Raw genomic sequence first — 144,179 nt, 5'->3', positions numbered from 1 at the left:
TTGGTTTGACACCCTGCCTGGTTCCTGCCAGGAGCCCTGAGAATAGGATCCTGTTCTTATACCTTGCACAGTGGTTGGGGCCCTGCTGGGAATAAGCTGGTCACTGGGAGAGCTGACTGCCTGACTCTGTCCACACCCCACACTGGATTGGACCCCGTGGCATACCAGCTGCTGCCTAAAGTTCACTAGAATTCTGCATTGCATCAGGCCTCTAGGTTAATAGCTCCCCACCCAAGCCTCCCCTTCCTGTTTACTTTTCCTTCCCACTCTAGCTTTGCTAAGACCCCAAGCAGAAGCCTGCCCCTGAGTCTGCCCAAGTTATAACAAAACTTGGTGCCAAGTTGGCACCCATTTGGTCTGCTGGCTTCCTGGAGGATAAACTGGTCCCTTGATTTGTTTTTCTGCTTCTTTCATAGTTAATGAGCTATGAGCCCTGTAGTATGCAAAATTCAGTTATGACTTTTTGATTACACTGCCATAGAATCTTTGGCCCTGTGTCCCTAGTAGCTGGCTAATCTGTAACTCGCTTTGTCTGTTTTTTTCTCTTCTTTTTTTCTTTTCTTTTCCTTTCTTTTCTTTCTTTCTCTTAGCTTATATTGTCTAGCTAAGGTACACATGGTTTTTGTCATCTTAATCTACTTCAATGTTAAAATTTTATTTAAATTTTTGATTCTGCTGAGACCCATACTTCCCCTTTTCACTCTGTTGTCTAGTTTTGGTACTGGTTATACTAAACACATTCCATTCGAATCCACAATTATTTATTGAGTGGGGGCGCCTGGCTGGCTCAATTGGTAAAACATGTGATTCTTGATCTCAGGGTTGTGAGTTTCAGCCCCATGTTGAGTGTAGAGGTTATTCACAAAAAATAAAACTTTAAAAATATCTCTACTGAGTGCTTTCTATGTTTCAGGCACTCTTAACAGTAAACAAAACAGATGAAAAATGGCAAAAATCCCTGCCTTCATGGAGGTCACATAGACAATTAAAAAGGAAAAAAAAAAAAGAAAGAAAGAAAGAAAGGAGATAGTATGTTGGAAAGTGAGGTATGGGGGAGGGTGTGGGGGTGGTGTAAGCCTTCTGCCTTGCAGGCCTGTGGAGGTTTGAATGGAGGAAACACATGGCCTGACCTACTTTTTAAAGAATTTCTGAACTGCAGAAGGGTAAGGATGATGAAGGAAGACCAGGCAGGAGGCTATTACAGGAGTCCCAGTGACAGACAGAAACTCAGAGCTGCGTGGTAGCAGTCCAAGTAATGATAAGGGGTCAGATGTTAGATCTATTTTGAGGTACAGCCAATGGAATTTCTTGATGGACTTTGATGTGAAACATAGGAGAAAAGAATTTCGGACTACAGGGTTTTAGGGTTGAGCTACCAAAAGATGACATTGCTTACAATTGAGATAGGGAAGACCAGAGTGGAATAAGTTGGTGGGAGAAGGTCAGAATTTCAGTTTTTGACATGTTAAGTTTGAGGTTTTCACTGGATATCCAAGTGGAGATGTCTATTAGGCATTTGAATATGTGGGTCCGGGGCACAGGGGAGGCATATGGTCTGGAAATAGACATTTATCAACAGTTGAATATTGGTGGCGTGTAAAGCCATGTGACTAAGTGAGAATAGAGAAGGAATAAGTATAGACAGAGAAGAGAAGGGGAGAAAGAGCTGAGCACTGGTGTTGCTCCGATACTGGGAAGTCAAGGAGAATAGGAAGAACCAGCTAAGGAGACTGAGGAAGGAACAGGGATGTAGGAGGTAAATGAGAGAGGGAAGCATCCCAGAAGCGAAGTAAAGAAAGGGTATCGAGCAGGAGGGAGTGATCAACTGTGTTTAAATGCTGCAGAGAGATGGAATGCAAATATGTTGGAATTAGTAATTTGGAGGATTCGAAGAGGTCATTTTCAGTGGAGTGGTGCAGATGAAAACCTGATGAAATTCTGCATTTCAAAGAGAATGGAAGGAAAGGAACTGAAATGAATGTAGGCAATGCTTTTGAGGAATTTTGCCAAAAGATGAGCAGAGAAACTAGGTAGAGCTGATGGGGGAAGTAGGGTCAAAAGAAAGTTTCTTTCAAGATAGAAGGTACAAACACATGTTTATATGCTAATGGAAATGATCCGGTAGTGAGAGAGAGAGTGGTTGCTGGTGAGATGTCCTTTACTAGCCTTAGGTAAGCAAGAAGAAATAATACCTAGTTCTCAGGTGGAGAGATTGACTTCGGATAGAAACAAGGCTGGGTTATGAATAGTAACAGGTAAGAAGAGAGAATATGGACTCAGACTGTGAGGAGGGCAAAGGTAGTGTTAGGAATCTGCAAATTCTCCCCTGACTGCTTCAGTTTTCTCAGTGAAGTGGAAAGCAAGATCATCACTGAGTGGTAGGAAGAGGTGTTGAGAATTTGAGAACAAAGGGTATAAAATGGTCAAATATGACAATAAGAGATAAGAAATATAGTATGTCTGCCAGGGAACGTCAAGGATCCACTTGAGGTTTGTGGTCTTGAATTTAAAATGGCCAGTCAGATTTGCTGTGTCTCCCTTCTGTAGGATCAGAGAAGGTGAAAAGTTGACCTGGGATCATGGTTTTGCCAAGTCCATAGGACTAAGAAGAAAGACATAGAGGAATTTAGGTGGGTAACATGGAGAGAGAAGAAAGCAGGGTATGAGAGGTTGAGAAAGAGGTGCCCAGATGAATAGAATGGAAGTCCTGTTAGGTCAGAGGGTTTGCTGAATTCAGAGTGCTACAGTGAATGAGATGGGAAGGTGAGAGGGGATAAGAAGGTCTTTATTTCCCCTTCACTTTTGACCCAATAGATTAGCTGCATACAGAATTCTACTTGTCAGAATCTAGCAGGTATTATTCTACTGTCTTCTGGCTTCTGTTGAGAAGTCCCTAAGCTAATTGCCATTCTTTTTTTTAGATAATCCCTTTTTCTTTCTGGTAGCTTTTAATATCTTTTCTTTTCTTTTTTTAAAATATTTTATTTATTTATTTGACAGAGAGAGACAGCCAGAGAGAAAATACAAGCAAGGGGAGTAGAGAGGGAGAAGCAGGCCCCCCACTGATCAGGGAGCCCGTGCGGGGCTCAATCCCAGGACCCTGGGATCAGGACCCGAGCCAAAGACAGACACTCAACAACTGAGCCACCCAGGCACCCCAATATCTTTTCTAAGTCTTAAGGATTTCTCTTTCATTATGACATGTTTGGGGATGCCTTCATGTTGATTTGTACTGTAACTTCTGAAAAATTAGGGACTTACATTACTTGTGAAAATTTTTCAGCTGTTATATTTTTAAAAACCACCTTTATTGAAATATAATTTGCATACCATAAAATTCACACATTTAAAGTGTACACTTCAATGGTTTTAGCATATTCACAGAATTGTGCAACCATCACCATCCATTATCTTTTGAATCTTATTTTTCTTTCATTCATTTTATTCTCATTTTAGAATTTCTTCTAAACATATATTGGACTATTGGGGTTTGAATGGGCTGGATCTAACACACTCCTTTTCTACTAAAAGTCAGAATTGAGAGATAGGCAAGGAAACTAAACACATGGATATAAAAATTACAGCATTTATTAGCAAGGATGTGGCTTAGATCTTTCAGAACTAAACCCTAGACGTGGAATCACCCACATCCTTTCCACAGGTAGCAGTGGATTACTACATGCTCCCCACATGGAACTTGCCCCATAAAATCTGCGGCCAAGAGTTGTAGATGAGAAAGCATGTTCTCTGTGAGCAGGCTGGCTCCCAAGTGGAGGGCAGGAGGCAGGTTCCTGCTCTATCCCAAATTCACCAATAAGATAAGTCACTCTGGCAGAAGGAAGCCACATTGTCACACTGATGGATGTCCCTCCACATGCATGCAAGGCTACCCAGATTATTTGATGAAGCAAACACAATACTGGTACCAAACCCAATAAATAGAAACAGACAGAAAATCTATATATTTTGAAAATGGAAGAATTTGGGAAACAGAATTGAACATTATATGTTGAATACAAAAAGAACACATAAAATAGGGGTGCCTGGGTGGCTCAGTGGGTTAAGCCTCTGCCTTCTGCTCAGATCATGATCTCAGGGTCCTGGAATCAAGCCGCACATCAGGTTCTCTGCTCTATGGGGAGCCTGCTTCCCCCTCTTTGTCTGCCTGCCTCTCTGCCTACTTGTGATCTCTCTCGCTCTGTCAAATAAATAAATTAAATCTTAAAAAAATATATATATATTTATCTAAAAATTCAAGGACATTATAGTTTAGAGAATTATATTAAATATAGTGATATAAATGTATGTTAATAAGAGTCACTAATAAAGAATATGATCATCTTAATAACAGTTCACATAAAAACATTAAAGGACACAGAAGAGAAGGATACATTCTTAGGTCAATATCCAAACTCATGCAAAGATGTATCAGACATGTCCATAGGTACATCCAGAACAGAGCTGTCCTCAGTAACATTAATACCATTTTGGAAATTCTGGCTTATAAAAAATGATTAAAAATAAAATGAATAAATATTTCATCAGTCAAAATGACATTTTTGGTAGATGACTATCTAAGAAGAAAAGACAAAGGAACTAACTAGAAACCTCCTTGGATTAAAGAGTAAAACAGAGGAAATTTCACTTGTCCCAAAATTGATGGTTAGTTTTAACTTGATCCCAGTGAAATAAAACCAACACAATTTTTTTGCAAACTGAAATTTTAATAGAATTTATAAGAAATATAAATGGATAAGAATATCAAAGACTATTTTGAGAAAGAGGAGCAAATGGGGCTGTCAGCTCTGAAAATATATTTTAAAACAGTAATAAAATAAGATCCAAATACTAAGTAACACTAAATACAGAAATCAATTTGATAGAATAAATGTCCCAAAATAAATCTTATAGTAAAAAAAAAATGTAATATGTGATAAAAAAAAGTAATAACCAAAGAACTATAAAATTTAATAAACATTATTATATTTGGGGGAATTTAGGTATGTGTTCCCACCAAACTTTTCCCCCTAGTTTTAAGTGAAACCATAAAATTAAATGAAAAAGAAAGAAAAGTCACAGAAAAAGTATAAGAAAAGATAAATATGTCTTAGGTTTTTGAAAGAGTAAACACAGTGCATGCATTGAAGGAATGGAAGAAATTAGAGAGAAAAATCAACAGATTTAACTCTATAAAAAAGTTTACACTTCAGCATAAATAAAAATAATTAAAATAAGGAGACATGGAGATATTCACTGATAGTGCATGCACGTGTGTTTGCATGCACACACACACACACACACACACACACACACCCCAAACAGAAATAGGGTTAATATACATAATCATATAAAGGGTTCCTCAGATGAAAAACATAACTTGTGGTATATTCATATAGTAGAATTCAATTTGGCCACTAAAATGAATGAACTGTATCTCACAGTTCATCAAAAAATGGATAAATCTAGCAATATAACACTGAGTTTAAAAGGAGTCATTTGCAGAATGCTAAGTTTAGTATATTATCACTCATATAAAATATAAAAACTTACAGGGGTGCCTGGGTGGCTCAGTGGGTTAAAGCCTCTGCCTTCAGCTCAGGTCATGATCTCAGGGTTCTGGGATAGAGTCCCGCATCAGGCTCTCTGCTCAGCAGGGAGCCTGCTTCCTCCTCTCTCCCTGCCTGCCTCTGCCTACTTGTGATTTTTGTCTGTCAAATAAATAAATAAAATCTTTAAAAAAAAATATATATATATATATAAACTTACAGTAGCAACACTGTGTGTGTGTGTGTGTGTGTGTGTGTGTGATGACCAAAGACTCAAAATATTAAAATGTCGAAACAAAAGCCATACAGCAACTGTAAGTGGTGAACTCTCAACTCAAAGAAGGGGTGGGAAGTGGGATCTGAGAAGTATATAAAGGAGTTCTAAGTATATCTTTTCCTTAAGTCTGAAGTATTCCATAATAAGAAAAGGGGGATTTAGGAATTGCTAAGGGGGAAAAAAAAAACAACCTTGAAACTCCAAAATATGTATGTGAAAAACAACATGAACAAACAATTCACAGGACAGGAAATACACACACAAAAAGATGTATAGCCCCTTAGTAAGCTAAGAAGACTAAAACAAAATACCAGTCACATTTATTAAATTAAAAAAATTTTTAAAGAAGAAAATTGTCCTACATAGTCCAAGAGGTAGTATGATGTTTTAAAATATGTGTATAACATACAGAATATTCAAATTTTAGAGTGGATGATATGGTCATCTAGTTCAAGAATTTCACTCAGCATTTGAGATTTTTTTTTTCACTTGTCATTTCTTTACAGTTAAGACCACACTCATCACCACTCCTGAATCTCAGGAGCAAATTCCTCTTCTAAAGAACTTCAAACTTTCCTAGAAACAAAGAAGACTCATGAAAGTAGCTAGGGACAGTCTGCCCTAAATGTTTCCCAAATAACCAATGCTTAATCCTTAAATGTCTCTCAAATAAGACTTTTCATTCTCAAATACCCACCAAATCCTCAAAACTTTTCTCAAAACATTTAAGATAATTTATAATCCTGCAAATCAAATCCAGACTCTTGTGGAGCCCTCCTCCCACCTATCTGTGAGTACACACACATACACACACACACACCAGAGTTAACTTGTGGTTTTTGTTTTTAAGGGCCTGTCAGTCAAGACAGAGCTCATCTTCTGTGAAAGAGCTTGCCTCTTCTTTACTGGAACATACCCTAACCCCCCAGCGACTGTCATCAACACTTGGCTTTTTCCATTTGTTTTTAAAGAGAATGGTGGGGGGCATCAGAGAAATAGAGATGTTGAAGCAGTGGGAGGCATTTTTTATTTTTGTTTTTGTGTTTTCACAAGGGAGCCCTAAATATATTGAATTTCTGGATCATCTCAGCTCCTAACGTTGTTTCTTTGGGATTCCTTTCTTCTGTAAGTTTCTTCACCCTCTCACTCCTCCAAGGTGGCTACAAAGAAAGGCAGCAAGGAAAAGTCACACTTCCTTTAGAATCTAAATATTTGAGTTCATGTGTAAACGGAGACATGTTTGTGTGACAGTTCTCACCAGTTCATGCTGCATAGTGATTTCAAAGCAAAATAGAAGGGAAGTTGGCAGTTTGCAGGTTCAAAAATGTCTAAAAGAGAATACCCAGAGCCTATATAGTGACTGAACAGGGAACAAGTCAGGACAATCAAGTGTTAGCAACAAAAGAATTAGTTCAAGCAAAGCCGACCTGAAGCTGAGCCAAGAGCTCAAAGCAGGTTATGTACTTGGGCAAAACGTTTTCAGCTCAAGTAAGGGCATGGATGGTAGCAATGGAAAAACAGGAGCCAACTTTCCCAGAATCTGTACCACACACCAAATACTATTCTAAGCACTTTCCATGGATTCATTCATTTAGTCATCCTAAAAACCTGTGATGAAGATATCATTACCACTCCCTTTGTCTGGACAGAGAGACCGAGGCTCAGAGAGATTGCTTCACTTGCTGAAGACCACACAGCAAGGAAGCAACAGAGCAGGGCTTTCACTGGGCATTCTAGTTAGAAGGTATATCACTAGCTCCAATGTGCCACAGCGCCCAATACTTGGTCAGAATCCAGATGGGAAGATGTAAAAAAGAAGAGAGTTAAGTTGAATGTTCTTGGTTAGTTACTCCCAGGTGTCCTGCAGTCTACACTACAGCTGTAGCTCCTAAGGCTCGTACTCTGTGCTCTCAGCTGTAAGGAACTCTGGGGTCACACAGCTGAGGAAAGCTTGTGTTGTGCTCCCCAGGCTCTAATTCTCCGGTGAGATGCAAGGCTCAGATGAACTCAGGGGATATAGTGGTATACTAGCCTATGAGACCCAACTGTTAAAATATTTAGGAATATTTTTTCATCGACTTTTTATTTTAGAACAGTTGTCAATTTATTTTAAAAATGCAAAGAGAATGCAGAGTTCTCATATACTCTGCATCCATTTTCTCTGTTACTGAGGTCTCACATTCATATGATATATTTGTTAAAATTAATGGATCAATGTTGATACATTATAACCAACTGAAGTCCAAACCTTATTCAGATTTCTTTACTTTGTACTTAATGGCCTTTTTTCAAATCCAGGATCCCATCCAGGATACCACATTACATTTTGTGGTCATTTCTACTGGGCTGCCTCTTGACAACAGCTGCTGAGATTTACTTGGTTCTGATGACCTTGACAATTTTGAGGAATACTGATTCAGGTATTTTCTCCACTGAGATTTATGTGAGGCTTTTTTCATGATTAGAGTGGAGTTTTGCATTTTGTAGAAGAAGACCACAGAGTTAATGTGCCATTTTCATCACCTTATGTCAAGGGTACATACAATCAACATGGGTTATCACCAATGTTGGTTATCACCAATGTTGGTTAACACCAACACTGCTGGTGTTGATCTTGAGCACCTTGCCAAGACAGTGTTTGTCAGATTCCCCCACTGTAAAGTTACTCTTTCTCCCCTCTTTCCATGCTGTCCTCATTGAAAGGAGGTCATTATGCACAGTCCACACTTAAAGAGAATAGTCAAGAATTTTGTTAGTCAGTTGTTGTATCTTTGGTAGCTTAAAATCAGCCTGGATGAGAGTACACCATAGAAATCAGCAAACTCTATAAATCTGGGCTCTTTTTGGAGAGCTGGATTCTAAAGACCTCAACGTGAGTCAGGAATCTATCAAAATCCTAGAGCAGAACATAGGCAGTAACTTCTTCAACACTGGCCACAGCAACTTCTTTCAAGACATGTCTCCAAAGGCAAAGGAAACAAAAGCGAAAATGAACTTTTGGGACTTCATCAAGATCAAAAGCTTCTGCACAGCAAAGGAAACAGTCAACAAAACAAAGAGTCAACCCGCGGAATGGGAGAAGATATTCACAAATGACACAACAGACAAAGAGCTGATATCCAAGATCTATAAAGAACTCTTCAAACTCAACACAAAAAAACAGATAATCACATCAAAAAATGGGCAGAAGACATGAACAGACACTTCTCCAAAGAAGACATACAAATGGCTAACAGACACATGAAAAAGTGTTCATCGTCATTAGCCATCAGGGAGATTCAAATCAAAACCACATTGAGATACCACCTTACACCAGTTAGAATGGCCAAAATTAACAAGACAGTAAACAACAAGTGTTGGAGAGGATGTGGAAAAAGGGGAACTCTCTCACACTGTTGGTGGGAATGCAAGTTGGTGCAGCCACTTCGGAAAACAGTGTGGAGATTCCTTAAGAAATTAAAAATAGAGCTACCCTATGACCCTGCAATTGCACTACTGGGTGTTTACCCCCAAAGATACAGATGTAGTGAAAAGAAGGGCCATTGGTACCCCAATGTTCATAGCAGCAATGGCCACAGTCACCAAACTGTAGAAAGAGCCAAGATGCCCTTCAGCAGACAAATGGATAAAGAAGATATGGTTCGTATATACAATGGAATATTATGCCTCCATCAGACAGGATGAATACCCAACTTTCATATCAACATGGACAGGACTGGAGGAGATTATGCTGAGTGAAATGAGTCAAGCAGAGAAAGTCAATTATCATATGGTTTCACTTACTTGTGGAGCATAAGGAATAACATGGAGGACATTAGGAGAAGGAAAGGAAAGAGAAGTGGGGGAACTCGGAGGGGGAGACAAACCAAGAGAGACTGTGGACTCTGAGAAACAAACAGAGGGTTTTGGAGAGGAGGGGGTGTGGGGTTAGGTGAGCCTGGTGGTGGGTATTAAGGAGGGCACATATTGTATGGGGCACTGGGTGTGGTGCATAAACAATGAATCTTGGAACAGTGAAAAAATAAAATAAAATTTGGTCTGTATGTGGCTTGGACTGAACCTCACAAGATGGTAGACAAGGAGGTGGGAAGGCATTTGGAGGAAGGGGCTCAATGGGTGGGAGTGAAGAAGACTCAGAGGCAGGAGGGGTGCTGTGCTTTTAAGACACAGACTGGGACTAAAGAAGTGTGTGTCACAGGCAGACAGCCACTACAACCCGACAAACTGTTACCCAAATGGTTTTAACATCAACAAGGCTGGGACCCCGATGGACCTACATTTGTGTTTGCTGTTTCATAGTAGTAATGACTGAGTTAACTGATCATCTCCTTTGTACAAGGTGCTTCCCAAAAATACAACCAGCAAGCATCAACACTGAGATTTACGTTTCCACTCTTTAACTTCAAAACATGTTTCCACCAGCCTTGCTATTCTCTGTTTTGATTACTGGCTCCTTCCCTGAGTATTGGTTTACTAATCAGATCTGTTTCAAGGTGGTGGAACGGTGATTGATGGTGAGTTTCCAGGAGTTGATCAGTGGTGAGAGTGAGCTGCCAATTGCTGTTGGACATTCTGTCTCAGTTCTGCTCCTGGAAGTGTGTGAGAGCTGAGACAGCCACCTTGCTCTAGACCCTGGGGGTTTAATTTCAAGTCAGGCAAAGTTCACTGATATTTTATCGTGTAGTCTTCCACACCAAAGTCCTCTTTCTTAATAACTTTATTTTTCCTGTGACTGTATCATTAAGGAAGCAGAAACTATAACACCCTTCAGCTTTGGATCTCCCCTGAACTGTGTCTGTGGTGTCTTTCTGGTCTAACTTGATGCACAACTTCCTTCTTTTTGAAGGTGGTTTTTAAGAAACAGTTTTATAAAAAATCATCACTAGAATCAATCATTAGGGGTTTGGTTAACTTCACAAAACTGCAGGATCTATATGCATTTTGAACAAACATATAAAAAACACAACGTATTTCATTTTAAAATTCAAACATAAAAATCACTTAGAGTTCATGTGATATTTAAGGCAAATGAAATGTGACTTGGCAGGTTTCCATTTGAGTCATTCAGGGAGTTTAAAGATATTTTAGGATAAATAGTCTTAAAGAAGTCTTAGAAGGTTAAAATGAGACTTGCTTGGATTAGGGGCGGTAGAATCATAAATTTCAGTTACTATTTTAAACTAAGACTCACTGGATTTATTAAATCTGGGCAATATTTGGGAACTGTTCTTAAATGATGGTAATGCTATTTTTACTTTCTTCTCACATCACTGAGGCTGTTTTTTAACAGTACAACTAGAGGTGAAGTGGTACAAGAGTTACATTCAAGAGAATTTTGTTTTATTTGGTCCATTTCCCTCTCTCCACTGCTGCAACCCTGCCCGCACCCCTAGTCCCAGCTGCCTCTTTTACTCAGGGATCGGGTCTGAGATGATGGGACCCATGACAGACACCTGACCCAATGGAGAGTCAGTTTATGGACCAGCTGAGCCCATCCTCCTCCCAAGAGCATTTGCATTTGATGACAAAGACTGAGTCAGCCTGTTGATGGATGGTGATGACCCAAAGGTTATAGGGAGTCAGAGCTGGAGTTAGTTCATATGCCAGAAGTCATGAGGTAGTCAACCACAGGAAGCAGCAGAAGCTGCTCTGTGCAGAGGAGTGGGAGAGCAGAGCCATGGCATGAGAGAAGGAGGGAGGTGCCTAGTTCTTCATTTCCTGATTTAGACTCCTATGGCCAGATGACCTTGGTTTTCTAGTACTGAATCCCTGCAAGATTGCTTGTTCAGTTTATTAAGTTTTTTAGGTAGGTTTCTCTCACTTACAACCCAACTGAGTCTAGCTGAAGATAACTCCATATACCAAATGTCAAGTCCAGCCTACTAAACAGTTCCTACTCCTTCAGCATCACACCAAATTACTCAAAGGTCCATGGGACAACATAGGGATGATTATGGGAGATAGGCAAGGTATAGGAAATGGGTATATAAGGAGCTTTGCCATCTGTTATGGCTTATAAATGCCCAACTTTCAGGTTGACATTTCTGATAGCATAGTCTTTTTCACTTGCAACCTCTGTGGGCCAGTGAGTATGTTCTGCCAAGATCAGAGCTCGGCACCCACAGCATGGTCTCTGCCAAGCCATGAGTGGCGTCATCCCAATATGGCTCTCTCCTCTGCTCTTCCTGATAGGTGATGGCGGAACTTTATAGGGACTCTTGAAACAGAGGCTCATTTATTCAAGAAATATTTATTGACAGCCTGCTCTGGCTAGGCACTGTGCTAGGGATACAGCCAGGAGCTGAACGGTAAAGCTCTTACCTGAGTGGAATTTTATCCTGGTGGGTGTGAGGGGGCACTTGTGACAAACACTAAGAGAAACTTAAATAGGGCAATTTTAGGGTGGCTGGGTGGGTCAGTGGGTTAAGCCTCTGCCTTCTCTCAGGTCATGATCTCAGGATCCTGGGATCGAGTCCCACATTGGGCTCTCTGCTCAGCAGGAAACCTGCTCCCCCACCCCTGCCTGCCTCTCTGCCTACTGGTGATCTATCTCTCTCTCTCTCTCTCTCTCTGTCAAACAAATAAATAAGTAAAATCTTAAAAAAAAAATAGGGCAACCTTAGAGAATGACTTGAGATGGTAGGACTTGATATGGAAGCTACTTAGATGGGAAAGTCCATAAAAAATAGAAAAGTAGGCATACATAAAGCCCCTGCTGTGGGACAAAGCTTGGAGAGATCAAGGAACTAAAGGAAAGTATGGTGACTGGGTCATAGTGACAGAGAAAGAGCACAGGTTGTGAGGGGATAGGCAATGGCTGGTAAGTCATGGTGGGAAATATGTTTTCTGAGGGCCTCATGTGCTGATAAATTTTTGTCTACCTGGATTAATCAGACACTACTGCTGATGATATTTTATGCTTCTATAACTTAGGGTATATAACTTAGACTATAATTTAGGGCAGTATAATCCCAGCTTTTAAAGGCAAAGAAACAATCAGTTTTAACTGATGTGTTGGATTAAAGATGGCTGTAAATTCTTTGATAATCTTCTCGTTTCTCCCCCCTTTATCCGGGCTGGCCTGTGACTGCTTTGACCAAAAGAATGCAGCCCAGTAATGCAGCACAGGTTCTCAGCTGAACCTTGAAGAGAAGCAGCAGTTTCCTCTTGGAGATCTTCTGGAACTAGAAGCTGCCATGGAAGAAGTCTAGTTACCCTCCAGAGAGACAACATGGACAAGGAGAGGGGCCCAGTGAGGCCCAGCCTCTAGCTATTCTCATCAAGGTGCTAAGTATGTGAATGAAGCCGTCTTGGAGCCTCCAGACCAGGCTGACTGCCTGCTGAACACGGCCTCATGACCTCAGTTAAGGCCATATCGAGTAGAAGAATGCCCCTGCCAAGCCAAGCTTAGATTCTACAGGATGGTGGTTTGGTTAGGTCAGTGGTGGTTGCTTAAGTTTTGGGGTGGTTTGTTACACAGCTGCACACTGCCAGCATAGTTAGCAACTGCATTCTTAAAATGAATGGCCTAGTGTGTATTTATATTCAGCTTCTTAAACAACTGAAATAGTTCGCAGACCTTCCTTCTCAGTAGGAGCCTGAGATTGGGAACCACTGATTTGTGGTCTCCCATATGCATCCCCTCGGTGCCATGCTATGCCACAGAGTTTCCCTCTTCTTCCAATGTATTAGTCTTGTCTGGAATACTTTCCCCCCAAGGAGAATATATTGTCCCCCCCAGGACTCCCTATCACACATCTGAACCACTGCAGCCACCTTCTAACTGTGGGAGCCGAGACTCTATTCTGTTCGCTGCTGTAGACCAACATCCAGTATTTGGCATCAGTAGGCACTCAAAGATATTCGCTGAATGAATTAATGAAGTTTTCACTTCAGACTACATTTTACCACCGATATCCCCTCGTTCTGCATCCTCTCTTCTGTCAGGATTATGTTCTAAAACAGAGATCCTGTTGCATCATTGAACCAAAATCCTCTGGTGAGTGGTTCCATTGACAAAAGAACAAAATCTCAATACAGCCTTTATGAGACTTCGTAATTTGATCCCAACCTGCCTTGTAGGCTTATCTCCTGAACATTAAGCCTAGCCATGCGGAGACACCATCTCTTGAGACCCCATGCACGCCCTCTGCTCATGTATTGCTCTCTCAACTGGGATTGCCTGTCTGCCAACCTCTTAGCCAAGTTGATAGTTCCCATTCTTCCAGTGTTACCTTCCATGCATGTTCCCATTACCGCTTTCTTCAGCTAGTGAAACTCACCATCCCTTCTAAGCTTAACATGCTTTGTTTATATTGCTCCTGTGGTGTATGTCTGTTTCTCCCAAGAGACGGCAAACTCTCTGAGGGTGCAGGGGTCAAATCTTATCCATCTTTGTGTCCCCATTTTTTTTAAGATGTCCTTTTTTAGGGTGCCTGGGTGGCTCAGTTGGTTAAGCAACTAACTTCAGCTCAGGTCATGATCCTGGAGTCCTGGGATTGAGTCTCACATCAGGCTCCCAGCTCCATGAGGAGTCTGCTTCTCCCTCTGACCTCCCCTCTCATGCTCTCTCTCTCTCTCTCAAATAAATAAATAAAATCTTAAAAAAAACAGATGTCCTTTTCTATTTTTAGAGGAGGGGGAGGAGCAGAGGGAGGGAGAAACTCCAGCAGACTCCACACTGAGTGTGGAACCAGATACGGGGCTCAATCTCACAACCCTGAGATCACCACGTGAACCAGACCAAGAGTCAGCCTCTCAACCAGCTGCATCACCCAGACACCACTGTGTCCCCAGTTCTTAATAATTAATGCTAAAAATCTATGGAGTGCTTACCATGTGCCAGATATTTTACACAATTAGCTCTTAATCCTCAAAATAACCATAGGAGAGAAGTCATATTGTGGCTCCTCTGGTAGAGTTGAGGAGACGGACTAAAGCCTGGGGAAGTGAAATGAATTGCCTGGGGCTGCACACGTAGCAAGCCACCACAAGGCCCAGAGTCCAACACGGGCAACCGACTCCTCAGCTTGCAAGTGCAGCCAAGGCGCAGGCTGTGCCCCAGAGTAGCCCTGGACTGCTGACCAGAATCACTCAAGGAAGCCACCCAGATTGCTGCAGGGCCCACAGTGGAACCGCAGCACCAGTGGAGCTCTGGATTTGAGCACAGGAGCTTTTCAAAAGCCACTCAGGGTTGAGAACCCAGATGATAAATGTCACCTGGACCATTTGTGAAACGCGTTGATAACCGTGTCTCTTTTCCAGAAAATCCTGCTTCACTAGATTGGGGTTGGAGCCTAGCAATCGGTGGTGTAAGGAGCAGCACAGATAATTCTCACCTTAAAGGCAGCTTGGGAAATACTGCTAGAGGTCAGGGTTTCAAGGACATTTCAATAGGTCTTTAAATGTCAATCCATCAATGATGGTATGAAGAATCTGGAAGATTTCTGGCTCTGTCTCACATGGGTGAGCCTTAAAGCTTCATTGGCACTGCCCCTGAGGGGAACTGGGCTGGAGTAGTTGAGCGCACTGCACGTGCGCACAACTCTAAAACTGTCCACTGGGGCGCCTGACTTCAAAACCCAGTATTTCGAAAGTACTCATTTATCTTGAACACTCTACATACTCTAGCCAAAAACCAGAAGAAAGGCCTCATGCCTTCTTAATAAGAGTGAAAGGAGATCCTGTAGACACCAGGCAAACAGTGCTGGAGGCCAAGGACTCCTCCCCCACCCCATTCCCTCCCCTTCTGGGGCCTCCTGAACTCATCTGCCAGTGCACAGGCACACATACGGAGTGGCACAGTAGGTAACACAGTGAGACTACGGTCATCACCTCGATTTCCCTGGATATAGACCTGTAAAGAGCCAGATGTAACACAGCCGCGTTGCCTGTTCCTGTCTCCCAAAGAGCCCGCTCGTGGTCCCTTTGGATCATCTCTTATCAATGACTCTCTGGAGTCTTGTTCCACTTGTTTCTGAGCTATTTCACCAGGACCATCTTGACCAACTCCATTTTCTGCTTTCGGACTGTTGTGTTTACTGACCCTTCTCCAGATTCAGAGGGAAATGCCCAATCTTTCACACTCGATGCATACAATTTCACCCCTGCAACTGAGAAAAATCTCTCCTTTGCAGCTTTCTTCTCTTTCCCCCTTCCTCACCCCAAGGAAAGTCGTGAATCTATTCATGGACAATGTGCCCATTCTAGGATTCACCCTGCCAGAATAATCTTCCTAATGGGAAATCTAGTGGGACCTCCCACTGCTGAAGGAGACCACCCCATCTGCAGCTGGGGACAAGAGACACTCCCAGCCCAGATGTCAAGAGACCCAGATCAGGGCTTGATGTATATTCATTGCTTATTTAATATTCGAGCATCTTTTTCTAAAGATATTTCTATTGAACTCACTTGTGGTGTCACCATCTGGAAAATATCAAGCCTCACCCCACTGAGGTAAACCCCTATTGCGTATTTTTTCCCTTTTATGTGAGCCCAGTGGGCATGGAGCGTGTATCTCTATGTTTAGCAGAGTTCCTTGCCAAGGCAGCTCTTAAACATATGATATTCTCTAAATAAATCAGTGTTGTAGAGACGCAGTAATAACCCCTCCTAATTGATGCTAACAGAGAGTCTAAATGGGGTTCTAAGGAGCTCTCATGACTTCTTGATGTGAGGTCCTTTTAAATTTTAAAGTGGTGGATTAGGGTTTTAAGAGAGAATAAGCTGTCCAAAAATTCATTTATTTCATTACAATCAGATTTTAGATTGGGTCAAATCTTCTCCCAAGGTCTAGACCTTCTCCCAAGGTCTAAACCCTACTTAAAGGGTTTAGTTAACTCTCAAGGACACAGACCAAGAAACACACACTGTCCTACAGACCATCCAACCAATGGGAATTGAAAAACCCATAGCTGTTAGACAATAGGGATGAAAATTCATATTTGGGAGGAGAGAGTAATCATATTTTGCTTAGCAGGCTTATTGTCTTTGTGTTTGGAAATAAAATTAATTTCCATTCTCTGGGTGTTCATAAACTACTGGTGTGGGGAAGTATCTCAGATATAATGTAATTGACAAATGAAAAATGAGTCCTTTTTTTTTTTAAGTAAGCTCTAGGTCCAATTTGGAGCTTGAACTCACGACCCTGAGATCAAGAGTCACATACTCTGCTGACTGAGTGAGCCAGGTGCCCCAAAAATAAGTCTTAATTTTTAAGCTTGTTGCAGATAAGGCAAAAGTGAATAAAATTTATCCATCTAAAAATTCATGTAAACAGTTGCTATGTGCCAGTGGTAATGTGGTTCCTAGAGAGAATAAGACAGCCCCATAAGACACACTACCTAGCACACTGAGTTCAGCTCAAGTGGATGTGACGTGGAGCAAAAGATTATGTCTCACAAAAATGTGTTTCAGTCTATTGCTCTAAAAAAAGTATCCATTCATTGAGTGATAAGCTCATTTTCCTCTAAGCCTATTAAGTACTGCATGGAGGTAGTAAAAAACAACAACAACAACAACAAAAAACCCCAACAATTCTAGGTAAAAAGGACAAAAGTGAGTAATTTAGGAAGGAGGAGGAGCCAAACTTGTCCTACTTTTTTTTTTTTTTTTAAAGTAGGGTGTGGAGCCCAACACGGCTTGAACTCACAATCCTGAGATCAAGACCTGAACTGAGATCAAGAGTCAGACACTTTACTGACAGAGCCACACAGGTGCCCCAAAACTTGTCCTACTTTTGCCCGGAATTGCCACGGAGATGGAGTGGGGAAGTTGTAAAGTAGCTGACGCTGACAAGGGTGATCCCTGTGCCAGCGTGCTCGTCCTCTCCAGCAGTATGGCCCTGATTGCAAAGGTGAGCCCCCCCATGAGTGTAACAGACACGTCAGTCCCTTCAGAGCCCCAGGTAGTGCAGGGTCAGTGGGGGAAGCTGTGCACTGCACTCACACTGTTGCCCTCCTTGTGCCACCTGCTCCCACGGATTCCACTGCAGCGCCCCTCCCCGGCTCCCCTCTCAGGCTCATTCCACATCAACACGGACTCATGATTTCTGGCACATTTCTCTTCTTGAGGCCATTTGGCAATTCCTCTGGTATGGCACTTGGCACCAATTTTCCATTCAGCATGAAATCCTATCAAAAACCATTTTGTTGACATTAAGACTGAGATGATATTAGAATCCAGATGTGATGTGATGTCATCTGTTGGTCGTATACACATTTGGGGGCTGAATTCTAATCGTTTGCTGGCTGTCTCTAAGATCATTAGACATATCCGATAGAAAAGCACTGTTCTAGCACCGTTGGTTCGAGCATAGATTTTGACGTTCCTGAATTATGAAGTAAAATTATGTTTCTCGGACGAGAAATGACCCTCTTGAGAGGGTCATATGCATTTCTCCTATCCTTTAACAAAAAGAGCTTTTGTTGGCAAATGACAGGTGAAATGAGATTTTCACCAGGAGGCTTTTTGGAAGACTAACACACTCTCTGTTCATGCGCAATAACAGTGAACCAACAATTCAGGGTTTGTACACACTGGGAAAGGTGCTAGGTATGTGGACAGAGAGGGGACCAAGCCACACATGCTCCTGCATGCAGGACCTGGCAGACTGGGGTCGGGGGGGGTGGGGGGCTGCTAACAAGTTAGCGAGTCATGACCTCACAGTGTGGAAAGTGCTAGAACATAGGTCTGTACAAGTCTATGGAAGGGCCAGAGAAGGCATTACTAAGACTGCCTGATAGTGAACAAGGAAGAATCAGAGACAGGATTCACATATTCACCTCGTGTTTGTGCTTCGGAAAGGTTTGTTTCTGTTTTTGTCCATTCTTTGGGGTTTTCCCCATAGACAGGTTATACTATCTGCAAACAAAGACAGTTTTATTTTGTAATGGGACATCTGAGAGGCACATTTTCAAGATGCAAGTTTTGAAAGAAGGAGAGAAGGAGGCAGAACCCCCCCACCACCACCCCCCAGCATGAAAGAACTCAGCGTGTCCTAAGTAAGTATAATCCTGTGGCTGGAGATTAGGGTAAACAGTAGGAGGGACAAGAGATTAGTAGATGAATGTGAGGTAGGCCTCCAAGGATGGAGGTGGGTCAGGATCTAGCGACAACCCTCGAGGGCCATGGAAACATTTTAGATTGTATTCTGAAGGCAAAGAAGAGCCAGTGAGGGGTTGAAGCACAAAAGCAACAAGGCCAGATGAGTTGTGAGAAGATTCTGTCAGCAGTGGGGAGGATCAAGTGGGGGCAGGGAGTGGGCTGGAGACCAATGAGGACAGCATGGCTTTGGTCTGATGGCAGGTGACAAGAGCCCGAACCAGTCTCAGCCCCCAGAAACTCAGAATGTGACCTTATTTGGAAGCAGGGTTGTGGCCGACTTTAACAAGACACCAACTAAGATGAAATTCTCCTGGCGTCAGGTGAGTCTTCATCCAATACTGGTGTCCTTCTAAGAAGAGAAGAGGCAGGGATAGAGAGGCGGGGGCCTGGGGTGCAGACAGAGTGGACACAGGGCGGGTGCATCAAGGATTGCTGGCAAACACTGCAGCCAAGAAGAAGGACTGGGACTTCTCCCTTCCCGTGATCCTTCAGAGAGAGGATGACCCTGCTGACACCTTGATTGTAGACTTTTAGCCTCCAGAACTACTAAAGAATAGATGTCTGTTGTTTTAAGCCACCCCAGTCTGTGGTACTTTGTGATGGAAGACTTGGGAAGTGAACACACAGAGTAGAGTGGAAAAGCCTTTATTTTGCTGCCAAGCCAGAAAGGTGAGTCTTCTTCAAGCCTGGAGGGAAGGTAAGCATGGTGCGGAGCTAAAATGTTTGGAGGTGGGAGTGATGGAAGGGGAGATGGAGAGAGTTTCAGCCTGTTGGCATCATTTGCTCTAGGAAGCCATGCACTCTTCACCTGCTGAGTGTGAAGAGTGCTGAACGAGCTCACAACTTCAGTTACCACTTGCATTAATCTTCTATCGCGGTGTCACAAATTGCCCCCAAATTTAACAGCTTCAAACAGCAAGCATTTATCATCTCACATAGTTGCTTTCTAAGAGTTGGGAAACTGAGACTGGCTTAACTGTGTGGTTCAGGTTCCAGATCTCTCACGGAGGCTACAATTGAGGTGTCAGACAGAGCTGCCGTTTTCTGAAGTCTCCCCTGGGGCTGGAGGATCTGCTTCCACAGTAGCTCATTCACATGGATCTCTCTATGCTGTCCTCATACGTGGCAGCCTATTTCCTCTCTTGCAAATGATCAAGAGGGTAACCAAGACATAAACCGCAGTGTCTTCTATGACCTAAGGTTGGCAGTCATACCCTGTCGCTTCTGGGGTATTCTACTGATGATACAGACTACTTCTTATACCATGAAGGAAGAACTACACAGGAGAAAATACTAGGAGGCAGGTATCATTAGGAGCCAACTCAGAGGCTGGCTACCATGCCACTTCCATCCTGAGGCCTCCCAAATCTTGTCCAGACCTGGTATTTCCCCCTGAGTTTCAGACACACACCATCAAGGTGTCTTCTGGCCATCCCCTCTTAAAGATCTCACGAGCACTTCAAAGGCAACCTGTATAAAACTGAACTCTTTATTCTACTTTGGGAGTAGAACCCAGGATCTTTCCCTAACTCTTCGTCAGAATCTTCAGCAGTGACTCAAACACCACAGCTAGAAGCTGACATCATCAGGGTGCCTAGATGGCTCAGTGGGTTAAAGCCTCTGCCTTCAGCTCAGGTCATGATCTCAGGGTCCTGGGATCGAGTCCCGCATCGGGCTCTCTGCTCAGCAGGGAGCCTGCTTTCCCCCCTCTCTCTCTACCTGCCTCTTTGCCTACTTGTGGTCTCTGTAAAATAAATAAATAAAATCTTAAAAAAAAAAAAAGAGGCTGACATCACCCATGACCATTCTCTTTCATCAACTCTTCCAATCCAAACCATTAGAAGTCCTAGTGGTTTTACTTTCTAAATACTTCTGGAATATAGGGCCTCCTCTCCATACTTACTTTCACAGCCCTAGTTAAGGAATTTATCTCTCACCTGGATCATTGCCACAGCCTCTGGACTATTGGACCAACATATAGCTGTGAAGGATCATGAAGGTTCCAGAATTTATCCTACTTGTGAGCCAACAAGTTGGCTTGGATTCTAGCAATTTCATGGATGTTGACAGAATACACAAGATTCCTGGGTCAGAGACAAAGGACATAATAACTCCAGCATAGTAAGCAGCTTGACCCCATAGTCCCCCTTGCTTCCCTGAGAACCACAGGGGCAACAAAGAGTGACCCAGGCAGACGCTACATCCACAGTGGGATTCTGCCTCACCTGAGAAACCCCAAACTTCAGGAAGCTAACTATTTACAGCAGGCTATAAGCAAAGATGCCTGCCCTTTTCTCCAGAGAGTCACTCTCCATCTTCCAAAGATGCTTTGGAACCTAGGATCCTTGGAACAAACATCCTTCAAAGAATAATCCAAAACAAAAGGACAATTAGTACCTAATTCGCAGTACATGCAAAAAAAAAAAAAAAAAAAAAAGTGAGAAACTCAAGGGGGGGTTACTGTCTCCCAACAACAGCCAAACCCAAATCAGGCCATTCATTGATTTCCCAGACCTGCAGAATAAAGTCAAGTTTCTTAAAGCAACACTGTCTGCCTCTGCAGCCTCATCCCTCCTACTCCCTACCTTACAGTGTGAGCCAGACACAACACACAGCCCTCCTCAAACAATCTGTGCCACTTCTTGTCTCCAGGTCTTTGCTTGGGTGATCTTCTTTGCCTGAATTTCTTCCTCCCTTCCCTAGAGATCATTCATCTTATGCTCTGTGAAGTACCTTCTGAGGCTGTTATGCCTCAAAAGGGTATTGGGGTATTGCTGGGTTAATGACTGTCTGTGGGGATGGGGGGGGGGGGGTTCTCAGTCCTTACTCTTCACTGGACTAATTTAGCGCTTGCAACCGTTTTCTTCTTTCTCTAAATGGAACTGCCCTTTATGTGATGAAGTCACCATATGTTCCAGTGAAATGAGTCTCCAGGATTTTCTTGGCAAATTCTGAGGCTGTGTCAGGTCAATACCTCATTTCTATTCTCACTCCTGGTTCTGCTTTGCCTCTTGGCTGCCCTGTCTCCACAGTAGGGCTGGAGTAGCTCCTCTCCAGTCCTGGGTCTGATTGTTTTCACTCTACCAACGTCAAAACCAAATACATATTTTCAGTTACAAAACAGCCCTTCGCACCATAGCTTTATAAACTTCCGACAGAGGCCTACTGCATGGCCAGAAGGAGAAGTTAAGATTTCGAACAGCGGCCCATGGTGCCATCTATTTCTACTTCTCCTTGGAAACAAAGCCTGAAGAGAACGTGTCCCAAAAAGAGTGTAGCTTTGAGACGGCTTGGAGAGATGCTGTGAGAAAACTATTAATTCATTCCAGAAGTGAACTCTGGTGGTCATTTGACCATATTTCAGGAATCTATTGGTTTCCAAAGAATTCTTAAGAGTGGCGCCCAAGCAACGCTGACTTCATCAAACTCCTTTCTTTTATTGCCCCTGATTGTTTTGTTTGCTTGTTTTTGCTTTTTTGTTTTTCTATGAAATTAACTTCAGAGCATGACTCATCAGCCTGGCCCTGGGTAAAGAGAACTAACAAGAAAGTGAAGGCATAAAGCTTGCAATGCATGGCTGGAACATGAATGACAAATATCTTCTGAGATCATGCCCACGTGTGGGAACTCAAAAGGTAGAATTTTTCCCATTTGGCATTTTCTCTTTAGCTATACATGTGTCACTTTCTGGGGTGTCTGTCCGGCTGACAATGACTCTTCTTACTGAGGCCTCTGTGACATCTATAGAGCTGGACCCCTGACGGCCAAATGCAGGGAACATAATTCCGGCTCCCCCCCAACAGGCATCTTCTTCACCCCCCCACATATCCCAAGCACCGAGAGCAAGGTCTGAAACATAGCAAGTGTTCCATAGATATGTGAGAATAGGTAATTATGGGATGTGAGACTAAGTGGGAAGGTCCCTCCTGTGCTGGAGGCTGGAACTAGAACATGTGGACTCTGGATATCGAGCCCCATCACCGGGGCTGAGGAGCAGGGAAAGGTGGAGACCACTGACCCTTGGAGAGAGATCTGGAGAGTGAGAATTTGGGCTGACTCCTCCTCCCCCCCATTCTCTAATTCCTGCTACCAAGCCTTTCTAAAGTCAAGCTACCAACCAAACAATCTTTGAATAAATTCCTTTGTCTTGGCTTAAACTATAGCCCCTGGGTGTTAGCCCAAAAAAAACGGCAGAGAAAATTTGGAAGTTGATCTGGTAAAATCTTCATGTGATTACCAGAAAAGAAGGTTCCTCACTACCAGAACCCCTGGAGCAAAGATGGGGTGTGACATCTGGAAAGTGTTGGGTGAGCTAGCCACAGAGCACCCTCCCGATCTCAGAGCTGTGTTCTGACAACGACTAAGGACACTGGCTCAACACAGAGGAGGCATGAAATGGTTACACAACAAAATCCCCATTTCCACAGAGATATTTGATAATGTTATACAGGAAATCTTGGGAAGCCCATACTGGAGCTCTAAAATCCTGGTCTCAAGTGGAAAATTTTTTTCTCTCACCACAAAGTAAAGGCAAGTAAACACCATCTCTCATTGCCATAGCTCCCTGGAGACATTAAGACGGACCCAGCATGTTTGGTGCAGAGAGTCAGCACAGGAAGCTCTGGGGCCCCATGCACAGACTGTGGTCCTGCTTATCAGAACCAGTGGCAGGCCACTCGGCCAAATAGTTTGGAAGAGGAGGGAACTTCCAGATTTCCTGGGTTCTTTGCAATTAGGAATTAACTTACAGAGATAGAGCTGATGAAGTTTTGGTATTTCCACCCTGAACTTTAAGCATTTACAAGACGCCTTACAATTTCCTACAGCTAATATGAAAAATGCCATTCAAAGGAAACACACGCTGGTGTGGTGTGGAACACAAAGAATTTAGATGACCAGAGAAAATTGTGGATGGACTCAGGACCAAGACCTTTCCCTTTTCCGCAGCCAGCTCAGTATTTCATCGGTACTAAGGAGCAGCCGCATTACCAATCAGTGGCTGGTTTTGCTGAGTTAGGCTGCAGTCCTGAACACCCCCTAGGTCTCTAGGGCTTAAGGCAGCCCAGGGTGGGGGGGGGGATGGGATTTCTCACTCCTGGAACCTACCGGTTCTGTGCAGGTCGTGCTGTAGCTCCCCCGCCTGTCTTTCCCTGCTCACGTACAGACTGGAGGAGCAGTTCCTATGTGGCAGGGGCTGCTCGCCTGGCAGAGGGAAGACAGCGGGCTGAACCACACCATGGCTTTTAACAGTTCTGCTCCCAAGGGCACCAGACTTCCATCCACACAGTCACTGGCCAAAACAAGTCCCCGGGGGCAAAGAGCTGCCCAGGATGGGGCAGGAAGTCCCATCTCCCAGGTACAGCCTCTAGGGTGGGGCTGAGTCAGGAGGGGCAGTGAGTCTGTTGACAGCAGGACAATACAACACAGCATAGAGGTGTATTTCCAAACCATCTGATTAATTACACTTAAGTTAACTGTAGAGTGAACAGTTTACAGACTCAATCCATAACATGGGTTTGGCCATTTCTAACGACTCCTTTTGTGGCTCCCCAAAGTGTGTGTATTAAAGACTCCCTCAGGTATTAATAAAAACCACTGGAAGCACCAGATGAATCCCAGTTGGCAATTGCAGGCACAGCTCTGAGACTGGGGAAATTACTTTCCTGGGATCTCTCAGGAGAGTGTTTTTCAAACTGTGGTTCGTGCTCCTCCTGCAGTAGAAGGACTTGGAACATAGGCAACAGATGCAGGTCAGAGGGCTCCAAACTGAAGCTGAGTTTCTCGGGGTGAGGCCCAGGGATCTGCTTTTAAAGAGCATTCCAGGTGATTCTGACTTGTCAACGCAGAAAATCTGCCCTCACCTGGACTCAGTCCAGTCAGAGAGTGTTACATGGGACACCCGTGTCATCAGTTGTGATCCTCGCCCACAGGGGCCATGTGCCAGCTACACCCATGTGATGGGGGTCCAGCCAGGACTTGGAATTTCCTGCCAGGTCTGACAGGAGGAGGTGCTTTTTATGGAATGGCTTTTAATGAGAGCCTCTACCCTTCCTTCATATACATCGCAGTTTATACAGTTCACTATTTTCCTCATAAATCAACATCTGTGAATCATTTTGTCATTTGTCTATTTTTAGAAATGAAATGTGACTATATTAAACAATGTTCTCATTAAAAAAACCCTCTTATAGTAGTAACAATTGTTTGAAAACGTATATTTTAACTGCCTTTCCTCGATAGTGCACATTTGGAACAAAATCTGTGAGGAAAGCTTAACTGTGAAGTTTCCAAACCTGAATTTGTGTGGGGTTTGTTCATTGTTAAATATTTCAGTTACTGATGCCTAAAATGAAGAATAAAATTTTAAAGTGTATATTCTGGCTCTGCCTACGATTTTCCAAGGCTTTTTTAAAAGAGAAAGACAGCCGTGTTCCATGTGACATGATTTCGTTTTAGAGTTCTGTTGCAGTGACCTCTGCCCCTGCCTGGGTCATTAAAGTCAATACACTTCTTCTAACCAAAAGTTTCCTGGCCTCATGGTGCCTTAGCCGGGCCTGGCTGAGCACTCTCATGGCATAAGAGACCCAAAAGCTGCCAGCTAGCAAGGAGGTTTTCGAGGCTTGTTGCTTCCCTGTAGACTCTGAGGTCACCGCTGCACTCTGGAAGAGGGGACACTTAGGCGCAAATCCCTTCCAGGTCTGTTCTGTTGCCCAACCCCCACTTCGTACATGAATTACTTCCCACGCTGGATTGAGCAAAAAAGTTCAGGACATTGAGATCTCAAAAGTTCTTTTCACATTATAGCTGCCTTTTTGAAGCCGTGTCTATTGTCAAAGTGAGGAGGAGACAATTTGTTACAAAGTTCAGACGAGTGGGAAGAAAGGAGAGAGAAAGAGACTAAAAAAAGAAGGAAGGGAAGGAAAGTTTTTGTTTTTGTTTTTACTAATTAAATGTTATTGAATAAACACAATGCCACACAAATGCACTCACTTTCTAAAATACCAATTTTAAAGATTTTTTTTTTAATTTATTTATTTGACAGAAATCACAAGTAGGCAGAGAGGCAGGCAGAGAGAGAGAGGGGGAAGCAGGCTCCCCGTTGAGCAGAGAGCCCGATGTGGGGCTTGATCCCAGGACCCTGAGATCATGACCTGAGCCGAAGGCAGAGGCTTTAACCCACTGAGCCACCCAGGTGCCCCTAAAATATCAATTTTAAAGGCCCTTCTTTTCAGGCTAATGACAAACACAATACAGATAGCTACGCTCATTCAGCATAATTGGCTGACTTTATACAGCACTTAGATCTTTTAGTTCACAAGGATATTATTAAATAATAGAGGCTATCTCATACAACTATTTTTAAAGAACTAGGAAATAAATTTTTAAGAAAGAGTTGATAGATCCCATATTTTATACCCCATCCCAACAATGAAAGGGGAAGGGAGGGAAGGAAAGAAAAAAGAAAGAAAAGAAGGAAAAAAAAAAAAGAAAAGAAAAGAAGGAAGAAAAGGGGAGAGGGAGGAAGACTGCTTTGACCACTTTGCCTCCAGGTTGTTTCCACTGTGCTGCCTGGGCTCAACAGCACCTCTCCACTGAGCGCAAACATTCACAGTTCTGTGTCTCTCTAATGATGGGCTGGCTCTCTTTCCTGCGGCTCCTTAAATTCTGCAAGTTGAGCATAGCCAGATACATGTCGCAAGATGAGAAGCGTCATGCCCAAGGAACTTCTGGATCTCTAGGAGGTTGGCACCAAAAAGTACAGAGGGAGGCCTGAAGTCTAAACTCAGCCACCGTTGTCATGAAATGGTTGTGAGGCTCACTTGCCAGAAAGGACATGCTCCTTTCTCTACTGACCGAAGAACGACAGCTCCTTAACATAGCATCACAACAAACCATGCGAGCACCTGCCAACTGTTTTGTACTCAGCTGATGTAGACTTAGTTTCTTGAAATTAGGATATTTCAAGATAGCCTTATAAAAATACTCCATTCTGGTTCTTGGGCAGACTATCAGTTCAGAAAAATTGCAAGGTTTGAATTTTCAGTGTCTCTTGCATTCCTGGTTTTGTCTGCAATTTCTGAAGACTGGTAAGTAGACATGGCATTTTACAAATACACAAAGATAAGGGCCTGGCCTTCGGTCAGAAAAACACAACCCAAATGAAAATAATCCAAGCAGAAGCAGTAACAGACAGTTACTGTTTTGCGGGGAGGGCATTGGCTTTGGAAAGCTTAGCCAAAAGTATTCCTGTTTTTGTTTTTGTTTAGAAATGCGAGTGATCAGAAGGGAAAGGGGCAGTCCTGTCCTGAGGTTTGCTCTGTGTTTAATCTACATGGGCTTGTGGTCTCGGGAGGTCACTCAATTCAAAAGCAAAGTTGTTCAAACTGACCTTCCCCCCAAAGAAACTGCTTTCTACGGCAGACAACTCCTTTTTTCCAATGGCTTTGTGGCTGACCTCAGCTCCCCAGACAAGTGTAGGCTTAAATAAGATAATTGCTTTCCAAGTCATTATGTCTCTCTTGTAGAAGATCTTCTTGAGCACAGAGCACACCTCTGCTGGGAGGAGACCACACCTGAAGTCGTGGCCCTGACTGGTTGTTTTATTTGCCTTCATCAGAAAGCTCCACTGGCTGCACCAGACAAAAGTCAGGCATATTTAACCTCCTTGAAACAAGCCAGTGAGCCGGTATTGCGGCAAAGTCACTTAATCCAAGACATATTTTTACACAAACCTCAAGTTATAACCCACATATGGTGGCAGATCATTATCCTAAGACTCTAAATTGGACCAGTTATATAGTTGGAGGGGGATCTATCATAATCTGGAAAACTGTTCTTTTTACTGGTCTATTTTAACAAGTGTAGGGAGGAAATAAAACTCAGAAAGCATAAACTGTTTTACATTTTGAATTCAACTTTGATAAAAATGGAAATACTCCAAAATAAAGACATACTGGCAAAGGGGCAGGGAAAGAGGCAGACAGAAATCAAGGAGAAAATGTGGAAATAAAGAGGTTCTGTTACTGCTTTTACATTTCCTGATTTAGTTAAGTGAAAGGCAGGATACACAATTATATAGAGATACGATTCCTAATGAAGGAGAAAGGGTGCCAGAGAGAGACACGGAGACACAGAAAGAGACACAAAGATGTAAAAGACTAAAATGAAACAGATCAAAAGAGGCTCCTGTGATGATCCCTGGGACCCAGAATCATAGATAACTTTCATTTTGTGTTTGGGAACTTTCTGTGTTTTCCAGGCTCCCTACAATGAGCAAGTTTTCCCTTAACACACACACACACACACACACACACACACACACACACACACACAAAATTTTTTAAAAACTGGTTTCTGATTCAAACTGCAAAGATCTTTAACTCCACATCTGAGCACATAAGCTAATAGACGTCAGGGTTCTTAAAAGTGGAGATTTTATGTGTGTTAGTGCACCCCTGGGGCCCAAAGAACAGGGAGCACCTTTTTAATACAGCTCACAGATGGGTAAAAAGACTTCTCAGGCCTAACACATTTGAATAGTTCCAATGTAAGAGGCTGCAGTAACAGACGGATGAAATAAAGGGCAGTTTCGCGCTGACCTATTTCAATTGCTACCATGGTCATCTCTGGGCACCGTCTGGGAGGTCAATTCTAACTCTCACCAGCACGTTGTTTTATACCTTATGTGTGCCGCCTAACGCAGTGGGAGCTGCTGTGCTGTGTGGAAGCCAGGCTCACCATGCTCGCCAGCTTTCACTGGATTGGTTGTTTCTGGAGCCACAATCTCCAGACTCTGGGACATTCCAGTGCCTGGAAGAGGTCGAGCTGGGAGAGCATGCAAAAACGTGCTCTGGGTATCTTGTTCCGTCCACATCCAGAAGCTGTCTGCACAAAGTCTCCTCCACAGACTTTTCTGTTTCCTTGGCATTTGTCCTTGGGATTGCTTTGCCGATAAAAGGTACCCTTGGAGGCAGACTCCAGATAGTTATCCTGGCCTACTGCCTAAAACCATTCACTGCATTTATTCCTCTATTCAAAAACCCTTAAATACGAGGTTTATTTAGGTGAACAAGATCCTTTCTACAAAACTGCAAATGCCTCAAATAGGGTTATGAGCCGTCTACCATTCTGACTTGAGCATAAATTTATTAAATCCGATTGCTTCCCTTCTGACACCTCGAAAGCTAGACTGAGAAGCTGAAATGATGATCTGTAAAGGGAGCTAAGGGACATGTAAGGATGGAAGGACGAAGCTTGAAGATAAAGGCAGCAGGTGGGCACTCTGACCCTGGGGGTGCTGGGGAAAGAGACACCAAAGGGATTTGAGGAGACTCCCCTTTCCTCAAACCTCAAAACCAGCCTCCTCCTTCCATTTTGCTTTCCTTCACCAGTTCCACAGCTCCTCCCGCATTCTCACCCCCTGCCCCGCACAGTCCCCTGAAGTACCCACATCTCCCACCAACCTTCCATCTGGGACTAGGTCCTCTGCCTGCTGGATTTCGCCTCCACTGCCTTCCTAAAGACCTCACTCTAGCTCCTTCCCGCTGTCTCAGCATCTTCAACCTCTTTCTTCACTGGCTCATTTAATCTGTTTCGCCATCTAAACAAACAAAAAGTATTCTCCTTAAACCCACCACCCACTGCAGCTTTGCCCTCTCTCTCAGACTTCAGGGAAGAGTTGTTTGCACTTCTTCCTTCTATGCCCTACCTTCTACTCTTTCCTCTCCCCTTCACTGCTCTTCTGCTCACCTCCCCACGATGAAACTGCTCTTACCCAAATCACTAGTGATATCATGATGAAATGCACCGGAAACTTTTGCTCTTGGCTTATATGACCTTTCTAAAGCCCTTGACCCTGGTAAACTTTTCCTGTTTTCCTGGATCTTTTTCTTGGCTTCTTTGGTCCTATTCTCCCTGGACAACTGGCTCCCCTCTCAGTATCCACAGGCAGATGACTCCCATGTCTGTACTCTCACCCCAGGCCACCCTCCTGAACTGCATGCTCCTAGCCAGCTGTCTACAGGACAACCGACATCTCACAGATCTGTCAGTCAACATTTCCAAAATGGAACCCACCACATTATCCCCCTATGGCTGCCAGCCTGATGTCTCATGTCCTGGAGACTCTGTCCACACAGATTCCTCTAGTTAGTGGGCCCCTTTTCCCCCTTGACCCTCTGAGCCCTTCACTTAGCTGACTGTTTATTCGTTCTTGAGGTCTCATGTTAGAGTTCACTCTTTCTGGGAAGCCTTCCTTCATACCTCAAGTCTGAGTCAGGTCCTCCAATGATTTCAGAAGCTCCCACCCGTAATGCTTTATAACATCATCTATCAAATATGCATCATCATCAAATATGCCCATGAGCATATTTGTTCCCAAGGGCAGGGATCTATCAGTCTTATTCATTACATCCCTTCACCCAGCATGCTGTGTGGCATACAGGATACTCAAGAAAAATACATTTATTTGAAGAAATAAAACATCTGATTTCCAACACTCAGGCATCAGCAGAGGCGGAAGTGTCACTTCTTTCTGCTAGTCTCTTGTCCCCATAGTCCCTGTTCATAAGGTCAGTCTCTATAAACCAAGTGATTATCCTTTGACCCACTTTTCAGCTTCATCACAGGCTGTCTAGCCTTATGTTTGCTCATCCCAGCATTTTTTCCACTATGTATAACCATTTTTTTTCTACAAGAAAATGTATTCTTAGTTCCTAACACTGATTTTACAAGAGTTTTGTGCTATTTTTTTTAATTGAATACTATCTCTACCGTATGTAAATATGGATCACTCAGTGCAAATACTTTCTAAGTTGGTTCTTCCAAGTAAAATAAATAACCTTGCCACAGGATAATTCTTAAAAGTAATTTGGTTTACATCTAAGTCTTTGTTTTCCTTTTTGGAGTCCAACTTTGCTAAAGAAAAAAAAAATATTCGATTCCAATAGGGTCATTTCAAAAATGCATCTTTAAAGTTCCAAAGGTCCAATAGTTTTTCCTTTTGCTTTGGCTGGTTATGAAGATTTTATAGGTCCAAATATATAGACTTTGATGCTTTAATTAATGCTTATGGCTACATTACAAGAGAAAGAAAATACTTTAATAAGTTTATACAAATGAGTCATATGATTTCCCCAACTGTAGCCACAACACACAGCACCCTTCACTGTAGGACATTTGTTTGTCTCTTTCAAAAAGTTGAGTATGGGACTTTAAAAGCAAATTTGAAAATGACAGAGCTACACTCGCCACCCTGTTGGCAAAAGATCTTTCCTGAGCCTTTTCCTCCTCAGCTGCTCTATCAAAGGATCGTAGCTGCTTCTGCAATCCCGTTAAGCCCTTAGCATACCTTTTTAAACCAATGATGGGGACGGGGGGACATCATGGCAAAACTCTTTGGCCAGAGAAACGTATTCACTGTGGGAATAATAAGGGAAGTATAAAGAAAATGGAGGGAGCCAGCGGTCTGTGACCAGACAAATTCTGGCTCTCTTTGCAACCAGTGGGTGAGATTTGCCCTTGGCGTCTTTTTTTTTTTTTTTTTTTAAAGATTTTATTTATTTATTTGACAGAGATCACAAGTAGGCAGAGAAGCAGGCAGAGAGAGAGAGAGAGGGAAGCAGGCTCCCTGCTAAGCAGAGAGCCCGATGCGGGACTTGATCCCAGGATCCTGAGATCATGACCTGAGCCAAAGGCAGAGGCTTTAACCCACTGAGCCACCCAGGTGCCCTGCCCTTGGAGTCTCTTGAATGCTTCTCCTCTCAATAGACCTTCCAAGAAAGTGCCTCATCGCACTGCTCAGATGACCATGGCCTATTAGCCCCAGCCTTGAGAATGCTTTGCAAGCACTGGTGCTTTCTGTCTCACTTGTTATGCTCATTTTGCAAGAGTTTGCTCTTGACCTGACTTTACTTTTTACCTTCATTTTGTTCTCTGGAATAGACAACTATATGGAATATAGGTCAAAGGCCAGGACCTTACCTTATTTCTCCATGTCCCTGTGATTTCTCTCCTCCAAGCTCTGTGGATCCCAATTGAAGATTTCTCTTTAAGCCTCCAGCTGATCATGATGATGAAAGAAGCCTTCTTTTTCGTCTTCTGTGGCCCCCTGAAGACGCTAAGGAGGTAGTGAGTGTCTCATCAATATTTAGACCAGTGCTACTTGGTGCTGGTCAGGGATCAGCAGTATTTGTCCTCTTTGAAAGCTTGTGAGAAATGAAAATTCTCAGGCCTAAATCAGAATCTCTGAGTGAGGGAAGAAGCAGAAATCCGGAGGTTGACAAGTTCTCCAGATCATTCCTATACAGTATGAGAACAACAGCCTGCACTGGGAATGAAGGGGCAATGACAGGGGATTGTTTGTGCTCTTTGCAGTTCCCAGGGCAGGGGAATCAAATCCTCTGGCAGCAGGCAGCTGGGTTTTCCTGACGGAACAGACAGGAAGTCTGCCTGAAGTCCTACACAGACAATTTTCTAAGATCGACTGCAAGGATTAAGGACCAAGCTTTACCCACTGGGAGGTTTCTCTTCGAAAAGTCCCAAAGTTTCCATTCTTTCCCCACCTCGCACCCTCTACCCCACAAGCCCTTTTTAGCAACCAGTGTAATGCTCACCGCCTGTCTAGGCCACAGTCTCGTCTTTGCCGGTGCCCATTTGTAGCCTCCCGAATCTCAAGCAATCTAGAACTTCCCCTTCCAAGGCTTGGCTCTGCCAGTGAGCAAATAGTGATTGAGCCCTTGATATGTGTGGGATTTCATTACCTAGCAGCTCCCCAACCTCTTCTACCCACTGCTGCCTGTGTCCTGCAGGATGCTGTCCTGGTGACCGCCTGGCTCACAGCTGGGCACTCAGTCACCCAAACTCAGAAAGCAATAGGCCCTTTCTGCAGTCTCTGCTCTAATGATTTATTTTTTAAGATTTTTTATTTATTTGACAGAGAGGGAGCAATAGTGACAAAGACAGTGAGAAGGAGAAATAGGCTCCTGCCAAGAGCAGGGAGGCCGATGTGGGACTCGATCCCTGGACCCTGGGATCGTTACCTGAGCCAAAGGCAGATGCTCAATGGACTAAGTCAACCAGGAGCCCCTGCTCTAATGATTTTCAAACTGTTTAGTAAACTAACCATATTAGAATACCTACACAGAAAATAAGAGCAGCATTTTATTCAGACAAATGCATTTTGAAGTTAAAAAGAAGTTAAATTATAGGTTATCCAACAAGTATAATAACCCTCAAAATGAAGTTAGGTGGATAGAGTCACATGTGTCTCTGTATCCAGTGTACGCCTGGACTAGTTGGTGGCACAATACTGAGAAGGAAAAAAAAAACCTTCATTCAGATAAGTAGTTACACATGGTAACAGTTGGTTTTTTGTTTGTTTTTTATTAACCTATAATGTATTACTTGTTTCAGGGATACAGGTCTGTGAATCATCAGTCTTACACAATTTACATCACTCACCACAGCACATACCCTCCCCAATGTCCATCACCAGTGGTTTTTGTTTTTGTGTTTTGTTTTTTTTTTTTAAGATAACTTTCCTTGCAACCTCAGGATACTCTTCCATTACACAGACGGCAAGACAGATTCCAAGGTATACCCACGAAGAGGTGCTTGTAAGGCATTATAATGAACACATGGGCCATCCTTAGTGGGTTAAAATTTGGCAGTCATATTTGATTGTGTCTTATATATATATATATGAATACGTATTCATATATATATATGAATGAATATGACTGGGGGGAAAATTTAACGCAATTTAAATCAAATGTCTGGAAACTCTAAAAACCTTTGCAGCCCTCAGGGACCTACAAAACACAAATCACTTCCCAGCTGAGAGACCAAGATGAAGTCACTTACTCAGGTCTGGTGGCTTTTTGGTGTTAGAGCCGGCTGGCTGCATCCCACATTGCACGATGCCTGGTCTTTCTTCCCTGCCTCCCGCGGACATGCGAGACCCCATGGAGATTCCCAGCGCCTGGTGCTCTGGTCCGAATCTTCCAGAGCAGGAGTTCTGCTGATCCCGCTTAAATGAATTACAGAATGGAATTTCCCCAGAGCCATCCTTCATCTCCAGCTGGAGGGTGCCAGGCAGGGGCAGGGAAGGCCGCAGGGGAATGAAGATCCCCGCTAAGCGACTCTGTCTCTTGCTGGTGTCCAACCACGGGCGGGCACACACGGTCCTTTTCCAATAATCTGGTTCTGCTCCTGGCAGCCCGGGTCTGGCGCTTTGACGGAGCCCTGCTCAGCTACCCTTGTGTGGGGCCCAGTCCCAGAAAGCACTTGCTCCTCTCCACTAGCCGCGGGAGTCTGGCAGATGCTGGTCCCGTCCACCAACAGCCGCATCATTCCCGCAGTGTGGGGGCGGGGAGACGGGGCAGAAACATGGCCCGGGCTTGCAGGGAGAGCAGAGCCATCCTAGCACCTACACGTCACCTCACAGGCCCCTTCTCAGAGCAGCTCGCTGGTTGGAGAACAGCCACACGCGGGGAGGGGGAGAAAGCCTGATCCTGGTGAGGGCAGGGGGTTCTCGGAGAGAACCGAGCTGCTGTAGCAGGAAAGGAAGGTCGGAAAACCTTCTCTCTGCTTCAGCAGTTCAGTTTCTCTTTTTACCTCAGAGAAGTGGCAGCTGCCCTCCTGCAGAACGTGCTGTGGCCTGTGATGGGGTCTCTCCCTCCGCCGGGAGCCGAAACTCTGCCCACCTCCGCAGAGTTTTGGAGATTAAACAGGTTTTGGGCATGTCTGTCATCAGGAGAGAAAAATTCAGCCACGCAGGCCCCAGGCAGCTCACCCAATAAAGCCCCTCGGGTCTCCCAGCAACTGGCTGTGTTCAGGTTTTTCCAACTACTTTTGCAAGGTGGAATTTAATTTTAAGAAATATGAGGGGCCTGTCAGTAAAACCAAAAGGGGCTGGAACACAGAAGTTTAGGGGACATGGATCCCTCTAACGGCCCCTGCTTTATGAAGGAAAACTAGCCCTGGGCTAAGGGTGATTTATTCTTTACTTCCTGTTAGAATTAGAATCAAATGGATTGCTTTAATATTTTTGTCTCTCTCAAAGAAAAGTAATAAATCTAAGAAGGCTGCATGCTGTTATGTTCAAGCCTAACCTTTCTCACATAATCACCCCACAGAAGATACTGCTTGTTGCTTCCCCAGTACCTGTGTTTTCTTTTCTTGCCAAATGAAATGGTTGGCAATGTGCTCAGGTGAAAATACTCACATTCCCAGCCTCCCCTACACACTGGAGCAGCCATGTGACCCTGTTGTAGCTAATGACCTGTAAGTGAATTCAACAGGATGGGGCTTCTGATTAACACAGACAGATATAGCGGAAAGTTGCATGTCCTCTTCTTAGTCATAATGATGGCTGGAGGCAAAGCAGCCACCTTGCAACCATGAGAATGAAGCCCTCAAACAAAGAATGGTGGATAAGCAGCCAAAGGTCTACGGGTCCTTGATATCTACCTTGAACATTTGTAACAGCTCTTGACTGCTTGCCTCAAAAATCAACTCTCAACTAAACAAAATAAAATCCATTTGGTTAAGACTTTGTATTTTGATTTCTCTTAAATGCTGTGAAATGCAATTCTAATGAATACTCTTTCAAAGCACAAACTTCACACCATCACAAGGAATGCTCTTGTCCAGCTGGTAGAACAAGAATCTCTATCCTCATTTCATAACATGAGGGAACTGAGGCAGTGGGAAAGTATCAAGTGAGTAACTTCCCTTTTGCTGAATCAGATTCTGCCTCTCAGCCCTTGATTTCTGAAATCTCTCAGCAGCATGTGGGCCCCTGGCTACTCCCTCTTCTTTGAAATTTTCTCCGTCTTTACTTCTGTGATCTATTTCTTCATGTTTTTTTCTCCTTTTGTTGGCCCACTCTCCAGTGCCTTGTGAGTCCTACTTCTTCTCCCTGCCCCTTAAATGCACGTCTCGCAGAGTTCCCCTTCTCTTAGCATCACATACTCAACTTGGGTAGTGGTCTGACACCTACCCACATCATCCACTATCACTACCTAATACTGAAAACTAAAAAAACTACTGACATTGGAATGTCTACCATGTACTGCTAAGAGAAAAACAGCAGTTCACAGGATAAAATATGCTGTTTGATTCTATTCCTGTATAACAGGAAGAAGAAAAGCATATATGTATAGAGAAAAACTATTTAAAAGGCTATGTAAGCGGGCACCTGGGTGGCTCAGTGGGTTAAGCTGCTGCCTTCGGCTCAGGTCATGATCTCAGGGTCCTGGGATCAAGTCCCGCATCGGGCTCTCTGCTCAGCAGGGAGCCTGCTTCCCTCTCTCTCTCTCTGCCTGCTTCTCTGTCTACTTGTGATCTCTCTCTGTCAAATAAATAAATAAAATATTTTAAAAAATAAATAAAAAATAAAAAAATAAAAGGCTATGTAAGCAAGATGTTAACAGGCCATGTGTGATGTAGTTAAGGGTTTAAAGTCCTTAATTTAAACGTGAAATTAACCCTTTAATCTCTAAGGACTGAATCAACGAACTTCCAGTCATTTCCAAGTTATTTACCCGTTTCTACTCTACAAGAACTTAACTGAGTTAGGCAGTCATTCATTTATTCATTTGGTGAGTTTTTATTATGTGACCGCTCAGGGCCAGGTCTGTGAGAAGCAGTGTAAAAATAAACCCCAAGTGCAAGGAGCTCTCATTTGAAACAAACTGGGTATATTCAATTTCATTCTGAAACTGATAGAGGAAGGGCATCATTTGCATACTCACACTGAAGGGATGTTTCCAGTAGAACACAGTATGTGTTAGGCAGCAGCTCCCCCTGGCATCTTTCCTGACTGAGTATGAGACATTACACCCAGACCCAGGTTGATTGCTCCTCACAGTTCCTAGAGACTTCCCTGGACTGGGGGCTCTCCCCCCGGAATCGCTCTACCTGTCTTCTCTGGGCAATCTATGAGATGACATACCCAGAATGGTTTCCAGCTTCTCTGATTAACTCTAAGCACTCCAAAGTCAAAAACTGAGAAAATAAAAACATAAAACAAACCCCAAAAAGCCCTCAATATTCAAATATAAGGAATTTGTCCTATAACCTTGCTCCTTTCAGGACCCGGACGGCTCACCATTGTTCTTTCCCCCTTGCGAAGTCACAGTTCTGAGCTTACAAAAACACTCAGGGAATCTAGAACTCTTGCCTGCACACAGAAGTAGATGTGATGGCGTACAGCCTCCAAATCCTCTACTCCTTCCAGATCTACCAACTCACTGGCAGCTGGCCTTTGCTTTCCAGCTCCCCTCATGGGACAGTCAAACAAGCTGCCTTCCCGTTGTTTATGACCAGTCCCTGTACTTGTTCTTGATTCTAGCTTCCTGCCTCTTCATGAATCTTTCGCCATTGGTCATCCTCTTTCCTGTGTCTTTAAGCTCTCTTTTTCTACATTGAAACACACAAAACATCTCTTCCAATTGCAGAAACATATGGAACGGATTGATTGGGTTGTAAATTTTGGATGTGGATGGAGCTCTGCACTGTTCCGGTTGCATCTCGTGCATCTGAAAAAGTGCTGGGTCTGCTGGGGGTGGTAGGCCCATTAGCAAATCCCTTTTGTACCAAACATTCTGCAACATTTTTTCAGGGCTGAGGTCTCCTTTCAGTTATCTCCTTTCAGTGATCGCACCAGATCACTACCTTTGTGGATAAGAACTTTGGCTTCTCTGCAAAGGCCTCTGATTCCCCACATGTGGAATGCTGCTCCTCTCCCACTACGGACCAGTTCCTGGATGGGCAGAATGATGATAAAAGCTGCTGGCAGGCTGTGTACAGCATACCATTTACCCCACTCGTACATTTCCTTGAATATGAATCTTCAAGACGTGTTGGCTCACTACGCCACCAATCCTTCAAAGGGGGAGTCGGGGGGTGGGGGGCGTCTGTGTATCTAGTTTGCTATAAATGAGGGCACTTAAATGTGTACTTTATGTCTAAAGAATAAGGTGAATAAGTGGGAATAAGTGGGAAGTGTTTGGAAAACTGCCTAAAAAATTCTTAAAAGTTACTTCTATTTTCTGAATAGAAATGTCCATTACTATTTTTAAAAACCATCCTTCACAATTAAAAGACTAATTGTTTCCCTTGAATCAGTATGATGGAACACTGATACATTTCCAAAAAAAAGATCTCGTTAATTTACCTGGAAAGACAGTTACATCTTGGCTGGAATTCCTCAGCTGTTGAAAAATGTGAAATCACTCACTGTACATGAGGCAGGCTTCATTCTGGGGACCCTTCTGGGGGCTCTCAAGTGGGCAGGAATAAGAAGAATTTGGGTTAGAACTTGGCCAAGCCACAGGGTTTTTGAAGAAACTAGCATCACCTCAATTTCCCAGGGGCCTCTTCTCAAGTCTCATCTGGAAGCTGGAAACTCTCATAACCATCTGACCGCTCCACCCAACATCATTACCAAGTGTGCCCCAGCCAGCTTGCCCAGAGCTGAGATGGAGGCAACTACAGCACAAGGGGGCCAGCTTCCAGGGGGAACTTCCTGAATTGGGTTCCTGAGGTTGGCCTTAGGCTCATGAGGTAGACTTTCATAAATATGGGCTCATCCCCCAAATCCCCCACCCAATCTCCATACCCACTCCATTAGCTCTTCTGGCCACCAAGCCCCTTCTCCATCAAAGGATGACAACCCCACAGCTTGGCAAACCAGCCTGAGCTGGTCTGCTAATGTGTTCAATAGTGTTGAAAGTCAAAACAGAGATCCAAGAAGAGAAAACAATTCACTCTGAAAGACACTGGAAGAAGCCTGAGGGGGAGACCCCTATGGTCTGTTACAGATGGAGGTGACAGCTTTGGACAGCGTGCTTATTTATTCATGTCTCAGGTGAGGGTGTACATGGGTGTCTATGTGTGATCTTTCTGCCTTTATCCAGATGTGAGTGTGGGCTTTGTTGATAACAAGTGACTTTGACTTTGAGGGTATGGTGTGTGCATAACCCCTGGTGTATGTTTGTCCAGGCTGAAAGAACACACCAGTGTCTGGTCACACACGTTATCTTGACCCTTTCCTGAGGCCACTCAATTCAGGGGAAGGGAGAACAGCTCCTCAAATGCTTTTCATGCCTTTCCCGCATTCCCGCATGCTCCTCCCCTTCCTTCTCAGTCCTCTCCCAATCCATCTTGATCAGTCCATCTCTCTGTATTCTGGACCATCCCAACCCCTTTGCAAGTTCTCCTTTCTGGATCAAACTGCCAAAATCCACTTTCATTTTGATGCCAGTGGTGAGACTGATTTGCTTTAGGTTTTGATAGTAGGAAACCCTGTTGGTTCTAGCACTCCCTAGTGCCTAGTTTCCCAGATGAAACTTGCTTGGGGTGGAAAAAAGAAACAATCAGACTCCTTTTGCTACATAAATAGATGGGACACTCAAACTCAGAGCTTAACAGAATTTCTTGAACGCTTGTAGGCTCATGTAATGACCTATGAAGTCAAAGTCGCTAAAGATTTCTGATTAATTATGTGTACGCAGTAATTTTAATGTCATTTAAAAAATGAAAGAAACAAAGAAATGAAATACTTCTCAGTCCTGGCTACCTACTGAGATTTATTAAGATTCTGGTGAGGAGAACTTCCCTCTGATGACATGGAAGCCTTTTCTTTGTAAAGACCTGCTGGCCACAGAGGGTTTTGCAAACAGAATTCAGAAGGAAGGAAAATATTTTGTGATGGCATGACTCTGAGCCAAGCATAGCGTTCACTAAATGACTGCCCTGCGGGGTCAGCATGGAGACAACAACCAGCCGCATTTATCAAATCTATAAACAGAGGGCCAGAAGGTTTCAGACAAAGGACACTGACGCTGTCACCAGTCTTCATAGTGACAACCGCCCTACCAATCTCAGGCTGTAAGAGGGGTGTCTAGAGCTGAAGCAGTAAGAATGTGAGGGAATGTTGGGTCCCTGAGGGTGTGGGACATTCCTAAAATGGGTTGGGGAGGGAGGCGCTTTTGGCAGAAACCCTGGGCTTAACCCGGTCCTGCTGGTTTGGACCAGAAGTGGGTTTTCTCTATAAACTGACCACCAGGCCTGGGAGAAAATAGAAAGAACAGCAACCTGAGCTAAAAAGGGTTTCTGACCTCGGTGTAGTGCAGTCCAGGCAGAACTGCAGAGCTGGCGGGTGGGGGGCTGGGGGGCTCAAAATGTAAGAGTGCCTGGTGAGCACAGTCTGGGTGGAACTGAGTAAGTCAGCTGGGTCATGAATCAGTCCTTCCTGGCAGCCATGCCAAGGGGATTCTTGCCCTCCAGAGCGTCGTCAATCCCCCCGGAATCTCAGACACAGGTAATGGCTGGGCCCTGGTGAGAACTGGCTGGCTTCCTGTTTCCCCCCATGTGACTTCCTGCACATGCAGCCTGGGGCCCTGCCCACAACACCCCCCTCCCCCTGAAGAGCTCAGGAGCCCAGCGGAGAAGGAAGCAACAAGGCTGATTCATGTTTGTGATTAACTTCTCACCTAATGCTGTAATCCCAAACGCAGACCTGGCCCAGCTGTCAGGGCTTGGTGGGGGTGGGGGGGCGGAGGGCTGAGCTCTCCTTCCCAGAGGAAGGGCAGGGAGGCCACGGATTCCGCCCCTGCCAGCTGGGTCTCACAAGTCACCTCCTTCGGGGCCCCCTCTACCATCTCCCCTGTCGGATCTCTCCCTTCAGATAACGCTGTGGCATCTTCCACAGCTCCTTCATGGCACTTGCCTTTTCTTTCCCTTCCCTTGAGGGTGACAGCCTAGTTCCCCTTCTGGTTAAACCTTCTGAGGTGCCCAGCCTAATGGCAGGCCCAGGTGAGAACTCAGGAAACAACCGTGAATGGAGCAGCACAGGGTGACGGCCCCTGAAAGCCTGCACTAGACAGAAAAGAAGCCCAAAGCAAATTCCATCTTCTCGTCTGCACCTCAGTTGGCCTGAGCAGCGGTGCAGATGTGACCTCCCTCTGCTTTTCTCAACAATAATCCCAGCCCCTTGTTATGATAAACTACTTGCTCCTTGCTCGGCAGTACATTCAGGAACTGGACTGCTGCCAAGAAAAACTCAGGAGCAATGGTAGGGGCTATTGAAATAAATTAATGGCTTATGATAAATACAGGAAAAACAGTGCTAGGTAATAAGCTTATATGCCAACAAAAAATCACATGGTTATTTAAGAGGAGGAGTTTTTATATAAATGTGTATGATCTCAACGAAGAAGATTGATTTTAAAAAAGAAGAAATATAAGTAATTCACAACCTAGTTAGCCAAGTAAACAATGGCCCTCCAAGGTTGATATCAGTAACGTGGGAAGTTGTGACAGCCGAAAACAGCTCATCTTCTTTTCAGAGGTCTTCAGGGCTAGTCCAGGAGGGACATTAGACACTGACTTCATAATTATGCCTTTTGGCTTCAAATATCAAACAGTATTACCCACCTTGATTACTGGCCTGACTCAACAAACTTGGCTCCGGATTACTTTTGACATTTTCCAACATTTAAGCTCACCTTCAGAAAAACAAGCCTTTGGTACTTCTCAGGCTTGCAAAAAGAACGTACTTACTGTACCTTCTGGAGTTGGCGGAGAAAGAGTCCGAAACGGTTGTGAGCAAGAAAAATGTCGGTGTCGACCTCACAGGTGACCACTGCAGCTATGTGAGTTCTGATTTCTTTGTTTGAAGATCTGTCATGTCATTTTAGAATCAGAGTTCATACTTACTCATTCTGTGGAGACTGTCATCAGGTTTGGTTTGCACAAGAGAGTTGACCCGAATCCAGGAATTTCAACTTCGAATTCCAGACCAGCTATGACATTTGGATCAGTGGGAGCCTTTGCAAATCAGTGCGAAAACCTGAGCAGCCCACCCGGGCGTTCCACCAGCTGGCCACCCCGCAGGAGGCCAACAGAGTGATAACTAAAAGCAGCCTCTTTACTTCTAACATGGCATAAATTGCCCTAACTCAATTCTGAGAGAACTGGGGTATGCAGGAGTGACTGGGCCAGCCCCAGCATTAAGTGGCTAAGTGAGAAGTTTGGTGTGCTCAGTGCAGTGTTTAGGGCTGGTTTTCGCCTTCATGACAGTAGAATGCCATGACCGGCTTCCACGTGAGAGTTAAAACACTCCCAGCGGCTGCCTAGGTGGCTCAGTCAGTTAAGCATCCTCCTTCAGCTCTGGTCCTGGTCTCAGGATCAGACCTGGGATCGATCCCCACATCAGGCTCTCTGCTCAGTAGGGAGCTCACTCTCCCTTCATTCTCTCTCTCTCTCTCTCTCTCTCTCTCTCAAATAAATAAATAAATAAATAAAATCTTAATACAACAACAACACTCCCAGCACTAACTCTGACTTGATACAAATCAAAGCCCAAATGCTTTGGGAGAAGTTGCTGGGCAGAAGCTTCTGTTACCCAAGGCTTAATTCATGTTGCCCCAGGAGGTCCATCTCTTGTTTGCCTCTCTCTTCCTTACCCTCCTTCTTAGAAACCCAAGTGAATGAAAGGGCAGTCATTTACTGTGTAAATCCCCATCTGTTTGTGAAGCTAAATTCCTGCTTCCCCCCCCCCCCCCCCGGCCATGGGAATAATTCCTGGCCCACCACCCCCACCCCCACCCCAGGATAACCTGGACCCTGGGAAAACCTGTCTGCTTGGTCACCCTTGGGGTGGCAACCACTTCCAGAGGCAGGTGATGTGGATTTGCACAGCTCGGAGCACATCTTTCCTGGAGAGCAAGCTGAAGAACCAACAGTCCCTCGGAGAAAGAGCCTGAGGCTCCTCGTCCCTCGCTGCAGAGGGAAAATCCCTGTGGCAGAAAGGGGAAGATGGTGAGGAAAAGACAGATACGGTCTGCACCTCAAAGTGGCCTGGACCATGAAACCCATAAGGGGTTCTAACTGGAACTGGATGGAAGGTGGTTCTGACGCAGCCGTCCTACCGCCCACTGTTGTATTGGGGTGATGCGAGATTCCGACAGTGTGCTGGGGCCCCTGGGTGATGGCGAGTACATGGGGCTGTGGCCTCTATGGGGCTTCCATCCCACTCAGAATGGTTAAGAGCATAGACTCTGAAGGCAAAGTGCATAGGTTTAAATCTGGACCCTACCGCTGGGTGACTGAACAACTTCCTTAACCATGTTGTGCCTCCATTTTTCTTCAAAGAAAGGTTATAAAAAATAGCACCTTTTGTACAGGGTTACTGTGAAGATTATATAACTGAATATATCTCCAGGCTTAAAATAGTGTTGGATACATTTGTGGACAAATTTGTTGGACACATCTAAAATAGTGTTGGACACACATATAGCTGTGCTATTTGAGGGTGGACTATTACCACTTGGAAGACAAAATCCAAGTCAAAAGTCATCTCCCAGAAATGCAAGGTTGTCTGTGAGGACATGCAGAGAGATTATGTTGGTTGGGGAAAAACCAAGGTCTATGGGGTTGAAGTAGGCAGGAGGTTCTTCTAGGGAAAGATGGGGCCTGAGTCATGACCTTGAGGTCACGACTCTTTCCCTCTAACCTACCTTGACCACCCACAAATATGGGGCCACCACCCCTCAGGAGGACCCCAGACCTCTCTTCCCAAGTCCACTGAGACTCTTGCATTCCCCCCTCCCCCCAGCTGCTGCTCACCTTCTGATCTGGTGTTTGGGCTTCATCTTTGGTTCCTGAGCTTGTCTACATGCCATTGGGTCACGTGAGATGTTTCAGATCAGGTCTCTTCTGAGTGGTGAGCTGGAGTGACAAAGGTGAGCATCAAACAATATGAAATACCACCCCTAAGAAGTTCTCCCTTCTGTTGGCAGATAAGGAAACAGCTAAGTCATCCTGTGGAGGGGAGCTGCCACAGTGAGGCAGAGGGGTGGAGAGAGAGTTCAGGACTCTTCACAGCTGCCTATGAGGAGCCAGGGCCAGGGGACTGTGGTGGGGGGTACCAGGAGGGAGGATGGCAGTCCAGACAGAAGGAAGTGCTTGAAGTTGAGTTTGGACCTTTAACACTGTGAATACTAGGTGGCACTGTCCTTTTGTCTTATCTCTTCCTCCAGCTGCTCCAAATCTCCCCAGAATTTGCCTGAACCTGAAGACGAATGCCTAGACACAGCATCAGTGAGGACTACAGCAGGAAGACATGGCACCAACTTTGTTTTTATTTATTTTTAAATTTATTATTATTTAAATTCAATTTACATATAATATATTATTGGTTTCAGAGATAGAGGCCAGTGATTCATCAGTCTCATAATACTCAGTGCTCATGACATCATGTGCCCTCCATAATGTCCATCCCCCAGTTACCCCATTCCTCCACCACCACCCTCCCCTACCCCTGGCAATCCTCAGTTTGTTTCCTATGCTTAACAGTCTCTTATGGTTGTCTCCCTCTCTGCTTTCATCTTGTTTTATTTTTCCCTCCTTTCCCCTATGATCCTGTGTTTTGTTTCTTAAATTCCACATACCAGCAAGATAATAATTGTCTTTATCTGACTGACTTATTTTGCTTAGCATAACACCCTCTAGTTCCATCGTTGCAAATGGCAACATTTCTTTTTTGGGGGGGGGATGTAGACAATTTTTTTTGTCTTTAATTTAATTTTATTTTTTTTTCAGTGTTCCAAGATTCATTGTTTATGCATCACACCTAGTGCTCCATGCAATAGGTGCCCTCCTTAATACCCACCACTAGGCTCATTTTTTGATGGCTGAGTGGTATTCCATTGTGTGTGTGTGTATGTACTACATCTTCTTTTTTTTTTTTTTAAAGATTTTATTTATTTATTTGATAGAGAGAGATCACAAGTAGGCAAAGAGGCAGGGAGAGAGAGTGATAGGGAAGCAAGCTCCCCGCTGAGCAGAGAGCCCGACGTGGGACTCGATCCCAGGACCCTGGAATCATGACCTGAGCCGAAGGCAGCGGCTTAACCCGCTGAGCCACCCAGGCACCCTGTACTACATCTTCTTTATCCATTCATCTGTCGATGGACATCTGGGCTCCTTCTATAGTTTGGCTATTGTGGACATTGCTGCTATGAACATTCAGGTGCAGGTGCCCCTTCAGATTACTACATTTGTATCTTTGGGCTAAATACCCAGTAGCACAATTGCTGGGTCATACCAATTTCCAGCCTTTTGAGGAACCTCCGTAATGTTTTCTGGAATGGCTGCACCAGCGTGCATTCCCACCAACAGTTAGGAGGGTTCCCCTTTCTCTGCATCCTTGCCAACACCTATCATTTCCTGACTGGTTAATTTTAGCCATTCTCACTGGTGTGAGGTGGTATCTCACTGTGGTTTTGATTTGTATTTCCCTGATGCCGAGTGATGTGGAGCATTTTTGCATGTGTCTGTTGGCCATTTGAATGTCTTCTTTGGAGAAATGTCTGTTCATGTCCTCTGCCCGTTTCTTGTTTGGACTATTTGTTCTTTGGGTGTTGAGTTTGATAAATTCTTTATTGATTTTGGATACTAGCCCTCCACCTGATATGTCATTTGCAAATATCTTCTCCCATTCTGTCAGTTATATTTTAGTTTTGTCGACGATTTCCTTTGCTGTGCAAAAGCTTTTTATCTTGACGAGGTCCCAATAGTTCATTTTTGCCTTTGTTTCCCTTGCCTTTGGAGACATACCTAGCAAGAAGTTGCTGTGGCATGGCACCAACTTTAAAACCAGACCCCTCCTCTCGAGTAGCTGTCACCTCGACAAAGTTCCTTTGCCTCTCTTGAATTTTGATGACAGACTAGGCAGCATAATACCCAGCAGAGTGGTTAGGAGGACTGAGTCAGATGCCTTAGGAATACCTAAGGAGCTCCTATTGTATGCACAGCCATAAGGGACTGTCAGGGTCCTAGTCCCCTTCTCTCATTCAGCTATCCACATTTATGCCAATACCAGGTGCGTGTGTTGTTGTATGCATGTGTGTGTATTCTTTCCATGTATGTAAATATCTTCAAGAAATGCTGTCAAGTCAAAAAAGTAAGTTGCAGAACAGCGTGTTTAGGTGCTACCATTAGCACGTGTATGTATAAACAATGTTGGAAGATCTCGAAGAAAGGATTTGCACTGGTGGCTTTTAAGGAAAGGAGCTAGGTGGCTGGGGACAAGAGTGAGACTCTCACCATTTACTCTTTTATACAGTTTGAGTCTTCAACCACGTGAAAACGTAGCCTACAGAAAACATTGAATAAAAAAATAGTTGCCTTAAAAAGAAATGAAGTCCATTGATGGCTGAATGAGCAAACAAAATATGGCAAATACATACAAAGGAATATTATTCAGCCTTTTCAAAGGACATTCTGGATGAGACTTGAGGACATTCTGCAAAATGAAATAAGCCAGCCACAAAAAGATTAATACTGTTTGGGTACACTTGGATGAGATATCTAGAGTAATCAAATTCATAGAAAAGAAATAAGATTCTGGTTGCCAGGGGTTGCAGGGAGGGGGCAATAGGGAGCTGTGGTTTAGTTGGGTACAGAGTTTCCATGTTGCCAGATCAAAAGAATTTTGGAAATTACTTGTACAAAGTGAATATATGTAGTGTGCCAAACTGTACAATTAAAAGTGGTTAGGATGGTAAATTTTATATTCTATGTATTTACCACCACCACTAAATCATTAGATTGATTTCATCATCCTACCTATGAGTGCGCAGACTGTAGCCAGGTTGTAGGATGTCTTGGAGGAGTTCAGCGATCTGCTTCTCGGGCCGGCCTTTCCCTTGGCCGGATTTTCTGATTATCTGATTGCAAATCCAGATTATCTGATTGCTCTCTGCTTTCATTTTTTAATCTGAAAAGTAGGAACACGACTTCCCAACCCCTATACCTTAATTGGATTATTATATATCGATGTTTTTCCACTCAGGTACCCAGCCCTTATTATAAAACCAAGCCTCTCAGGTTGTCTGACCTCATTTTGTGACCTACCGCCTCCCAGGCTTAGAAGAAGGCTATTGAGTTACGTGTATGAAATACTTTGAGCTCTCTTGACTTAAATAAGGCTAAGTTTAAAGGATCCTTTTGACTGTTGGGCATGCCTGATTGTATGATTTGTGAAGGATGGAGTAGGAAGCAGAGAGCAAAGAATCCTCTGGTCAAACCATGAACTTGGCCCTTAAGTACAGAAGCAGTGTCACCATCCTAAACCCCACCACCACCATCAGCTCCCTGAGAAAGGTAGCAGAGAGGTGGGAAAGAGGCGCAAAAGGCTGCATTTGTTCTCTTGATGCCCCTGCCAAAAACTGTCATAACATCCTGTCCCTAGCTGGCAAACCAAATAGTACATGCCATCCTCCTGGGCTAAAACTTGTAGGTTACATTATACCAGAAATTAACATTAGAAACTGAACTGCTGGGGTACCTCGGTGGCTCAGTTAAGTGTCCGATTCTTGATTTCAACTTAAGTCTCGATGTCAGGGTCATGAGTTCAAGGCCTTCATTGGGCTCCATGCTGGGCGTGGACCCTATTTAGAACAACAACAACAATAAACTGCTTATTTTGAAGTGCTTTTCACAACTTAATCCCTGACTGGTGTGGTGGGCAGTTGTCAAGAGAGTCTCACATCTCTCCACACCAGCCCTAATTAAGAGCCTCCCATCACCCCCACCCCTCCCCCCAACCAGCCTTCCCTCCTCAAGGTGAGGACTCCTATGGAGAGGAGGATTCATTTGCCTCTCCTCCCTTGACCTAGACTGACCTGAGTGGGATTTCTAAGGCTGGTCCGTTTTCTCTCTTTACATACCAAGTCTAAATTCCATTGCCCTCCTTTCCACACCCCTTATGACTGGACTCTACCCTCCCATCTAGCCAACTTCTTGGTCTCTCCTGTCTTGTCCTCGGGCCTGGGGCCTCAGGACCCTGTGAATGCTCCCTTATGCCTCTCCTGCAAAGCCAGGGACCAGTCCAACCCTCCACCAGCCCAAATCCATCTTTTCCTCCTGTGAATTCCTATGGCATTTACAGTGAACACCCTACAATTTACTGAACCACTTAATTATATCCTCTCGGGTACTGCTAGTGATTATTTCTTGCATTTTAGTTTGGCCTCCTGAGGAGATATTGAGCCCCAATGGTGCAGAAACCATACTTTATACATACTTATTGTGTCCATAGGACACATAATAATAATAATAAGGGTGGCCATTTATTAAGCACTCAGTGTATATCAGTACTATATGTGTGCAACTTATCTACTACTCACAATACCTTTAATGAGGCATTATTATGTCTATTTTTTAGATGAGAAAAACAATGCTCAAAGAAAGTAGCAAGGACATGTGGCTGATAAGGTCTGAGACTGGAGCTAGATCAGTGGTCTCCAAAGGCCTTAATCAAACTTTTTGATAGATAAGAAAACTGAAGTAAAGAAAATACTTCCCTAGGATCATCCCCTTATGAAAGGAGTGAACTAAAACTACTCCTAATAGTTCTAAAAAATGTAAGCTCCGCTATAAAGGAAGCTCCTGAGAACAGCGACTTTTGTCTGTCTCATGTACTAGTGTATCGCCGACCTTTGGAACACAGCCTACCTCACACACAGTAGGTGCTCAGTAAAAGATTTATTGAATGAACAAGCAAAATCTAATCAGCAAACCTCCACCAAGTGCCCACCAAGTATAAGGAATTGCTAATAGCATGAGAAAAATCATGTAAACAAACAAACAAACAAACACTCAATTTGCTTGCCTTCAATTCATTTGCTGCAGAATACTCACAGAGAGCCATCCAGAAAGATACAGGGGATGCAAGCCTAGGTTCCCAACTTGATGCCAAATGTGTCCTTTTCACCTTAGGAGGGCTGGGGCTTCCTACTCCCTGTCTGTCCTTCTCTTTCAGTCCTCACTCCATTAAAACAATCTGCCACCAAACAAAACACACCAAGTCCCAAAGTGATTACTTGAGATTATTTAGGTTGTTCTGTTTTGTTTTGTTTTGCCTAGGTCATAACCATGTAAAAGCAGTGAAAACAAAAACAAAACCTTTGGGCCTAATTGCTGTCAAACAGTCATTCTCTCCAAGAGCTTTGATGGTTTATTTCTTTAAAAAATTCAGGGGAACCTCACAGGAGTATGAGGCAGTAGAGGCTGGCATATGGTGGTGGCAACGGAAATAGGAAAGGACTGGTGTAGAGGCTTTGTGATTAGCTCGGTGTGGGGCTGCAAGGGTTCCTGACAGGACTTCTGGGAGACTCGTGTCATCATTAAGAGGGTCAGAGAAATGTCAGGGTCAAGTTAAGTTAGAAGGAAAGATGATAAATTTTACTCCCTACAAGCTCATTATCTCCAGCCATACCCACTTTGTTTTTCTCTAAACCACATCACCCTCATCTCACCTATTCAAATGGAAGACTACTCCTTCTGAAATATTCTTCTCCCTGATTCCTCTCCTCCCATGGCAGGCTTAGTTTGGACATCACCTCTTCAAAAAGACCCTCCTGACCTGATGTCACACCTGAAATGACCAGTCTCTTGTCCCTTCCTCACTTTTTTTTTTTTAAAGACTTTATTTATTTATTTGACAGAGAAAGATCACAAGTAGGCAGAGAGGCAGCCCGAGAGAGAAGCAGGCTCCCCGCCGAGCAAAGAGCCCGATGTGGGGCTTAATCCTAGGACCCTGAGATCATGACCCAAGCCAAAGGCAGTGGCTTAACCCACTGAGCCACCCAGGCGCCCCTACACATTTTGTTTTCATAAGGCACTCAGCGTTATCTGAAGTCTTCTTGTTTGCTTATTTATTTATGGTCTACATCTCTCCAACTACAGTGTGAGTTCCAGGAGATCAGGAACATCCTCATCTCTTCAACTACACTGCATTGCAGATCCTGGATGTGTGTCAGACACAGACGAGGCGCTTAGGTGGAAATGTCAGGTGGCAACGTCCAGCTCACATTGGAGCATGTCGGTCGTGAGCTCAGGGAGGTGGGGCAGCGTGAAGATGTGAGTCTGGAGTGTAACTCAAGAAGCCAAAAGCAGGCACAAACCCTCTTTGTCATGACCAACTCTGGATGATTAGCTCAAGCCAGTGTAAGAAAATGTGCCCCCAAAAGCATTTTTCTGGATCAAAGTAAGAAGAAACAGCTAAAGTGTTCTTTTTTCCTTTCTTTGAGGAAGGTTGGCCCAGCTTCCAGTAAGACTGTGTGCACATGAAAACTGAAAAACATTAATGAAGGGAAAAACTAAAAAGTAGTGAGTGTGTGCTCAAATGTCTTTAGGTTCTCTGCCCTGTAGCTGCTGTGTGATGTCTTCCCTAATACATCAGCCAATCCTTGTTGCCCCTGTGCTCTGATATAGAGGAGGCTCCAGAATATAGAGTTAAATCAAAAGGGCAGGTGCAGAGCAGTGCAAATCACATGCTACCTTTTGCATAAAAAGGATGAAATAAAGAAGAATATACTTAGATTTGCATGAACACTAGAGAGATACAGAATAAGCTAATAAAAGTGGTTACATACTGAGGCAGGTGAAGTGGGGAACAAGGTAGTGAGGCACAGAATGGGAACAAGACTTTGCAATGCACACTTTTCTGTGTTGTTTTCATTCTTGAAGTACGTGAATGAATTAGCAATTATAAAAAAATTTTAAGGGGAGGAGTCAAGATGGCGGAGAAGTAGCAGGCTGAGACTGCTTCAGGTAGCGGGAGATCAGCTAGATAGCTTATCTAAAGATTGCAAACACCTACAGATCCAACGGGAGATTGAAGAGAAGGAGAGCAGCAATTCTAGAAACAGATAATCAACCACTTTCTGAAAGGTAGGACTGGCGGAGAAGTGAATCCAAAGCGACGGGAAGATAGACCGCAGGGGGAGGGGCCGGATCCCGGCAAGCGGCGGAGCAACGGAGCACAAAATCAGGACTTTTAAAAGTCTGTTCCGCTGAGGGACATCGCTCCAGAGGCTTAACTGGGGTGAAGCCCACGCGGGGCCAGTGTGGCCTCAGGTCCCGCAGGGTCACAGAAGGATCGGGGGTGTCTGAGTGTCGCAGAGCTTACAGGTATTAGAACGGGGAAGCCGGCTACAGAGACGGAGCCGAGGAGTGAGCTCTAAGCTCGGGGTTACCTTGAACCGCTCGCAGGCTCGGTCAGCTCGGAGCGCGGCCTGAGGCCAGGGTGACGGGAGTAATTGGGCGCTGTTCCCTGAGGGTGCGCTGAGGAGTGGGGCCCCGGGCTCTCGGCTCCTCCGGGCCGGAGACTGGGAGGCCGCCATCTTCCTTCCCGTCCTCCGGAACTCTACGGAAAGTGCTCAGCAAACAAATGCCCCGAAAGCAAACCCCGAGCGGATTACTCAGCCCGGCCCCGGTAAGGGCGGTGCGACTCCGCCTGGGGCAAAGACACTTGAGAATCACTACAACAGGCCCCTCCCCCAGAAGATCAACAAGAAACCCAGCCAGGACCAAGTTCACCTACCAAGGAGTGCAGTTTCAATACCAAGGAGAGCAGCGGAATTCCAGAGGAGGAGAAAGCAAAGCACGGAACTCATGGCTTTCTCCCCATGATTCTTTAGCCTTGCAGTTAATTTAATATTTTTTTCTTTTTCAATTTTTTTTTCTCTTCTTCTGCTAAATTTTTTTTAACTTTTACCCTTTTCTTTTTTAACGTTTTTTAACTAGTTTATCTAATATATATATTTTTTTTTTCCTTTTTATATTTTTTCATTATTGGTTTTCTTTTTTTATTTGTTTCTTTTTTCTTTTTTCTTTTTTTTTTTTCCTTTCTGAACCTCTTTATATCCCCTTTCCCCCACCCCCCTCACGATTTGGGATCTCTTCTGATTTGGCTAAAGCATATTTTTCTGGGGTTGTTGCCACCCTTTTAGTATTTTACTTGTTCCTTCATATACTCTTATCTGGACAAAATGACAAGGCGGAAAAATTCACCACATAAAAAAGAACAAGAGGCAGTACCAAAGGCTAGGGACCTAATCAATACAGACATTGTAATATGTCAGATCTAGAGTTCAGAATGACGATTCTCAAGGTTCTAGCCGGGCTCGAAAAAGGCATGGAAGATATTAGAGAAACCCTCTCGGGAGATATAAAAGCCCTTTCTGGAGAAATAAAAGAACTAAAATCTAATCAAGTTGAAATAAAAAAGCTATTAATGAGGTGCAATCAAAAATGGAGGCTCTCACTGCTAGGATAAATGAGGCAGAAGAAAGAATTAGCGATATAGAAGACCAAATGACAGAGAATAAAGAAGCTGAGCAAAAGAGGGACAAACAGCTACTGGACCACGAGGGCAGAATTCAAGAGATAAGTGACACCATAAGACGAAACAACATTAGAATAATTGGGATTCCAGAAGAAGAAGAAAGAGAGAGGGGAGCAGAAGGTATATTGGAGAGAATTATTGGAGAGAATTTCCCCAATATGGCAAAGGGAACAAGCATCAAAATCCAGGAGGTTCAGAGAACCCCCCTCAAAATCAATAAGAATAGGTCCACACCCCGTCACCTAATAAATAGTCAAATTTACAAGTCTTAGTGACAAAGAGAAAATCCTGAAAGCGGCCTGGGAAAAGAAGTCTGTAACATACAATGGTAAAAATATTAGATTGGCAGCAGACTTATCCACAGAGACCTGGCAAGCCAGAAAGAGCTGGCATGATATATTCAGAGTACTAAACGAGAAAAACATGCAGCCAAGAATTCTATATCCAGCTAGGCTATCATTGAAAATAGAAGGAGAGATTAAAAGCTTCCAGGACAAACAAAAACTGAAAGAATTTGCAAACACCAAACCAGCTCTACAGGAAATATTGAAAGGAGTCCTCTAAGCAAAGAGAGACCCTAAAACAAGTAGATCAGAAAGGAACAGAAACAATATACAGTAACAGTCACCTTACAGGCAATACAATGGCACTAAATTCATATCTCTCAATAGTTACCCTGAATGTTAATGGGCTAAATGCCCCAATCAAAAGACACAGGGTATCAGAATGGATAAAAAAACAAAACCCATCTATATGTTGCCTACAAGAAACTCATTTTCAACCCGAAGACACCTTCAGATTTAAAGTGAAGGGGTGGAAAAGAATTTACCATGCTAATGGACATCAGAAGAAAGCAGGAGTGGCAATCCTTATATCAGATCAATTAGATTTTAAGCCAAAGACTATAATAAGAGATGAGGAAGGACATTATATCATACTCAAAGGATCTGTTCAACAAGAAGATCTAACAATTTTAAATATCTATGCCCCTAACGTGGGAGCAGCCAACTATATAAACCAATTAATAACAAAATCAAAGAAACACATCAACAATAATACAATAATCGTAGGGGACTTTAACACTCCCCTCACTGAAAGGGACAGATCATCCAAGCAAAATATCAACAAGGAAATAAAGGCCTTAAATGACACACTGGACCAGATGGATATCACAGATATATTCAGAACATTTCATCCCAAAGCAACAGAATACACATTCTTCTCTAGTGCCCATGGAACATTCTCCAGAATAGATCACATCCTCAGTCCTAAATCAGGTCTCAACCGGTATCAAAAGATTGGAATCATTCCCTGCATATTTTCAGACCACAATGCTCTGAAGCTAGAACTCAATCACAAGAGGAAATTTGGAAAGAACCCAAATACATGGAGACTAAACAGCATCCTTCTAAAGAATGAATGGGTCAACCAGGAAATTAAAGAAGAATTGAAAAAATTCATGGAAACAAATGATAATGAAAATACAACGGTTCAAAATCTGTGGGACACAACAAAGGCAGTCCTGAGAGGAAAATATATAGCGGTACAAGCCTTTCTCAAGAAACAAGAAAGGTCTCAGGTACACAACCTAACCCTACACCTAAAGGAGCTGGAGAAAGAACAAGAAAGAAACCCTAAACCCAGCAGGAGAAGAGAAATAATAAAGATCAGAGCAGAAAACAATGAAATAGAAACCAAAAAAACAATAGAACAAATCAACGAAACTAGGAGCTGGTTCTTTGAAAGAATTAATAAGATTGATAAACCCCTGGCCAGACTTATCAAAAAGAAAAGAGAAAGGACCCAAATCAATAAAATCATGAATGAAAGAGGAGAGATCACAACTAACACCAAAGAAATACAGACAATCATAAGAACATATTATGAGCAACTCTATGCCAACAAATTTGACAATCTGGAAGAAATGGATGCATTCCTAGAGACATATAAACTACCACAACTGAACCAGGAAGAAATAGAAAGCCTGAACAGACCCATAACCAGTAAAGAGATAGAAACAGTCATCAAAAATCTCCAAACAAACAAAAGCCCAGGGCCAGACGGCTTCCCGGGGGAATTCTACCAAACATTTGAGGAAGAACTAATTCCTATTCTCCTGAAACTGTTCCAAAAAATAGAAATGGAAGGAAAACTTCCAAACTCATTTTATGAGGCCAGCATCACCCTGATCCCAAAACCAGACAAGGATCCCGTCAAAAAAGAGAACTACAGACCAATATCCTTGATGAACACAGATGCGAAAATTCTCACCAAAATACTAGCCAATAGGATTCAACAGTACATTAAAAGGATTAATCACCACGACCAAGTGGGATTTATTCCAGGGCTGCAAGGTTGGTTCAACACCCGCAAATCAATCAATGTGATACAACACATTAATAAAAGAAAGAACAGGAACCATATGATACTCTCCATAGATGCTGAAAAAGGATTTGACAAAGTACAGCATCCCTTCCTAATCAAAACTCTTCAAAGTGTAGGGATAGAGGGCACATACCTCAATATTATCAAAGCCATCTATGAAAAACCCATTGCAAATATCATTCTCAATGGAGAAAAACTGAAAGCTTTTCCTCTAAGGTCAGGAACACGGCAGGGATGTCCGTTATCACCACTGCTATTCAACATAGTACCTGAAGTCCTAGCCTCAGCAATCAGACAACAAAAAGAAATTAAAGGCATCCAAATCGGCAAAGAAGAAGTCAAACTATCACTCTTCGTAGATGATATGATACTATATGTGGAAAACCCAAAAGACTCCACTCCAAAACTGCTAGAACTTGTACAGGAATTCAGTAAAGTGTAAGGATATAAAATCAATGCACAGAAATCAGTCACATTTCTCTACACCAATAACAAGACAGAAGAAAAAGAAATTAAGGAGTCAATCCCATTTACAATTGCACCCAAAACTATAAGATACCTAGGAATAAACCTAAACAAAGAGGCTAAGAATCTATACACAGAAAACTATAACGTACTCATGAAATAAATTGAGGAAGACACAAAGAAATGGAAAAATGTTTCATGCTCCTGGATTGGAAGAATAAATATTGTGAAAATGTCTATGCTACCTAAAGCAATCTACACATTTAATGCAATTCCTATCAAAGTACCATCCATTTTTTTCAAAGAAATGGAACAAATAATTCTAAAATTTATATGGAACCAGAAAAGACCACGAATAGCCAAAGGAATATTGAAAAAGAAAGCCAAAGTTGGTGGCGTCACAATTCCGTACTTCAAGCTCTATTACAAAGCTGTCATCATCAAGACAGCATGGTACTGGCACAAAAACAGACACATAGATCAATGGAACAGAATAGAGAGCCCAGAAATAGACCCTCAACTCTATGGTCAACTAATCTTCGACAAAGCAGGAAAGAATGTCCAATGGAAAAAAGACAGCCTCTTCAATAAATGGTGTTGGGAAAATTGGACAGCCACATGCAGAAAAATGAAATTGGATCATTTCTTTACACCACACATGAAAATAGACTCAAAATGGATGAAGGACCTCAATGTGAGAAAGGAATCCATCAACATCCTTGAGGAGAACACAGGCAGCAACCTCTTTGACCTCAGCCGCAGCAACATCTTCCTAGGAACATCGCCAAAGGCAAGGGAAGCAAGGGCAAAAATGAACTATTGGGATTTTATCAAGATCAAAAGCTTTTGCACAGCAAAGGAAACAGTTCACAAAACCAAAAGACAACTGACAGAATGGGAGAAGATATTTGCAAACGACATATCAGATAAAGGGCTAGTGTTCAGAATCTATAAAGAACTTAGCAAACTCAACACCCAAAGAACAAATAATCCAATCAAGAAATGGGCAGAAGACATGAACAGACATTTCTGCAAAGAAGACATCCAGATGGCCAACAGACACATGAAAAAGTGCTCCATATCACTTGGCATCAGGGAAATACAAATCAAAACCACAATGAGATATCACCTCACACCAGTCAGAATGGCTAAAATTAACAAGTCAGGAAATGACAGATGCTGGCGAGGATGCGGAGAAAGGGGAAAGGGGAACCCTCCTACACTGTTGGTGGGAATGCAAGCTGGTGCAACCACTCTGGAAAACAGCATGGAGGTTCCTCAAAATGTTGAAAATAGAACTACCCTATGACCCAGCAATTGCACTGCTGGGTATTTACCTTAAAGATACAAACGTAGTGATTTGAAGGGGTACGTGCACCCGAATGTTTATGGCAGCAATGTCTACAATAGCCAAACTATGGAAAGAACCTAGATGTCCATCACAGACGAATGGATAAAGAAGAAGTGGTATATATACACAATGGAATACTATGCAGCCATCAAAAGAAATGAAATCTTGCCATTTGCGACAACAGGGATGGAACTAGAGGGTATCATGCTTAGTGAAATAAGTCAATCGGAGAAAGACCACTATCATATGATCTCCCTGATATGAGGGAGAGGAGATGCAACATGGGGGGGTTAAGGGGGTAGGAGAAGAGTAAATGAAACAAGATGAGATTGGGAGGGAGACAAACCATAAGTGATGCTTAATCTCACAAAACAAACTGAGGGTTGATGGGGGGAGGGGGTTGGGAGGGGGGGTGGGGTTATGGACATTGGGGAGGGTATGTGCTATGGTGAGTGCAGTGAAGTGTGTAAACCTGGCGATTCACAGACCCGTACCCCTGGGGATAAAAATATATGTTTATAAAAAATTTAAAAAAATTAAAAAAAATTTTAAATTGCATGTCATTGATAGGAATTTGCATCATGAAGCTCAGTGATCACCTTACCAAGGTTTTGCACAGGTAATGATGACGATTCAAGCTGGGAGGTCACTGTCAGCACCTTGGAGAAAAGAGTACAAATGGAGATGACATTACACTCATGTCTCCACAGATGAACAAAATTAGAGACTAGAGTGATGTTTCTAATTCTGGAGATTGACTCCTGACTTGGTTTTCTTCTTCATAATCATGAAAATTACTGCACTGAGAATGACAAAGGCTAATTATTCTTTCTTGCATGAACAATGTCATAACAGGTGAAAAATCATCTAAGCTACACAAACTTGGATAGGTCTGAGCCCTAATTTAAGCAGGGAGAGAGCAGTTTACCTCCCAGCTGCCCACTGATTCCATCCCTTTATAATTTATAATAGAAAAACTTGTAAACAGAGTAAATGGCCACCAATATGAGTCTGGTTACATAAACAAGTAAATGTGATGCGTGAATACAATGGAATCCTACGTGGCCTCACCATTAAATATGATAACACATCCAGTAATATCTACTAAAGTGGAACTTATGTTTACCCACAAGCCAGCGATCCCACTTCTCTGCACAGAGCCAATAAGAATGCTTATATATATATCCACCCCAGAACATGCAGAAGAATGTTCACAGCAGCCCCATTCATAATTATATAATTCATAGTTATATAATTCATAACTCAGTTTCCCAGACCGGAAACTACCCAAATGTCTATCAAAAGTAGACTGGTGGGGGCTCCTGGGTGGCTCAGTCAGATAAGCAGCCAACTCTTGGTTTCCACTTGGGTCGTGATCTCAGGGTCATGAGATTGAGCCCCCATGTTGGACGGGGGCTCAGGGCTCTGGGCTCCAGGCTCTGATGCAGAGTCTGCTTGTCTCTTTTCCTCTCCCACTCCCCTTTTGCCCCTCGCTCCCAAATAAATAAATAAAAAATTTTTTTTAAAGATTTTATTTATTTATTTGACAGACAGAGATCACAAGTAGGCAGAGAAGCAGGCAGAGAGAGAGGAGGAAGCAGGCTCCCTACTGAGCAGAGAGCCTGATATGGGACTCGATCCCAGGACCCTGAGATCATGCCCTGAGCTGAAGGCAGAGGCTTTAACCCACTGAGCCACTCAGGCGCCCCAATAAATAAAATCATTTTAAAAAGTAGACTGGGTAGGCAGAGTGTGGTTACAGGCATTCAATAGAATACCATATAGCCTCAAGGATAGGTTAAGCAATAAACACCATGATAGGGATGAATCTCGCAAATATAATGCTGAATTAAAGCTGAAAGAAAGAATCACACTGAATGATACAGTTTACATGACATTCAAAGGAAGCATAGCTAAAACCAGGCAATCAGGACAGTGGTTCTCTTGGAAAGGAGTGGTGACTAGGAATGGGCAAGAGAGGTTGAAGATGTTCTGTTTCTTGATCTGGCTATAGGCTTAGGCATGCTCACTTTGTGAAATTTGTGGCACTGCAGACATAAGATTTGTGCACTTATTTGTGTTGATGTTGAACATCAAAAAGAAAAAAGAAAGAAAAAGAAAAGTGGTACTCATCTACATGTATTGACATAGAAATGAAAAGATGTGCAGACCCTGCTACAGGGAGGAGGAGCTCACGTGGCCTATTTGACTTAGGTTAAGTTGTAGATATCAAGCTATAAGTATTTACTTTACGTGCACAGAAAGTTACTTCAGGAGACGGTCCTCCTAATTGTTAACAATGCTTCCTTCGGGTCAGATTTTGAGTTGGTTTGTTTGTTTTACTTCTTTATACTTTTCTGTATTTGTTTGCATTTTTACACAGCATATGTATGATTTTGTATTAGAAAATGGTTATTTTTTAAATCTTCCTTTAAAATTAAAACCTGCTTCTTAAATGAAATCTTGCCATTTGCAACGATGTGGATGGAACTAGAGGGTATTATGGTAAGCGAAATAAGTCAATCAGAGAAAGACAATTATCATATGATCTCTCTGATGTGAGGAATTCGAGAGGTGGGGAAGGGGTTCATAGGGAGAAGGGAGGGAAAAATGAAACAAGGTGGGACCAGGGAGGGAGACAAACCATAAGAGACTCTTAACCTTGGGAAACAAACTGAGGGCTGCTAGAGGGGGTGGGAGAGGGATAGCGTGGTAGGATGATGGACATTGGGGAGGGTATGTGCTATGGTGAGCACTGTGTATTGTGTAAGACTGATGATTCACAGACCTGTACCCTGAAACAAATAATATATGTTAATAAAAAAATAAAATAAATTTTTTTTAAAAAACCCTGCTTTTTAGTTTCCCTGGAAGCAAACCAATAAATACCAAAGCCCATCAACTAGGGACATAATGTATGCTGTGCACATCTAACATGCTTTGCAATTGCCTGAATTGGCAAGCATTTCCAAGACTGCTTCCAAAGAGAGCAGCCACCAGCCTTCACACAAGGCACAAGACAAACCTATGACAGAATCAGGGCGGACAAAAGGGGAGAGGTCAGAGACTCTGAGGGTTCAGGATAAATGCTGTAGAAATTTTAGGCGATCTATTCTTCTTCCTTTGAAACACAGAGCAGATGGGTCCATTTATTAAAGGAAAGTAAACTCTCTACCATTTATCTTTCTTCTGCCTCTAATCCACATGCTTTCTACACTGCTACCTCTCTTGCTCAGATCGAAGGGATTCCACCACGTTTTCTCCTCAAAGCTGGACAATCTGGCCTCATAGTTTCTTATTTCTTCTTCAACTTCCTTTCTCACCAAAAGCCTCCTCCACACATTCACATACTTGAAATACTTTTAATGGGCATAAATTACTTTTTTCTACAATCAAAGCCCAAGCTCGAAATGTAAATAAAACTAGGTGAGTTCACATAGTACCTTATTATTCATACCAAGGTATAAATGTCTCATATAATTTCTAAAGAGTAAGATTTGGTTGGGAGATTGGGATAGGGAAAGAGAGAGGCCCAAACCTCACATAGAGCTGGCCAGGTTGCTGATGGTACCTGTGTGCCCTCCGCTGCAGCCCCTGGCCTCCTCCCAGGCCCACACAGAAGATCTCAAGCCACCCAGAAGCAGAAGGTAACTGCCATCACCCACACCAGATCTATATCCATTCCAGACTCGGGATTACGATAATTTGGGAGAGGGTCAACAGAGTCAGAGCCCCAGATGGCAGAAGAGCTGCTTTAGCTTAAGACTCTTAGCTCTTTTTCCTCAGGGCAGGAAAGGTTTGAGACAATGAAGGATGAGGCTTTCCAGGCCTGGGACACAACGCTGATCCAAAGCCTAGTCACAGCTTTAATTTTTGTAAACCAAAGCCTCAAGTTTTTCTTCACTCTCTCAGCTGAAGACGTGTTTCCCAGGATGCATGAAAACAAAATAAAAGGTACCAAATTAGAGATTGTGTGACACCCTGTGCCATTTAAACTCTTTGCAGGCGGGCAGAAATCACTGCTTTCCTAAATTCCCTTTCCTGAGATTTTCCCCTCCTCCTCACCATTGTCTTCACAAGATCATCCCATACTTGGAAAACATTTGTCTAATTATCATCACACACGATGGGCCTATTGCCAGCTGCTTTTTATTTTAACTTCAGATTCTTTCCAGGGTGTTTGTTTTTTTTTCATGGGGGTGGGGAGTGGGAGAGAGAAGTGTGTGTCTGTTTTTGCTATTACACAGAACCGATCAGATTTCCTTTTATAATCACAATTAAACTTCCAGATCCGATCATGTGAATACTTTGCGTCTAGAGGATTCAAATGTCTATTGATTTGGTCAATTTCACAAAGCCTTCCAAGTCTAGAAGTGAGAAACTGATCTGTGAGGTTGAGCTAATCATTCTAGAGACGTAAAGAGCACAGATGGACTCGAGGAACCTGGGGTTGACTCCCACCTCAGTGTTCTCTCCATCAGCTGAGACTGGATACCATAGGGTTAAGCCCTGAATCCATTTGCCGTAGTCCCTCCAATAGGAAGGTAAGCCCCACAAGAGCAGGTCTTTGTCTATCCTGTTCACCATGGTAGCCCCAGCACCTGCTTGGTTGGCAGAATAAGGGGTGGGCAGCAAATACTTCTTGAATAATGAATTACCCTTTGCCATGCCCCCTACCGTGGAGGGGGTAGGGGTAGAGGAAGGGCATATGTCATAGATCTCTGTACAAAGCAGGATTGTCTGGCATTAAAACTACCCAGACAAGTGGTAGATCTGAAAGAAGCTTAAGGACAGCAATCTGGCCGAGGGGCAGGATGTTGGGGCTTAAGGATGCATGGGCATAACCAACACACTTTTCCTTCTATTACATTCTATTTCAGGATTCCGGATGGAGCCTTTGGAGAAGGGAGAAAGGGAGACTAAAGCTTGTTCCCCCTCTCCCTGGCACCCTACTTGCACAGACCTGTACGAGGGATGCTAATAGGAATCTGAGCACAAGTGACCAAAAAGATGCAGTAGACTTGGGAGAGATTCCCCTTCTGTTTCGGGAGTCTGCTTTCCTACCTCTGAAGAGCAGAAAGCATGAGGAGGAACATCTGTGAAATTAAATCTAGCTAGCCATCTTAACCCAGAAGTTCAGTTACAATATTTATACATTCTTATGTGAGACCATCCTCACCATCCACAGCCCTTCAGAAGTGGAGCCTGAAGTTACCATCCTCTGTTCTTCTGTGACAAACAATGGCCCAGAGTCAGACCTCTCTGACTAAGCAGAGATTCACCGGAATAACAAGGGAATATGGTCTCTTAAAATACATATGTATTCTAGAGGGGTTAGCTTAAGTCATACCTCAGTGAGATTTACTTTAATAAGATAATCTAACAGTTAATATTAACTGGTGTTTAAGAAAGAGAAAAGTATTTTTAATGTTTATTGCAATTTCCCTCCTTTCTTCTTTTTGCTGAGGGGGGGAAGAAAGAGAAGGAAGAGTGAGGGGCTATCATTAACTTAAAAAAAAAAAGAATTGCTTTGTATGTGCTAGGAATTAACAGTCTATAACCTAGAAGAGGAAATAGGACAAACATCCAAATGACTATTAAACACATCTACATAAAGAGAGACATCAGGGTGGCTCAGTTGGATATGCGTCTGACTCTTGCTTCCAGCTCAGGTCAGGATTTCAGGGTCATGGGATAGAGCATTGAGTCAGGCTCTGAGCTCAACATGGAGCCTGTTTATCACTCTCCCTCTTCTCCTCCCTGTGCTCTTGCTCTGGATCTCATTCTCATAAATAAATAAATAAATAAATAAATAATCTTTTATAAAAGAAACACATCTATGTAAGTTGTATCAAAACAAATTACTTTGAGGCTCAAGGGAGGGAATGGTTGCAAATGGCTGGAGAGTGAGCAGTTTTTGAACAAGGCCTTGAAGGATTTTGATCAGTGGAGGCGGGACAAGGGTCTACCCAGTATTAGGTTTGAGAAAAGAACTGGGGACAGGAGAGCTGGAGAGATCTGGCTGCTGAGAAACAGTAGGTCAAATGCTCTCAGGAAAGGGCTGCGAGGAGAGCTGGGGTCTGAGCCAGCCAAGCTGAGGGCATGATTATCTGCAATGGATCTGACGGGTTCCTGTTCTTGAAACATTCTGCAGCCTGGTGATGTAGTGACAGTGGGAAGCCAGGGAGGCATTTCATCAGACATTAGGACATTGAGGTCAGCCTTAGATGATGAGATGTGGTGGTGAGTGTAGGGTGGGTTGGAGGAAAGCTGTGGAAGAACAGGAGGCTGGCTGGCAGGCTGTCCCCCAGGCTCCAAACTAGAGCAAGGAACTGTCCTGGAAGAGTGAAAGAGAAATGGGGGAAAAAAAAAAAAAGCCAAAATCGTACTGCAGAAGAGGTAAAGCCAGGACTTGGAGAATAGCAGGGAGGGATGACTAAGGCTTCTCCTTTGTGTGCAGGAGAGAGAAGTAAATTAGGAGTATGGCAGACTAGTACAACTCAAGGCACATGTGTTGAGCAGGGCCAGGAAAGGGGAAGTGGCAAGTAACACCTTCCCAGGTGGGTGGCCTTCTTAGAGACTTTGAGCATCAGAAGTGCACAGGGAGTGCCAGAGAGGGGAAGCAGAGCCAGGAAAGAAGTGGGTAGGCCTTTTCCAACTTGCTTGTATTTTTCTCCAGGATACTTCACAAGAATCCCCTAACAAGTGGCTGCCTCCAGGGAGGCCAACTGGGAGACCCAAAGCTGTGAGAGACTTTGCCTCTTATACCTTCGGGTATCTTTTGAATTTTGAACTTCCTGGAGTACCACCTACCATAATTTGATTTGAAAATGTTGGGACCCAGGGCCTCATGGCTGTATGCTGTAGTAAAAGAAACCCTACCTTTCATGGTTTTTTGGGGAGAGGGGGGTTGTTTGTTGTTTTTCCACTAGCCTGCTGTACCAATTAAGGAATCTCAGTGTTCCATCCCTTCCTTTGTCCTATCTCCCCCAAACTAGATGAAGTTTTTTGTTGTTGTTGTTGTTGTTGTTGTTTCTATATTTGGGCTCCCACTTCATTACCTTCCGAAAGAAGTAAAGGTCTCAGTTTCATCTCAGAAGCCTAGGGGTCAAGGACGTTTCAGCCAGGCCACTTCTTAGCTGGGCATCGCTGTACCAAAATGTGGCAGAGGATGAGAGAGTGAGAAGAGGGGGAGGTAACTGGGTAAGAAAAAAAATGCTGGCAGGGAGAGGTCCCTGCCCTCGCCCCAGTTTGGACAGACCTGGAAAGCAGCGTCAGGACCTCCCTCTTCGGCATCTTTGCTCACTCAAGTCAAGCGGATGGTGGCTGGAAAAGTTCCGCCCCCAAACTGCTGCTTTACAGAGGATAGGGCCCTCCCTATGTGTTCAGCTCCCCTGGTTCCCCCAGGTCTTCCAGAACTTGGAACCAAACTCCCAAAGTCCCCAGGTGGCCTGAGGGGATGCACCCTGACCCGGGGATAGGGCTGCCATCCGCACACATCCGTACTTGGGATGGTTGCCCACTCGTCTCCATATTTCTAGCAGATTCCACCACAACCCCTTCCCCCCACCTCCCGTGACCCTCACCAGGGGGGCCGCAGAGCTCACCCGCCGCTGCGAGCGAAAGCTCAACAGTTGGGTGAGAACCTGGAGAAAGCCTCCGAGCGGCTCCTCGGGGACGCCCCCTCTGTTGTCCCCAGTTCCTCGCGTGCAGGTGGATCCGGCGAGGCCCTGGAGCCAGAGAGAATCGAGAGCAGCGCGGCCACCTTGGGCAGAGGAGGTCTCGGGGGCCCCGGGGCGCACGCTTTACCGGAGCGGGAAGCGCGAAGCGCGCCCCGACAGTCCCCGCGCACTGTTCGAGCTATTGAAGCCCCAACCGCGAGGGTTCGCGAGCTGCTTCCGCCCCGTGGGTACGAACCCGGGCTGTCCTAAATTCATTTTTTCTCCTCCCTTATAGTCTGTTAAATTGACTAATAAACTCAACACAGCGTTCTCTGTGCGGCTTCAAAAAACTCGGTAATTTCGTTAGAAAACGTTGAAATTCAACCCCGAAGTATTCAGCCCAAATGTTTAGTTAAAGTAACCCCGTGGGTTAATAAACTAAACAAAGGCAACCCATGCAAAACTGGAGCAATGAAAACCAGGCTAAATAAACGAAGGGAAGTTTATAAGAACCCTTTTGGAGGAAAAAAAGAGAAAAGGCACCGGGCACGGAGGTTTAATGTGAAGCATGTGAGCGGGGCTCAGCTTACAGGTACGCGGGCCGCCGCCGAAAAGCGCTGTCAAGCGGCCTAGTGGATTTCTGGTCGGTTTGCGGCGCCTGGGAAACCCTACCCGGGCGCCGCGAGCAGCCTGGCGGCGCTGGCGGCTCCGGCGGCTCCGATCTTACCCTCAGCCGCTAGACTCCCAGCTGGGCCCACCGCGCTTGGCCAGCCAAGCCCCGCCGCAGAGACGTGTGCCTAGGGCGCCGTGCGCGCCGAGCCACCCTGCGGTGGCGCTCTTGCCTCCCGGGAAGGGCCGCGTTAGCTCGCTTAGAACAGCCCTGAGCGAAGAGCATCTGGCAGTTTGGAGATGCGGGAGCAATGGGTCCCGCGCCCACAGACGGGCTCTATCCTGCCCCCGTCGCCCCAGGGCGCTAGCGGCGGAGTAACAAAGACGCGGCCCTGCCGCTTGACCCTGAAGCAGCTCTAATGGAAGACCAGGGCAGGCTTCAGGCTAGACGTTTCTGCAATTTTTGTCTTTCGCCTTCACGTTCCCGAAAAGAAGCCGAGGAGGTAGAAGCGAGATAGATCCGGGACAGACAAGGCCCAGAAATCGGGAGCCATTGTTTCTCATGTAGGAGAAAAGCTGTTCTACAGCTCTTGTCCACCTCGCCCTCGAAGCAGGTTTGACATGAAAAGAAAAAGGCGGGCGAAGGAGGAGGTTTATTTTTCAGACCACTGTAACTGCCCTCTGCCGGGCCCCTTCAACCCCGACCCACCTCCGGTTGCTAGAGGGGCGGCCCCCAGTCCTCAGAGCCGATTCTGGGAGCTCCGCTAAGAGATCAGAGGCTATACAGGTTCGATGCTAAATGAACCTTCAGGCGGCGGGACAAAGGCCTGGACCTCACACGGGGGCACCGCGCCTTCCCCCAGCCGCGCTCAGCTCCCGCCGCTTCTTTATTCCACGTGGTGAATCCTGAGCGTCTCCAATGCCGCCTTAACCAATGGGCCAACCGGGGAAAGCAGGACTCGCGGGAGATGGTCTGAAAGGAGGTGTGGGTTTTAATTTTTAAAGAGCATAATTGGGCTGAGGAGGGTTATTTTTTCCTTGACCAAGGGTGGAAAAAAGAGGAAGGAGGGGGAAAAAAGGCGAAATACAACACATTTATCTATCAACCGCTAGAGAAGACAAAGAGGTTTTAACAACAGTTTGAAAAGAGCGGCCTGTGAATGGTTACTATTCAATTTGTATTTTATTCCCCGCTGGTCATGGAATTGAGATCAGAAGAAAAAGTGAAAACACATGGCTGAGGTCAGGGGATCAGAGAACCACCACATACAGCAAAGGGAAGGGAAAGCAATGGGAACTCGTGTGAAGAAATGGATTATATAAACAGAGCTTACCATCGCCTGCGCCCCATTATCCTATAATTTACCCTGCATGGGAGCATAGAAATATATTAAACTAGTGATAGGTTTTACCATTTCTTTACAACCCAGCCTCGTGCCAATCAAGCCTACTATATACTTTGAGACATGTTTAGAATTCTTGAACTAATGTGTTTATTTTAAATATCACAGGGAAATTATTACATCACCAGAAAATAATGCCAGAGCGGGGGTCTGCCGCCCTTTTGAAGTCCTGCTGCAACGAAACATGATTTTAATTACATAATCACTTTGAAACTATAATTATACAATAAACGATGAGGATTAAGCGGGAAGTATAGAGTACATTAAAAATTGCTTAGGTCTTGAGAAAACAAACTGAACAAGCAGGGAGAAAAGAAAGATGAAATCTGAGGTCCTGGGGAGGGGGCTGATAAATACTGCAATCGCCTTCCTCTAAGCCTCGGTGGTGACCGGGGCCTGGTGTTCGCTTTGCCCTGTCCGAGGGAGGGAGGGAGGGAAGGGCAGGCGGGCGGGTGGCCCCGCGGCCGTAGCGCGCGGACATAAATCTGAGACAGAATCAAAGAGAAGCCGGAAGAACGGCTCTGGTGCTTTTGCTAACCTTCCTACAACAAAACAAATAAACAGAGTCCTTGCTGTGGCATTTACGAAATTCATTTACATCGAAAACCGTATTGTACCGGAATGCCATGGGGAGGCTGAGCGTTGCCAAAGATTGGTTTGTTTGCCCTTCCATTCCGGGAGGAAAGGCGTCCAACACGGACCGTGTCGTCGCTGGCGCAATGAATTTGTAAACAACAGCGCGTCTGGGCGTGGGGCAATCCAGAGCCCGCAAACAACCTCGCGTGCGCCCGATTCCCGGGACTCACCCTCCGCCTCGCACCGGCTTCCTTGCCCGAGGAGCCCCTTCCTGAAATTTGCCCGGATGACGCTTAATTTTGCCTTTAAGTTTGTCTTTCGGGTGAGGCCGAGAACCGGCTCCTGCGTCTTCCTTTAAAAGGTAGAAACTTGGCTCTGTCTCGAGCTCACCCATGAGCGTCTCTCTCTCTGTCCCCGTCTCTCTCTCCTCAGCATCCCTCTGTCCCCAGAACTTCTATACAACCTAGGGTGCAGGGACCCGGTCCTGACGCTGGTCTTTCTCTGGTTCATATCCTGGTGGGGGGCGCTGCACTGAAGCCCTGGGGAGGAGGGTTCTGGGCCTGGGCACAAAGTTCCCAGTGAATTTGGAAGCATGCTAGGGACAGACACCTCCTATCCAACTGCACAGGTAGAGGCTGGCGATTTTTTTTTTCCGGTGTCACCTACTTTACCGCCTGTGTTCTGTCGGGCCAGCATCGCACCAAGAAGGAAGGAAGTGTGGAGTCCCGGATTTGGATCTCATCCCCCTCCAAGGCTGGTTTTTACCTGTGAAGTGTTAAAGGCTGGTTTACATTTCACAGCAGGTGCCCTGGGTGAGGGAGTGCAATGGTGGCTTGGAAGGCAGGTGCTTGGCCCAGGCAACCTTCCTTTAGAAAGGGTTAAATACTCCCAACCGAGGCAGAGAAGGGCACCCCAGAGCAGGAGAGCACGGCCGCTTTTCGGTCGGGCAGAAAGCTGTGATCACAGAATCAGAGATGTTTAAATTCACTCGCCATCCGGAACACGTTTCCCCAGGAACAGAGACGTGAGGTATTGGGCAAGAGGGAGAAAGTGACAAAAAGAACCTCCCCTTGTCCTAGTTTGGGCCTCGTGGTGGCTCCCAACCCTGCCGGGGCTGGCCCGACAGCGTGAGGAGAACGGCTGTCTTCAGCTCCAAACCATTAATATTAAGACACATCAGCATCGCATTAGTCTGCAGCAGACCATCAACGACCAAGCACAAACACAAAAGAGAAATAAAATAGTTCATCCGAAGAGTCCTACTGTGAATGTGTTTATTTCTTGCTTTACTAAGCTCGGGATATAATTTACTCACTGCCCTCTTGGAAACAAAAGCGCAGCGCTGGCCTGGCAACGTTGACGAGCCCTTTTCACAAAACACCAAGGAAATGACAACTGGGCAAGAATGCAGGGGCCATTTCATATTGAGCCTGTAGCGCCAAGTAGCACAGTTCTTAACCCCAGATGAACACGTGAGGAGTCCAAGAAATTTAAATTTAAAAAAAAGAAGAAGAAAAACCCAATTCCCTGGGAGTAACAGTAACACTAATACACGTCATTCCTCCGCCGCTTACTTAATACAGGCAACTTACCCACGTCATCTCACTTAATACAGCAACGCTGCATATATTGAATAGAGCGACGTGGATTATAATCCCTACTTGATTAGGAATATCAAATACTTATCCAGGGTTAATCATGCGCCAGGCACTGCGGTGTTTCACATTCATTCATTTATTCCTCTCAACAACCCCACGTGGGTGGGAACGGTAGCCTCATTTTACGGATGAGGAATTGGGACACACAGAGATCACGTAGTCTGTCCCAGCCCTCGTGGCCACGAACGGCAAGGTGGAGATTGGAACCCAAGTGCCAGCGAGCCGGGACGGCGGGCGCCAGCCGAGCGCCGAGGGCGGTGAACGCGCTAGAAGCCGCCGCGCCTGCGGGGCCAAGGACCAAAAGCGTGGCCCCAGGGCTCCGCGCGGGAGCCAGGGCCCTGGGTGGTGTGGCCCGCCGCGCACGGAGCTACGTCCTGCGCCGCCAGATCCTCCGCGGCCTGGGCGGAAGTTTGTTTTCTCAGAGGCACAGCTGAGGAACCTGGAGAAAGGGCCGTCCGCCTGGATCCCGGCGCGACCGTGCTGAGCGCGAGACGCGGGGACAAGGGGACCTGGCCTGTTAGACTCAGGGAAGAGCCCAGGGGCCTGCAGACCGCGCGCCGGGCGCCCCCTGCGCCTTGCTCACGGATGGGCGCCCCGCCGCCTCTGCGCGCGCGAGGCACTCAGCCCGCGCCTCCCTCCCGAACCCGAGCGCGCTCCCGTCACACCAAGCGGCCTCGGGGGCTTCGGAGGGAGCCTCTCGTGGACGCGCCGCGCGCACCCCGGGTAGGTGCACGACGCCGCAAGCCCTCAGGGCCAGGGGAACTTCTCCGCGGCGCGCGCTGTCCGCCCTGCGGATTTGAACTGAAGTCAGAGGGCGGCCGGGAAATGGGCCAGGAGAGGGCGGTTTAGAGACTGTGTTTGCGACCCGGTAAAGCCAGCCGGGAGAGTCGCCTGTGCCTTCCCAGGCCTCCCCCATGTCTGCAAGGTGCGAGGGGAAGTGACCTGCACGCAGAGAGAACGGTCTGAGACCAGTACTCCTGTCTTTCTCGAGGCTTTTTGTCTACGGGCTTTGTTTCATTTCCTCCTCACAACTAATACTTTTCAAGAGAAGTTATCCCACTTAGAGAAGACCCTGTCTTTAACCGCTTAGCAGAATGCCCAGCCACTCTGGGGACATAATACATGACAGTTTCCCCAATTTTATAGGAGAAGGCACTGGGAGGTTAAACAGCCTTAATCGGTAGACGCAGCCAGGGAGTGCCTGGAATGCATCTGTGGACTGTCATCTGATATCAGAACGCCTTTCACTTCCCTAGTGACCTCGCAGAGCCAGAAGTCATGAGCCCAGTGTTTCAGGAAAACCCAGGATGGGATTTCTGGACAGAAGTGGGAATAGGGGCAGGAAGGAAGAGCCTTCCTGGAAAATGCAAAAGGAAGAAGGTCTTATAGGGAAGGGAGATTTGAATTATCATCATTTTTGTACTCATATGAGGAGCCAGTTATCTGAGTGCTGATCACTTGCTCAGTGCTACAATGAGCACTTTCCAGCAATCTTTTGGCTGCACAGTTGGAATTGCTTCGGGGAATTTTAAAAATCCAGATGTCTGGAGCAATTAATTAACAATTACTAGGAGTAGGACCCTGCCATCAATGTGTATCTGTGTGTTTCAAGCTCCATGGGTAGTTCCAGTGTGCAATTCTATGTGAGGACTGCTGCTTTAGGGAAATTGTCTCATTGAATTCTCACAACAACCCACAAGGTAGATACCATGATGATGTCCATATCATAGGTAAGAAAACTGAGGCTTAGAAAGGATCTATATCTGGTCCAAGGTCAGGCCAGAGTCAAACACCGGTTACTCTGTGGCCAGACAGCAGGTATTGAGCCTCTTTAGGCCAAGTCCTGTCTGACTTTAACACCCCCTCCACACCCCCAAAATTTTACCCCACTGGGGAGATAACCTAGGTCATAGCAGGCAGAGGAAGGAAGGCCATGGGCATTAGCCACCTATATTCAGGACTTGACTCTCTACTCAAGTAGAGAAGTAGGATGGGGAGAAGAGGCCAAGAATAGCTTTGGTGTTCTTTGGAAAACGTAGGTCCTCAAATGACCCTGGGCTCTGTTTGGAAAGATGATGTGCAAAGAGTCAAACCCAGCCACATGGGTGCAGTATGGACCCCTAGCGAAGTCTGGAGGGAAATGAGCACTGTACTAGGAAACCTAACACCTGGCTGGCAGCATTAACCTGGGAAAATCCCTTAACCACTGGCTCAGTTTCCTCTCCCGTAAAATACAGTGTTTGGGCAGAATTATCTCTAAAGTTGCTTCCTGCACATACACTTTCATTCTGGATTACATTAGAATACAAATGGTAGTATTTTAGCATCCTCACTATCTCTTACTTGCTTTCACACTTTCTCCAACAGTAAAAATCGCTACTCCTATTTCGATAGGGAAACTGGATGAGGCTCAGGGTTATCCTGCCTTCTCTAGTGGTTTCTGGTACTACTCCTAGAAACATGTCTCCCCTGAGTCCCTCTGCTCATGTCTTGCTGGCCATTCTGCAGTCCTCAGAGCGTTGGCAGAATGGCAAACTGAACTTGAGGCCTTATAAACACCAAAACCTGCCCCAGAATTCAAGCAGGGTCACAGAAGGTTTTGAGTTGGGAAAGGGATGGAGGGGCGGAGAACTAGTCTTCTGAGTTAGTCCTTTCAGTCTCAGTTTTTTGTTTTTTGTTTTTTTAAATCTAGAGCCCAGGGATCACTGGTAATTCTCAGTGGGACCTCAGATTCATCTGTCAATGCCTATAAAGATGTTTGAAAAAGTCTAAGGGCCAGAGATGTGATTTATTTTCCTGGAGGAAGGCCCAGTGTGGAGATGCAAAAGCATTCTTGTCCGTGGCACTCCAGCTATCTACATGTATGTGCCTTGTACCTCCGTGTCCTAATTTCTGAGGTCTCACCAGACTTACCTGGGGAGATTTTATTTTACTTTATTTTAAAGATTTTATTTATTTATTTGACAGACAGAGATCACAAGTAGGCAGAGAGGCAGGCAGAGAGTGGGAGGCAGGCTCCCTGCTGAGCAGAGATCCTGATTTGGGGCTCCATCCTGTGATCATGACCAGAGAGGAAGGCAGAGGCTTTAATCCACTGAGCCACCCAGGTGCCCACCTGGGGAGATTTTAAAACGGTCACATCTAGGTCTCAGTCAAATCAACTAAATCAACAGCTAAAGTGGTAAAGTTCACACATGAGTATTGTTTTAAAAGCAACCATGATTCTAATGTGCAGCCAGAGCTGAAAGCAATTGCTATCAATGTTTATAGAGGATCCATGGAGAGGCCAATGGTCAGCCTGGAGCTTTAAGGAAAGAAATCTGGATGGAGATCTAGATCTAAGGCTGAAGTCAGGCGGGTATGCAAGATTGCTCAGGAAAAGGATGCAGAGTCGGAAAGAGCTGAAGACAATACCTTAGGAAAGCACAGTAGCAACAAGAGAAGGAGGAGAGGATATTAACACAGAGATGGAGCTGGAGTGACTGGAGATGCAGGAGAAAAACCTGGGGGCATGGAGGTAGAAGAGAATGTCATGGTAGGCAAAGAGGTCAACAGTACACCAAGCAAATTTAGGATTAGGACTGGAAAGTCTTCACCGGACTTGACTTCTGAGAAGTTCCAGGTGGCCTGAGCAAGAAGAGAAGTATGGTGAGGCCAGGGAAGCTGAACTGCAGTGCACTAAGATTCTGGAGGAGAGCCAAGAGAGACAAAGAGATTCCTTTCCCCAAGCCAAGGATGCAGTTAGCATTGCAATGGATCTTCTCCCTGAGAGTATAAGGGTGTCTTCATCACACCACTGAAAATATAAAAAAGAATCTAGCTGTTATTTTGGATGACCAGATTGAAATGGGTTTGTCTCTCAGAAGTATAAACTCCTACTCAAGCACGAAGAGTGCTATATGCCAGAGAGACGCTGAGCCAAAACTCAGAGCCAGAACATAGCACCTATTTAAAACATGCTTGGTTCTCTTCAGAAACTGTGTCTAACTACAGTCCACTGCCGCCAGGTGGCAAAACCAGCAAAACCAGCCATGACTCCAGGCCACAAGAATCAGTGTGGAAGCTGCCCACCATGGGGGCCTGATTTTGCTGACAGGAAGCCAGTGAGCAAAACGACCTCGATCCTCCCAGGATGGCTGACCATGGTAAGGCAACTCAGAGAGCCCACAATGAGAGAAAACCCACAAAAACAATAAAAAAGAAACAGAAGAAGCCCTACGTGAATGCCGGTGCTGTTAAGTATCTCCAAGAACCTGGATGCCGTTAGAACGCCGTTAGGAGACTGGCATCTTACCTTCCTCAGCTGTGGGCCAGGCAGAGAATGGGTCCACAGCAGGGCGGGCAGGGGTGGGGACCAGCCTGCATTGTCTCCTCCTTTGCTGCACCTCTGTCTGGTCTTCAGGCCTCCTCTTCTCGAAGCTCTGCCTACTCTTCCTCTCCCAGCCTACTCCGTCAAGATCCAGATGGGCTGCTGAGCTCGCTAGGATGCAGCAAGCTGCCAGGCTGCGCCCGCAGCAGTGGAGCTGTGGGAAGAATCTGGACCAGCTCCACCACACTGTCTCCTCCTTGGTTGCCCCTGGCTTCCATTTAAAAGACAAGGCTGAATGAGAACAGCAGCTCCCCTTGGGGCGGCGGGTGACTGGAAGGGGACAGACGGGGGTGTTCTCCTTCTTGACCAGGAGGCAGGTTACTTGTCAGGGTTATAGAAGTTCACCGAGCTTCCTGATCCGGCACTTTCCTGTTTGTATATTGTACTTCAATAAAAAGTGGGTGTCGTTGTATGTGTGTGTTTTCAGGCAATGATAAGCATGCCCAGTGGCCGCTGTTGCCAGGCCCCAAAATACCACCCTGCTATTTCTCTCTCTCCCCAGGCTCTGACCTGCAATTTTCCTCTTGCCCTGCAGCCACCACCATGCAATTTGCACCTCACTAGTGTCCCGGCTGAAGCTTCATGCTGTCTGGTCTCTGCCCACCTTCCCCACAAAGCACTGACCTGATGTCCGTCCTGCCCCACAGTTTGCTGGTTTGGGGCTTGGGGACAGCATCAGATTGGCCACCTGGGATTGGAATTATCCTTTTTAGAAATTCAGCCTTCAGGAATCACGCAAAGAGGCAGAGATGCTCTGGTGAATAAAGTAACCGGTAACAAAAAAGACTGCCACTTCCTCCAAACTCGTGGTAGGAATGGAGCTGAGGTGGTTGGGTAGTTGCTCCGAGCAAGCAAAGTATCACATTTCGCTTAGGTTGGAGGGGGTGTCGCTTGGCGGGACCCAGTGATGGATGCTCTTACTCTCCAATTTTCTGCTCATGGAAGCGTTGAAGCGGCAACCCGGAAGTCAAGGGAAAGCCAACAGTCTGGGCACAGAGTGCTTAATTCCCATCTGCAAATAAAGAGCTTTTATTAGACCTTCCTTCCTTCTCATTTTGCCTTAGATCTCAAATTATCGTTCACAGGGGCTTGCCAAAAAGCAACTGTAGGGGATTGTGATGTTCTTCTGCAGGCGGTAATTAAAAGAGTTGAGTTCTTCTCCTCCATAATGAAGGGTTACAAATGCTATATATAAGTGGTGAGTAAACACCTCAGACTCCTGATTTATGCTTCCTGATTCTTAAGGCAAAGTGGGTTGGTGGAAAAATTCACTTGGGTTAGATGTCAGAAGAGCGAGGTTCTGGTCCAGATTAGCTGTATGACCTCAGATAATTTACCGAGACTCAGTGAGCCTCGGTTTTCTCATCTCTAAATGAGAGGACTGGACTAGATCAGGGATCTTGGGTCTTGTGTTCTTAAAGGTACTACTGATTCTTGATATTTTTTACATAGCTGAGTCTACATTCCTCCGCCTTCATTAAATGTATTTCCCAGAATAAGAAAACAGTCCTATTCACTTGGAGATGAGGATTCATTCATTAGGCAAGTATTTGTTTAACCAATTCTATGCTGGCACACTGCTAGGCTCTGCGAAAGACACAAATGTGAATGCAACTGAGTTCCTACTCTCAAGGGCCTGTGAGCCTCCAGAGAGCGCATGTGGCAGGCATCTCCTTATTAAAGACCACAGAAACTCCCTCTGATCTGAGCATGAACAAGACATAAACTCCTGCCCGAAATGATGGTCCTGCACCAGATTTATGCCTCAATTGCTCTATCGCATTGCATTTAAAAGTCACTTCTGTAAAGTTTCCAAACTCTAGATGATTTACAAGGGTTTTTGCATGAGCTGACTTAGAAAATTTGCTCGTGCAAAGGCATATGAGGGCTGACAATTTAAGCTCAAGCTATTGAGCTTAAATTGCTCAAGGTCTCTCAGGCCACTTTAAGATTTGGTGTATATATATATGTGTATACACACACACACACACAGGCATGGCAGGTGCAGGGCCCATATATGTGTGTGTGTGTGTGTCTTTTGTTAAAGAAGAAGAAAGAAAGAAAGAAAGAAAGAAAGAAAGAAAGAAAGAAAGAAAGGCAGGCTCCCTAGCTAGGAGTTACAAGTATATTTTCACTATCACATGCTCACAGCCCTGCAGAGTTAGCAGTGTCCACATACCCTGTGGAATTCTTGCCCCTCAGTGTGTGGAGCTGGCATCTGTGGCAAGGACACGCTGTCAGATGTGTCCCCACCAGCTTCGGTTCCAGGAAGCTACTTACTGGCAAGCCCCCCGCCCCGCCGCCCCGGGTACTGACTCCACAATTTATGGTGTCCATGGCAACATAGAAATGCAAGGCCCATTGCTAAAAAACCATTAGGATTTTCAAGAGGGTAACACCAGAGCATTAAACCAAGTGAGAGGCCCTTCCCAGACTGCACATCTATCAAACCAGACCTGGCCTCTACTTGGCCTGTCTGCACTTCTGGGGAAGGGCATGCATTAGTGCAAAGGACTGCTGTGCTTTTAGGTAGCTTCCAGAAGGGCACCGGTCACTGTCGAGGGCATGGGCTCAGGTTCCCACCAGTCCTACGCTACAAGTTGACATGGACAGAAAAAGTGGAGTGGATGGCAGAGCAGGGTGCGTCCAAGATGGTTCATGCTCACAACACCAGCAAATGTCTGCAAGGACTGGCAGAAGTCATGTCACTCGGCCAGCTCTTCACTACTGTTGTTGTTGTTTAATAATTAGAGCTGGCTGGGTGGGGTGGGGTTGGAAGAGACAAACACTCACATTTTGGGTATCTGCCCTTCCTCTCCCTCCACCTGGGCCTGGATCCTGAGTTCCTCACCAAGGCCCTCCGTGGCTCAGACCACCTCTGACGGCCACCCGTGGATTTGTCATTCACCTTAAATAAGTGTTTGTAGTTCTTTTGGATGTCCTTGGGGTTCACCTTGGAGATGGTGACCGTCCTTTGCTTTCCGGATGAGGAAGTGGGGGCCCAGAGAGGTTCTCTGATTCCTTCAAGGCCACAAAAGTAGTCAGAGCCAGAGCAGAGGCCAAACCCAGGCTTGCGTCTAGCCCAGGCACTTCTCACTAACAGACAAAGTCACACCAACATTAACAAGGTTCCCAGAATGTAGCCCACCTAAAATGAAGGATCCATTTTTAAATGTTCTTAAATTCTGGGAATATTACAGCTTAAGAGGAGGGAAGAGAACCAGCGGAAGAAGGTACAAAGTGTTCTAAGCTGTCTGCAGCATGCCCGGACTCCCCTTCTCGGGCCCTTCTCACCATCACCATGGTGGCAGCATCTTCCCTCCCCAGCTTTCAGATCCCCGAAGTGCTCCAAACCACATTCTTCCACCTTCCTCTGCTTTGAGGGCCCATGACTTCTGGGGTGAGTTGTTTAATCACAGAGGAGGCCGACTTCTCAGCTGGGGGAGACCTTGGAGATCTCTTGAAAGCAATCTGAGAATGGGATGACAAGAGAGAAGGAGAAGGCAGTTAAGGAAAGCCCCTTCTTTAGACCTGGGAGGCACATGCTCAGAGAACCTCCGGGTGCCAGACAGAAGGCATGGCAGGTGCAGGGTCCAACCCCTTCGTTCTGACATCAGATCCAAAGCTGGCAGGGGACTGACGAGGGCCACAGACTAAAATCAGTGATTCCTGACTTCCACCAAAGCCTCTTTCCACTCTGCCATTCTGTGGATAAACTAGCTACTCTTTTACTTTAAAATCCTTATCTTAAAAAAAATTCTTTATCTTGCGACTTTTTATCCCTCCAATATATCTTTTTGAAGCAAATCCCCACTCCTCTCGGTCCCTGTTCCCAAGTGTGAGCTGCTGCCTGTGCTCTGGCTAGTGGTGACCCTTCGCAGCAGCTGAAGACCACGATAATCTAGGACCTCGACCGACTCCTGCCAAGGGCTCTCCATCCTCAGCTGTAGCGGCGCCGAGACCGTTCCCCTTTCTCACCTGCCCTCTTCTTAACCCATCCCTCGCTCTCCTCCTATGGACCCCACATTCCCAGACACATCATTCCTGCTTTCTGGTAGGTTCGAGGTTAGCACCATCAGCATTTAATGATTCTTCCTGTTCTAACCTCCCCGTTCCTGACACCACCCCTGGCTCCAGCGTGATTTCTCCTCCAGCTGCAGAGCTGTGGATGAAGGCTCTGGAATTCGTGCTCTGGGGTTCTGGAAGTGTCAGTGTGTGGAGCAAACCTAGCGAGGAGAGAGCGTGCGCCTGCGAGCCAGCCTGTGCTAGGACAATGGGACTTTTATTTCTGGCCGGGCTCAGTTGGCAGTCGCTCTCCCACTCTCTTTCTTGGTTGGGCTTTGGTTTAAAGTTACCTTTTCAGGATTAGGTCGGTGTTTTCTTTCCCATGCCACCGGGGAAGTTTCTGTTTCCGAAGTGGACCGTACACAGACAGGTCAGTTACTCACAGGCCTTTGCCGGACCACAAGCATCGGTGTTCAAAGGCTTCCCTAAATCACCCCGGCAAATGGAGGCCAACCAAACTTGCTTATTGTTGTGCAGAAAGGCACATGACAGGGCCAGCTAATCTCTAAATTATGATTTTCTATTTGGCATATGTTATTATAGCCAAGCCCCCCTCCCCACCACACTCCCCAAGGTGTTCCCAGAAAATCCTGGAAGAGGACCCGCTGGGGGATGGGCGGTGTCTGTCTGAGCAGCACGGGCTCTTTGCTCCTCATTTTTATGCCTGTAGTCACCACAAAGTCTGGCTGTCACGGATACTCGGATCTCCTTTTCTCTGAAATTCAATGAAAAAACAAAGGAAACAACAAAAATAGGGTTCTGGGTTTTTGTTGTTGTTGTTGTTGTTGTTCCTCTTAGTCCAGCTGAGATAGGCGATCATTTTTTAAAGAAATACTAAAAGCCAGGAGATAGGGGTGGACATTGGGAACATGGAGCCTCTGTGAAAGCAGTGAAATGCTTTAGAAGCGCCACAGCCTTTACTCGATGATTTTTTACATGCCTCTCCCTGTGGGGCTGACAACCTTGCCCCCTAGCTGTTCCCAGGGCTATGTGGCTGTCCCCCTGTTACTTTCTGCTTGGGGAAACTGTGCCCCACAAGCACCCCCCAACCCAGAGAATAATGAGTCGGCAGCCTCCACACTGGGCTGCCTTATAGAAGCCTGTCCCCTTGCGAGGCTGCGGTGTGAAGTTAATTTAGCCACACAGCTACCACACACACAGGTAAAAGTAAGCTCTGTAAGGACCAGGGACGGCTTCTCCCAGGGCACCATCATCTTCCACAGGACTTTACCTTGTGTGTTTGTTTCAAGATTTTGTTTATTCATTTGGCAGAGAGAGAGAGCAAGAGCAGAACACCAGCAGGGGGAGTGGGAGAGGGAGCCTGACGGGGGCTCCATCCCACAACCCTGGGATCCTGACCCGAGCCGAAGGCAGACGCTTAACCGACTGAGCCACCCAGGCGCCCCAAAACTTTATCTTTCTTCTCTTTCTTCTTCTTCTTCTTAGTAGAGTACCTCTTTACTGAAGGGCCCAAAGTTAACCAAACCTAACCAAACACTTCCTCCCGCTCCTCTTCCCGAGATCCTACCCCCAGGAGTAGCTGCCATTTCAGATCACAGACACTTTCAATGATCCAAATAAGTACTGAGGACCAGGTTTTAGTGGTCAATGCTTTCAGCTCTTGTTTTAGATCCAATATGATTGAGATACATTTACATTTACAAATTTAGTACAATTGAGTCCTTTAGTACCGCTGACTGCTGAGTCTTGTTGCTAAGAGAACTGGCTTTCCCGGAACTTTACCCAACGGTCTGCCGTTGAGAGACAGCGACCTCGGGAGTTTACCTGGACCTTGCTTTTGCCCATCATGGGCCACTCACTACTTATTTTTCAACTGTAGGTTTTGTGAGACACCTGCAAATACATTTCCTTTCTTGATTTCATTCTTTAAGTAATTCAGAAGGAAGGGCCCTAAGAACTCCCTTACTAAGAGGAGGATGTACTAAAGAGCAGCGTTCACAGCCCCCTCTGCCCTGTCCTGGAGGGAGCCTTTCTCCCCACTATACCCCCACCACTCTAAAGAAACAAATACCAAAAAATTCCATGATCAAAATCTGTTTTCTAATGATTGCTTAAAACACAGTAAGATTTATTTATTATTACTCTCAACCCCAATCTTGATTGGCTAGAAATACTAGGAACTATTCATTCTGTAAGGGGACAATATCACAATGATTATAATGTATCAAAACACTTTTCTCCCCTGCCCCCCTGGTATAAGTACAAAGAGAGAGAAAGAAAGCAAACGCTACAGGGACAACCAGATGCAGCAATTTGCAAGATGGTGACAAGGGACAAAGAGCCTAAGGAACTGGCCTTCTCAGTGGGTTATCAAATTCCCTTTGGTTTCTATGCGAGTTGTCTGATCAAAGTCACGTTGGTCACTGACATTTAATAGAGAGTACCACAATGTTCTGTTGGTCTGCAGGCAAAGCTTCTCAGCCTTCTGACTCTCTGCTCTACTTGTCCAGACCTGGCCTTCTTGGATAAGTTCTGTTCCACTCAGGGTGACCCTAACGACATGAAGGAACTACCTGGGACCACTTCCTAAGAATGACTTGCCCACCCCATCCCCTCCTCCACAGTCCACACCAGAGGCAAGACTGGTTCCCCCTGATACTTAGAAAACATGAGAGATTCCACTAATAATTTTGCCCATGAAACACTGACCTCTGTGCCTGCTCACATCAATTATTTAATTCCTGATTCAGATCAAGTCCTAGGGAATTTAATAAGATCTATTTCCAGGGACCCATCAGACAGGTCTGCTGTATATATGTTTGTTAACTAAAAAGAACCCATTAAAAAGAGACTTGGAAAAAATATAAAGTAGATAGCAGCAAAACATGGCTTGACTCACCAACTTCATGAGGTAATTTGGATGATGGAAGACATGCCACCCAACAGGCAAAATCATCCAGTGAAGTGGTAGAATAAACCTATACATTCAGGCAATGACGTCCACACTTCCAGCCAGGAATGCAATTTTCCCCTCTTTTGAATTATTCATTTCCTTTTTCATAGGTCACGTCTCATTTACTTTGATTTAGCATCAGACCAAGTACAGTTATGTATTTGGTAATGGGGGAGGGAGGAGAAGGAAAAAGAAGAAGAAAGAACTAACTTTATGTGAAATACAGTGACCTTGTCCTTAAAATCCAAGTCCACACGGGTGAGGAATTGTATCACATCTTTGATTCTTTTTATATTGCGCAGAGTAAAGGGCTTCCTTATGTCTAAATACTTGCAAGAATAATGAAAAGTATGCTTGAGAATATGTTTGATGAATAACGTTTTTGCATGTGTCACTATGAGGAAGTATCATAACGCACATTTCACCACAAAGCCAGAGAGAGTATTTAAAAAGAAAACTCCACTGTAAGGTGGAAAATAGACCGATCCCTACATCTGTCCACAGGATGAATAAATCACTAAATAAATATTTTAATGGCCTTAAGGTACAATCAAAAAGAGCAATTCCTTAAAGTGGTGAGCTGGAGCCCTCATTAGAAGGTTTATTTTCTATCTACTATTGAGATTATGATAAATTTACGGGACAAATACCTCAAGATCACATGATGTTAAATGGGCGTTCTACCCATGATAAGAAATAGGAGTAGAGTATGAAGATAAATAGGCAATAACCAACTTCAGCAAGGGAAATGCCACCATCTGAGGTCCCATTTCTGCAGGGACTTTCGGTGACTTAAAAAAAAATCCATCTAGAACCCTGACTTCTTTCCACCAAATTATTCTTTGTACCACAGTTCCTGTTATACTTACCGGCCCATAAAGTAAGCATAGCACTCAATAAATACTTGTTGAATAAATAAATGGTGAGCCTGATGTAGTTCATAACATTCTACTAACTTCTTTTATAGCATTCTTTAAACAAAAGAAAACAAAACTTAGCACTGTCCTGGTGGCTGGAGATCGTTTGATGAAAGCTAGGAAATGATCATGACCTCTGGAGGTGAAGAACCTTTCCTAAATTTTGGTTCCTCAAAACACTTGACATTTTTTCCATCGAGTCACATATCAGAGTGCTTTAAACATTTTAAGTGAGATCTTTTAAAAATCCTCATTTTTTAACCATAAAAAGTAACACAAACTTTCCTCACTGGGCAGAACAATACAGAAATACATAAATTATGCAAAATTCGATAACCTTCCTTCCAGAGTCCGTCTTGGCCTCAGAAGTAGCCATCATCAACAGTACAAGGTGTAATTTCTCAGTAGTTTTTTTCTGTGCTCTCCTAAGAATATCTTTTTTTTTTTTTAAGATTTTATTTTTAAGTAATCTCTACACCAATGTGGGGCTCGAACTCATGACCCCAAGATGAAAAGTTGCATGCTTGTCCCACTGAGCCAGCCAGGCGCCTCTACTATGCTCTTCTAAATGCATAGAGTGTTCTTGTTTAATTTGAAGTTAAAAAAAAATGTATCTGACCCTATATATTATTTATCTTAGTGAGTTTTTTTTTCTAAGTTCACATGATAGAACAGGGTCCAGGCCAGCTTTCAAAGAAAAAAAAAATCTCTTTCATTCATTGATCCATTCAACAAACACTTACTGAGGCTTCGCTATGTGCCTGGCACTGTTCTGGACTCAAAGCATACAGCAAGAGTCCCCGCCTTTGCAGCTGACTTCCTGGATCAGGACTCAACATCTCAATGTGAACAATTGTCACCTACTTCTTGAACCTTTGGGGGCACACATTTTAGTTACTGGCTGAAGCATCTAATTGCAAACCTTCTTTACATATACTATGGATTAAATTCTAAGATTTAATTAAACCAATTATATTAGCTAATAGAATTTTAATCCATATATTTTTGTATCATCTCACTGAAACCAAGCAATATCTTTATCTTTGAGTTGAGACTAGAATATATTTTGTCTCCCCATTATTTCATTTGGGGACTGGATGTTGACATGCAATGCAGCGTCGCTAAGTTTTGCAAGGGGGTTGGGGTCCCCTCCTACCACCAAGTTATGCCCAAATCATACCACCAACCAGAAGAAAAAACATTCCTCAGCAGGAAGTAAGCCTGTTCTCATACACTGAAGAGAACTGTAGTCCTGGCTTCAATAATATTCTGAAATGGGAATGTTCAAGTAGAATGTTTTAGAGAAAAAGGACAAATGTCTTCTGTATTTCCTTGTCTCGTGGGTTTCCATGACAAAGGGAAAAACTGTGTGTGTGTGTGTGTACTTAAATGCATGCACTTAAACCCCTGATTGTCTAGAGTCTAAACTCTCGGAATCCTGGAGTCAGAATTAGTTAATCACTGTCCAGGTCCCATTACCTTCCTCTGAGGAGGAAATGCAAACCCTGCAGTAAGGAAAATATTTTGAAGGCCATTTCTGAAGGCCTTTTCTGTGCCCCCCCATACACACACACACACACACACACACACACACACGCACACACAAACACGATTGCCAAGCCTCAGTCCCTCCCCGGAGGCTGCCAGCTCTGTTAATCCATCTTCCAGGTCTCCCATGGGCTCCCACAGTCACCCAGCTGGCTGCCCTGCACAGAGCGCCCATTGAAGCTCTGGTTGGCTCGCTGGCCTTGCAGGGTGGCGTTCATAGCTGCCCGCTGACCTTGCTTAGCCCACTGTACACTGCGTGGGCATTCCAGCAATCCCAAACGGGAACATCTCTGCCCAACTCTCAACCCTGGGCAAAAACTTTTTGAGCCCTGGCAGCCAAAGTGAACCACTTGGAGGACAAAGAGACATTTTTCTGGGGGCTGAAAATGAATGTCTCCTAGGTAAATCATGGCAATATCTCAGTCCCTGTAGGGCTGGGCTGAGGTTGGGAGAGCAGTCTGCGGGGAGAGGGAGGAGGCTCCATATTGGGAAGAGGCAGTCCAGCACGGACCCTGTGCGTCCCTGCATGTCCTTGCTAAATGGGCCAAACTTGCAAGGCGAGCAGTCCTCTGCCCTTGAGCCTCCTCTGTAGCTGTAGCTAGTCATGTATGTCATTATGCTGTCAAGGAGACGGCAGTGTGACCAGTGTATTGTCGGCTCACTCCCCGGTGGAGGGGAAGTGGCTTGCTTACCACCTGATGTCCAATGTGCTGATTATTTATCTATCTATTTCAGAGAGAGAGAGAGAGAGAGAGAGCAGAGTAAGCAAGAACATGAGTGGGGTGGGGAGCAGAGGCAGAGAGAAAGGAAGAAGCAGACTCCCCACTGAGCAGGGAACTCGATGTGGGGCTCAATCCCAGGACCCCAGGATCATGACCTGAGCCGAAGGCAGATGCTTAACCAACTGAGCCACCCAGGTGCCCTTAAATAAATAATTTTTTCTTTTAAAAACATAGATGAAATTTTAAGATTGATGAAGCTGCCATGGGAAAGGGTGTGGGGAGAAAAGAGAAGAGCCAATTTGGTTAATTCTTCAGCATCTTAATTTTAGATTGGTGGCAAAAACATTTTGGGGTAACAGTCATACATTTTAATGATCACATGGTGATACAAATGTTTTCAGATTCGAAGGTCCTAGTAGGGTCATATGCCTTACCCATGACAGCTTATTTCCTATCTCCTAGAATTCTAGCCCCCAGTCCTCTCCCAGGGCTGAGATTCTTTCACTTACCCACTCCCACTTTAAAAATCTTTCCTGTGATTCTCACCCCACCTGTGGGTGGACTTGAGTAGTTGTCCGTCTCTTCCCTTCTCTCTGTGCACCCTGTGCCTCTGCCACCCGGTCACCCCACTGGGCTCTGAACTACAGAACAGCAGGTGGTCAGGCCCAGACAGCTTTTACATGGCAGCTCCTGCTTGGATTTACTGCCGCCGCCACCCCCAGCCGTACACCAGGCTCTGAAGTACGTGGGTCACCCAGGCCAGATTTCCATCTATAAATATAAGCAAAGGGTTCTTTAATCACAGATTTTTTGGAGACAAAATGAATTGGCAAATACAGGCCTCATGATGAGAACAGGACTACATATGGTTAACGCGAGCACCCTGTGAACAATCATAAAGAAGGTTTCCACTATTGATTCTCTCCTTTCCTCAAAAAGGGAGCCGGTGAAAACCCACAGGCAATGTTAGCCAGCTTTCAAGATGGACTCCGACGATCCGTACCCTGGTCTTCTTACTCTTTTTTTTTTTTTTTTTAAGATTTTATTTATTTATTTATTTATTTGCCAGAGAGAGAGAGAGAGAGAGAGATCACAAGTAGGCAGAGAGGCAGGGGAAGCAGGATCCCTGCTGAGCAGAGAACCCGATGCAGGGCTCGATCCCAGGACCCCGAGATCATGACCTGAGCTGAAGGCAGAGGCTTAACCCACTGAGCCACCCAGGCGCCCCCGGTCTTCATACTCTTACACTGTTCCCTTCCACACTGTAACAGTGTGAGTCTGAACGACCTACAGAATGTGGCAGAAGAGATGGCATAGCAGTTTCACTACTAGGTTATAAAACGTGCAGAGGCTTCTATTTTAATCTCTCGGATCATTCCTTCTGGGGGAAGCCAGCGCCATGTTGTCCTCACAACAATACTCTGTGGAGAGACCCAAGTAATGAGGAACTGAGGCTGCCGGCCAACAGCCTCCTGAAAGTGAGTGGCCCTGCACGCAGCTGCTCCAGCCCCAGTCAGTGACTTGACCACAACCTCACAAAAGTCCCCAAGACGGAAGCAACAGTGAAATTGCCCTCGACTTTCTGACCTACAGAAACTGTGAGATAATAACTGTTTATTGGTAAGCCATTAAGTTTTGAGGGCAATTTGTTAAGCAGCAGTTGATCAGTAGCTTAATATAACCAGGAGTGGGGACCACTCCTGACGTCTTCCTCCTCTGGAGGCCCTAGTGAGCTAACCCTCTTCTCTGCCTCACTGCTCTTGCTATAGGATGGTCTGCATTGAGCTGGGAGCATCTTTGCACCAGGAAGCTCACAGTTATCCTAAGCCTTAGTCCCTGGGCTTGAACAAGATCTACTTTCAGATGGAATAAAATGCAAATTGCTTTGAAAGATTTGAAAAAACAACTACTTTAATTGGTAACCAAAGAAGAGTAAATGAATGCAAACACGAGACTCTACTTTTTTACTTATCAAAATACTAAAGTTTAAAAAGTATTCATATATGATGGTGAAAAAGTGGCTCAATTTTTCTGAAATGTATTAAGAACTTCCAAAAATGTTTATGCTCTGGGGCGCCTGGGTGGCTCAGTCAGTTAAGTGTCCAACTCTTGGTTTCAGCTCAGGTCATGATCTCTAGGTCGTGTGATCAAGGCTCCATGCTCGGCACGGAGTCTATTTAAGATTCTCTCCCTTTCCTTCTTCCTCCCCCTCTGGCCTCACCCCATCATGCTTGCACTTTCTCTCTCTCTCTCAAATAAATAAATAAATTTTTGAGCAGAATAGTAGACATGAGCTTTGACCTGCAGTAGGGGATTTGGTTTTTTAAAAAATGATGGTACATCCGTTTTATTTGAAATTGTGTCACTAGTGAAAAGTAAGTTTTTTTTTTTATCATGTGGGTCAATGTTCAAGTAGAAATGCAGGATACAAAAATTATAAATGCAATATATTTTAACTCTAAAATTATAAGCATAGAGGAAAGAAAGACTGGGAAAAAATGTGCTAAAATATTAGTATCACTTTCTGTTTGAATAATCTACCCAGGCAAGGATTTGGGATACTTATTTTCTTCTTTATAGTTTTTGGAATTATCACATTGATAGGTATTGGTTTTATAATAAGAAAACAAAATGTTTAAAAATTACAAATGTTGGGGCGCCTGGGTGTCTCAGTGGGTTAAAGCCTCTGCCTTCGGCTCAGGTCGTGATCCCAGGGTCCTGGGATCGAGCCCCACATCGGGCTCTCTGCTCAGTGGGGAGCCTGCTTCCTCCTCTCTCTCTCTGCCTCTGCCTACTTGTGATCTCTATCTGTCAAATAAATAAATAAAATCTTTAAAAAAAAAATTACAAATGTTGTGTAAGCCTGATGATTCACAGAACTGTACCCCTGGGGCAAATAATACATTGTATGTTAATAAAAATAATTTTTAAAAATTGCAAATGTGTGGAAAATACAGTCTTTATCTAAGATTTTTCATAACCCTTTATCTGTTAACTACAATACTTGGGGTGATTTGTGAATGACTCAGTTGAAATCCTTGGCCAACCTACATTCACACTTCCTCTTCTTTCAGGTCGGGGACTAATGAACTGTGGAGTGGGGAGCAAGTGTGCCGTGAGGCCAGAAGGACGCTGGGAAACAGAAGAGTCCATGGTAGCTTTCTGACAACAAAGTATGCAGGCTGAGGGGCTCTGAGGGAACCCCTGTGAAGTCAGGGTTCTGTTTCCTTTATTTAGGGATGGAAGTGGGAAGATATAATGCAATTATAAAAAGTTGGTCATTGACTCTGAAAAAGATTCAAATTACTGACAGCTTAAAGTAATCAACGCTATGAAAGCCATAATTATCCCAATACTGTAAAGGTTTGGGGTTTGAAGGAAAAAAAAACTCTTGCAATCTGTGTCTTTCTGTCTGGATCTCTCTGGTTACATAACTAGAGAAGGGCCTGCACAGGAATGAATCACAGATGGCTCTGCTCAGTGTTTGCTTTGAAGTCAGTTCAACTAGATTTATCTGGTCCGTGGTTTGAGGATGGGTGGAAGGATACAGCAACACAACAGTGTCCGGGCCCCAAATTAGGGACAGAGCAACTATCCTGGGCATAGTGTGTAAGGAAAGGATTTTCCCTTCTGAGGTGTTGATTCATTCTGATGCTGCTGCTTGGTGGAGATGGGGAGAGGGTGTCGCTTCCTTGCCTGCTGGCCATGGAGCCTGGGGGCGGCTGAGGCAGCTTCTTGCCCTGCTGTGTGAAGACTGTGGCACAAGCGTGAACCTGTCTTGGCCAGGCTAGTCCCTTCCAACCAGGGAAACACCAGACCACTCTGAGCTGAGTGAGGTCAAGTGGGGCCCTGGGGTTCAGCCTCCATTGTGGGTCTCCGTAGTTACAGCTCGTTGCTCGGTTCATTTTCTCTCAGGTACTTAATTATATCACTTCTCTCTTCAGTTTTCTGAAAGGAATAATTGACTCCAGAAGCTGGAGTGTCTCATGTTTGTGGAGGGCAGCACGCAGTGACTGTTGGGAGGCAGCGAAAGGAGAAGGCCCCATTGGGAATGGTAAAGCCATGGAAGGCCAGCAGGCGCTAGAAGTCATTTAGCTCCGGCACCGCGGACACAGATGCCTACAGTGACAGAGCAGGTTCCCTAAAGGCAGGAACTTGGCAGGTCGCACACAGTGCGGAGCAGAGGGGCTGTGGACCGGAGAATATGCACCCCTTCTGACGTCATACAAAATAAACAACCTTAATAAATAAATTATAGGCCAAAGAAAACAGTTGTTTGGGATTTGTCCCAAGGGTCAGCAGTTTGACGTTCTCGGGTGGTCCCACCCCTTCAACATACAGATAATAAACAGGTCCAGGGAGACAACTCATTCAGTCAACAACCAGCTGCACCCAGAACCCAGGTTTTCTGGCTCCCTCGCCAGGCCTTCTGGTCCAGATCTCTGCTGAGAAAACTGCCCTGATGGCAGCCCCTTTAGCTCCCCATAGGGGCTGTGATGGCTATTTCATGGCAAAAAAGCCCCCCACCAACCCACTGCTTGTTCCAGGAAATGGCCAACCTCAAAAACCTTCCAGCCCTAACATAAAACCATCTTCCTTTCAAATGTCCCCCCACAGCTCACGCGCTACCCCACAGCCAGTCAGGGTCTGCCATGTAAGTCTGAAGACTGATTAGAAAGTCTCCTTCCTCCCCAAACTCCTGCCTTAATGGAACACTTAACAGCCAGAGACTATCTCAGTATATCTCCTCTTTTTTTTTTTAAATTTTATTTATTTATTTGACAGACAGAGATCACAAGTAGGCAGAGAAGTAGGCAGAGAGAGGGGGAAGCAAGCTCCCCACTGAGCAGGGAGCCCAAGGTGGGGCTCGATCCCAGGACCCCGAGGTCATGACCAGAGCCGAAGGCAGAGGCTTAACCCACTGAGCCACCCAGGTGCCCTTCCTTTTGACTTCATAAAGCAACTGTCCTTTCTCCTACCTTTCAACCCCTGCAGAAACAAAAGTGACTCCCTGCTGCCCATTTATGAATTAAAAACCCACCTTCGTTTTGTCCTGGACTTGGTTTTGCCTCTGACCGTGCTGTGTGACAGGACTGGAACCCTCGGGGATTTGTCCTGTGTCTGTGTGCTCCTGGCAGAGCAGATGAGATTGGTCCCGCGTCAGCAGCAAAATTTAGCTTCCCGAAGCAGTTGCATTCCTAGGATGCCAGCTGGCAATTTCTGCTCCCCCTGTCCAGGAGCTGCAGAAGGGGCGCCTGAGCTCACAGCATCCTGGGAATGGCGTCAGTCCCCCGGGTTTTGCACAAGGGCTCCCGTGCAGAGCTCCTCCTGGACCCCTGCCATCACCCCGGTGGGTGCCACCTCCTCCAAATCCTCACTTGGGACCTGTGATTCAGTCACTCACATACCCTTACTGCATTGCTGGGGTTTTTTTCCACTGTGAGAACAAAAATGCATCCAGTCAACATCTATTCACTAAATATTTTCTCTGGGGCTCAAGACTCCTCTCTCTCCCTCCCCTGTGAGAATCCTGCTGAGGGCCACATTATAACAGCTAGCCTTTACTGAGAGTTTTCTATTCCCCAGGCACAAGGCTAAGCTCGTTATAGTCTTCTTCTCACTCAATTCTCATGAAAATCCTATGAGGTAGGCATTCTTATCTCCTTTGTGCCACGGATGAAACAGATTCAGAGAGGTTTAGCAAGGTGACCAGGGTCACACAGGGGCAGAATGAAGATTTGAACCTTGGTTTAAGCTGGACTGTTGACCACTTTCCTTTAAGACATAACTGCTAGGATCTTCGGCCTCTCCCCTACCTCTATCCCACATCACAGAACGTATTTCCATGTCATTGTCACATCCCAAACCCAGACAGGCTTGGTATGAGGTCCTGAGGGGTGGAGAGAGAACAGAACTGATTGGAGTCCTTCGTGATTCTGAAGGTATATAACTCCTACAGGTACCACTTCTGTGACAGTAATTACATTAAAATGTTTCCACATCCTATCTTAAATATAAATGCAATTAAAAACATTTTGAAAGTCATTTTATAACTTTGCTCTTGAAATTACTTTTTTTATTTTTCCTTGGGCATTTTACTTATTTTGAAATCCATTGAATTTTTCATTCTGAAACATTTTGTAGGCCCTTGAAAAGCCCTGGGCACTGAGCCAATAGGGTAGAGATCCAGAGAGTTCCATACCCTCACCAATGTGGGAAGCTTTGATCCCATTTCCAGAAGCATTATTTTGTCTCTGGAGGTGGAATGCTTTCCATTAGTCTCTTCTGAGAATTTCTGCCCTGTCTGCTGTTTTGGAGTTCTCCTAACTTTCTGGTGCTGAGGGAGGGCAGTAACCAGAAACAATGATGGTTTGTGTGGTTCATCCCGCATGCTCGGTTCCCGGGACGCCCTCCTTCCCGAGTAAGCATCACACATTGGCCTGGATGTGTTCTGGAGATCCTGACTATACTTCAGCTCCGGGACGGTGTATTAGTTTGCTTGGGCTGTCATAGCAAAATATCACAGACGTGCTTTTCCACAGTTCTGGAGGCCATAAGTCAGAGATCAAGTGGCTTCCTCCAAGGGCCATGAGGGAAGGACCTGGGCCAGGCCTCTCTCCTCAGCTTGTAGAAGGCTGCCCTCTTGTTGCCTTGTCCCTCTGGTCCTGCATGTCCCCAGGATCTCTGGGCTTGTCCTAATCTCCTCTGCTTTTAAGAAGGACACCAGACTGGATTAGGGCCCCCTGAATGGCTTCATTTTGATCACCTCTTTAATTTTTTTTAAAGATTTTTCTTCTTTATTTGAGAGAGAGAGAGAGAGCAAGAGCATGACCAGGGAGGAGAGGGAGAAGCAGGCTCCCCACGGTACAGAGAGCCAGATGTGGGGCTCAATCCCAGGACCCTAGAATCATGACCTGAGTTGAGTGCAGACACTTAACTGACTGAGCCACCCAGGCGCCCCTGATCACCTCTTTAAAGGCCCTATTTCCAAATACGGTCACATTCTGAAGTACGGAAAATTAGGACTTTACCACATGAATTTGGGGGTGAGGCACACTTCAGCGTATAACAGATGGGTTTGGGTTTGAAATGCCCAGGGAGTGCTCAGACGCATTCCCTTCATCTTTGCTTCGATGGCAGGAGAAGGCTGGGCAGTGCTCAGAGCAGAGGTGGAACGAGCAGGAAGGAGCTGGAATGAGGTGGAGTGAGTCCAGTGCTTCGGCCCTGTGGATGCTTGTAAGTACAGTGCGACATAAAAGCCTCAATCCATCCTCCTGTGGTGTAGTTATTAGTCCCGATGTGCACATCAGAAAACAGAGAGGTTAAGCAATTTGCCCCAAATTAGTCAGCTAATAAATGACAGGGCTGGGACATGAAATGAAGCAGGCCAGGCTCTCAGCCACTGGTTTGTAAAAGCACTTTATATATGGGGAACAGCCCTTCATCTGCAAAGGATTTGGTTTGCTCATCGTGTGTGTGTGTGTGTGTGTGTGTGTGTGTGTGTGTGTGTGTGTGTGTAATGGAGGGAGATGGTAAACAATTTCTTGCTTTGTGTTTCATTTCATTTTGTTTTATGTAGGGGCTTCAGAGAATTGTCTGGAAGATCACCCAGAGTCAGGCCTTTGGTTTCAAAGATGAGGGCCAGGAAGGGAATTTGGCAGGATGGATTAGCAATGGGGAGGAAGTAGGGACTGTGAGCTTGACGTTAAGAGAAGACAATTGTCTCCCAAGATCTGGAAGGGGTCTGTACAAACAGCATTCCAGAAGAGGCAGAGTCGGAACCCACTCACACTCCTGGACCCCCAGGTGGAAGAATCAGGATGTCCAATGCCTGTGGAAACAGACACTGATTGATTCCTGCAACTCTGTGGCTCTACACGATGGTCCCTGAGGCCAAGCCTGGCAAGAAAGGAAGGAGATTTGAGGGGAGCCGCCCTCATCCAAATAGATCCTCCTTCAAATGGTGTTGAACACATGAGAACAAAGCCTGTTGCCGTGCAAGGTCAAGGGTTCTTACCTAAGGTGGGGATGCAGTACCCCAACAGCTGGTCCTGGGATTCTCAACATCTGGGTGAGTGGGGGTATGTATATCAGATTTATTTTGATTTAGAAAAATCAACACATTTCTTATTCTTTGAGTGTTCTGAAGCAATTCATATTATATATTTATTCCAGCTCCTTTCCAATTTTTCCTGTCTTGTTCAAGCTGGGGGATCCCAAATTGGGTAAGACAAATTCATCAGGAGTATGCAGAAAGGGACTTAGAATTCATACTGTCACCCAACTGTTTCCTGGTCTGATCACAGAAGTAGCTCATGTGCAAGTGTCACATGTGTGTTTAGCTGCCTCATCGAAAATATGGTCCATTTCCCAAAATAGGCATTAGTCTTCTCCTGCATGGAAACCAGGACTCGATCCTGTCCTCTCACCCCATCTTGTAACCATCAGCCCAGAACCCAACACCTGGAGAATGCTCATAAGTGGAAAGACAAATGTGTGTAAGATCTGAATGATCTTTGTGCGCAGACTTATTTTCTGGGTGAAGACAGTTATGACCCTACAAGGGGCATCGATCTCAGCCAGCTCTGATCTAACCAGGGGTTTTATGCTGGAAGCCTCATGATCAGAAGTTACCTGGCATCTCTCAGCGGTGCTAGACAAGTAGTACCCTGGAAGCTGCTGGCAGCTTCCCACCTCTCCTTGCCTTGCCAGAGCCTCACCTGGCTCAGTGGAGAAAGGACTGCTTCAGACTCCAAAAGACTTGGATTTTGAATTATTTAACCTTGGATGAATTCCTTGAGCTAATTACTTCGCCTCTCTTAACCGCATTTCCTGGTTTTCAAAATGGGAAAAAGCAATTACTTTAAGGAATTTCTAGGAGGATTAAATTATGTAACTTATGCAGAGCCCCTAGTGCAGAGAAAATGTTTGGTCATCATTGGTTGTCCTACCTGATCCAACCCTGGCCTCTCCATCTACTCCTCGGGGGTAAGACCAGCATCCCAAAACACTCCTGTGCAGGAGAAACTAAGCACTAAAAACATTCCTAGAGGAAAGAAAACAGCCTGGAGAGTCTGGACCTCACACTGAAGAAAGGGCACAAAGATTTAGGACAAGGAATGCAACCCACCAGGGACTACAGGTTGTGTCCCCTTGGACCTGCTCCTAAGAGCCCTAGACTCTGCCTACCTATCCCTGAGAGCCACCTAGGTGAAAAGCAGAGAAACACTGCAGGCTCACATGGGGGCAACGTGGCAGAATGGGTAAGATCATAGACCTGAGTTCAAATCCTCACTCTGCTACTTACTACTTCATGACCTTGGATATGTCACATAGCCTATCTCTGCTTATTTTATCCCCTGAAAAATCAATTGCATGAAGTGCTGAGCATGGTGCCTGGCAGAGTCGGCACTCAGGGCCATTGTGGCATTACAGTGCGGTGGTTAAGAGCTTGCCCTGAGAAGCCTGGCTCTTCCCCTCACTCACTCACTAACCATGGTTAAGTAACCACGCTCTCAGTGCCTCAGTTTCTTTATTTGCAAAATGGGGACCATAATACTACCTAATACTCTCAGTTTGGGTGCCTCCAGAATGTTCCTCTGAGACAAGGACTTGAGAGCAAGGAGTTTATTTGGAAGGTGCTCCTAGGAAACATTGGTAGGGGAAGAGAGAAGTGAAATAGGGAAGGGAAGGGAAGCTAGTGAAGAGTTACCTCTGTAGGCAACTGGAGCTTCTTTGCACTTGGGGAACGGGAAGATTGTGTAGAACACATCCCAGATATGCCCAACTACAGGTCAACAAAGCTAAGGTCTTTCTGTAGCAAGTGCCTGTCATTGGCTGAAGGTTGTTTCTGAGGATCTTAAATCTCAGCACCCACAATGTCTTGCACGGGAGTTGAGGGTGCTCCCCAAGCCAGGGGGAGAAAAAGATTATGTAAGCAGAGAATTTCAGGTGCTTGCAGTATTAGTCTACAGTGTAGGGGAAAATGAGAGCGGATATGGACAGGACACCAATAGCATCTGCTACACTACCTCAAAGGGTTGTCATCAGGATTTAAGCAAAATAAATCATAAGACAAAATAAATATAGAAAGTTCTTAGAACAATGCCTGGCATAGAGACACTGCTTTCCCAGATGACATTCACACTGAAGAGATTCAAATAATCTTTCACTTAAAAACATTTCAAAGTACTTGTGAATGTTCTTAATTGTTTCTTATTTAATGGAAGGCAGAACTTAAGGAAAAAATAATTCAATAAATATTTATGCACGGCCTACCATCCCTATGTTCCCATGATAATCAATAGAAATACAGAATTTGTGTATTTGAGGCAAGGTTCTACTCCTACCACCTCTTCCTAAGCATACCCTTTTGTTTGTTATCCTTTAAAAAAGGTTTGCTTTATTCTTGACCTCTTCCTTATCTCACTTTGCAATTTGCATATGGGGCTGTTGATAATTTTTTAACAATCATGGCTAGTACATAAATTGCCAAAATCATGGAAATAGGCAAATCCCTCTTTTCAATTCCATGAACTATCAACCAATAAAGATTTCAAAGAAAAAATGGTCACAAGGAGTTCTCAGCAAGCCTACTCATCAGCCAAAAAGATTTGCATCCTTCTATTTTATTAACCTAGCCTTTCATCCTTAAATATGAATGGACCATCAAGAACCAATAGACATTTGGGGAAAAAAAATCAATGGCACAAAAGAGGAACAAAAGGAACAAATAGAACAATCTACAACAGAGGTGACAAATGTAATGCAGGAAATAACAGAATTTAAAATTGCATATTCATATTTTTAGAGTACCTTGAGAAGTAATTGTCACCACAAAACAAGAACAAGTTGAAATGAAAAAAGAAGCAAAAAAAAAAAAAAACGAACAGTAATGAGTTCTTGGATATTAAAAAATACTCTAAATCTAGCAAAGTATGTGCAGGACTTGTATGCTACAATGCCAGTGGTCTATGAAGCATAAATTTAAGGAGTCTTGGGCATCACAACACCATTGTTAGGAAGAACTTAGAGCTGAGCTTGAAACTTGGTGTGTCAGTAACTGTGAGATTTTGGCAAATTAGTCTCAAATATCTACCACTGAAGCATTTTTATCATGGTTGCCTTAAAATTGTTTCCAGATCATTCTAAATCTCTGTCCGTGTTGGCATCCATGGTTTGTCTTTCTTCATTCAGTCTGAGATCATCCAGCTCTTGCATGACAAAGGATTTTCAAAGGAGACTTGGATGTTTTTGTATTATGTTATAAGACCAGGTCTTAGTTCCACCTTCAGATTATCTACCATTGCCCCCCCCCCACCACCACCACTTTTTTAACACCGCTCCAGGAGGCAAGGTAGGTGGGGACGCATCACCTTCTTACTTACAGGTGGAGGTAGAAGCCCAGGTTCTTCATTCAGACTCTGCTGACAAGGGGGGAGGAGCAGGCGTCTTTTGTTGTTGTCGTTGTTGTTAAATATTTTATTTCCTTATTTGTGAGAGAGGTAGAGCAATAGAGATAGCAAGAGAGCATGAGCAGGGAGGAGAGGGAGAAGCAAGCTCCCTGATGAGTGAGGAGACCAAAAGAAGGCTCAATCCCTGGGACCATGACCTGAGCTGAAGGCAGAAGTTTAACCAACTGAGCCATCCAGGCGTCCCCTCTTTTTATTGACTGTTGTGTGGGAATGGGAATTCTGGTCCCATGTGGTCCCCACAAACACTGAAGTGGGGGTGGCCTCCTTACCTCTGGCAATTGTGGAAGCCCTGACACTCTATTTTCTACTAGGCCTCCTCCAACAACATCCCAATGGAAAAGCGGGGGGGGGGTGCCTCATTACTGCTGGGTGGGGTAACAGTCTGGACTCCCCATGTGTCTCCACTGACACCACAGGTGTGGAGATTAAGGTCTAGCTCCCTATTTGACCCCCTGTGACTCCATCATGGGGGGCTGAGGGGTTGCCCACTATCGTCTCATAAGGGTGGGAGTCTAGGCCTTCGGGTGGGATAGGGCCCCAGTGTTTTCTGTGTTGTTTGGCTAGAACAGAGTGATTACTACCTAAGTTTTCTGTTTCGCTGGGCTGTACATTTCCTGGTCCTCCCGCCAGGGAGACAAGGCATTTGTTGTTGCACGTCTTCTACACGTGCAACCTTCGGCATTTGTTGGGCACCGGCTTCTTCAGCCCCAAGTCTAGGATACATGAGGAGACAAGAAAAACCCAGCTAACAAATCCTCTGCGACATTCCTTGGGTCCTCATGTCCCTAGCTGCTCTGCCTACCTTTTCTCCAACTTCCCTTGTCTCCTTGTGTTTCTTTCACATATAATGCCAGGGTTTTAGTTGCATTTAGTGCCAGGAATAGGGAAAAATATGACTGTTCTATCTTCCCTGATGTCAAAGTCACTCATTCTTCATTTTAAAGTAACTAGTATCATGAAGAATTTCATTTCAAGACTTGGAAAATCCAACTGCTAAGAAATAGTCACGACTTTATAAGAACCCATAAAAGCTGGTGTTCAGGGGCCAAAACTAACTTTGCTAACAGAGAGAGACTCTATGTAAGTTTTCACTCAGTGTTATTGTTTTGTTTGTGGGACCCCTTTTGACGTGTGATAAATATGACATGTCATAAAAAGAATATTAAAAGTGTCAGGTCGTCAGTGTGCTTTAAATGATTCGAGGGTAAGTAAAGGAGGTTTTATTTTATTTTGTAGCACTCTGAGGTCTTAGGAGGATTTGATTGCCTGGATGCTTCAAGTTGGAAGATAAGTTATTCTAGGCCAGGCACTCCTTCTGAATGGTCTGCTTAGTATCCCCAATCAATTAGATCATTGATATGGGTTATGTGTCAGGAATAAACACTGCCAGTCTCAAAGAGCTGGTGGGGGTGAAGTTCCTTAGGTCACCCCCACATGGAACAGCTTATATCTGGTTCAGGTTAGAGATGAACAGCTGACTATATAGCTTAATGAACCCCCAAGATAGTTCCCTTTTAAAGGCAAAGTGATGATCATGAGGGCCAGTGTACATTCTGGGATTCCAGCAAATATTTCAGAGAGGATCCTATTACTTTTTGAAGTTTGCAAAAATCAAAACATCTTTTTCAGAAATGTCACCTCCCTACCTTAAAAAAAAAAAAAAAAGTCCTCAGGGACTTCTGGCATGAGAGTCAGACTTGGATAACCAAGACAAAGAAATCTCACTGCCCCAGTCAATATTTTGCTGGTGCTGTTCTGGTCCAAGGGCAGTGTGTACTTGAGCAATGGGTGTGAGTCTTGGGACAGGGGAAGGGGAAGGAGAATGAAAAAGCAACCCAAAGTGTTCTCCGCCAGAGTTGAAAGCAACTCTCCTCGACACACATCAATTTTCTTCCCCAAACAGTTCTGACAGAGCCTTTTAGTATCAACTAGATATTCCCAGAGAGCACTTATAACCCTTTAGAGATCATTGTTCTCTTATGTCAATATGTATATTACCAGCAAAGACCTCACTTATTAGGAGAGGAAAAAATGAAATGTCGTTCAGCCTCAGACCAGTTGCCTCTGATTTTATTTCAGAAGGTTCTATTTTCCACGTCTGATGTAATGCTACATCCTGGCAATGCCTGAAATACCGGTGTGTGGACTCTCCATTCCCAGAGCTACCGACACAATGGGATATGCAATGGACTTAAAGATGCTCATGCCAGGCAGTAGTCTTGCTCGCAAGAGCCTTTCCCTTAAGATCTAACATTTAGCTCCCTGGCCAAGACCACACAGGAGAATAGTGATGTCCTGAGAGAGTCAAAGGGCAGCTCCTTCAGCAGCTCTCCTATCCTCGCCAAACAGATCTCTAGTAAAGGGACAGGACCACATCTAAAGGACATTTGCAAAACTTGACTTTATGCTTGGCTTTCGCTTCTTCAAAGGGAAGCCAGTGTTCTTCAAGCTTCTAAAGAGAATGTAAAAACATTGCAGTCTAGGGGTGCCTGGATGGCTCAGTTGTTAAGGGTCTGCCTTTGGCTCTGGTCATGATCCCAGGGTCCTGGGATCAAGCCCCACATCAGGCTCTCTGCTCTGCAGGGAGCTTGCTTCTCCCTCTCCCACTCCTCCTGCTTGTGTTCCCTCTCTTGCTGTGGCTCTCTCTGTCAAATAAAGAAATATAATCTTTAAAAAAAATTGCAGTCTACAAAATCACATACTTTCCCCTTTCCAAGAGCCAGGCTCTCAATGTGAGTGATGATATAAGGAAGGAGCATCCCATAGGATGGAAGGAAGAGAACAGTTTATCAGCAAAGATAACCACATGTGCCATTTTTAGAGGAAGGTGCTAGGAAGTGTGGAGAAAGAGGCAAAAATGAGCCAGATGGTAATCTACACAAAATAAACCAGACTGCCCAGCCACCACACACATGATAACTGAATAGTGTCTCCATGGGTTTCCCACCAAGTGATGAGAAAAGCACAGCTCTAAAGACAGACAGACTGGGTTCGAATCCCAATGCATTACTTCCTGCTTATGTCAACTGGTATTTGTTTCCTTAACTTTCAGGGTCTCCATTTTCTTATCTATAATATGGGCATTCATTCATCCATTTAGCATTTATTCAATGTTTAGTATATGTCAAGGATTGCACTAGATCCTATGTAATACAGCAAGGAATAACACTTCTTGCATGTTCTGATTTAGATGAAATAACATATGTAAAGCATCTATTACTGAGACACATACATAGGAAATGCTGAATAACTACTACTTCCTCTCTCTTTCTTAATCCTTTAAGAGCTGTAGAAGGAGTTTCATTCCAAATAATCGCTTGCTCATGAAAAGATAGATTATAGAGATATCTACCTCTAATACACAAGAAGCTGCAATCCATTGGCCCTTCTTAGGGAACTTTGGCATCTCAAGTGTTAGGACCTTTCGATAGGGCATGCAGGGCCGGAGGGCATTCTAAGGGCTTCCCAGCATCCACCTGCCCTGACCGCTCCCCCCAGCTCTGAATCTAATTGTGGCATGAGACAGAATATGGAAAGTGGAAGACGTGTTGGGTCCCTTCCCTAGGCTATTCATTACACATGTCACAGAAGGTAAATCCAATATTTAAGCCAATAACAGCAGCCATCACCTGCTGAATTCCTCAAAAGGGCTCCTGCTAGACTAGACACTCCTTGAGATGAAGAACTTATTTATCTGTGTCCCTCCTTCAGTGACTCTCCACGTACAAATAGTTGGCCCTCGTACAACATTTGTTGAATATAAATTGGGATCATTCTGCCTTGGCCACATTGTAGGGTTTTTATGAAGATCAAATAGGCCATTTCTATAAAAACTCTTTGAGTTTGTAAAATACCATGCAGATGTAAGGAATTAATATTGGCCTGTTTTGGGTCTGAGAAGGAAGTAGCAGAAAGGGAGAAGAAATGGGGAGGATGAAAGGGAGCTGGGGGGTGGGGCAGGCACTGGGGTTTGAAAGCAATCTGAAGCCAGTCTGAGATGGAGGAGAGGGGTTTCAACTGTTGCAAGAATGAGGGTCAATTCCCACACAGCCTGACAGTCTTTCAATGACTCTGGCTGGAGACCGACTCAAAGATATTCTATCCTATGACCAGCTTCGGGGTATTGGGAAAAGGAATTACGACAGTCATATAATATGATGGAACACCACGTTTCACAGGTCACGCTTCAGAGACACTGTTAATGACATGGGGAGATGCTGATGAACAAATTAAATCATTTAAAAAATAAGGCAATTAGAATCTTAATTTTGTAAAAAGTGAATAAATAAAAGCATATGGAAGCAAGGGGAAAAAACACTGAAAGGAGGTATACCAGTAAGTTAACAGTAATACACTATTACAAAGAATTATAATAATTACAAATAATTTTTTCCTTGTTTATACTTATATATGTTTTATACAACCTCCAATAAAGAAGCATGACTTTTATAATTGGAAATACATCTGCATGTGTATACACGGATACTCTCTTCTTTGCTGGTTCTTGCATCCCTTCCAGGATGTTATTCCAGGAACCAAATCATCAGGAACCGAACCAGATGTTCCATCCAAGTCCCACTTGGCAAAAATGAAACGCGTAACTCAGTTTTTTTATTTTATCAGCTGCAGGCTCATTGGACTCTTTCCCCTTTCCCCTTGAAGGCGACTGCCTGGGTTCTGGTCACAGCTCTAACAGCTGTGCATCCTTAAATATATCACTGTCCCTCTCTGAGCTTTTCTCCCCCTCTGCAAAATGAAGAAGCTGGACTCTGAGGAGCTGGGACACCCGCCCCCCCCAGGCAGTTTTAATACCATTCACCACCTTTTCCGGGCCTTCCCTCTGTGTGTAGGTTTCCATTTCACTCCCCCTAACAATTCTTCCCCAGAAAAAGAAGCCAAGCACAGATGAGATTTTTTGAGTTTCTACTGACACTTCTCACTGCAGGTTGGGAAACCTGGTTGGCTAGTTAATTGTTGGACAGGTCAACAAGCTGGGGCTAGGTCCACTCTCGCCCCCTAATCTCAGCCCTGGCATTAGAAGAGCAAACCACATTTGGTTGACGTGGGACATACTTTCAGTCAGGGAAAGGCAAGCGTGAATATGAAAGGCCTCTCTTTTCTCCAAGCAAGTCTGAGTATCTGCCTTTGGGTTTGTGTCTGTATTTGGCAGCGCTGGTCTGGGAGAAGACCTGGTGTTTGCGACCAAAGTGCTTCCTTCTTCAGGTTGGAGGTAGCACAAATCATTCCGATCAAGGAGCAATAACATCCCAGGCCCCAGAGCCCCCTGAAAGAGCCTGAGGGGGCACCCAGTCTTCCTCTGCCTCCGTCGCCACAGCCTATGGCCCCTTGGCCTCGACAGCCGCACGCCTCCCATCTCCCAGCTCCAGGCTCCTTTCAAAGGCCCTTTATTAAACCACCAACTATTTGCTGTCGAGACATTTAGGATGAAATCATTGTGTTAAACAAATAAACGTAGCTTCGTCCAGATTTCTGCTCTGGGAGCAGAGTAAGAAAATAATTTCTGTCTGCTCGCCACAAAAGCGGCTGGAAAGGCCCAAAGAAAAATATTATTTTTACTCCATTGTGTGAAATATTGTCCTGGAGGGTCTGGCGCACTGAGCGTTTGAAGAGTTTGTGCTGGCAGGTTTCAAGGGTCCCCTGGGCCGGCCCCCTGGGATTGTTTTCTGCATTAATAAACTTAGCATGATGTGTGTTAAAAGGAATATTCTGTTTGCTTTGTAAATAAGGGATGTCAAACACGAAGCAGAAGCCTTGCAGACATTAGGTGATGTGTTCTCGGAGCAGGGAGAGGGAAGCAGGGAGGGAGGGGCACCCTGGAAAAAAAAAAATGGGCATGACTGGGGCTCCCTGAACTGAGCCGAGGCCATGTTGGGAAAACAAATCAGCCTGTTTGAGTCCAAACCAGGCCATTTCCTCACTGATCCTGGTGGGAAAGCTGCACACTTTGCCCTGAACCAGCAGGATACAGGCTTGGGAAGGAAAGTTCTCAAGTGTCTGTCAGCTGTGTGGTGGAGGGGAGATGATGGCGCCTGGCAGAGGCCCTCCCCCAACCCACACCCACCCCCACCCCTTGGAGAGAAGATTCTTGGCTTGTCGGGATCTCCCAGAGCTGGCGGGCAGGAGGGGGCAGAGGTTAAAGCCATATCTTTGGGAATGATGACCTGACTCTTGCTCCGTCTATCTCTCTCATAGGCCTTTCTCAGATGTCACAGCAGCCCCTGAGTTCGTTCCCCTGTCAAATTCTTGACGGGCCCTCGGGAATGCCGACACCGTGGGAGACACATCACCCTCGCCCTGTGATCCCTGCCTCTGTGGGGAACCTGAAGGAGCCAGGGCAGGATGTGTACCGTCTCTGGCTCAAGTATTTGCTATTTTCACAGGTGCCTCCCCCTGGCCCCACGGCCCCCTCTGTTGTCCAATCCAATGTTATTGAAGGCTCCCCAGACCTCCCAGGCGGTTTCACTTCCACCCACTGCCCTGCCGGCCTCTTCCCTTTCTCCCTAAATTCTCCATCCCCCTTGGCAGTGCAGGGAAGACTCTCTTGACATCCATTGCTAGTCTGGAAAGCCCTGGTTGTCTCCTGCTCAGAAGTTCACACTGATTCTTGAGACTTAAAGGGAGATGATGGCAAGGAACACTGAGATCTACTCTGCGAGGCTCACAGACTCAGAGCCCTAGGGGCACAGATAGAAACGAGGGGTCTGCAGCCAGGGCCCTGTTCAGATCACCCGAATGAAGAGCTTTCACCATTGCTGTTTTCTGAGCTCACACCCAAGTAGTTCTACTTCAGTTACTCTGGGGGATTGCTCAAACTGCAAAATGGTTGTAAGTTTTGGTGTGTTCAATGGAGGTCATTCCAGGCAGCAATGAAGCCAAAGAGGGGTCTCACCCACACACTTACTTCATGGAATTTATTTCACTTAATTCATGTGTCTTCAGTCCCCATACTAGTTTCCTATGGCTGCCCTAATGGACGCCACAAACTGGTGACTTAAATAAGAGCAAGGTATTCTCCTAGATGTTGGCCAGAAGTCCAAAATCAAGGTGATGGCAGGGCTGTGCTCCTTCTGGAGGCTCTGGGAAGGACCCTTCCCTGCCTCTCCCAGCTTCTGATGGCTGTCAGCAGTCCTTGGTGGTAGCTGCCTCCCTCTCTGCTCTGTCTTTACATTGTCTTCTCCTCTGTGAGGTGCTCTCTCTCTGTGTTCTCCTCTCCCATCTGTCCTTCCTCCCTTTGTCTCTTTCTTATAAGGACATTTGTGATGGCATGTAGGTCCCATTCACATAAACCAGGATAAGCTCCTCCTCTCAAAATCACTAATCGCATCTTTCACTCCATAAGGTAATATTCATTCTTTACTGCAGAAGGTACTTTTCACAGGTTATGAGGATTAGGACACAACATACATTTTGGGAGGCCACCATTCAGCCCACTACAGCCCCCTGAGCAACAGCAGAGTCAGGACTAGAATCTGGGTCTTTTTCTTTTTTTTTTTTTCTTTTTTAAGATTTATTCATTTTAGAGAGAGGTCACAGCAGGATGGGCAGAGGGAGAGAGATTCTCAAGCAGACTCCATGCTGAGCCCGGAGCCAAGATGCAGGGCTTGAGCTCATGACCCTGAGATCATGATCTGAGCTGAAACCAAGAGTGGGATGCTCAACTGACTGTACCACCCAGAGGCCCCAAGATAATGTACGTAAAACACTTCGCAGGATCAGGCCAGCAATAAAGGTTTAATGTTAGTTGTCTATAGTGTTACTGTTCTGGCAGGAATTAAGTAGTTTATTATTAAAAATTATAAAAGGGAGGGGTGCCTGGGTGGCTCAGTGGGTTAAAGCCTCTGCTTTCAGCTCAGGTCATGGCCCCAGGGTCCTGGGATCGAGCCCCACATCGGGCTCTCTGCTCAGCAGGGAGCCTGCTTCCCTCTCTCTCGGCCTGCCTCTCTGCCTACTTGTGATGTCTGTCTGTCAAATAAATAAATAAATAATCTTTTAAAAAATTATAAAAGGGAGAAAATATCTGCAAATCACATATCTGATAAGGGATTAGTATCCAGAATATATAGAGAACTCCTAAAATTTAACATAAAAATAAACAACCGAATTCAAAAATTGGTGATGGACTTGAATATACTTTTCTCCAAAGAAGATATACAAATGGCCACTAAGCACAGAAAAAGCTGCTCAACGTCAATAATCATTAGAGAAATATTGAGCAAAACTACGAGACACCACCTCACACCCACTAGGACAATCACTACCAAAACAACAGAAAATAGCAAATGTTGACAAGGATAGAGAGAAACTGGAATGCTTGCACACCGTTTTAGGGAATGTGAAATGGTACAACCCTGTGGAAAACAGTCTGGTGTTTCTCAAAGAATTAAAATGGAACTACCCTATGATCCAGCAATCCCATTTCTGGGTATATACTCAAAAGAATTTAAAGCAGAGTCTGGAATCAATATTTGTAAACTCATGTTCATAGCAGCATTATTCACAATAACCAAACCACAAAAGCAACCCAAGGGTCCATCACTGAATAAATGGATAAGTGGTCTATATATACAGTGGAATATTATTCAGCCTTAAAAAGGAAGGAAATTCTGACATGCATGCTAGCATGGATAAAACTTGAGAACATTATGCTAAGTGAAATAAACCAGTCACAAAAAGATGTATACTTTTATGAGGTGCTCAGAATAGTCAAAAGCATAGGGACAGATTGTAGAATGATGGTTGCCAGGGGCTGAGGGAGTGAGAAATAGGGAATTATTGTTTAATGGGTAGGTAGAGAGTTTCAGTTTTGCAAGATGAGGGAAGTTCTAGAGATGGATGGTTGTGATAGTTGCACAACAATGTGAAAAATACAAACTACAGTATGCACCAAGTATATGCTCATGCAACATAAGCAACCTAAGAACTTGGCTGAAATTGAACAAAGCGAGTCAAGGTCCTAGAAGCCCCCCTTGGAAGGCAGGGGGAGATGAGCCCCACTGGGAAAGTCCCTCTCTCTGGCCTCATAGCTCAGCAGTCTCCAAGAAGGCATGGCTGCTTACCCGCACAGCCTCCCTGTGACCCTCAGCAGTAGCCAGGCCAGCCAGCTAGTGTCCATTGCTGGTCTGTTTTAGGATCACCCGCCTGGCTGAGCAGGATGAGCCAGAGGAAAGCAAAGACCTGAATGGAACCTTGGGAATGGTCAGAAATGAGAGTTGGTGTCATCTAGGGGCCACTGAAAGATTTCATGTCATTTTTGTAACATATCTGTCCCCTGGCCAGTACTAAAGGGAGAGATCCTCATGGCCAGAGTTCAGAACAAATCTTTCAGCATCATGGAGTTGTGATCTTCCCCATCATGTGGCCATGGTTGGCAGGCAGCACAATCCTACTGAAAGATCTGTGTTAAAAGGTGACTTACTCAGACTCTTGTCCCCCCTCTGACACTCCCTCTGTGCACCCCCACCCCCAAAGGCACACATCCTGCTAATGAATGTCCCACTGAAGCCCCAGCTATTCATCTGAAAATACCCCCAGCTGTTTGCTTCTGTGGCAACTTTCACTATGGATCGAGACCTCCAACTTACCCACCAACAGCCCAGAGAAGATTGGAGAACTTCAGAATGCCACAGAACACCCTGACTCAAAATGCAGCTTCCCTGAAACAGATGGGGTACGAGCAAGCTTCCCAAGTACTTCACATCCGGGGACCAACTCCCGCTCCCTGGTAGCCTGCCCTACCATTGGAATAAACCAAACAAAAAGGGGAAAGTAACTTTAGAAGCCTCTGGAATCTGCTGGCAACTGTCTCCCAGGATTTCTTTCTTTGTTTTTGAAGATTTTTTTTTTTGAAGATTTTTTATTTATTTGACAGAGAGAGAGATATCACAAGTAGGCAGAGAGGCAGGCAGAGAGAGGGGGAAGCAGGCTACCTGCTGAGCAGAGAGCCTGATGCAGGGCTTGATCCCAGGACCCTGAGACCATGACCTGAGCCAAAGGCAGAGGCTTAACTCAATGAGCCACCCAGGTGCCCCTCCCAGGGATTTCTTTTCCTCATCTTGCTCCATGAGCAGTGGTTTTCCAGAAACCCAATTTGGCTCTGCAGGAAAGTTCAAGATGATAAGATATGGGCGAAGCTTGAGTGTTAGGGTCACTCCACCTACCTTCACAGTTGGGGAGGTCAGGCAGCCCATTCCCAGAGCTCCATGCCAGAAGGCAGCCCATGCCAAAACCCATGCCCAGAGACAGCATGTTCTATGCACATAGTATATCATCAAAACAGTGAAAACATTCTCCCTCTAGTATGTAGAATATATGCCTGCTTTCCTCTGCTGGTTAGCGCCGGTTGTTTTCCTTTTCCTGACCTCTCTTTAACTGGTTGTCTTGTCATATAAATTTCAAAGTTGGAGCCAAACAAGCTTTGACATTATACCAGAAAGGGCTCTTTAAGATAGCACACGAAAAAGAGATTAAGACACAGTAATTTCCCCCCTGTATCCTATCATCTTCATGCAACCACCTTAAATGTTGCCTCTGGCTGTCCTCTGCATTGTGGTCTCTGCCAATAGGCTAATCAAAGCCCAGCCACTGTGGGAGTCATGACAGCTTAAAGTCCATGGAGATTTGGATGTAATCAGAATCGTGATGTGGGGACTATGTTTCCATGCTTGTTTCAAACAATGCTAGAGTATCCTTCAGCGTCTCAAAACTGCTGCAAACTTCCCTGGAGCTCTTGACTTATTTGGGATTAAAATATTCTTGGGTGAGTGTGATCGCAGCCCTGAGACAAGGGTTAAACTGGACCAGCTCTAAGATCCTTTTAACTCATACATTTTGGTGGGGGGAAGGGCTATGGGTCTTCAGTTTAAATGGAGGGGAGCCTAGGGGGCAGACTCAAGCAGCCTACGGCAGGGTAGAGATGATTGGATCTTGGGTCTCAAGATTTCCTGTTTGCAGAGAACAGCAGAACTTTTTTTCTTTCTGTACATATCTAGCTTTATTTCTTTATTAAACAGGGTCATCAATTACACATAATAAAATTCACCCTTTTAATCACAGAGTTTTTAATGTTTTGACAAGCATAATAAATATGTAACCACTACAATCAAGATATTACACAGGTATATCATCCCCCCACCTAAAAATTCCCCATACCACTTTGCAGTTGGTCTTAGTTTCCTTGGGCTGCTATAACAAAACTCCAGAGACTGGGTGGCTTATAAAGAACAGACACTTACTTCTCACAGTTCTGGAGTTCAGGAAGTCTGAGATCATGGCCCTGGCAGATGTAGGGTCTGATGAGGGCCTCCTAGTTCACAGATGGCCATGTTTTCACTATCTTCTTATACAGTAGAAAGGGGCAAGGTAGCCCAATGCAGGGCTTGATCCCCAGGATGCTGGGATCATGACCAGAGCTGAAGGCAGACACTTAACTGACTTAGCCACCCAGGAACCCCCCCTTTTTTTTAAATAGGTAAACTCTACTCCTTCTGTGGGGTTCAAACTCACAACTCCAAGATCAAGAGTCACATGCTCTACCAACTGCGCCAGCCAGGCACCCCTCAGGCTGCTTTTATAAGGGCATTAATTCCATTATTCCATTCATGAAGGCTCCACCCTTATGACCACATCACCCGCAAAGACCTCACCTCCAAATACCATAACCTTAGGAGTTAGGTTTCAACAGAAACTGTGGAGGGACAGAGACATTCAGGTCATAGCAGTAGTCAACCTCTTTTCCCACCTTCAGGCTCTGGCAACCACTGCCTTTTCCAGAACATTATATCAATAAAACCATACACTATTCACTCTTTTGAGTCTGGCTCCTTCCACTTAGCATAATGCACTGAAATTCATCCATGTTACTGGGAATATCAGTAATGTGTCATTTTTAATTTTTGAATATAATTCTTTTTTCTGGAATTATATTATTTCTATGTTTATCTTTTCATCACCTGAAAGACATTTTTCTCCTAGTTTTTGGTGATCACGAATAAAGCTGCCATAAAAATTTATATATGGGTTTCAGCATGGACATAAATTTTTACTTCACTTGGGTAAATATCTGAAAGCAAGATCACTGCATCATTTGGTAAGTGTATATTGAACTTTATTCAAAACTGCCACATGGCTGTCCAAAGCAACCGTTCCATTTTGCATTCCCATTACTGAGGGATGAGATCCATTTATTCTACATGCTGGCCAGCACTCAGTGTTGTTAGTTACAGTTTCTCTTGAAATATACAACAATCTTTTTTTTTTTTTTAATTTGACAGATCACAAGCAGGCAGAGAGGCAGGCAGAGAGAGAGGAGGAAGCAGGCTTCCTGCTGAGCAGAGAGCCCAATGTGGGGCTCGATCCCAGGATCCTGAGATCATGACTCGAGCCAAAGGCAGAGGTTTTAACCCACTGAACCACCCAGGTGCCCCGAAATATACAACAATCTTGCTCTTCAGAAAAAGAAGCTGAGCCAGCAAGACTGTGACTTATTCAGCTAACTAAATTGCTGGGCTAGACTTTGAACTCAGAACGCTAGACAGTGCTAAACTAGGGGTAGCCCGGTATTTTATCTGGCTTCAATCACATCTCTGACATAGCTCCCTGGTAGTCAAATAACTCAATAAGAAAAAATAAAAATTTTTTAAAAACCCAGAAACTAAAAAGTGTTGATAGTCATACAATGCTGGTGGGAATGTGAAATGGTGCAGTCACTTTGGAAAAACAGTATTGGAAGTCCCTCAAAATGTTAAACATAGAGTTACCAGATAACTCAGTAATTCCCACTTCTGGCTATATACCCAAGAGAATTGAAAACGGATCTTCATGCAAAAATGTGTAGACAAATGTTCATAGAAGCATTGTTCATAATAGCCAGAAAGTGGAAACAACCCAAGTGTTCCTCAACAAAAAATGCGGTATAGCCATGCAAAGAAATACTCTTCTGCCACGAAAAGGAATGGAATTCTGATACATACTACACACGAATGAACCTGAGAACAGTATGCTAAGTTTAGTAAGTCAGACGCTAAAGGCCATATGTTACATGAGTCTATGTATACGAAATGTTCCGAGGAGGCAAACACATGAGACAGAACATGGATTAGTGGCTGCAAGATGCTGGGGAAGGAGGAATAGAGAGGGACTGCTAATGAGTATAGGGTTTCTTCTGGGGTGATAAAAGATGTTTTGAAACTATAGAGAGATGATGATGTCTCAGCTTTGTGAATAAAATAAAACTGAGCTATATATACCAAATCATACCTTCAATATGTGAACTGCATCTTAATAAGAAAGTTATTAAAGAGGAAAAAGTGTCTATTTGTCAATATCTCAACTTCAGGAAAAGCAGTGGGTGAAGAAGGTATGATGAGACAAGAACCAAACTTGGGGATGAAAGACTCAACTTCACCCCATATTTGCTCTATGGTCTTATAAAAGTCCCCTTAACCCTTTGGTACTTGGTTTTCTCATTTGGAATATGTGATAAATGAATCCACCTCGAAGTGTCTTTCTATAGATCAGATAAGATAATATCTAGAAATGCATCTTTTAACATACAAATTGCTATTTCAATGTTAGCTATAACGCTAAGATCTTGAATTTTTCTCTGAAGTGGTGATTCTCTTTCTGTAAGATTTGAGTGGCTTAAGAGTAGCCTATTTGGTTTGTACACTCTGTTCCTTCCCCCGGCCCTCAGTGCTGCACAGTGTTCAGTATAGTAAATACTCCATCAACTTTTTGAATACTTGAGCATCAGGTCAGCCCGGGGCTATAAACATAAACAAGATTTAACTATCTGCTCAGGAAGGTCAGTCAAGTAGGTTGGGGGGTAGGGACAGATTCCTTAATTTTGAGTATAGGCGTGGACACGTAATTGTAGTCAGATGAGCAGGTGACTGTGTGTACCCATCTAACCTTTCCAACATATGTCTCCTGGAGGTAAAAGACAAGGATTTGGTAGGTTGGGGAGTCCTTGTCTCCCATCATTGAATCCTGCAGGCTTCTTATAGAAGGAAAGGGTTGAACATGGTTCAAAAAAGATTTCCAAAAATTTATGATGTTCACTATTTAAGGAACTACAAACATCACTGACATAGGATTGCTCATAGAACGGGAACTTGAAAAGTACCAAGTGTCTGTTCTTAGCTCACCCTTTTTCCTGGTAACCTCTCGATTATTTTGTCTTAAAAACCCTAATAAAAACATCATGTAATTCCCTCCAATACTGTGTTCAAAGCAAAGCAACAGAGTGGATCGGCCATGCATTTTCTCAGTTACTCATAGGGCTGAAGCCCCACGAGGGAGATATTAGATGGACTCGCTTCTCTTAGGTCATATGTTGTTTATAATGGGTTTCTGAAAATCCGGTTGTCTTTTCTTGGGACCTCAGGATGTTATGACCAAAAACATACATTTCAGAACCTCTCCACCTTCCAAAGCCCTGCTCAAAAGGAGTTTTGCTGCCCCTCTGGTTTCTCAATATTGAAATATTTCCATTGATGATTATTTGGCATAGCAAGTTTCAAAACCTTGGTATTTGGAATAGCTTGCTAATGTTTTCTTAAATTACATCCTCTTGTGGGTCCATAAAATCCTGTCGTTATTACAAATAAATAAATGGAGTTTCTCTTCATGATGTAAACCAGCTTTCAATGAAGTCATTGAGGGGAAGTTTGGTTTGGATGAGAGCAGTGCCTACCCGGGGCAAGTTCTGCTTTCCGCTCGCTGGGGGCTGGAGACGCCGGTCAGCAGCTGCTCTCAGGCGACCAAGGAGAGCAAACTCCCGCTGTTTCATTTCTTGTTGTAACTTCCAGCAGGAAACTCAATATTTTAAAATGCTCCTTTTTCCTGAAGTCCTCTGCATGTGGCGAGCAGGGCCCAGCCACCTTGGAAAGAGAGGGTGTACTGGGGCTCACTACCCAGAACCCCGCCTCAGTGTGGACCGAACTTGAGGTCCGAGGGCAATCCCACAGCGTGTTGGCACCCCCAATGCTGACGTCCCTTGCCCTAAGTCACAAGGCCCTAGCCTTCTCCAAGCACAATGGGAGATCCCTTATCCTGGATGAAAGGGAGAGCGGATGAAAAGGCTGGCTCCCAGGGGAGCAGCAGACTCTCAAGGCCTTGTCTTAGGTATACTTCTGGGACACATCCTGGAAGGCAGAGGCTCTTGTGGAACCCCCTCATGGGGAGTGGTAATCAGGCAGTGTCCTGGATTCCTGCAGGCAGCCCTAAGAGGCAGAGGGGACCCCAGTGTCAGCGTGGAAGTAATTTCCACTCACGTACACGGTTCGGGTCCAGAGAGCTGCCTCCCAGCATTCCTTGGCTGGACAACTTACTTCTTGCTTCTTTAAATATAAGGCAGGGTTGACTCTGTGTGGGGCCTCTTTCCCACCCCCTCCAAATGCTTCTCCTGTGCGCACAGTAACATGAGAATATACTTCTTAAATAACAGCAGAGGAGTGTTGTCTAAGATTTGGGGCATAATTTAGAAACACGTATAATGGCACTGCTGTTGGCTCGGTGACACGCGTATATTGCCGAGCTTCTTCGCTCTGTTTCTTACTCATAGGGTTTATACTGCTACCTTACAGGGGTGTCGAAAAGCTCCTGGACTCGGGGTCCTACCTTTAGATTGCCTTCAACTTTGCCTCGGTAGCAAACTGGATATTAACCAGAGATAGGTAGTGTAAGGCTATCAAGTGGCTTCAGAGTCAAAGGCTGATTTTAAGTGACAAGTCTGCTCTTGTATTAGTCCATGACCAAGTGAGAGAAAGAGAAATGAAGATGCCAAATTCACCAGGGCCCCTCCTCTCTCAACATAAACGCACCTACTGGGACTCAGTAGAAAGTAAGAGGCAATGCGGTAGAGTGGTTGGGACCACGTGTTCTGAAATCAGGGAGACTTGTGCTCAAATCCCTGCTCTGCACATTTGACACCATTATCTTGCGAAACTCACCATTCTGAGCCTCAGATTGCGTATCTCCAAGTCGGGGATGAACACTACCTACCCTACGTTGGTGGGTGGAGTTTGATAGCATGTTTAAAACAACCGGCACATGGCAGGCCCCCAGTGGTTAGTCACTAAGATACACTTCACCTTGGAGTTCAGCTTGGCCACCTACCCAGGAAACGTGGCTTTGCACCATAATACACATTGCCTTCTCTCCCCTAGAGCGTAAGACCCACAAGGAAGAGATTTTCATTTCCTTCATTTACAACCATTTCTTCAGTACCCACAACAATGTTTGCAACTTATGAGGTGCTCAAGAAATAAATAAAGTCACTGGGGCACCTGGGTGGCTCAGTGGGTTAAAGCCTCTGCCTTCAGCTCAGGTCCTGGGATCGAGCCCCACGTTAGGCTCTCTGCTCGGCGGGGAGCCTGCCTCCTCCTCTCTCTCTGCCTGCCTCTCTGCCTACTTGTGATCTCTGTCAAATAAATAAATAAAATTTAAAAAAAAATTCTCCAGCTGAACACTTCGGGAGCGGGGGCATCCATCCACCAAAGCCCTGTCCATTGTTGGCTGAGGGCCACTTCAGAAGGCCAGTCAGTCTTTAGCACGTCCTGCTAATGCAGGGTTCGGGCAGGGCATGCTTCCAGAGCCAGAAGGAAACCCTCAGGCAGAGCACTGGAAATGTGTATAGTCATAGCGGGAAGGTGAGCACCAATAGGATGCCCCCCGCCCCACCAGCAGCTTCTGCACTTACCAACCAGTTTCCAACTCAGATAAGACCTTACTGCTGCCTGACAATCTTGTGGCATTTCTCCAGTCACCTCTGTCCCTCTCTCACACATTCCCAGAAGACTCCTTTTCATCACTTCCTCGCTCCTTAACCTTCTAAGTCCCCCTCAAACTTTGACCTTGCCTCCTTCCTTACTGCAATAACCAAAGCCATCAGAAAACAACTGCACCTCTCCCACCAGCCCACTTACTCTATCTGCACCTGTGTCTACTCTCTCTGCCTTCCCCTTTGACCGTGGACAAGCTCAGCACCATCATTGCCAAGCCCTCCACCTACATGCCATCAGCTGCTTCCCTTCTCCCCACTCAAGATGAGCACCCCTGTACTTCCTTGCCCTACCTGCCTCAACTATGTTCCTATATCAGCTTCCAAATGTACTGAAACTTCTCCCATCACAAAACAAAACAAAAACAAATCCCAGAGACCAATCCAATACTGCGCATTTCTTACTATCCTTTATGGCAAAACGCCTGAAAAGATTTGTTGTATGCCTGCTGCCACTAATTCTTTTTTTCCCATTCACCTTCTTTAATTTAGAAACACCTTTTATTACGAAAGCTTTCAATCATACATAAAATAAAGAATATCATAAGGAACCCCAAATTAAATAATTCCAAATGTGATAGTTATTTGTTTCATTCCTTGCTGAAATATTTTAAAGCAAGTCACAGATAACATGACATCTCATTCTTAAATACTTTAGAATGCATCTGTTTAAAAAATGAAGAATGTTCTTACACAACTTTAATAATATGTAAGAATCAATGTGTAACAGTATTGAAATATATATTATGTGACGATAATTCACCTCTTCTCTCTTAAAACCAATCCACTCTGCTTAGGGTTTTTGTCCCCACTATTCCACACAAACTTTTCTCACCTTATTATTCATGACCAATAAGCCCAATGGCTATTTCTTATTGGTAGGATGACCAGCCAAGCCAGTTTGCTTGAGATTAAGCAATTTCTTAGAACACAGGACTTTCAGTGCTAAAACAGGGAAAGTCCTGGGCAAATCAGGACAGTTGGTTGCCTTATTCCTCAATTTTTATCTTTCTCAACCTTTCAGGAGCAATTGACAGGGGTGATTACCCCTTTCTTCTTGAACAGCTATTGAACTATTGGGACACCACTCTGCCTTGGTTGTCCACTTCCCTCTCTGGCCACTGTGTATCTGCCTGACCTGGGGAGTCTGACTCTCCCTCTGCCCCTCCCCTTGCTTATGCTCTTTCACTCCCACTCTCTATCTCAAATAAATAAATAAAATCTTTTTTATAAAGAAAGGTTTTCTTTATATATTCTTATTTTATTTATTTATTTGACAGAGATAGAGAGCATAAGCAGGGGGAGCGGGAGAGGGAGCAGCTGACGCCCTGCAGAGCAGGGAGCCTGAACCGGGGCTGTATCCTAGGACCCTGGGATCATGACCTGAGCCGAATGCAGACGCTTATCCAACTGAGCCACCAAGGTGCCCCATAAATAAAATCTTTTTAAAAAATTATTCACAGTCCAACTATTCACTTCTCTTGCTCAAATTATTGCAATAGCATCCTAACTGGTGCCACTGTCAGCCAATGATCCTTTGTATCATACCAAAATGCTGTGATTCTTATGCCCTTACGTTAAAACTTGAGAAAAGGTAAGAATCATGTACTAACAGAGATGTGAAAGTATTTCCCCATGAATCTATCCTAGAGGAATATTAGGTTATAGGCATAATATTGACTCTCCTTTAATGTTTGATTTTACAAAGAATCTATCCTGGGCTGTGTCTAGAGATTCATAATTAAAAGATTGAGTTGTCTAAGACAGAGAAATACTTCTACACTTTGCTGTTTTTTAAAAGAAGCTATATTGTACATGAAGCAAATAACTGGGTCAGTGCCACTTCAATCCTGTTTGTACGGACGCAGACTTTAAATATTTTTAGAATATTTTATAAACTTGTATTAAAATGCATGATTCTTGTATTAAGAAGCCAGAGAATAGGAGGGAAACCTGCACAGCTGGCCTATATTCAACATGCCTATTCCTTAAAGCCAAAGCCTTTTCCAGAGCTAAATGTGCGTAATCGTAACAACTCTTATGTTTTCGTTTTTCCTTACGTACCGCATTACTCACAAACTGATTTCTCTGTTGTTCCTGCAGATCATTAATTTTAGTGTTACATTATGGTCTTTATTTTAGAAATTTCTTTTTTAAAAAAAGACTCAACCCTAATTTTTAGAGGAATTCCTTAAAAACTAACATGACAATTGTTTCATGGCCAGGAAATGTAAGATGTTTCCAATTATCTTTCCCCAGAAGCTCTCCAGCAAACACAGCTGCTATTACTCATAATTCTCAATAATCAATAAAATATTGGCCAAACACTTTATTGCTAAGATTACATGCAAAGAGGCATGGAGAATGTTATCTGTAGTGTAGCCACCAAGAATCATAATGGATTACCTACTGCCACCACAAAAACGTGCCGAATGTTATAGAGACGACCAGCCTTCCCTTCTCCTAGAACCTTGCTGACCTCCTCTGTGGCTGAAAGGCTGCGCTAATCATCAGAGAAACCAGTAGGGGAAAGAGCAGGCTGTTTCTTCCATACAGATATCCATACAGATACCCTCCTCCCCATGAGGAGGAGGCATTTCCCAGAGAGTGAGCACTGCTTGCTTCCTCCTCCTGGTGACTGTGCCTTGGCCCTTGCCCCCGCTCCCGGTTCTCCCCAGTTCCCTGAAGTCATGACGTGACTTGGCACAGCATCCCCATAAAATTAAAGTCTCGCTGTAAACACACAATCCTTTCACTACAAATAACTGGACACCCTCCTTCAGAGATAAGCTCTTGTTCAGTTTGTTTCAAGTGATCTTCTGTCATTCAAATGAAAGAAACGATGGTTGGTTTTTGTTTACCTAGCATCTGTTCCTTTTTCCTATTTAGCACTCTGATCTCTTTTGGTGGAAAGACTTCTTTTCCCTGTGTGTAGTTTTGGGGGAACTGCCACTTCCTGTCACAGAAGCTGAGAGACTAGATACTGCTTTTCTCATCATCTTAAAAACTCAACCAATTGGATGCCTCTTCTCAAGACTTTGATTCTTGAGTGACCCAAGCATGGCGGCTTGGCCTTATCCTGACTGTTGACAGCTGTGGCATCATTCCCAGACAGCAGGCTTCCTCACTCTGGAGCAGTCTTGTGTTGACTTCCCTCCCAGCCTGGATCTTCAGCCTCCCTGTCAGTCTGTGAACACCAGAGAGCCACTAATAAATTCCCCTTCTCTTGGGTCATGAAGAATCTCTGCCTGTTGCTTACATCACAGCACTGTGACTAACCCACTCACGAAATGAGGAAAACATACTTCTGACCCTATGAACACCTTCTCTTCAGTCTGCAGGAGTTAGCTCAGTAAGCTACTAATCATGAGGGTTCTGTTTCTATTATTTGTGCTGATAGGTGGCCAGGTCTACTCTCCTGACCTCCCTGTAGTCCACGCAATGGCAGTGTTCTGATGTGAATCACTGGAATATTTTTCACCCACTTAACCATTCTGGGCTCTATTTGCCAATTAAAAAAAGTAAATCCAGGGGTGCCTGGGTGGCTCAGTTGGTTAAGCATCTGCCTTCGGCTCAGGTCATGACCCCAGGATCCTGGGATAGAGTCCCGCATCGGGCTCCCTGCTCTTCAGAGAGCCTGCTTCTCCATCTGCCTCTGCCTCTCTCTCTGTTGCTCATGAATAAATAAATAAAATCTTAAAAAAAAAAAAAAGTAAATCCAGAGCCCGTGTTTTTATCTGGGTCCAGTTGAGAAAGCACTACTCAAGTTGCACCACATTTCAGCATGCATGCTTGCAAGCCTTTGGCGGGCTGTGATTTCCCTCTCCCTCCCAGAACGAATATTCTAAAAATCTTCCCATTTTATCTGTCCTTCAGTGTCCTGCTCTTGGATGTGCTTATGTGAAATGGGAAAAAGATAACTGAGGATTGGGAATGCCCAGATTGAGTCAGCAGCAGCAGGCAGGAAAGTTCCTTCAGGCAGAGAGCAGAGCACAGTGTCACGGGTGAGAGGTGGGCAGGCGGGAAGAGGAGGCTTGCAGCCAGGGGACCTCAGAGAGTGGCCACAGTGAGTGTCTGAGTTGACACTTCGATGAGGTTTATACCCTGAGAAATCCTCACACGTGTAGCTAGACTAGATATGTGGACTCCACACCAGTGGCCTGAGGATGGTGCTTGGATCCCCAGGATAGAGGCATCTCTTTACCCCAAGGCTTTGGCTTATGACCGTGAGCAGGAATGACAGCAGCAAAACACAACACAAAACAAACAAACAAGCAAACAAAAGCAGATGGTCCAAGCTGGCATTTTGCTGAGCCTCATTTATCATCCAGTGCCTTCAGCCAGCCTCCCTGATGCTTTCCAGCAATTAGGAAATCCAGGATCCCCAGGAAGTGGCTCACAGGAGCTGTGTTCCCAGAGGCACAGTGGTGATTTAAGATCTTGGTCTAGATCAACCGAGCCCCAAAGACCAAGTGCATAGTGTGGACACAAAAAGGAATATTCAGACCTGAATACGTATTGGAGTCTCAATGGAGGGACACTGAAGTGCAGCTATGTGGCTGGAAGGTAGCAGAAAAGACTAAAGAGCCAAAGGATCAGTCCAAACCACAGGTCTGGGGTGTATAAATATTTGAATAAGGTTCCTACTTGGCTCAGGGAGGGAAGAGAGAAGGAAAGGCAGCTGCTGCTTTCTGAAGACATGAGTTCATTGCTGCTTTTTTTTTTTTACTTGCATTTTTTAAATTGAGATAAATTCCACCATTTTTAAGTGTACAGTTCAGTGAGTTTTTGTATATTCACCATGTTGAGGAACCATCACCATTCTCTAATCCAGAACAGTTCCGTCACCCCAAAAAGAAATCCCACACCCATTAGCTGTCACTCCCCATTCTCCCTTCCTCCAGCTCTAAGGAATCACAAATCTACTTTTGGACTCTATGGATTCGCCTATTCTGGGTATTTCCTCTGAGCGGAACCATACAGTATGTGGCCTTTTGTGCCTGGCTTCTTTCTTCTTCAAATGTTCCTAAGGTTCACCCATGTTAGAGCACGTGTCAGCGCTTACTCTTTTTGTAACTGAATACTATTCCTGTGTGTAGACGTACCACCTTCATTGATCCATTCGTCCCTTGATGAACATATGGATGACTTCCACTTCTGGGCTACTATGAATAGTGTTGCTGTGAACATTTGTGTGTGGGTTTTTATGTGAAGATATGTTTTCAGTTCTCTTGGATATATACCTCGGAGTGCAATGGCTGGGTCACAGACTCCCTTGCTTCTTGAAACTCTTAACCTCAGTGAGGGGCGTGGGGTGAAACGGCAACAGTACTGTTCTTGCTGCCACCCTCCTGGATACGAAGCTCTTGATGCAGAGATGCCATGTGATGTGATAGTGTAAGGTGAGCTTTGGTGCCTGCAGGAATGTGATGGCAAGCAAAGTTACTCCCTGAAAAGTGGAAGTAGAAGGTGATGTGGCAAAGGGAGCCAGGTCAAAGTCAGAGGACCCTTGCAGGGAACATCCATTGCCTCCTGCTGTCAGACCAGCTCCTCTCTGGAGCCTGCTGTCCCAGCCACATTCCATCCACTAATGCTCTTCCCAGAAGCACCAAAACGTGGGTCAGGCAGTCAAGTGAATAGGTGCAAAGAATTGATTAGATTTTTTAAGGTGCTTAATGTCTCAGTTGGGTGGTTATAACAAACTATCACAGACTGTGTGGCTTATAAACAACAGAAATTTATTTCCCACATTTCTGGAATCTGAAAGCCTGAGGTCAGGGTGTCAGCATGGTTAGGTTCTGGTGACAGCCCTCTCCTGGATCTCAGTCTGCCTTTTACTCACTGTGACCTCACATGGCAGAGGAAGCTCTCTTTGGTCTCTTTTAGAAGGGCATTGATCCAAGACTATACTTTCTGAGATCATTTCTATAGTTTGTTTCAAGGGCATTGATCCTACTCATGGCTCCCATCCCCATGACCCCGATCACTTCCCAAAGGCCTGACCTCCAAATGCCATCACACCAAGCATTAGGTTTCAACCCACAGATTTGGGGGGCAGGGCGTGGAATGGGGACAAAAACATTCAGTGTACAGCACCTGGGAATGTTAGTTACTTTTAAAAGTCCTTATTCCCTCTGCTCCTCCCTCTACCCCACCCCCACCCTGCCCTGCCTGCAAGTGCGCGCGTGCGCTCTCTCTCTCTCTTATAAAATCTTTAAAAAAAAAAAAAGGGTAGCAGAGAGGCATCTGGATGGCTCAGTCGGTTAAGCGTCTGCCTTGGGCTCAGGTCATGATCTCGGGGTCCTGGGATTGAGCCCCACATTGGGCTTTCTGCTTAGTGGGGAGTCTGCTTCTCCATCTCCCTTTGCTGCCCCCTTCCCCCACTCATACTCTCCCTCTCAAATAAATAAAATTAAAAAAAAAAAGACTTTCTTCCCTTTATCAATGATAAAGGGAAGATATGCCTTAAGAGTCAGAGAACCCTTGTTAATGCTCTGCCTTGGTCCATCTCGTGCCCAAATGTTCCTCCTGAGACAAGAGGGGTTTAGTGATGCTCCCGGCACCTCCTGGAAGAACACACACTATAACATTTCTGAAATAGCATGATGCTCTTCTGTGCCTTCCCCTCCCTTCCCTCTGCAAACAGATGGCCAGAATGGAAGGCACCTTTCTTCTAATTGAAGTGTGTCTCCTCTGACCTCTCAGGCTATTTAAGTTCCTCTCATCAAATAAATCCCGCAGTAGTTCAAGTAGATTGTCACCCTAAGAGTGCAGATGCAGAGGAAACCCACAGGATGGTGAGGAGGCTGGTTTTTCGTGGTGGTGGTAGTGACCATTGAAATGCTATTTGTAGCATTAATTAAAATGAAAAGAGCAGAGTCTTCGTAATACTAGGTAATACTAGGGATTAAGGTAGCTCTCTGGGGTGGGGGGGATATGCCTTCATCTGCACCTTCAATCTGCACAAATCTAGCCTGGGAGGCTCACAACACTGGCAGGTAAAACCGTCCTATCCATTCTAACCACCGCATCTCTGTGCCTGAGTCTACATGGTGAGCACTCTGCTAAGAGAAAGGGATACAGAAGTGATTAAGACACAGCTCTGTCCTCAAAGAATTTATAATATTAATGGAAATATGTGAAGGAATCTGATATGTTGGGCACAAGTGAAAAGTTGAAGATTTCAGGGGATAAAGGACAGACGCCAACACAGGCCAAGATCACTTAGCCTCACTGAGTGCTCTGAGGCCAGAAAGGCATCAGACCGTATTCCTTCTGCCTAGACCATCCTGGTGGGAGGGAGAGAGGGGAGAGTAGTTCTGTGAATCTAATGAGTCTACTTGGACCTTTCCCTGTGGCCTTAACCTCAGCAGACAGTTCCCTCTGTAGACACTACTGAAACCACAAACTCTAGATAATCCTTTTGGAATTATTTGCTTGGAAAGCAAAAAGATGCTAGTGCCCTCTTTCAGAAAAGCGTATATTTTTGTAATTAATTAAATCAAGTGAACCCTTTGGTCCATGGTAGGTACAGCCTCTTCTAATTTTAAAGGCATTGAGGACCCAAATATTACACGAGGCTTCTCCCTCGTGGGCCCTCAGCGGGAAGAGCACAGGACCAGCCTGGAAGGGACCGCCAGAGCACAATGCGGGTTGGAGGGGTTTCTTCTACCAGATACCGGGATTTCAGCAAATTTTTCAGGTCCTTGCCAAGTGCTCTGAAGCATTCAGTCCCAGAGCTGTGTCTGGAGTCGGCCCTGGCACTGTGAGCTGTTGGTCTGGGAGATGCTATGATGATGACTAGCTCTTGGGGAAATGGTGCCTTTTGAAGAGACACATCACTTGGTCACTGATTGTCTTGAAGTAAGGTTTTGGGGTATAAAACTGAAACTACCTGGTAAACATGGATCATCTGCTGCTGCTCTAAGGTAAGCTTCAGTTTCCTTCTTTGAGGAAACTGAAGAAATTCCCTCTGAGTCTGAGGGTGAGCTTCACAGGCGGGACTGGAAATTCTTCCCTTGTCCTAGTTTCTTGAAGCACCGTTCACTTGCTTCATACCCTCGTCCTCCTCTTGGGAAAGCAGGGAAGCAGAGACAGCACACTAGGAGGCTTCCAATGCTTCTTCAACTGTTCACTAGTGTTTTCCCCAAATGTGTTTCTGGTTAGTTTAAAGAAGGATAAACAAGATTTAATAGCTGGCAATGAATCACATTTTTTTCTCCATAAATGCTATTTGGATCCACTCAAACCCCTGTCATTCTACTTTTGTACAAATAAATAAATCTCCTTTTCTTTTCTGCATTTTTCTCTGTCCTGCATTTCCTAAAATACAATTTGTTTGACGGATGAGTTAAGCAGTTCTGAAGTTTGTTTTTGGCTCTGTAGGCAACTGGGTTGTTTTCTCATCATAATTCAGTGGGACAAGGTTATCACCCCACAACACTAACACCTCATTTAGAACCAGAAGCACCCCCTCCCCGATTGAGTAAGCAATCGCTGATGTTCTTGGTATATGTTTCAGTTGGTACATATAAAGTTTCCTTGTATCAGCGTCTCTGCCCTGTCCCTCCCCTTCCCTCTCGTTTTAGTTCTGCTGGGGGTACTGGGCCTACACAGGCATTCTGAAGTGTAATTACAGACAGACACAAAGCAAACTTGAGAGGAAGCCCATCATTTGCTTAGGCCTGGGGTTCTAGAACCAGAAATCTGACAAACGAGGACCAACCTCACTGTAACCTGAAAGCAAAATTAACCTGGAGAATTTTTTTTCTGAAACAGAAACCACACAATCGTGAATTTTTTTTTTTTAAAGAGAAAGACCTGTGAAATAGTTGCGCTGAAATTAAACCTACATGTTTTCAAAAGTCATTGTGCTGGAATAAAACGGAAATGTTCTCCAAACAGACTTGGAATCAAGACAACATTGCATTTGGTCTCAAGTCCCCGGTTAAAGGGAGAGTGCCCTTTAAATAACTGCCCATTATAGTAAGAGATGAGGCAGGTGTATAAAAGTATGCCAAGAATCTTATTTTCAAGTTCTTACTAATGCAGAGTCTCTGTGAGCCTGTCTCAAATGTTCTATCAGTGCTTCTCATAATCAGAAATGTTATTATAAAAAAAAATTATTGCCCAGAAAAAAGGCAGAAGATCCCAAGAGGAGGGCAAACCCAGATTCCAGAGGTGGGCTCCTGTTCTCCTGTTTCTTTTGGATAGGTGGTTGGGGAATGAAGAGGAAGGAGTAGGTTTCCACCTCCCCTGATCCATCTGTCCAAGCTTATCCACAAAGCCTAGAAGCCATATGGCCTAGCCTGAAGATTACTTCCCCAAGTTCTTCAGATTTCTTTCTATTACAGTAGTGGTTAAGTCTGCCTATGCTGTATTGCAATAATCTGTTCATGAGCCTATAATTATCTTGAGAATAGGGACATTACCTTCTTTGGATCTCCCAGTATCAAGCATAGAGCACGTAATAACTGATAAATGAATAAATGAGCGGCAGCATGAAGGAAAAAATACCAAATAGCACTGATTAATAATACATTTCCTAAAAAATAATAATAAATGTGATAAAAATTTTTAAGATTTTATTTATTTATTTGAGAGAGAGAGGGAGAGAGAGCACAAGCAGGGAGCAGAGGGAGAGGGAGAAGCAGACTTCCCGCTGAGCAGGGAGCCTGACATGGGGCTTGATCCCAAGGCCCTGAGATCGGGACCTGAGCCAAAGCAGATGCTCAGCCAACTGAGCCACCCAGACACTCTGAAATGTAAAAAAATCTTTAAGCCACTTTTCTTTCCCAACTTTCACTTATCAGCCACCTATAATGAAATATGTAATTTTTAAAAAGTAACATGAAGAGTACGATTTCCAGTCAGCTTCATGCAGTTTTGCACACTGTTTGTGGGGCTGCCTTGTAAGCACCCTGGGCCCCGAGGGTCAGGAAATGCAAAGTTCTTACTACTGGCCCAGGCCAGCGGTTCTCTCCCCCTTCAGGGTGTACTGGAATCACTGAAGGACACCTGAGATTGCTGGGCCTCATTCCCAGAGGCTCTGATCCAGTAGGCTGGGGGCACTGCTGTGGCTGCTGCACTGGGGAACCTCACTTAGGAGAACAGGCCAGGTGGTGGGTGCTGAGTTTGCAGTTCTTTCGCTGATCAAACTGCCTGGCACTGAAGAGGCCATTCACCCATCTCACGGGGGCCCATGGTTGTGGGAATGGCACCGGCTCCTTATGTCCACAGAGCACTCCGGAACACGAACCCTGGGTCACTTACACAATCACACCTTTCTCAGCCTTATGGTGATTGAAGACAACAGGGAGAAAAGCAGTGAAAATGACGGTGCTTTGGAAAATCAGAAATACGACAGAAATGGGCTGTTTTATCATCACAAACGTCCTAACTGTGTACTGGGCTTTTCCACTGGTGCCTTTCTGGGTTGGAGTTCTCAGCCTGGAAATACTGATGTTAATATAATGGAACAAACTCCCTGTTTTAGGAAACATGAAAAATGCCAGAAAAAAAGGCGTGTATCAGGGTTTACACGCTGGGGGAGTTCACAATTTTGGGGGCATTCTCCTAAACTGATACAGAAGAAGGGGCATCTGCTCAGTATCTTACGCATATACATCTTTACCCGCTGATGCCACAACCACCAGGGTTGTTTCCGGGGTATCTGCTGGCAGCCCCGACTCCAACATTAATCAGCTTGACATCTGGAACCAACCTGAGGCACCCCGTCCGACTGTCACAGATGCCTTTACTTTCCAGCTGTCAGCAAAGAGATTATTCAGTTAAGGGTGCCAGGTCTACATCACACGGTCTGCATGGAGGAGGGCTGGGTGGTATGTTAAAAAGAAAGCTGAATAATCCAGGAGTGTGGGCAAGACAAAAATTTCCCTCAATAATCAGTCAACTCAAACCTACACCAGGAAGGCATTTTGCCTGCAGCAGCAAAATGACTGTGGTTGGGTCGACCTGGCGAGTTTGAGCTCTACATGTCCTCGGATGCATATTTTGCCCATTTTTGCAAATTCCAATGCTCCTTGAGCTAGCTCCATAACAGCAGCTGCTACTTTCAAAACCCTTGAGCAGCCAGGGCTCTGTTGCAGATGAGCGGCACTCTTCAGTGGTGCCGGGAAGGATGTTGACACTTCCTCTTAGGTGAGTTCCAAAGACTCCTGGGCACTGCTTAGTGAACAGCAACGTATTCATTGCTACTATGGCGAGAGCAGCATGGGATGGGGCTGATGGGCACAATGTCAATTACATAACCTTTTTATTGAAGCATTCCACATATTCTCATATGGAAAAGGAGGCCCAGGATGTTATCTAGAAGAACTGCTTATTGGAAATTGCTCTGTGATGTGTTAGGACAAAGCAGGCAATGGGGAATCAAACTTCACCTCATCAGGGAGGGGGAAAAGAATCTGTAGGTAACATTGTAAATCAGCCAGGAGACAAATGTCCGCCTGGATTGTCACCCACCATTTCACGGCCTTGATTTCTCAAAACCTAAAACCATAAAGGACCCGAACCGGAGAGGAAGGGCATCCTGGCCTCCCATGTTTGCTGATTTAATTTTCTTCTCTGAGCACACGCAGCCCCATAATTAGAACATTTACCAACCATAAATGCAATTTAAACTCTGTACATGTGTGCCTACATGTGTGGAGAAGTTTAAGCTGAGATACGGTTTCAATAAAAACAGTCCTTCTGCGCTGATTAGAATGTGTAAAGAGGAAATCTGTTTATACCACAATCTACTCAAAACTTGTGTTGGCAGCAACACTCTTGGCTTATAAATGTCAATGGCAAAGCTACGCAAAGAGTATGAATTAAACTGCTCACAATCTGGAGATTCAGAGCTCGTTCTAAAGTGGCATGCCTTTGGGGGTTCCTGGGTGGCTCAGTCATTCAGCATCTGCCTTTGGCTCATGTCATCATGATCCCAGGGGCCAGGGATCAAGCCCTACATCCACCCCCCTGCTCAGCAGGAAGCCTGCTTCTCCCTCTCCCACTCGCCCTGCTTGTGTTCCCTCTCTCACTATGTCTATCTCTGTCAAATACATAAATAAAAAATATATATCTATTTTTTAAATGACATGCCCAACTCATTCCACTATGGCGGTCCTGAAGGAATGCCTTAAGTCCTTGTCTGAACGGCAGACTGCTCACGGAGGGGGCCTGCTCAGGGATGCTCCTCCCACTGTGGAATTTAAGGCCACCCTCAAAAGGCAAGAAATTCTCAGAGGAAACTGCAGAGTCCTGCGATGTTTTGGAATGAGATTCATATTTATTTGCCATCTCTTAAAATAACATTGGTATCATTCTGGATGTATGGCAGCATAAAGAATGAAATTATCAGAATAATTTAAAAGCAACAGGGCATTTAATTTTTCTGATACTCCGTTTTTCATTTCCTATTGATTTCATAAAAATCAGCAATCAAACACTGTCCATCGAGCCCACTTACCCACCTATTCATTCATCCGGACCAACAGCAGCCTTGTTCTGATCAGTGCAAGGGCCCCTGATGGTTGACAGAACTCAAAAGAAACCTTGGTCATACTCAAAAACCAGAAGGAAGAGGAAAAACACAAGCAGAAGAGCTGAAGGTGGAGAAAAGCCACAAGGGACAAGTGGGCACTATCTGCAAAGGCAGGGACATTGTGGGATGGGATTGCCTGCTGGGAGGTGTAAATGTGTCTCCCCTGTAGTGGACTGTAAAAGAACAACCTTGCAATGATGTAGACATGACCAGCCACACTGGTCCTAGAAAGATCTCTGGGTGATGAACAGTCTTCCCCTCCAGGCTGGCTGAGGGGAAATACGCATTTATTGAGCTGGAGGGAAAGCGGTGGGGGGAGCTTGTCTATAAAAACAACAATAATGGGGCGCCTGGGTGGCTCAGTGGGTTAAAGCCTCTGCCTTCAGCTCAGGTCATGGTCCCAGGGTCCGGGGATCGAGCCCCACATCGGGCTCTCTGCTCAGCAGGGAGCCTGCTTCCTCCTCTCTCTCTCTGCCTGCCTCTCTGCCTACTTGTGATCTCTGTCTGTCCAATAAATAAATAAAATCTTTTTTAAAAAAAGACAATAATAGCAGCAAACATGTGCTACATGCCAGACACTGTTCTAATCAACCGACGTTTATGAACTCATTTAACCACAACAACCACCACCCTAGGAAACAGGTGTTATTGCCATCCCCCATTTTACAGATGAAGAAACTGAGGCACTGAGGTGCAGGAACTTCCCAAGGTCATCTGGTCAGTGAGTGGAGAAAGCAGACGCTGGCAGTTCATTCCGAGCCACAAGTTTTAGCTCGAATCTCTGCTGCTTCTCGAAAATACCAGGACCCATAGAGTAAGCAATGTTCTAAGCAGGCTCCAGATATCCCTGCCTATAACCAGCACTCCATTCTACCTCCTGACATGGCTGACAAAGGTCAACTGAATATATCATGTCCCCTCTACCCTTTTGTCCCATTACACTTGCTCTAACACCAAAGTCGGCCAGGAGCCCTGTTATACTCTGGAGTGACTACGGGTTTATTTGTGTGGCCCTGGGCTGTTAGATGGGGTGCTGATGGGGGCCCCACCCTCAGACCAGGCTCTCCTTCTCTTCTCCAGGTTTTTCAGGCATTCACTTGGATCTGATCCGCCACTGGCAAAGGCTGTGTGTAAAGACAAAGAGAGAGTATAGACAATTGTTTTCTGCTGATTCAGATGGAAGAAAAACTCCAAACAGCAGGATAGTCATTTACAGAGCACTTTCAATATATGAAATCAGTGCTTTCGCATGTCTTAATGCATTTACTTCTCCCAGCAACTCGGGGAAGCAGCCATTGTTATCTCTGATTTTAGAGGGGAAAAGACTGAAGATTCAAACAAAGCTCTGTGACTTGCCCAAGATCATATATCCAGTAAAAAGCACAGCCCCAGGCCTCCAAAGCCCTGTCTATATCATGATACTGAACACAAATCTATCTTTCCTTCAGCCCTTTAAAAGCAACAACAGCAACTAGAAATAAATAAATAAAGAGATAGAGAAACAAAGAACCAGAACCCTGCCCTCAGTTTATGGCATAAGAGAAATGAGTAGCTCAAATGGACCACCTTCAATGTATTCTCTCCTGCATCCCAGATGTCCACACAAGATGGGGCAGCCTCCACATGGTGACACGCCTTTTACCTCTCTTTCCGAGATGAGATCTGTCTCCATACCCCACCCTGGAGTGAGCGCATTTCTGGGGAGCTGGAAGCCGAGGGTCTTCCATGAGGGGCCCTCCTCCGTAAAGTACCATTCCTCTTGTTCTCCTGAGAGCCCTGGTTAGCTGACCTTTCAGGCACGATGAAAGATAGCTTTTTTTGGTTTATTTTCCCCAGACAGTTGGAGGAATGTTGTTCTGGGCTAATGTTCAGTGGGTTTGTGTTTTTGTTGCTGTATGGTGCTTTGCTATAGTGGTATTACCATATTTTGGAAGTTTTCTAAACCATTGCCCATGCACCCAGGGGTGACTATTAAAATGATGAGGACATTTTTATATATCACAAAAATAAATAAATGTATAAAAGCACAGTTAGTAAAATGGGCAAAGCTAGCTCAGCTAAAAAAACAACTGGAAGTGTTTTGCAGAATCTGGATTTTGTGCCTAAAAAGAAGTCCATGGGAAAAAAAAAATCATACATTTTAAGGAACAACAACAAAAAATAAATATATGTGAATAATATGACAAACGGTAAATGCTGACTTTGTATTTTTTATCTTTGTATTTAGATGGAAGAAATACAGATAGAAAAAATGAAGCATACATGTACTAGGGATAACTGTAATGTTATGTCTTATTGGTATATAATCATTGTTTTGCTAGAATCAAACCATGCATGACAATTTTTTCTTTTTAAGTTGCTTTTAATAGAAATGGTCCTTTTGTTCTCTCATCTAATAGCTATGACCTTTACCATATCTGAAGTCCTACCGGCATAAGAGATTATGGCCAGAGCCTGCTAAGAAAATTCAGAAGCTAGAACTTCTGGATCATCTGCCCACCCCCTCTTTCTCCTTCTCCCCATCCCCTGCTTCCACCCACCCACGCATCCACTACTCTGCCAAGAGCATGGCCTTTACCAGTTGAGGGCTTCACTGACTGCACATAAACTTAATCCTTGTCTCCCTGGTCATCCCTGAAAATACAAAAGTAGTTTTCCAGAAGAGAAGAAACCGATTGCCAAGTGCTCCGTGTGCTGGGCAAAATTTCAATGACTAAGTGAATATATATGGAGGAAATAAAAATTAAGTGCTTAATAATTCATTAATGGGCAAAAATTCAACCATTTACACGTTGACAAAAGCCTATTAAATGGGTATTTTACTTTCAATATTTTAGGGTCAGGCAGGTCTTTTGGCACTCCATGGGAGAGGGAGACAGGAAAGGGAATGTGGGGGTGCTTCACACTTGCAGGGCTCCTCCAGGCTCTTTAAGGTTCCCCAAACAATGATGCTAACCCCGGCCTGGGCCTCAGTCTACTCGCGCAGGAGCTGGGCAGAGTCAGTGGCGCAGCTCCATATGGATGATTACACTTATAGACCTTGGGCAGGACCTAAAGAAATCAGGCTTCAGACCAGCTGAACTTAAACTAGCTTTGTTTTAAATGCCAGAGCAAATGGGGCACGAGAGTCATCCTACTGCATTCCACATTATTAGTGGCAGGGGAAACTCTTGCCATAGTGCAATACTAGGAAGAGGCAGGTGGTCAAAGGGCAAGGCTTCCGCCAACTATAGAAGTGATAAGACTCTGATCACTTATGGAACTTTCAGTTCTGTGTGTGTGTGTGTGTGTGTGTGTGTGTGTGGTCTGAAAAAAATCAAACCAAAGTGTGTGTTTTGGGGAGGTGTGGGGAGAGGGCAGGCAGAATCAAAACAGCAACTGTATCTGAATTTGTTTTTAACTATGCCGAATGCATGTGGAGTAACAGAATCAAACAAGTTTCTCAAGCAGAAAGAATTCTTTTGCTTTCAAACACGGACCAGGTAAAAGCAGTCTCAAAATCGATTAAAAATGCAGCCGTGATTCCACTGTGGTTATTCCTTCTAATCACATACACAATTGCAAGTGCTTTCTATTAATTACTTGCAAGTAATTAGGTCCTTTATATTCATTCTGTGATGGGGGCAGTCTTATCGGGAATGTTTGTCTTAGAACAGCTGTTAAGTTCCTCCCAGGAAAAAAACCTGCATGACTCTTTAGTTCATAATCCTGTTAGTTTACTTTCTCGAGATTATAGTTAGGCATCATGTTGATGCAAATAGCAAGGCAAGTAGCTCTGGGTCCACAGCCAGAAAAAGGAGCTCCCTGACCTCACCACAGGTAGAGAATGATCAGACAATGTATTTGGCCTTTCCCTCCCCCACTGCACCCCTCCAAACACACAGACATATACATGAAATTCCAGATTTGCCCTTCAGTCATTTTCTGGTGCCCACTCCAAGAGCAGAAGGGGCAGGAAAAGAAGAACAAAGGTGACCCAGGCCCCATCTGGCTACTGACTTCTTCTTCTCCTCTTCTAGTTTCTTCTCTGACATGACCTGAACATCACTTGGGTCTTGGAAAGCCGGTGGCTTTCTAAGGTTCTTCTCCCTAAGCAAAGTAAAGGCTCCCAAAGGGCACAAAACATTCTGTGGCCTTTATTATTGCTAATACAGGGCTAACCAGCAGCAGCCCCTCAAAAACAAATTGTGGGAGGAGTCTCTTCAGTGTAATTTTTGGTCAGTTGTACTAGATGGGCAAGAAGAACAAAAGAAAACATCAGGAATGACAGTACAGCAAAGTCAGCCACTACGAGAAACCCTGTTAAACTGAAAAAACAAAACCCTGTTTCTGTGATTGCCCAGAGTACATGAGCACCCTACTCTGAGATAATTCTGTAGTCTTTTCTTCGTGGCTTCGTGGCTATGCTGACCATGAATACAAAATAGAATCTTAACCCTCAATACATTCCTTTTCAGGACAAACCTTTGGGCCCACCTTCACTAGTGGACTAAAACTAGCTTCTAGAGTTGGGGTCCTCTCACACTCTTCGTAGATTTGTTTTTAGTACAAGTACTTAAACTGCCACAAAATAAAATGCTCAAGGATCTCAAAAGGAAGATTGTCCCCTTATAATTCGGACCTATCCCCTAGCAGTTATGTAAATTCTCATTCTTCATCATGAATTACTGAATTATTTGCTTTTTGAGCTTTCAGAGGTGAGGTAGGTTGGAATTTTCACCCCTTTACCTCTGTAATATTTTCATTTTTAAAATTAAAAAAATAAATAAAAATTTAAAAATTACTCATTGCCAGTACGTACATAAGTCAAATAATGTAGGAAGTTTATGATGGGGGGTACGAATTCAGGGCTTGCCAGCAGAAGGGGGTGTGCTGAAGCTGATTTCCTTTCACCTTTGGAAGAGATGGACACTTTGGAAGTGATGGGGACACAGATTCTGGCCTTAGACCTTTGTTTTCCTGCATTTACCTAGAAGTAGGCCTCAACCCCAATAGAGTTAGCAAAGGTCACTTCTCAAACCCTTAAAGCTAAGATTTGGGTCTTCCTTTGCAGAAGAGTCATTTACTGATTTTATGGCTTCCCACAGACAGCTGTGACAGCGTCTAATACTAAGGTTTAAATGAACAACTGAATATTGCTCTGTTTGCACCTTCACAAGAGCCTTGGTTACATTTTACACAGTGTGGAAATCATTACAGTGTTCTCTTCTACCAACTTTTCCTCTCCTTGAAGAGTAAGTTAACAGGAGACACAGGAGAAATGAATGATTTCTACAAGGATGCTGGGTTAATAACCCAAGCATCAGACACACACCCCAACCAGTCACCCTACCCCAACAGGGGCTCAGGGTCTGCTCCCCAGACCAAACTTGGAAGAAGCCTGGAGGGGGAGATGAACCTGCCACCAACCTGTGGCTTTTCACCGCGAATGGATTAAGTAACACCCGCAAAATCAGCATTTGCACACATGCCAGGCGCTGATTATGGGCCTCGCAGCCAGGGCAGCGGTTGGGATTTCAGAGCAATTTCTCCGATTACTCAGCCCCAGGACAGCCGGACGCGTCTCCAGGCACACTCCCGGGCGTGCGGAGGCCCCAACGCAGCCTCCTGTTGGCTGCAGCTCCTCACCCCGGGACCGGGCCTGGGCAGGCGCCCCACGCCGGCAGAACGAGCCCGCCACCCCAGCAGCGACCGGCCAGCGCTTCATGCTCCATGGCTCTGAGCTCTTCGCATGCCCCCAGTCCTGGGTGGGAGAATTTGCCCTCCTGGGAGCACCAAATCATCTCCCTGCCACCCGCCAAACGGCGAGACGGCCGCTGGGCCGCCTACGTCCCCACCCATCCTCCATTGGCAAAATACACTGCTCAGAGACCATCCCACCCAGGCTTGCGCCAGTACCCTGAGGGTTTGCGGTCGGTCATTCGGGAAACTAGCCCCACAGCTCGGGATGGCCATGCGGAGGAAAGAGACACAAATGCGCCTTCCGGGCAGTAGGAGTAGCTGCGGGGAGGAGGTGTCACTCAGTGTCACCCTAGCCCACCCCACAGAAACCAGAAAGCATCAGGGCTTCCCCCGACCCCCTTCCTGCGACACGATTACGACTGGGGCTGCTCGGCCACCTCCGCCAACCCGTGCATCTGCATCTGTGGCCATCACCAGAAACCAATTGGATTTCAAATAGTTAAGATAAGCCTAGGATCTTAATTTCCTTTATGGGACGGACCACGCGGCTGTGTAAATGTCTCCTGACAGACGTAATGGAGGGTTATTAGCAGTACAAAGCCTGTCGGACCCGTAGCATTAGTTCAAGGGAATATTTCGGTGTCGCACCGAAATTGCTGTGCATGTAAACCAATTTCCCCGACAGAAGGGTAAACACAGACTTCGTTTGAACCGCGAGATGAAAACAGATGGGATATCGCAAACAGTTCCCCAAAATACAACAGACTTCTGGGCCAATTACACGTGGTTAGCTCTCAATGTCAGAGGAAATAGTTTTCTTTGCTGCTAAATGTCACAAAAGTCACCTAAAGGCACAGAAGGGGGCCGCTTTGTTTTTGCGAAACTTGCTAAAATTAATCTGTGCTGGAGACACTTGTGAAAAGCAGAACAACTTCCCCTCCCCTCTCCTCCCCGCCGCCCTGTTTCAGGCCTTTGTGAAGGCCAGAACCCCCGGGTTGGGATCCCGGCACAGGGTTTTAGAAACGTGCATCTGCTAGCTGAGAAAACTGGGGAAGAGAAGGAAAATCTAGCAGGCGCTTGACAACCCAGAGGGTCTAAGGAGTGCGTAGGGGGTCCGTCCTCCACCCCCGCCCATCCCGAACACAGATGGGGCGGAAATGCCCCCCTCTGCGTTGCCGGGGCCCCGCCTCCTCTCTCCACTCCGAGATGTGTGTCCGTCCTTCCCCACGCACGCCTCGGGCCTGGCGGAGGAAGAAAAAGCAAGAAGGGGGCTGCCATCGATCCTGGCCCACGAGGTCCGGGCTGCACCACGTGCAGAAATAGCACGGAGCCCGGTTGAGGGCTCAGGGCAAGGGCCGCCCAGCCAAAATCCTCCGAAGTCCCGAGCGACCACAGGAGCTGGGCAGAGGCCTGGCTCGGAGCGTGTTCGGGACGAGAGGGCGGTGCGTCGGGCCCGGCCTCTCCGCGGGGCTCGCGGCGAGCGCTCAGCTCGGGACTGATGAGGGACGCGGAGACTAGGGGAAGGCGGTAGGCAGGGCCGTTATCTCGAAGCGGGGGAAGGCCGCAGAGACCGTCCGCCCCGCCCGAGTGCGACGCCTGCGGGCTAACGCCAGCGCGGGGCTGGAGGAGAGAGGGCTGGGCGCGCTGCGAAGGGCCCGGGTCACCGCGCCTACGGGCTCCGGAAGCCGCGCTGGCGGGGCCGCAGGGCGGGAGGCCGGAGCCTGGGGCTCTCCGGCCGGAGGAAGCGGCTCGGGTCGCGCCGCCTCGCGCCGCCTCGCGCCGCCTCGCGCCCGGGAGCCGCGTGCAGGGTTCAGCCGTGTTTCGGTTGCCCTCTGACCTGACCCTGGGCGCACAAAGGCCTCCTGGGTGCGCAGCCATGGCCCAGCCTTCCAGTCGCTGCCAAATTAATGAGCCCACGTCAGGTTGGGTTTACAGCTCGGCCGGGACGCAGCCGAGTGGAAAATGAGCCCGGGGCCTCTCGGGAGGTACCCGCACTAGTGCCGAGGCGCTCTGGCGTCCCTGAGGCCCGGGAAGCCAAGGCCCGCACGGTTCCGCCTTCAGTTCTCAGCTCCGCTTCTTTGGCTCCGGAGGGAACGGGCCTGCCCCGGGGAAACCTGCCGGCGTCTGCCCTGCTTTATTAAAACAACACACAGCCCACATTTAACATCGCAGCAGCGCAGGCCAGGCATACTTGACACGGGTCGTTGGGTTGTGGCTCGGCGACCCTTTGGTGTCTTTACGACGCCCCTGGCTTCAGGGCTTTGGGGACCGAGTTTGCGTCCCAGGGAATCAGCTCCTCCTGACCGTGGATCCCAGGCCCGAGGTGCCTCTAATAAGTGTGTGCCCCCAAAGGAGTGGGGAATGGTTCCTCCCTTCAAAAAGCAAGGGTCTGGAAGGCCGACTTCGAGCGCAGACATTTTCAATCTGCTGTCTAGTGCCGGTTTTGAAAGCCAAAGATAAGTTGAAAAGGGATTTGGTGTTTATTTTCAGTAAGAGTGGATCTGCTGAGTTCATCCTGAAGTCTAGAAGACTAGCTTTCTGTGCTAAGGATCTGCGTTCTTACTGCTCTTAAAAAAGGCTGGGGAAATCAGTCCAAGAAAAATGACTAAATGGGAAGCTGATAAGGCTTGAGGCATTGATTTACCTTATTCCTTCCAGATTTTTCAAATATACTAAAAGAAAGCACTTTTTAAAACACTCAAAAGGTCAAAAGAGGGAGGCTCTTAAGAAGCCCTCTTTTCCTGCAGCTTTGTTTGCTGTTGAGAACTAAGAAGGTTAGGAACTGGGAAGAATTGGTGTGACGGTTAACGCTGAATCATATGTCGCTCCTGCAACTTCCTCATCCTCGCTTTCAAAAGTGCAAGGCCCTGCTACAGACCCCCTTTCCTCTGGTAACCTAAGCAAGGGCAGCACTAGATCATCTCTCATAATCCCCCCTCACCTTACTCATCCCTTTCCCTTGTCTAGATTCCACTCACATGCCTCCTGCATCCATTGGGCACCTCTAAGCCTTGCAGACCTGGCTACCCTGTCCAAGGCCACACCCTCCTCTAAAATCTCACTGTACTTAGAAGGTCAAGTTGCCTTTTTGATGTCAAGCAATCACTACCTTTAAAGTGTTAAGAATCTCAAAGGGTGCACACCAGTAAACTATGAAGTACTGAATTTTTGTTGTTGTTGTTGTTAAAACAAACCAACAAACCTAGGGGTGCCTGGGTGGTTCAGAGGGTTAAGCCTCTGCCTTGGGCTCAGGTCACGATCTCAGGGTCCTGGGATCGAGCCTAGCATTGGGCTCTCTGCTCAGCAGAGATCCTGCTTCTCCCTCTCTCTGCCTGCCTCTCTGCCTACTTGTGATCTCTGTCAAATAAATAAATAAATAAAATCTTTTTTAAAAACCCCAAAACCCTACCTATTTCCTCAACTAAAAGTTAACCCCTTTGGGGACAATGACCAAGATCAATTGTCTGTATTGTCTCACAGTACAGTGCCAGATCAAGAAATGTTACCCATGTTGATTCCACAGCTAAAATTAATACTCCTCTCAAAAAAGCTAATAACTAGACTGATCATGGTCAGTGGGGATACCAGCTTTCCCCTCATCATTCCTGGTTCATTCTACTTTATGTCAATAAACTTGCTTCTCTTCTGAATCCATAGTGATAGAGTACTGCTGAAGAAACTGAAATTTTGATCAGAGGAGAAAGAAAGTGGGGAAAAGAGGAAGAAATATGGGAAGGCAGAGGATTTTGAGAAATAATAGGGATAGGCATCAGTACAAAGTGAGAGTACCTAAGGAACCAAGAGGGCACCAAAGAATCAGTGAGTGAGAAGACCACTCAAAGGTGGGCAAGAGAGAGAGATGTGGACCAATGCCCAGGACAAGTTTCACCTCCTGAGAGGTGATATACTATTGTGGTTAAGAGCTCATATTCACCATTCTGTCTGTATGCCCCTAGACAGACTATAAAATCTCCTGAGCTTCAGTTTCCTCGCCTGTAAAATGAGGATAGTAATAATAGTTATATCACATATTTATGAGGATTAAATAAAATAACATGCAATTTTACCTGGGGTATTAAGTCATTCCTCTCTGCTCTAATATTACAATTTACCTAATTGGTAGATTGTGAAGTAGGGGAAAGTGTTTTTTTCCCTCTGAAATTCGAGAAAGTGAAGAAGAATCACCAGCTATTTTAAGGAAAACCTTTACCAAAAGACAAAAGCCAAAATGCAAAAATAAGTAATTGAGAGAGACTGGAGAAAAGTTTAAAGAAACACACACACACAAACACACATCCTCTAAGTAAAATCCTTAGAGAGATGAAAGTATTGCATCCACGTAATTAGAAAAGGATGCTATAAAAAGGAAACATTAAAAGAACAAGAAAGAAATTTAAGAAATTAAAAATATGCTAGCAGAAATAAATTCAGTAAAAGAGTCTAAATGAAGTTAAAGAAATCTTTCAGGAAAAGAACAAAAGGAGAGAGGGATGAAAAATAGGAAAAAAAGACTCAAAGAACAATATAGGAAGTCCAACATTCAAACAATTCAAACAATCCAAAAAGAGAGTGATAAGAGAGGGGGGATTTTTTTTTTTTTTTTTTAAGATACAGCCCAAGAAAATTTCCCAGAACTTACTGGGGTAAGTTCTCAGATTAGAAGGGCTATTGGGTGCCTAGCACAAGGAATGATTAAAGACTTAACACCAAAGGACATTATCATGAAATTTCAGAAATTTGTGAATAAATAAAAACTTCAAAACTCTTCCAGAAAGAAAACTGGGTCACATGCCAAAAAAATGGGAGTGAGAATGGCATTGAACATCTCAAAAATAACACTAGAAGTGAAAAGAAAATAAAACAATACCTGTCCAATTCTAAGGAAAATTTTCCAGTCAGAATTCTATACTATCCAGCTGAATACCCATCCAATATGCTGATGGGATAAAGACATTTTCAAACATGGAAAATTCTCAAAATTTTATCTCCATGTACCCTGCAACATATATTGCTGACCCACCCAACAACCACCCATCTTTCTTTCATATTATTTTCTTAAAGATTTTATTTATTTACTTGAGAGAGAGAGAGGATGGGGGGGGGGACAAGACTCCCTGCTGAGCAGATAGCCTGAAGCAGGGTTAGATCCCAGGACCCTGAGATCATGACCTGAGCTGAGGGTGGATGCTTAACCGACTGAGCCAACCAGGTGCTCCTTTCATATTATTTTTTAAGGCATCATATAGCCATGTGCTTCTGGGAAGCCAAACCTTTACCCAGCCCTTTGGAGTAGGCTTGACTAATTCAAGCCAACAACAACTTGTAGTTCCCTATTTGGGCCAAAAAACTGGCTTAGAAATGGGCATAAACACAACTCAGGTCGATTAAGTCAGATGAAAAGTCTGCTGGGCATACAGGAAGATTTTCTTCACCTCCAAAAAGGGCATAAGGAAGGGATTTACTCTTTCCAGCCAGGCTCTGCATGTACTTGTATGAGGACAGGATGCTCCAAGTTGCTGCAGTTATTTTATCAAGGAGAAAAGCCAAATGAGAAGGATGGCAGAGAAGAAAGGTGAAAATAACCTGGGGACCTGATGATGTCATTGAGCCACTGCATTCCTCAAACTGGAAACTAGTCAATACCCAGATTTCTTGGTATATGAGTGCCAAAATGCAAACTCTGTGTACTCATGCTCATCTCTCAAGCTCACCTATATGATAAAAGCAATAATAATTCATAAAAATGCCTACCACTGGTTGAGTACATAGGTTTTATTTTGTGGTCTTTTGATTAATGGCTACAGGAAGCCTGTAAAGTAAATATGCTATGTCCATATTTTGCAAATGAGGAGATAATGGGCTCAAAAAGTAGGTGGATGGGCCAGATTTGTACCCATCACTCTCTGACTCCAAGGCCTGAGTAAGTGATTCTACGCTCAGAATTTTTCAGACTATACTCAAATAGATGATTGGCCATGTGAATCGTCACCCATGTGAATCGGGCATGGGAATATATTTGGAAACAATATACTGACCTCAAACATGCACTTAATAACCACTTTTAGTTCACTTAGTTACTTGTCAATATAGTTCAGATTTGTGGTAACCAAGCTCCAAATTAGCCTCCAACAATCCTCATTCCCTGGTATTCATGCTTTTGTGCGCTCCCTTCCCATAATGAACTGGCTAACCAATAAACGATTACAGATACGACAATGTGTAACTTCCAAGGCTCAGTCATAAAAGACATTGTGGCTTCTCGCTTGCTTTCTCTTGGATCCATCCCTTTGTGGAAAGCTAGTCGCCATGTCATGCGCACTGAAGACGTCCTCTGGGGAAGCCCGTGGGTCAAGAAACGGAAACCTCCTGCCGACATCCAAGTGAGTGAGCTCTCTTGGAAGTGGATCCTTCAGGCCCACTCAGACCTTCAGAGGACTGCACCTCTGGTCAACACTTGATGACCACTTCATGGAAGACCTTAAGACAGAACCATCCAGCTAAGTCACTCCTGAATTCTCAACTCACAGAAATTATGAGATAATAAATGTTTATTGTTTTAAGCTGCTTCATTTTGGGGTGATTTAGCACATAGCAAAAGATAAATTAACACACCAGGTAATTAAGTAAACATTCTCTTATCTTTAAAGGCAAAAGGGAACCTTACGTTTGTTTTTGAGTTTATGTTTTTCAAGAAAACATACATGGTCCTCCTTACAACACTGTGACAGGAGTAGAGAAAGTGTCATCTCAGAAAACTGATCATCAGATGGAATTGCTCACGGTACTTAAGGGATAAAACCAATAGAAAAGCAGTCTAGGTCTCTTTCACGGAGCCTTTCCAGTTTCCCTGTTTAGAAGTTGGCTTAGTCGGAAAGACCCTAAGAATCAGTACCCAAAAAAAAAAAAAAAAAAAAAAAAATGCCTAGAGAGTCCCCAACTTTAAAATATTTACAGGGGTGCCTGGGTGTCTCAGTCGTTAAGCGTCTGCCTTCAGCTTGGGTCATGGTCCCAGGGTCCTGGGATCGAGCCCCGCATCAGGCTCTCTGCTTGGTGGGAAGCCTGCTTCTCCCTCTCCCACTCCCCCTGCTTGTGTTCCCTCTCTCGCTGTGTCAATATCTCTCAAACAAATAAATAAAAGCTTTAAAATAAAATAAAATATCCCCTAAGAGGCAGTTGGCATTATATAATACTCCCATGGCTCCCAGCCTCCCTGCCTCTCTGGTTCTTAAGACATGGGAGAGTTTATGGTCTTGGATCATGCCCCAGATCGTAGACAGTGATCAATTTTGAGAACGTTTGCATATTCTGAGCAGCGAAACTGTTAATGACTCTGGTGTTTATAGCCTGGGTTTAAATAGGAAACTAATAAAGATAGAATCTCTGCTTGGTAAGGGGCTTGAACACCAGTCATGGCAACTTTCCAGGGGCACCGTGAGTTCCATGAGTGCATCCCTGGGCCCCAGGTCCAGTCTCAGAAAATGCAGTTAGAAGGGTGTTAGAATGAACAGGGCTAGTGTGTTTTTCACAGAACTCACGTGGAGGAGGAGGTGGGTCCTGCTTTTGGACAGTAATGAGTGACTGAGGGAGTGAGTGGCTGGCTGAGTCTGCTTTTTGTTAAACATAAGGCCTGTAGGGTTTGTTTTGGTTTCCTGTTTGCTTTGAAAGAGCAAGCAGTATCTCTGAGGCCAAAGGGCTCTAACAGAAACGTGGATGCCCTTGGCTTGAGGTGGGGACAAGATTTTACAAATGAAGTCTCCTCTTTGCTCCAGAGGTAGTCAAGTTGTAATCTACTAGGCCTTTCAGGAGTAATCATCTACAGCAGGGAGCTTGACAGAAAGGCAGCCCCAGGTTGTTTCTTAGAAGTAATTCGCAGGAAAGTCTAAAATGGACTGCAAAGCACATACCCATCTGCAGTAGTTGTTGCTACAGGTGTAGGATGTTGTGGTTTCTAACATCTTACATGTGTTCTCTAAACAATACCTCGAGTGTCTTTTTGTTTCTGGCCTGTGTGGTTTCCTGCATTTCCGGCGGCTCATCCTATGTATAAAGGCAACTGCCTGCAAAGTATGATTGAAAATGACATAGAAAGACACACATGCAGAAATGGCCTTGGCTCTGAAAGCAGCTCTCCCTGAGCTTGGAGCAGGATGGAGCCTGCAGCACATGTCCAGGGAGCTGAGCTGAGTACTGCATTGCTGACGTCCAGGCCAGCAGTTTCCCGGCACCCTGAGGAATTCCTTCGGGTTCTGAGCCCCGGAGCTCTACAGCAGACCAAGGAACAGAGATCTGAATTCAAAATATCAGAGGGTAAAGGGGAAGAAAGGCCGCCGGTAGGTGAGAGCTCTTGCCACCACTCCACAGCCCATGCAGGGAAGGTCTAGGAGATTTTATGGGAATCATCCAGATAATACATTAGGCAAGCTCTGGCTCTGGAGCTGTAATCCTGGGAGCCAGAGATAGTGCTGGGACACAGCTAGGTGACTCATGCCCCAGGTGTGGAGCATGAAGATTCTAGACACTCTAGTCGTACTTTAAAAGGCAAGGGCAGACAATCCTGAGGTCGGACTACATAGTTGGTTCATTGTAACTTCCATCCCATGTCTGCCAAGTTAAGGGTCCTCCTTTCCCCCTCTACAAACACCCTCCTGAGACTACGCAGTTCCCGTTTTGAGAACTCTTTCCCATCTCAGGTTTGCCTGATATTCAGGTCTTATTTGACTTACATAAAATCTTCGAAGGGAGTGTGTGTGTGTGTGTATGTGTGCATGCACATGTGTGTGCCTGAGTATAAATAGGTAGTTGGAAGCCCCTCTCCATGTAAACTTATCTACTAAGACCTGACCCAGCCGAGAGCTCTTAGTTTTAAAAACTCTAAAATCATTTTTTTAACTTTTTCCCTTCCAAAAAAAGTGATGGAAATGTGAGGCATATTAAACTATCTCCTTGCAGGGATGTGGTCATCCGCTGGCTGCTTAGAAGTGATCTGGCAAAATTCTAGTCCCCAACCTCATGGACTGGGCAGTCCTTACTGAACCAATGAAGTGTGTGCTTTCCCGTTTTTTCCTGGAGTTGGGGGGGATTCAACGAAAGGAGACTCAAAAGGGGCAGTGAAGCGGGGGGGAGTCCCTGGCTGGATCACAGGGTAAGGGGAGAGGCTCATTTATTAGAGTTTCAGGTTCTCAACTTCATTCCCAGTCTGTGACTATCTCTCCGCCATTTTTAGCCTCACCGTTGTTACCCAGCAGGCAACCATTGCTGGATACAGTGGAGGGATAAACAGAGTGTGAAAGCCTTCCTGAGACTCTTACTAGTATAGACCCAAGGGCAGAGGACTTCCTTAGGACCTCTGACTAACAGGGCAGTGATAGGAACCAAGGTTTCAACCTACAGATCAGATATGGGGAAAACTGACAAAGGTATCATTTTCCTTTTAATGTAACAATTTACAGCAGGTGGAGACTCTATGCATGTCAAGCACACATGGAAAGCTTTCTCTGTAGAACAATTTTTTTCTCTTTAAAAAAATACATCAGATTACATGGATTTCCAGTTTAGGATACCTAGCTACATACACAGATTTGTCTCCACTCCCTCCAGAAACTCCACTAAAGTGACAACTAAGGGATTAACCATAAACGCAAAAAGCAAAGGTAAACAAAGAAAAAAGGAGAAACAATAACATTTTAGAAACTGGAGAGCATTTCAAAGAGTGGTAACGACTTAGCAGACCCAAGAAAGTAGGAAAAACTGAGAGGCAATCTAATCTATATCCACAGAATCCCCCAAATGTCTAAGAACTGGTGCTACCAGTTACTCCAGGGAGTGGACATTTGATGAGGCTAAAATCCAGAAGACTGGATGAGTTTGTTTTAAAAGAGTAAGATCCCCCCCATATCTCCTCCACTACTCTCATAGAAAACCAAAAACTTAACTCCCTGAAGAGAGTAAGACAAGGCTTTGTTGGGCTTGGGAACAATAAGAATTGTTAGAGTAGAAAAAGTGTCCTGAAAACAGGGTGAATAAGTGAAAACTAACACCATGTTAAAATTAACCCCACAGTATTTTGCCCCCCCCTATTTAGAAAAGACTTCTTAGGGGGAAACCGGTGAACTCAAGAGAAAAGACCCAGAGACTGACATCAGAGATTCACCTGTGAAATGGCCCAGACAGATCACCCAGCTGAGAAGCTCAGAGTTTGACAAGGCCTGCCTTGCATACAGAGCTTCCTAGAAGCTCCGTAGGGCCCCACTCTTGCATATGAACAGAGAGCCAAGATCACCAACATCTGAGGAAGACTTCTAATAGGAAAGAAAGATAGCAAAGCATCAAACATTGGGAAGAAAACACTGCAGGGAGATGAAACCTTGAAAAAATTATTATCACATACATGAAACAAGAACAAGACTTTACACAAAAGGCCAAGACATTCAGAGAATTAAAAGTAGGAAGTAAAAAAATGAAAATCTCAATAGAATACTTAAAATGAAGTTGAGGGGTACCTGGGTAGCTCAGTCATTAAGCATCTGCTTTCGGCTCAGGTGATGATCCCAGGGTGCTGGGATCGAGCCCCAAATCGGGCTCCCTGCTTGGCAGGAAGCCTGGTTCTCCCTCTCCCATTCCCCCTATTTGTGTTTCCTCTCTCACTGTCTCTCTGTCAAATAAATAAATAAAATCTTTTTTTAAAAAATGAAGTTGAGAGATATCCCTGAAGGCAAAACAAAGAGATAGAAAGTAGCCAGGCTATAGTAAGAAATTTAGAGGACTAGCCCAGGATATCTGTCATCTGATGAGGAAGAACTCCAGAAAAAGACAAAGAAAACAGAGATCATCCAACAGCTCATTAAAGTCAACAGAACTAAAGACCTACCAAGTATCAGCCACAATGGATAAAAATAGATTGACACCTAGACCTATCACTGTGAAATTCTAACATTTTAGGACAAAGAAAAGATCCTAAAATATAACTACAAAGTGCCAGGAATCAGTACAGAATCTGATTTATCAACAGCAACACTAGCAATATGAAGGCCAAGAAGAAATGTCTTCCATTCCTTACAGAAAATTATTCCCAACCTGGAATTTTATACCTGGACCCAACATTAATCAAGTAGCGTAATAAAATAAAGATACTTGCAGAAGTGCAATTCTCAAAATATTTACCACATGGGTTCCACCAAAACACATTAATAAATCAAGAAAGAGGAAGACATGAGGCCCACAAAACAGGGAATTCAACATAAGACAGAGGCTAAGGTAATCCCCAAGTTGCAGGTAAAGGAAAATCTCAAGCTAACAAATAGGTAACCAGTCTAGAGACCAAACAATCAAGATTGCAGTGGTTCCAAAGACTCATGGAGTGACTTCTGACAGGTTATCTAATGTGTCTGAACACACTAGGAGGAGATTTCCATACTGGAGGAGAGTTGGGGCTTACTTGGTGATAAATATATAGAAAACCAAGCAAAGGAAAAGGATTAGTATTAATGCCACGGTAAGTTGGGGAGAAAAAAAAAGCCATCATGGTAGACTACATAGCTAAGCTGTCAACAGCACTTTAAGGGGTCATAAAACGGGAACATATATATTGATCTAACTAAAAGCCTGTGAAACTATTCGGGAAGATGACTGGTCACGTGAACATGGGTCATGTGAAGGGGTGAGAGTTAGATCCTTATCTTCCTGGTAGAAAGTCAACAGATAATATTTAAAAGTGAAAATTCGAGAAGTATCAATTAAATCACGTAATTTAGAAACACGGATGCAAATAGCAAATGACTGCTTGGAAACGTCGAGTGGGTTTGCCCTCAGAAAGCGGGAGGTGGGAGAGACAGCCGGTCTTCTGTTTTTTATGCAAGCCTTCTACAACTCCTTGCCTCTCTACATGCTCACACATGGCCTTCAATAAAGTCAGAACTAAATAAAAAGCAATATCATCTAGGGCTTCTGTCTGACACATCCTTGAAGACTACTTGATAGTGAGCGCAGATGAAAATGTGCTGCTCTCTAAAAGCTGTGGTGTTCTCACGAACCCTTTTGGTTTTGTTCTGGTGTGAAACTCGTGTGATTTCCGTGACTTCCTGATCCACCGTGACACCCCTCAGAATCCTCCTCAGGTGAAACTGGTTAGTTAGAGGTCACACTAGAAGGTATGGCCCTCAGCCTCTTCCCAGAGCAATAAGCGGGGAAGCCAGCGAAGACAGAGCAGCTACAGCAGGCTGCAGACAGCACCACAGTCAGAGTTGAGGAACTCTTCCACTTTCTACGTTTTCTTATAAAGTCTCTCACATTCAGTTATCTTATCCTGAAAACCCTACTAACAATTTAGGCTATTTCTCACTCTTTCAAGCATTTCCAATGAATCTCAGCATTCCAAAACAGTTCACTCAAAAGCACGGTCGCTATAAAGTTGTCCAGTTTGGGGGCTCCTGGGTGGCTCAGTCGGTTAAGCATCTGCCTTGGGTTCGGGTTATGACCCCTGGGTGCTGGGATCGAGCCCCACATCAGGCTTTCTGCTTGGCAGGAAGCCTGCTTCTCCCTCTCCCTCTGCCTAACACTCCCCTTCTTGTGTGCCCCCATGCACTCTCTCTCTCTTTGTCAAATAAATAAATTAAAAAAAAAATAAAGATGCCCAGCTTGAGTTACATAAGCAATACATTCAGACATAAACAGTCCTGACTACAGTGTGGTAAATGGCCCAGGGATGGACTTTCCAGACTTGTTTTTGGTTCACCTGTGAAGAGGTAGCTACTGAAGAGCTGTCCCAAGGAAACACACTTTTCCAGGAAGTGGAAGAAAAAGAGTAACTCATGGGAGTATTCCAATTTAGAAAGAAGGGCTTGGGGAAATTGAGGGAGGGTGGGTGCTTTTTTGTTTTGTTTTGTTTTGTTTTGAAGAGAAAAATTTAAAGACAAGATCCAAAAAGAGAGCCAAAGGAAAATTTTGTTTCTTTAAGAGATTGTTTAAGAGATCCAAAAGTAAACTTCAGGGGTAAATTTTATTCCGTTTTCCAGACAAATTTGGAAATCCTATCTTCTTTACCAGATCTCCCTGACACCAAATTTTTGCAAGAGGTTCTGCTGATTGCTCTGAGGAATATAAAAATGAATTAAAAAGGGACTTGTCTTAAGAATTTTACCTGGTCTGAAACTCTTCTATCTATCTTTGGAAATGGACTTTCTCTCAGTGTAAATTTTAGGTAATTACTTTCTAACTGTGTATACTTCACACGGGCATCCCCATCACCGATGTCTCCTTTGGGGCTATAAATTCATTCTGATATCGGGAATACTTACAACATGACTAGGTCTGGATGGCCTTTGCTGGTTTAGGAGATGTTGAACATGATTAAAATAATGAAGACAATTATCTTCCACACACGCTAAATAAAAAGATAAAGTCATTATCCCTCAGCTGCCCATGTGATAGTCTACATCGGTTTAAACTGGTACAGTCTTGCAGGACCATTTCTATGAATTAGTCTCTGATTTCTCTCATTGTCCTTCTCAGAGCCACCTGGTGACACTGCTGGCTTGGAATAATTTTAAATGATCACTTTTACTTTAAGTGTGATGTCTACTGAACTATTCTCCCTCTCTTGTTAAAACATATTTTCACATCTTTATTTTTTAATCAGGTCATTTGATGGTGAAAATAACATATGAAGTATAGGCCTGAGATGCATAAATAAATATGACTTGCTGTTCTGCAGTTTCTGGTTCAAATTCATCCTTTGGGAGGACCTGACCCAGTGCTGTGCTACCTCAGAATCTAACTCACAAAGGCAAAGCCTATGAAACCCGAGGACCCAGATTCTTCTGCATGTTTATCGTCCCAAGAGGTCTTGGACTTTGTTCCCAAATGGGCAGTCAGGGCAGAGTGAAAGTGTCTAGGTTCATCTGCCTACAAATGGCAAGTGAAATCAAAAAGTAGAAACACTGGCTGGGATGTTTCTAGTGAAAATCCACTGCAGCCAGGGAAGAAGGGTTTCCATCCTGTGCTTGTGAAGAAATGTCCGGCTAGCAGGCCCCAGAAAGTGCTCTACTCATCACCAGCTCTGTCAGTGTGGGATAGAAGCCACCTTCCTGCCCACATAAACGAAATGTGACTATGTTAGTGGTGTCCGGAGCTCACACGGAGACCTTCAGCTTCCAGACTGTGGTCAATGTTGCTGTTTTAAATTTTAAGAGACTGGAAGGATTCTTCACCTGTCTTTCTCTGTCTGTGGGGTTTGAACACAGTTCTGGTGTTTTTCCTTTTTGAATCCAGGGGAGTATTAGTCTGGATTTGTCAGACAAAATATGTCAAGTTATTTACATTTTGAATTCACAAATTGAAGGCTTGTATTATAAATTACTGGAGCTAGAAAGTATAAGAAAATGGCATATGTACCTATGAATAATTCTGCATTCATTTCTAACTTAAAACTGCTTTTTTAAATCTCGTGTCTTTTACCTCATCTTGTCCACCTGTCCAAGAAGTATTTTTTTTTTTTTTGAGCGTTTTATTTTTTTGAGAGAGAGAGAGTGCGAGCACCAGGGCAGGATGGAGAGGGAGAAGAGAGAATGAGAAGCAGGCTCTCCACTGAGCATAGAGCCCAATGCAGGGCTCGATCCCGCTACTGTGAGATCATGACCTGAGCTGAAACCAAGAGTCCAATGTTCAACCGACTGAGTCACCCAGACGCCCCTGTCTGAGAGGTATTTTAATGTATCTAACTGCCAGGACTCTTTTTGACGTACCAGAAGTGTTGTTTTAGCAGAGCTTCTCCCCAGGTGACTATGAAAGTGAGCTTGTATTTTCCCCAAAGCTGACGTGTTAGGGGGACTCATTCCTGCCTATCAAGGAAGGCCTGTGCAGAGTGTTCAGCTGATATGTAGTATAATCTGATGTTAAAGTTTAAC

Source organism: Lontra canadensis, unplaced genomic scaffold (assembly GCF_010015895.1).
Source record: "Lontra canadensis isolate GAN:19392208 unplaced genomic scaffold, GSC_riverotter_1.0 scaffold4, whole genome shotgun sequence".
Classification (NCBI taxonomy): Eukaryota; Metazoa; Chordata; class Mammalia; order Carnivora; family Mustelidae; genus Lontra; species Lontra canadensis.
This window is presented reverse-complemented; position numbering follows the sequence as displayed.